General features: G+C 32.1%; 4 protein-coding genes across 6 annotated transcripts; 2 read left to right on the top strand and 2 right to left on the bottom strand.

Annotated features, from left to right (window-relative positions):
• The first annotated feature begins 32886 nt into the window (after positions 1 to 32886).
• On the top strand, positions 32887 to 68614 carry LOC108917081 (mucin-5AC-like). 2 transcript variants are annotated; one of them, XM_018723515.1, is made up of 10 exons: positions 32887 to 33141; positions 55440 to 55787; positions 58316 to 58649; positions 58744 to 58931; positions 61134 to 61275; positions 61655 to 61831; positions 66000 to 66273; positions 66347 to 66699; positions 66818 to 67267; positions 67534 to 68614. In XM_018723515.1, the coding sequence occupies exons 1-10, from the start codon at positions 33122 to 33124 to the stop codon at positions 67882 to 67884; spliced, it is 2637 nt and encodes an 878-aa protein (XP_018579031.1). In that variant the 5' UTR covers positions 32887 to 33121; the 3' UTR covers positions 67885 to 68614. The 2 variants fall into 2 exon arrangements, with proteins under 2 accessions (XP_018579031.1, XP_018579032.1); XM_018723516.1 differs by having other exon boundaries at positions 32888 to 33141; positions 61655 to 61783.
• Positions 68615 to 75239: 6625 nt separating this feature from the next.
• On the bottom strand, positions 75240 to 78227 carry LOC108917086 (solute carrier family 35 member E2-like). The gene is made up of 6 exons (XM_018723522.1): positions 77881 to 78227; positions 77693 to 77828; positions 77525 to 77640; positions 77258 to 77444; positions 76364 to 76564; positions 75240 to 76088 (listed from the first exon to the last, which is right to left on the bottom strand). Exons 1-6 carry the CDS (start codon positions 78089 to 78091, stop codon positions 75893 to 75895), a joined length of 1047 nt encoding a protein of 348 aa, XP_018579038.1. The 5' UTR covers positions 78092 to 78227; the 3' UTR covers positions 75240 to 75892.
• A 324-nt stretch (positions 78228 to 78551) lies between these two features.
• LOC108917083 (dystrophin) lies at positions 78552 to 100924 on the top strand. Of its 2 annotated transcripts, XM_018723518.1 has the most exons (9): positions 78552 to 78809; positions 78888 to 79159; positions 79218 to 79562; positions 79832 to 80182; positions 80544 to 80856; positions 88215 to 88675; positions 91997 to 92649; positions 96384 to 96841; positions 100590 to 100924. In XM_018723518.1, exons 2-9 carry the CDS (start codon positions 78908 to 78910, stop codon positions 100649 to 100651), a joined length of 2895 nt encoding a protein of 964 aa, XP_018579034.1. In that variant the 5' UTR covers positions 78552 to 78809; positions 78888 to 78907; the 3' UTR covers positions 100652 to 100924. The 2 variants fall into 2 exon arrangements, with proteins under 2 accessions (XP_018579034.1, XP_018579033.1); XM_018723517.1 differs by having other exon boundaries at positions 78552 to 79159.
• Positions 100925 to 103941: 3017 nt separating this feature from the next.
• LOC108917080 (glycoprotein 3-alpha-L-fucosyltransferase A) lies at positions 103942 to 131207 on the bottom strand. The gene is made up of 5 exons (XM_018723514.1): positions 130819 to 131207; positions 118128 to 118327; positions 114434 to 114574; positions 106027 to 106375; positions 103942 to 104297 (listed from the first exon to the last, which is right to left on the bottom strand). The coding sequence occupies exons 1-5, from the start codon at positions 131180 to 131182 to the stop codon at positions 104035 to 104037; spliced, it is 1317 nt and encodes a 438-aa protein (XP_018579030.1). The 5' UTR covers positions 131183 to 131207; the 3' UTR covers positions 103942 to 104034.
• Between the last annotated feature and the right edge of the window lie 12972 nt (positions 131208 to 144179).

Genomic DNA, 144179 nt, shown 5'->3' with positions numbered 1-144179 from the left:
TTTTCTTCCAGCTGGTTAACAAAAGGAGCGATAATTTCTTCTCTATACCTTTGCGCAGTAAGAGTACCATTAAAAAAAATAGGTCCATAAATCCTCCTTCGATTGAGAGCACACCAAACTCCAATTTTTTGAGCGTGTAGAGGGCCCTCGACAAAAAAGTTATCTGGTTTTTCAGAAGACCACATTCTCATATTCTGTGAGTTTACGTAACCACTTAAATGAAACCAGGCTTCATCAGAAAAAAAGGTGATATTATGAAGTTCACCGTAGTTGTTTAAAAACCATTCACAAAATACAGCCCGTCGCGGAAAATCAACTTCATGAAGTTCTTGCTGACAAGTTAAACGATAGGAGAACAAACGCAAATCTTTTTTTAACACTGTGTGGCAGGTACCGACTGATACTCCCACCATTTGTGATAAAACACGTACAGAAGTTCTTGGCGCATTTTCCATTATTTGTTGGACATTTTCTTTTAATTCTTCAGTCCGCTTTTTAGGTCGGCCGCTTCCTTCTTTTCTTGTTACACTGCCCGTTTCACGAAAAACATTAACACAACGCTGAACTGCACTTTGAAAAATTTTGTACTCAACAACGCCGGGAAATTGATTTTGAAATTCTATGAAACATTCCTCAATAGAATACTTCCATATTCCATCAATCTTGCGTCCATTTCTAAAGTAGGACTCTATGATAAACACTTTTTGTTCTTGAGAAAATACCATTTTAAACGCTTTTTAAAACGAAAATATTCAAATTGATAGCGGCGATATAGCGCTTTGACAGATGACGTTTAAGTTCATTTGCTATACGCTACGCCCTACGTCCAAATTTTCAGAACCAAGTTAACGACGTTTTTATTTGAACGCTCGTTATATGTCTCACACGGTTTAACAAAAAATATCTAAAATGTATTCACAAAAAAATGATAAATGATAAATACAATAGCCACTGAATATGTCCATTAAGCTCAACCATAGGTTTCTCCTTAGCAGCAATGGCATTTTCTCCAAATGTACAGGAAGTTCTCGTGTAGAAAACTTAGGTAACTTAATAAAAATAAGGCCCAATTAAATGCCTACCGATGATGCCGCACCATACATTTACTCCAAAATGACCTTGGTTTTAGACTGGATTTACAATGTGAGGATTTTCAATGGACCAGTAGTGTTCGTTGAGCCTGTTTGGCAAACCATTACTGACAAACCGATTTCGTCCGTCCAAAGCACGTGCCGAAAAAGGTTCTGATCAACAGTTTCTACATTTACTACAATTTGAGCTAAAAAAAATTAATACAAATACTCCAAATTGTGAATTTTGTAGTCATGATACCCATTGGTCTTTAATATTCGTCGAACGGCTGATTTATCCAAATTCAATCCCCGGCTAGCCTGCCACATAGAATTTCGTGGATTTTGTTCGAAATACTGTAACAGTCTAGCTGTATTAACATTGTCTCTTACCGTTCGGTCAATTAATTGATTTTTCCGAACACAAGATGCATCTTCATTTCGTCGCAAGGTCACCTCCAATCTTGTAAAGGTTCTGTGGTCAGGTATGACGCGCTCTGGATACTTTTCTCGACATAACTCTACAGTTCTTGAATTTTTTTGTGACTTGCCGTAAGTTAGCAACATATCAACTTTTTCTAAATGAGAAAACATTTTGTAAGCACAAAAGTTATACGTTTGACGTGTGTATTGAGTAATGACAACTGTTTTATGACGTTTATGCACTTTAAACAACGAACATTCAATTATTTTCCAATGACTACTTGATCTTTCTACCGCTAATGTGATTTTTAGAAGCTATTTCTTATGCGACTCTTTAGAACGATATTGCTCATAACTTTTAAACGGGAAATAATGAAGTAATACAGAAAAATGTCTCTAATAAAAGTTTATTAGAAAAAAGAGAGCTTTTTAACAGGAACAAAATTTGAGTATGTTTCTGGAAAACATATAATTGATGACATCATTAGTCGTTTATGTGAAATCCCAATGATAAAAATTTCGATTGAAAATGGAGCTTACCTCATTCCATTTAACACCACGTCTCTCAAATTTTATTTAAATTTTTTGTATCCTCACATTAGGCCCATACTATCGAGTTTGAAACATCTTGTACAATATTTGTTGCGATAGAATTCCAAGAAAAGAATAAGCCAATAAAGTTCTATTATCGGAACTTCTGTAACAATTTACCGCCGCGGGGGCGTGCCATGAAATTTTCCGCGTTATTTATTATTAAAATATAAACACACTATTCTTCGACTGGAAATTAAATTCCTGTCTTTTATTTTTGACCAACATCTTGAAAATATCTATAGAAAATTTATTATCATCCTGTATAATATACAATCTTTTTATTTCATTTTTTGATTATGAATTAATAATGGTCATACTTATAAATATATAATAATAAATAATAATAATAATATCTCTACTCCTCATTCTAACTGCGAGAATTAGCCCAGAAGTCGGAGACTTGTGCGGGAGAGGAGGCGGCATATTATTATTACGCAGGCCGCATTTGCGCCCAGGAACGACTTATGTTGGTAGGCCCTAACCACCATTCAGTGCAGGAATGAGGGAAACCTGGAAAACCTCATTAATTAGGGGGGTGGTTAAATGCCAATCGGTGTCAATCTCTCACATTGACCCAAGCCAACATTCTTCCACCTTACCATACCTGCACAGAGGGTGCCAATCCTCCATACAAGCATAGCTAATCTACGGTCTACCGGCGGCCGCGGGAATCGAATCCGGGCAGAAATTTGCACATGATTAAAGGACTGATGCCTTAAACCGTGCGGCCATCGACCGAATATAGAATAGGTGTTTTGACTTTTTTATGTGAAGCATATTTATCAGTAATTAATATCAACATATCCTAACCATGTACCTTAAATTTAAAAAACATGTTAATGTGATTTTTATTTAACTTTTTTACCATTTTATGCGATACAAGCCATTAAATTAACAAACATAAATTGCCGATGCTGAAAAATACCAGAAAGGCAATAAATTGATTTAGTGTCTGAGACGAACAAGGGCCAATGGCTCTTCAGAATTTGCTAATTAAGGTGGAGTGCCTTGAAAGTTTAATGGCTCGGCTATTTTTAAAGACTTGGGAACGTTTGCTTTTGTTTGGCCGGATTTGATATACAGGACGGCCTGAGATAACTGCCGATAGTGATTTTTCTCGAGTGCTCTTTGGATAAATTGCTTTTTTGTTTTAGATAATTCTGGCTCAAATCTGCTTGCCCTCAAACGCCGTGGAGGGTGAAAATCCAGTACAGTTGCCGAAGGCTACGTTGATGACTGTTTGAGAAGTAAAATGGAAGTTTCGAGAAAGATAGAGTCTTCAGTGTCTTCTGCTGCCGCAGAACCAGAACAACGATCGTCTACTGGAATACAACAAGGAAACAACGACCGCACGCTGAAAAACTGCACTAAAAAAAACGACTTCAAAAATATTCTCTATTACCGAAAACAAGGTGTACAATAATACTGCTTTTCCCAGCGTAATCTTGAAGGAATGTTCAAATGTTACCATAAATATTAAATATTAGTTTCTTTTGCACTAAGCGTTAGTAATTTTCTTAATAAAAACGAGTTAAATTAAAAGTTGTATTTAATTTATTTTGTTAATGCGTTGGCTTGGCAATTTTAGTAATAAAAACCATTTAAATTAAAATTTGAATTTTGTGGTCTCTGTTTGCAGTCGTATAAAAAGTATTGTAAAAAACTCGTTTGAAAACCTCTTTGCACACTCGCTCGACTTGTGGACCTCGCCTTCGGCTCGGTTCACCAATATGTCTCGCTCGTGTGCAAAGAATCGTTTTCAAACCTTGTTGTTTAATATACTATTATTTTGTCGCTCTGTATCTCGAAAACAAGAGGAGATAGACCTGAATTTACGGGAGGTATTTCTGAAACACCTTGCATGGTGTTTTATTGAGTTCTAAGGATAAAATCAACTAATATATTTCTAATTATTTCCTACTAAGGTACATTCTGTGAACGCTTTAACAAGAACGATTTTTTCATAAAATTAAAAATAAGGGAGTTTTTCTCCCTTTTTAAAGTTCATCCACGGATTCACTATATTTGACTTCATTCGATTAGAATATAGGAATATTTTTAGAATTAAGATCAATTAGATCAACCAAGTAAAGTAAAAGTTCAGGAATTTCTATTTTCCTTCGTCGGTTCTTTCTGTATTCCTTTTCTCAATCCCCCAACAATTTCTTCGCGATCGTCACTTTATTTTGTTTAATAATGAGGAAAGCTATTTATTTTGACCTCTACAGTGATCAATAATGTTTTCTGTAAACAAAATCAAAATTATTTGACTGTAGTTTCTAACCAATGAAGTGATATTTCATTTGAAGATATATCACTCTGGACTTACCCACGGTTGTACCTGCAGATTATATTTAGATAAAAGAACAAACAAGGACAAAGGTTTCGAAATTTGTAGAGCCAAACGATTATACCCAAATTTACTAACTTTATTTGTCATGCGGTAGCAAGGCCGAATTGTCAAATTAGGACAATTCATTTTGTTCGTTGATACCTATATACTAATAATTCCTGAAACTAAATTTGTCGGTAGAGGTTGCAAAATTGCTTTATTAAGTATGCTATAAGTCTTGTTGATTTGAATCGAATGTGAACCAGAATAGAGTCAGTAGCATATCCAATGTTTGAGCCGAACTTCCATTTAATTTTATTGTTGCGACAATGATACGTTTATATTTGTTATACGCTTTATAAAAAAGCTCTAAAGGTGTCTTTTCATGACCCGAGGTTCGGCGAGTATTCTCTCAGTCATAAATTCGCGTCATAGGAATGCGCTCTTAGAACTGAAGATTTTATTTCAATCATTGGAAATGTTTGAAAATGTAAGCAAATTCTCTTTGGAGTCTCCTCTTGCTATCTGACAGCTTGATTTATGGTCGATTTGCTCGTAGACTATCCTACAGTGGAAAGACGTCTTTATAAACGGTACAAAAAAATGCAACTAAGAAATTATTATTGTGACTAATAGTATTTTCTAATTGGATTGATTTCCTTGGAATTCGAGGAGAAGTAATTTCGAATAAACGCTGACCTCGATCCACATTTGAGAAATAATTTGCGTATGTGTCAATATTAAAGTTTCATACATTACCCCTAGTGGCCTCGAACTGATAAATTATTTTATTAATGAATACTATCCGGGTTCAATAGTAACCTTGTTAAAAATTCAACCAGGATTAAGACGATGATTCATTCAGACACTACGTCTTCAAAATATGTGCATTGAAAATAATATTCCTTGGCTCAAAATAGGGATCTCTAGATAAACTTACCCTTTTACAGGAGTCAAAGCCTACTAGCCCAGTAAATGAAAAAAAAAAAAAAAAATTACAAAATTTCGTTTCAGATTGAAACTTGGTTTAATAGTTAGTTTAGGCAAAAAGAAATAATATTTCCCAAAAAGTATCGGTTTAAAACAACAAGATCGTTGTTTAAACAATGTTTATAATCTAAAAATTACCAAAAATGGTAATAAAAAAACATTTACTTACCTGTTTTAAAATATAATAATACTATTTTGCATATTACATCCAAAAACTCGATTATCATTAAAATAAACTTTATACATAAAAAATATGTCATATCATGAATTTTTTTACATAAAAATATTGTTTTTTAAGAAAATTGCTTATTGGTACCATTGTGAAAAATTATTTCTCGAAAAAATGCGAAAAAAATTTTTTTTACGAAATTAATAGTTTATATCAAATTAATAATTATTGCAAAATGGATCGTGCAATTGTTATTATTTTCATGCGCTACCCCAGATTTAAAAAAACGTTAAAATTGGTCCACAATTACCGGAGATATCGCAAAATTTTCGGGCAGTTAAGATTTCTATCTTATTTCCTCCACCACATTCCAGGTGTAAAAATGTATTCGAGAACGATTTTTAAAGGCTTAAAAATTACTATAAAATGCATCGATATCTTTAACCGTTATTATGAAGTTTAAGGGTTGATTGATTTATTACCGAAATTTCAAGTCTTAATGTTTATAAATAAACAAGTTATGAATTTAAAGAAAAAACGCTATCTCGGCTAAAAATGGTCCTAGAACATTTTTTAAATTCGTGAAAAATTACCAGGATTACGAATATCAAGACGGTTTTAAAAAATATTCATTCTTCGCAATTATTAACGAAAAACCTTATAAACAAATTACAGTATTTGTTTATACGCCGTTTTGAGGAGGTTAGCCTATAAAATTACAATTTCCAATTGCATATCTTGAAAATATAAGTAAGGCGAAACAAATGAGCCCACATAAGGCCATTTATTACAACGCTAACAACCGCGTTTTTTGCAATTTAAACAAATGCTATTTTTAATAAACAAATGCAGGAACTCGTAAATAAATACATTTTTTTTAACAAAATTTCAGGGTTTCTTAAGCGTAACAAAATACAACTTTTACTTCAGTTTATGCTCTTTTCTTCTATTTATAGCAAATTCAAATTTCGCTGTTTTTTTGCAATTATTTAAACAAATTGTAAATGGATTTTAATTTAGCAGGTCTCAAATGAAGCGTTTTTGAAAACCTATAAGTATGAACAAAAGCAAAAGCTCCTGTTGGAGAGCGCTAAAAAACTCCATTTTTGGTAATTTTTACATAATAATCATTGTTTAAACAATGATGTTGTTTTAAACCGATACTTTTTGGAAAATATTATTTCTTTTTGCCTAAACTAACGATTAAACCAAGTTTCAATCTGAAACCAATTACCTTTTGATTTACATGTATTACAAATTTCATTTACTGGACTGTACTGAGATGTAGGTTTCCCGACGTCATTTTTCAGATAACTTTAAAAAGGTTTGCACTAGATCCTGAATGGTACTTAATAAATTTTTATTTTTTTAAATTAAGATTAATGAAAATGTATTCTACCTACCATTAAAAATTTCTCTCCCAGTAAACATCCCGTATATGTATTGAATGTCATGCAAAATAACTAAATCCGGAGCACACAGCATGCCAGATATTGTCTCCAGCAAACTGTTTAAATTTCTCCACCCACAACACATTCTCGATAAAAACCGGTAGTCCACGGAGACCCTAAGGCCCCAGGCCCGGCTGTATATTTCATTCGCTGGAAGCTATGTGTAGTCTGCCGTCCAAGGCCGTCTTGTTCACTTTCTTCATTTATATTTTTATTACAAAAACGGCAATCAAGTTTGAAATTATTCACATGCTGTTATTGGCAAACACCGTGTACCTCGAAACCATTGTTGCGGTCATTAAGGAATTCTAATTGCCGAGTTCTCTTAACGGCGGAGTGTTTCTGGAGCAAGAGAAAGAATGTACAAGTCGAAGCGTTAAAGATGTCCATGTTTTGACATGGTGCATAACAGATAAACGACAAACTTTTAGCTGATCAACAATAATATTTTTATTTATCGATCACTGACGGTACAGGGTAATTCAGACAAACAATTTTTTTGAATGTACAGGAGACTTAATATAATTTTGAAAAAAAAAATCAAAAATTTAAAGAATTTTTTTTCAAGGGAAAGAAAAATAAAATTTTAAAATATCTATTTTATGTCAGCAAATTTAACTGCTTTTACCGCTATTGTTATTAGTTCAGACGGTATCTGTTTCAAAAAGTCCATATTTGGGTGAATCGTATATCCACGGAGATTTCTGGCTTTTTGGCTTTCAAATATTCTTATATATTAATATTCAAATGAAAATTTTTCCATGCGCAATAAAAAAAATGTGGGCTTACCTTTTGGAGGCACAATATGTTAAAAAAATTTGAAAAATGTCATATTTTTCTTCCTATTTAATTATGTATCTTTTCAAGTTGATTTTAGGCGAAAATGGAAGAGGAAATAAATGTTTGTAATTAAATTTTTTACAAAATACGACTAGTTACAAATCGAATGAATCATGATTATTATTGTAAAAATCGAAAAAATCGCCAAAAATAGGGTTAAAACACATTACTTTTTAGGGCATTTTTTTGGGGTCTTTAAATTGGGTATAGGACCTTCATACTTGACTCAAGAAAACTTCATGTTATGTAGAATCATCACACCAAATTTCATCAAAATCAATTTGATAGATTTTGCATAATAATTTTGCAATACAAATTTTGAAAAAAAAAAATGCAAATTTTCAAAATTTTGCACAGCAAAAACCAAGACCCTTAGATACTTGCAAATTTATTCACACATAGAAGTGCTATCAAGCTTTCAAACGCTTTTTGAAAAATTCGAATCCGTCAATTAGGAGAACCTGCTTTAAAAAATTTGATTTCATTGAATATTCACAAAGTTATTCTAATTGTTTATAAGTACAAAAATTCGACCAATGTTTAAACAAGCACCAGAGCTCGCCTAATTGACGGATTCGAATTTCCCAAAAAGCGTTTGAAAGCTTGAGAGCCCTTCTATATATGATTAAATTTTCAAGTATCTAAGGGCCTTGGTTTTTGCTGTGCAAAATTTTGTAAATTTGCAATTTTTTTTTTCAAAATTTGGATTGCAAAATTATTATGCAAAATCTATTAAACCGATTTTGATGAAATTTGGTGTGATGATTCTACATAACATGAAGTTTTCTTGAGCCAAATATGAAGGTCCTATACCCAATTTAAGGACCCCATTAAAATTCCTTTAAAAGTAATGTTTTTTAACCCCAGTTTTGGCGATTTTTTCAATTTTTACAATAATAATCATAATTCATTCGAATTGTAACTAGACATATTTTGTAAAAAAAAATTAATTACCAACATTTTTTTCATTTTCCATTTTCGCCTAAAATCTACTCTTGAAAAGATACGTAATTAAATAGGAAGAAAAATATGACATTCTTCGAATTTTTTTAACATATTGCGCCGCCAAAAGTTAAGCCCACGCTTTTTATGCGCATAGAAAAATTTTCATTTCTAGTGATATTTGAAAGCCAAAAAGCTAAAAATCTCTGCGGATATACGATTCATCCAAACCAAAACAGATCTACACAGTCTATATTATTAATTAATAAAATTAATTTCTGGTTTTAATTAATAAAATAATTTGACATAATTACCTGTTGTCCACTGAAGTGTAATTTTGGGCCCGGCTTATCCAGTTTCTACGAACTATCACAAATGTTGTCTTGCTTCACCATAACACAAATGATTCATCATAACACAAATGTTGTCTTGCTTCACCATAAATTAAAACGATAGCCATCATCTCCGAGTTGCTATACACGTAAGCCATTTTTGACACTTGAAAAACTAATGTAAACACTATCGCAAACACGTTAAAACGGATTTCAGTATTCGGATTGGAGAGCGCATTGTGTGCAGCGCACAACGCGAATGACGCAGTAGCCTAGCGGTGTAAGGGTTGTAAATACTACAACTTCAATAATTTTTTTATCGGAAACTATTAAAAAAATTCTTTTACGGGAACGACTCCATTTCTGATAACGAATCCATTCCAAAAATTTTTTGGATAAATAGTGAATCACCCTGTATAACCAGATACAAGATAAATCAAGAAAACTCCTCTTTTTAAGAACCGCGAATATATTCCGGTTGAATAACATCGATGTTGGTTTAAGCTTTGTGACATTTCAAGGGAATGTCGCTCTCTTCTTCAGAGAAATCTTTGAAGTTGTTTTGAAGAAAAACCGAAGTGTTTCTCGAAACTTCAAGAAACCAAACCCACAGCGTGGAAGCCAGCTCAGAGATTATCAACAAATACTACGGAAGTTTGCAAATTAAAGGACGTAATATATTTTCATTATTATAAGTGTTTAAAAAATATCAGAGACGAACTAAATCATTTACACTACAAACTAAGTGTAATATTCTTGTTTAATGTTTAAGTAAATGGCAGTGTGTAAAAATAAAAGGTAGATTATTATTATAACCTTCATTGATCCTCTCACAAACATCAGTTCAACCATCCTAAGATAGATACGTCGCCATAATATCGTCTCCCAATTTCTCCACAACTTTAAGCTAGGTAACCACATTTTTGCGTCGTGAAAAGTTTGTATTGGATCCAACATGACCTTTCTCATAATCATTTAGTAGGTATCTACCATATCTTCAAATCTTGACTAAGAAGATGTCATTTTTTCTATAGTTCTTTTTTAAATTGCTGATCTTTTATTTTTTCTTTACTGGATGCAAAATTCAATATTTCCTCTACACACTTCTAATTTTGTAGAAAAAAGTCATCTTGTAGCTTTTGTAAGTTTGCCTTCAAGTAAGAAATGTTACAAATTTTTATTACAGTATACGAGAAATGGTTACCAATATATTGAAAGACCAAGTTTTGTTTTAATTCATTCAATATTTATATACAATATGTACAACTTAAAAACAAACTTCAGACAATCAGTAATACCTAATGTTAGTATTTTTTACTATTGATATTGGCACTGATTAATTTATTTTTTATTTAAAAATGTAGAAGTATCAGTGTGACTTGAAAATATCCAGGAATCGCATCACAGAGCTGTCGTAATTCATGAAGTGATTCAGTAATTCAGTTAAATATTTAAAATTCATTTTTTTATACACAAAACACTGTCATAAAAATAATACTCTGAAACAGCGGTTGAACCTGTCTTGTGTAGTAATAGTTTTCCTAAATGTCAGCAAACATCTTTTTTCTACCCAAAGTATTCCACCGAATTATGGAGAAATAATTCTTGATGACCACATTCTTTGAGTTAATCAGTAATATCGTGAACTGACCACACTTCTGTCTCATCAATTTTTCCCACCTGGAGACAGTCCAGTCGAACGATCTCAACGTCTATCATTTTACATTAATTACAAAAGTTGTTGGCCTTTAACTATAATAAATATCTTTCATAACGCCTTGGAAGAATTCCATGCTTCTTAGCGACCATTGCGTAAATAATCTCAGCAGAGTTTTATACCAACCGAGGAAAATGTAGGAAAATGTAACAGTAGAGTAATTCTTGTCCGACTAATGGAAATAAATTGGAAAATAATTACAAATTGTAGATAAATATGAATCAAAAATGAACAATGCTCCAATTTATTGAGTTATTGAGCTCTAATGCAAATAATTGTTCGATATACGTTTGGAATAATTATTATCACTGTTAAAACGCATGAAGAGATATTTTCAGCAGTAACAGCACTAGTATATTAAAAATTACCGATATTTTCAATTCGTGAATGGTATTTTATAATACAATTTAATGAATCGATATGTTTTGATTTAACTATATCTCATGTCACTTGTCACATGGAGTTACTATGGAAAAGCAATAATTTCCGTTTCAAAAGCGCTGATTGAAATTTCTACTGTAGAGAAGTTGTAACTAACATAGCATAATTTGGAAGTGTTTCTGCGACAGGGATTCAAATATAGAGAAACTTACTGAATGAATGAATCCAAAAAAATAGTGTGCATGCAGTTCAAAGAGTTTTGTGTTGCAAGGGATAACTTATTAGAATCAACCGCTTTAGTACAGAAAATAGCTGGTACTTTAAAAGATTGGGCGAATAATATACAAGAATACCTAAAGATTTTTTAGAGGATGTGAAATGTGATAGCTATACTTAAGAAAAAATATTATAAATCTTTTCGAATTATGATAGATCCATTTTATGGCGTGAAATTTAAATCTGCAAGTGGTGCTGCATGTAAAATGTTGCAAACTGATCAAGAAAAAAAAAAAGAAAGTTCATCGACTTTCAACTACAAAGAATTTCTAAAAATTTTACAGCTTTATGAAAAAAATGCTCCGATCTCCGAAAGAAAATTTTTCATATTAAGTATACTTATCCTTTGAGGTGGTCTTCGAGGAGATAAGGCAGTCAACAGTCTAATTGATATTGAAAAAGGTTCCATGATGGAGCAAGTATCGGCAAAATTGAATACAACCAAAAATATGCCAAATGAGTCGCAAATTAACCGACAGTATAATGAGCCGCATTATAATGAGCCGCAGTATAATGAGACACAGTATAATGAGCAGCAGTATAATGAGCCGAAGTATAATGAGCCGCAGTATAGTGGGCCACAGTATAATGAGCCGCAGTATATAATGAGCCGCAGTATATAATGAGCCTCAGTATAATTAGCCGCAATATAGTAAGTCGTATGAGCTGCAAACTAACCGTTAGTATAAGGAACGCTGCCAATGAAGACATGTGTCCCGTTTGGTAAGTCAAAATGTTTGTTTTTATTTTTAGATTACATGAAAAATGTCACGTCGAGATAACAATGTAAAAACAAATGGGCTATATCTTACACCAAATCCAGAATAGCCTAAAGCAAATATAGCACAAAGACATTCCAGTTGGTAGGAATGAAATCTTGAAGTAGACAATAATTTCTGCAGAAAAAGCAGGTCTTGACAACAAAAAGTTTTAATCGACAAAACTGGAGTAAATGAAAAATCAATTAAGAATCACAACGGGCCACGGAAACGTCAATTCAATAAAAAATAAAGAGTTGCAAGAAGTAGTAATACAGAAAATGAGAAACTGCGACAAGTTTATTAATAATAATAATAATAATAATAATAATAATAATAATAATAATAATAATAATAATAATAATAATAATAATAATAATAATAATAATAATAATAATAATAATAATAATAATAATAATAATAATAATAATAATAATAATAATAATAATAATAATAATAATAATAATAATAATAATAATAATAATAATAATAATAATAATAATAATAATAATAATAATAATAATAATAATAATAATAATAATAATAATAATAATAATAATAATAATAATAATAATAATAATAATAATAATAATAATAATAATAATAATAATAATAATAATAATAATAATAATAATAATAATAATAATAATAATAATAATAATAATAATAATAATAATAATAATAATAATAATAATAATAATAATAATAATAATAATAATAATAATAATAATAATAATAATAATAATAATAATAATAATAATAATAATAATAATAATAATAATAATAATAATAATAATAATAATAATAATAATAATAATAATAATAATAATAATAATAATAATAATAATAATAATAATAATAATAATAATAATAATAATAATAATAATAATAATAATAATAATAATAATAATAATAATAATAATAATAATAATAATAATAATAATAATAATAATAATAATAATAATAATAATAATAATAATAATAATAATAATAATATCTCTACTCCTCATTCTAACTACGAGAATTAGCCCAGAAGTCGGAGACTTGTGCGGGAGAGGAGGCGGCATATTATTATTACGCAGGCCGCATTTGCGCCCAGGAACGACTTATGTTGGTAGGCCCTAACCACCATTCAGTGCAGGAATGAGGGAAACCTGGAAAACCTCATTAATTAGGGGGGTGGTCAAATGCCAACCGGTGTCAATCTCTCACATTGACCCAAGCCAACATTCTTCCACCCTACCATACCTGCACAGAGGGCGCCAATCCTCCGTACAAGTATAGATAATCTACGGTCACCGGCCGCGGGATTCGAAACCCGGACAGTTCGACACATCGATTTAAGTACTGACGCCTTAAACCGTGCGGCTATCGACCGATCTAATTATATTTCTCTACTTTCAATTAGAGCTTCAAGCAACATAACTTCTGCCAAAAGGCAAGTTTCTAGTTGTTCAGCTATAAATTTTAATAAATTGATGGGTGTTTTAATACTGTTATACAGGGTGTCCGCAAATTTCACCGTCAACGTTTGACTGCACATTCACCACGATAAATAAAGAAGATCTACGAAAAAAAAGTTACATACAAAATTTTTGGTTTTTGAGTTACAAGCTTTCAGTTGTCAAAAATAAAATTAATTTAATTAATAACTTCATAACCCTTTTACCGATCGCGTTAAAATTTGGTATTATTATTTCTTAAAGCTTTAGTCAAATCGATATACTGGGCGATAGTTTTCTCTGGTTACCTCTCCTTTTTAGCGGTCAAAACTTTTACAGCGGTCGTATTTTTTTAAAGTGAGCAACATTAAAAAGGTCGTTTTATTTTAAAAAAATATTGTCACTTGAGAAAATCGCCTGCAGAAGGCCATTCTTGAGAAAAATGAGATTATTTGCATGTGTGTACGTTTCAGTTTAAAACTTTGAGTTCAGTTGGCGATGAAAACAAGATCTTGATTGCTATGGCTATCAGGTAATGTGATTATTCTCGTGTTTCTTTAGTATTCTCATTACTCCACACATGCAAATTATGAAAATTTACAACTCCGTTTAATTGTCTTGATATACTGCAGACACTTCATAATTTGTATGTGTAGAGTGATGAAAATCCTAAAGAAACACGACAATAATGACATTCCCTGATAGCCACAGGGAGAAAATTATCACCCAGTATATCCAAGACCAATAAATCTGAATTAATGCAGAATAGGTTTCAGTGTCAAATTTGACTGATGACTAAAATTTTCAAAATGTGACAATTTTAATAAACGTAATCAAATATGGGTACATGAGTCCATCCTAGAGAGAGTTAATAATTTTAATAATGTAACTAATACAGAGTCTAACTGTTAATAGTTACCTTCATGTAAAATATTGTCTTATACTCGACGACTTGAGTTCAAAACAACGGTTTGTAAAAAAAAACAGTACCTGTAAATGTTAACCGACAAAATTTACATATTCTATAATGGTAACTGTTTATAGCTATTACAATTCTGCTGGTATATCTTAAAGAATTTGTTGTAAAATATCGCCTTTTGAAGTCATACGTGGGATAAACCTCGAACGACGTGACTCCTGAAATATTACCATGACATGACTCGTGACACGTTTGATGATGTTATCATTCTATATATGCTATAAAAAAACATTGTCCTTTCTTGTTGAAGCGTTTACATTTGGACTAAGAATTAAAACAAAATAAAGACAAACCTCTGTAAAAGAAAGAGAAAAAAAATATCTATTTACGTATATTTCCAGCTTTGCTATTCATGTACAAAGTGGGTCGAAGTTACAAAATTTAACACCATTAAACTTTGGCCCTATTAAATAAGAAAGAAACTTGGAAGTTTCTATAAAGATATTTATTTAAACACATTTTTGAATTTACATAAGAAACTAAGCCTCTTATGCGATTGGTATTGATAACCAAGTTACCTAGTGTTTATTTTTTTTTGTAATTGTTGGAGAAACTAACAAATAAACATGACCAGTGGCATGGAAAAGCTAAAGTTGTGAAATTACCACAACGAAATCTTTTGATCTACATTTCCACATGAATTGTATGTGTACGGACATACATTCCGTTTTCTTATCTACAAATCTAATAAATTTTTAACATAATAGGTAAAAAACAATGACGACATGAAGAAATTACCTTATTAAAAAGGAAACATGACATTTTTTATATCATGATGGAAAGACTACGTCCTTCACAAAATACCCTTTTACTTTCACGCAGCATTTGATCGAACTAACAGTTTCTGTAATCCTCACAAATCCCACAAAAGAAAAACGGTTACTCTAGCGAAGAAATATCGGCTGTAAGTGAATAAAACAATACTACTCTGCCTCGTATTTGCAATTACAATGGAATTACTGGGTGTGACAACCACATTCTTGGCCATGTTTTATATCACAAGACGGATAAAAAGGAACGACAAACAAGTTATGTGAATAATACAGATTTCTTGTCGTATCAATAAACAGACGTGGATTGATTTCCATTTAATCGAAAATTGCTGCAGTTACAAAAACAAATATTGATCGATTGTTGCAAACATAAGTTTGGTTTATATCTTTTAAAGCAACAATTATTTTTTTACATAGGTATTTCTTTGAAATCGCTGGAAAATTTTCTGAAACTGGTATTTTTTTCGTACAATATCTAATTGTTTCTAGGTTTAATGAATCTTAAACTGGAAATGTCAATAATTACAGATTCAGATCCTTTTGCAAAAAGAATATTGGGAATTAGAAGAGCTAGATACTTTTTGACAAGTTGCATAACTTAAGCCGCATAATAATTCATTTTATTAAATAAATCGTATCTTCTTAGATTTGACAGTTGGTAATATACTAAAATTTACCTAATTTGTTTTAAAAATAACATTGCAATAACGATCATTCTGAATTTCATAGAAGATAAATCATTTGGGTACCTGAATTTTGTCGTAAATGTATGTAGTAATACTTTCTTCATCATTCCAAAAGGTGGTAATTACTAATAAATGGCAACTAGTAAGTGATGTAACATTATATTCGTATTCCTATATGTTTTACAAACATTTTATAATACAAATAAAGTTACAGAAGAAAGCCTTGCAAATGCTAAATATACTTATACGAAAATATTTTTTGAAATTTTTTTAAAATTGTACAGGATGTCTCAAACTCGATAGTATGGGATGGTATGGGTGAGGATACAAAAAATTTAAATAAAATTTGGGACACGTGGTGTTAAATGGGATAAGGTAAGCTTAATTTTCAATCGAAAGTATTATCTTGGGATTTGACAGAACTAATTTTTTCCTGTTTCTCTTTTTTCTAATAAACTTTTATTAGAGAAATTTTTCTGTATTATTTCCCCTTTAAAAGTTATAAGCAATATTATCGTCCTAAAGAATCTAAAAAAAATATCACATAAAAATCGCATTAGCGGTGGAAGGATCAAGTAGTCGTTGGAACATAATCGAATGTTCGTTGTTTAAAGTGAATAAATGTCGCAAAATACTTGTCATTATTCTATACGAACGTCAAATGTATAACTTTTGTGCTTACAAAATGTTTTCTCATTCAGAAATAGTTGCTATGTTGCTAATTTACGGCGAGTCACAAAAAAATTCAAGAAGAGCTTTAGAGTTATATTGAGAAAGGTATCCAGAGCGCCTCATTCCTGATCATAGAACTCTTAAAAGATTGGAGGCGACCTTGCGACGAAATGAAGATGCATTTTCTATTCGGAAAAATCAAATAAATGACCGAAGGGTAAGAAACAATGTTAATACAACTAGACTGGTCCGTTTAAAATCCCCACATTGTTTCAGCATGACGGGGCTCCACCCCAAAAGGCCAGGATTATGCAGCAATATTTAGATTTAACACTTTTTCAGTACTCTGGATTGAGCTTAATGGACTTATTCAGTGGCTATTATAGTTTTCATTTATAATTCTTTATATGAATATATTTTAGATATTTTTTGTTAACCGTGAGACATATACATATAAATAAATGAATAAAATAAGCAAATAAACTGGTATTTCTAGTTATTTAGATTTACTAAATGCTTGGTAATCGTAAAGTAAGTTTTTTCAATTAAAAATTGTGTAGATCTTTCTTCATAAAAACAACATTGGAAGTTACGAACAGCAGTTGAATTCCGAATATGCCGGGTGGGATTGTTAGACAGTGACTCATCACTTTCATCATTACATCAACGTTTTCAGTTAAAAAATGTGAAGTGTTTTTTTATATTGAACATAGAGTGTTACCACATATTTTTTTCTATGACTCTTTTCCTTATTTCTAACCATCCGAGCTCAACTTTTAACTCAACTATTTGTATTAATCATACGTTTAGAAGATTTTTTGTTACACCTGCTGTGGAAAAATTCCCAAGTCTACAAAATTCATTCAAATTCCCTTTGTTAAGTTTGATTTCTTAACCCTATTACACGCGATGTCGATTGGTTTCTAAACAATTTAAATTCAACTTTGCACATATTGTTGGAGATGAAAAGAAATACCACCCAAAAAATCCATTAGCGGTAGAAGGATCAAGTAGTCGTTGGAAAATAATTGAATGTTAGTTGTTTAAAGCTTAGAGCATATTCTACTGGAGGCAGCGTCTCAGTGGCAGAGAGTGTAGCAGAGCTTTAGAGAGAAAGAGGTATGGGAGGGTATATGCTATCTCTCTCTAGCAGCACCCGATTGCATGTCTCTCTAAACCTCCGCTACACTGTCGGCTACTGGGACACTGCCTCCAGTATTATATGCTCTAAGGTTTAAGGTGCATGAACGTTACAAAATACTTGTCAATCTAGTCTCTACATGACCTCCTGTCATTTCAAGACATATCCAATCTTTGCCTGACTTCTTTGTGGGCTGCAATTATTACCATTTCGCTGTTTAACTCATTACAAGTATTTGTGACTTTTTTCTTCCAAATGATTAATACGTATCTCGCGAAGGTGTTCTGTAAACCTTATTTTTTAAAACCCCCCATAAAAAATCGAAGGGTGTTAGATCTGGCGACTTTCCGGGCCACTGAATAAGTCCATTAAGCCCTATCCATTTTTCTGGGAAAGTGTTATCTAACACAATCCTGGCCCTGTGCGGTGGAGCCCCGTCGTGCTGAAACCATAGGTCTCTCCATAGCTACAAAGGCACATTCCCCAGAAGTGCAGGAAGTTCTTCTTGTACGAAATTTAGGTATCTAACGCTGTTCAATGTATGTTCATAAAACTAAAACCAAATTAAATGCCTACTGATACTCTATTAGAAAAATAGAGCTTTTTAAGAAGAAAAAAATTTGGATATGTGTCTTGAAAAAATATAATTGACGTCATTAGTCGTTTCTGTCAAATCCCAAAGATAATACTTTCGATTGAAAATGGAGTTTACCTCGTCCCATTTAACACGACGTGTCCTAAATTTTATTTAAATTTTTTGTATCCTCACAGTGGGCCCATACTATTGAGTTTGGGACACCCTGTACAGTTGATGTACCTATACAGTTGGTTTAAACATAATTACCATTGGTCAAAACGATATCAAACTTAAGAAGAAAGATAGAAAATAGGTAAGTAGACACATTAATTATTTCGTGTTAATAGTTTGTCATATTTCGCATAAATTATCCACAGTTTAGTAAATATCAAATTAGTTGAGCTAAACAGCGCAATTAATTTATGTAAACCAGCAACTACCGAAAAAATGGTATAGAGTTCCGCAATTCACATGTTGTAATAAGCAGGAATGTAAAACCACCTTGTAATAGATTGATTTGCATATACGAGGATAATTCTTTTGTGCGGAGACCAATGCTGCTGTCGTCGATTGTCGAAAATCAAACTTTCTCTACTTTTTCTCTCGGAATTCTGCGATGGTGAGATTTTTGGTTCAATTAAATTTTCTGCATAGTATAGAGTAATTAAATTGGCACAGGTTCATATCCATTTACCTCTAAAATGGTTATACGAGTACATTATTTTAATCGCGTCCTGAATGATTAAAGGTTCAAGAAAATTAAGCCTTAATTTTTATTTCTCTTTAAGGAGGTATATCGGGTGCTTCCTCTGTGCGTCATATTTTTTTGAATTTTATGTTTGAATCTAGATTTTAAGATATTGTTGTTGAAAGTTGTTCATTTTAACATAGGTTTATATGGCGAAGATGGACGGTGCGGCTCTTTTTTTGCCCATAACTGACAAAAAAATGTAGAAATTGTGAAACAAAACTTTTCCATAGATAGTACACAGTTTTATCTTATTTTTGAAGCAAACTAATGTAAGTTTTGAATATAATACAGCTGTATTAATTAGAAACAGAAACCAATAATTGCATTTCTGTCTGACTTGAGGATTAATGTGGCAACGTCGCAATCAGCCGACGGCAAGGAGAGAATACATTTGAAATACTTGATAAAAACGAAATTGATTTCAAACATATACATTTTTCCTAAATCCCATGTACATTGTTATCAACAATAAATTATCCACAATCAATGATTTTTTTTAAACTAGATGAATTAAAAAAGACTAGAAAGCTGTGATATATTTATTGGAATAAAAAATACAGTTGATAAATCCTTTTAATATACAGGGTGATTCACAAATTATCCAAAAAAAAATTGGGAATAGATGCGGCATGAGAAATGGAGTCAATATAAAAAATTATTGAAGGTATAGCACATTAAACAATTACATAGCTGGACAACTGTAGTCTCTAGCATCATTCGCCACGTATTCTCATCGACTCCGTATACTGAATTCGGATTTTGCAATCGTCGTTGCGATATTTACCTGTTATCTGTGGTTTTTATAATACGTTTTTAGTAGTTGGTGTCAAAAAAGGGTAGTTAATGTCAAAAATGGTTTGCGTGTACTCGGAGTTGATGGATATCGTTTTAATTTATGGTGAAGCGTTTGTGTTATGGTGATGCAAAACAACATTTGTGTTAGTTCGTAGAAAGTGAGTAAGACGGACCCAAATGTGTTTACACGTGAGTGGATAAAATTTTGAACAATTGCTGTTGCAGCATCGGGTATGTCAAATGATTTTACTATTTAAAAACACAAATTAATTTTATTAATAAATAATAAAGACAAAAGCATTTGAATTTGCCGATATAAAATAGGTGCGATAAAATTCTATTTACATATTTCTATTCTTGCGAAAGTTTTTGTCCGTTTTTATCACGCCGCCATACCGGTCACATTGTGCGAGGTCAGGTTTTACAGTGGACCAGTTTCCAGTGCCGTACAGAAGTGTATTTTTAAATCAATTTCGAACTGACCTTTTTGATTTTTTCTTTACAAAATTGTATTTGTAAGAGTCCCCTGTACATCCAGAATTTTTTTTGGATAAGTTCTGAATCACCCTGTATTTAATGGTTTATAAAAACATCGTAATCATTACCCAACAATATTTTGGGTTACATAAAGTTTTCTTTACTTGATTAATATAATTAGTAACACTTGAGATAAAAGTATTTGTACGGAATAACAAAGGAACATAAATATTTCTCAGCAAACTTTATTTCTAAAAAATTAGTTATAGTTGCAAAACTTTTGTAACATCACTAAAATAGAGATGAAAAACACGAACAGTGAGTAATAATGTAATTTCTATCACAGAACCTTCAATATTACATCCAACATTTTCTTTGACTTGGACGAGAGATGGGCGCGAGTGTCATTTCATTTCTTTAGAACTAAATTAACATAATTCTCGTTGTTTTACCAGTTCACATGATTTACGGATTTTAAATAAAGGATACAAATCTTCGCGAGGATAATACGATATATTTGCTATATATAATAATTATATTTTACATAGTTTACACAATATATTTTTGAACACGTACGCATCTTTACCCGAATTTGACGCGCAATATCTCCGATGTCCGCGGTCTGTAGATTCGCAGTGTGTACAACTGCACTCGATTATTAGCGCTGTTGCCACATCTACATAATGTTTATGCGTTCATTAAATATAATCTAAAAGTACTTAAATATGGTATTTTTATGTTGTTAATTTTCAATATGTATGTTATGTGCATATTGGGTAGATTTATTTGCTATATAGATAATGTTTATCGCAAATAATTTCAATAGAATTTAATTTTTTCAAGTTGGTAGCGGGCTTTAGTCCCATAAGAAAAGAATAGGACCCCCCCCTGCGCTCCTCACTTCCATCGGACACCGATATACCTCCTTAAGCTGACATCAATACCTGCTCGCTGTTATCCTGCCGTATAAATAAATTGCTGACAACTATTTCAAACGAGGTAAGTTTTATCAATGCTGCCAAACATGACAGCATTGATAAAACTTCAGAAGTAATGTATTAAAAGAGTTGGTACTATGTAAAGTTTATAATTATTCTAAAACGTTGTTGTTTCAATTTAAATTGAATATACAGTGGGTTGCAAAATGTTGTTCAGAGAATTCTAGAGCAGATGCTACATCCAAAAATACGAAAAAATTCCTATAAACGTAGGTCCGCAAATGCTTCGTTTTCGAAATAAAGGGTATTTAAAAAAAATTAAAAAAAAAATTTTTTATTGATAAGTTTTTATTGGAAATACACCGATTTAATACAGAAAAAATGTAAATTGTACAGTAACGTGTCCATATTTGGGACTGTGCCCATTTTTAGGCAAAGTACCTTTTTTAATTGATAATAAACGACCAATGCGTAAACAAATGTCAAAATTAAACATAATGAAATAATTTCGTAGAAAAAGTGTCAGTTGCAAATGCACGAAAGCTAATTGGGTTGCGTGATGCCTACCAAATAGCTGCTGTTATACAAACTCTGGGCACTAACGACCAAAATTGCTTCCATGTTTGTGTAAACTGTCATTAATGCTACCCTGGTGAATTGTAAAACATCTTTTTAAAGCGAATCGAGCGCTTCCTGAATTAAGTTCGCCTCGCATGATCGGAATAGATAACTCTGAGCAATTAATTATTTACGAAAATGACGTGCGGTCTCTCTTCTTCACCTCTCCCAACGCCTTGAGGGTACACATAATGCACTTTCTCTACAACAATTCACTGAATGGGCTGGATTTTTAAGAAACAAACAACAGTGCTTCTAATTTTTTAATATTATCTAAATGTTTATTAAAAAAAGTGGTAAAAAAAGATTAGATACATATTTCTTAATGTAAAAATCAAAAGGGTCTTTGGCAATAAATCAAAATTCTATTTAAAAACAAAGCTAGGTTGTAAGCTTTAAAAATTATTATATGTTTTTTGGGTCGCTGAAACCGAATCTGCAACTCATTTGGTCCCATCACGTCAGAGTTTTTTTTAACCTCAAAAAATAGCTGAGAATGGTAGAATTCAACAAAATCAACCCCGCAACCTGTTAAAACCTTATAACTCCACATCCTTATGATCCCGAACGAGCTCGACAATTCGTAAAATGATAACTCGCAACCGTAAAAATACATAACCTCAAAATTGGATGAGCCCAAAACCCAAAAGCCCAAAGTAAGCAGCGTATAAACTTACGTTATTCAGCTTCGGGGTTTTGAGGTTTCAGATTGAGGCCTTGTCATGTTTTCAGGTTGTGGGGTTTCGGGGTTTTAGGTTAAAAGGGTTTACTATTCAAAAATGAAGGTTTGTGACCTATACGTAAGTTTATTCGCTGCTTATTTTGGGTTTTTGGGTTTTGGGCTCATCCAATTTTGAGGTTATATATTTTTACGGTTGAATTGTGAATTAAATAAATGCTGTTTTTCCACGTTTTTTTATGTTTTATTGCAATAACTCTTCAACAATTTATCCGATTTTAATCTTTCAGGCGGTATTTTGTACGTCTTTTTATTGCGCATATTTCGTCTGTTGAACACTTTTCTCTAAAATCAATAGTTTTTCTAATATATCGAAAAAAATGATTTTCGACCCAAATTGTTTAAATAAAACAATGTTGCTGATGAAAAAATTGACTCACGAGATGAGACACCTTTTCTACTGCCTTCCCCTGCACAGTTCAACAATAAAATAGCGGACGTCAATTCATCGATTTTTTTAGTCCATTTACTGCTATAGCAACGCGTCTATTTGTAGTAGGTATATTGAAAACACCACTTTTCATCACCAATCACAATGTTGTAAAGAGAAGTTTTTGTCCTTTTTGACCTTCTTGATGATCGAATGTTGAATTCTGAGCAATTCTGAGCAATTTTTGGGCATCAGTCAATTTGTGCGGAGCAAATCGTGCATTTTCGATAGCCCAATTGTTATTGTCCATAGCTGTACAGGATGTAATAGTTCAACAAATATTAGATATCTGAACAATCTACAGCCATCAGAAGAATTTCAAATGCCCTTCCACAAATAAGATCCACTTCTTATTTGTGGAAGGGCGAAATGGGCGTTGACTATTAGACGCCTTCATTATAGCCATCCTTGTCTATCACATGGATTTCTATGGCTTACTTTATCGCTCTCACGTAACTTCTGATAGACCATCGGTACTTTCCTACACTGTATAGGGTTTTTATAAGCTTGGAGATGATTTTTTAATGCTAAGTAAAAAGCATTTTCTATTATCAAAATCTTTGAAACTGCAAAACGGTGCCTCAAATCAATAATAATAAAAATTGTTAAAACTTATTGACAACCTCTGGAATGGTGTTCTGTATGAAAAGAAGTGATTAATTGTGGGAGTAGTAAACAGAAAAATTACTAGTGCAATCAGTTCTGCTTAGTTTTCATTACGCAAACGTATGTATTTTATTGTTTCAAGTTTCAATGAAAATTATTTATGACTAAATGTATGGCGGTGTATTAAAAATTGGCAATAAACAAATTAAAAAGCCTCATTAATAGAATAATAATGACCTAATGGCCATGGTAATAATATATTTGGAAACTGTGAGTTAGCACAACTTTATGTACAGTAATTTATGTAAACAGCTTCAGTCGATCGATGAAGTCAGCGATTCCAAAAATGTTTCTTCATGTTATTGTGGTTAAGTCAGTACATAGGTAAAAAATATTCTATTTGCAACAAATATTTATACCAATCGAGTATTTGCATCTCAATATATTTACTATTCATATATCCTTTCCAATTTCGTAAATAACAATAAGTATCAATAAACAATTTTGTCGAAGGGATTGGTAACATAACTGACGTGTCTCTTAACAATTTCTTGGTTGAAGTAAACTTTTCTTAATTAACATGAAGCAGATAAAATTAGATTTTATGAAATTTGTGATGTTACAATGCACTTAAAGTAGCTTTATTGCCGTCAGCTACCTGTAAATACGCTTCGAGCATAACAATGACTCCTTTCCGGGGATGAAGTACGAGTATATCGTATCGTGTTCCGGTTTGAGGAAGGAGGCGCGACGTGAGAAGACTTCGAATAAGTTTCATAACGATGAAAAATGCTAACAGTTATATTAAACCTTCGGGAAATCAGGCAGACAGCACACCTCTTATTCATAACTTCCTCCGTTTCTTTGAGCGTTGCTGGGCTGCAATCGACGATATTAATCAGCGCAAAATATAATACTTGGACTATTTGGACCCCCAGTCTGGGACTCGTTAATCACAGACTCTTATTTGGTTTTGACGAAGCTAACCATGTTGACCTGAATAAACAAACCACTATCATAACAAATGGAGGGGATGATGCCAAAATAGCAAACAACAACAACGGTTACTTCAATTACAGTAGTTGGCTAGGAATCGTTGACCTGTCATTGTTGTTCTTGGGCTAGGTTCTGTAGGGACAGGCTTGCTCTACGCCCGCTTTGAGGTTAATTTCGATTCTTGTTGGTTCTAAAGACAATAGTAATCCTGAGTCATTCCGTAATGGACTCTGTAACTTCCAAACGTATCGCCGTTCGTCTCTACCGACACCTTTAATGGTGACTCTGCAGATACCCCGTCGCGACTGACTGACTCTAAAATTAAATAAACTTCCCAGAAATGCCGAGCATAATAGTTAAATCGATAATTAAAATATTGCTAAGTTGCATTAAGTTAAATCTCAGTAAATATATACAGGGTGGCGCAATAGTGTGACAAAGTTTTTTTAAAAATATTTTGAAATATATAGAGTGATGCGTTAGGATGAAGCATCTTTAAAGTAGTTTTTCTTAAATGGAACACTCTGTATATTTTTACTAATTTGTATTCTACAGAAAATTCTCTTTTTAGTGATGCCTTTGTTTTTTGTATTCGATGCGGCGATGCCAAGTTATTTGAAAAAATAAGATAATTTTCGTTGGGACAGGGTTCTGTAAATCTATCCACTGTGCAGGTACTACCAGTAATTAAGAAAAAATATTTTGTAGGCGTGCGGACAAAAGATGTGGGCAAACAACAAAATTGGACAATCTTTATAATATCGTACAAAGTGTTCTACACATAAACCCCAGTTTAGTGAATTTCGAAGGACATTTTCTCGATTTTTTTTTTAATGATACACCCGGTACATTATTTTATTTTTGGATTAATATGTTAATTACCTACAATTTTTGTAAATAATACCCTATGCCTAAAATCACTATTTCAGGGAATATTGGCACTTTTCTAGCAAAACTCTTTTAATTTTGTAAATTTTACTTTTTATTATTCTAGTAGGCCATGAGTTTGACATAAAATAACAAAATGTGCACTGTTGGTGTCAGTAGTGTAAACTGCTGGGTTGTAAGTTTAAAAATACTTTAAAATGAACTTTTCTCAAGCAGAAATGGTTGATATGATTTATGTATGCAAGTAATAAACATACTTTATTAGCAACACGAATTTATCATCAACGCTATCTACAGAGAAGACAACCCAGTGTATGAATTTTTAGAAAAGTAATGGATCGTTTTGATCATTCCGATACTGTCGCTTATTGTAAAAATGTTAGGAAAAAAAGAACATTCACTGAAGTAAAAGAATTAAACGTTCTTTTGGTTGAAAGAACTGAAGACCCTCATATTAGTCAACGAGAAATTGGTATTCAAATACACATTGGAAGAACATCTGTTCAAAGAATATTAAAGGACAATAAAATGCATCCATATACCATGTCCAATTATTGCAGGAATTAAGTGAAAAAGATTGCAGAAGACGATTAGAGTTCTGCGAGTGGGCTCAAAATAAAATTACAATAGAACGCGATTTTACAGATTTTGTCCTTTTGTCCAAGGCGACCTTTCATAAGAATGCTAAAGTCAACCGATAATTTTCATTATTTTGCCACAGAAAACCCGCATTTTGTGAGAATGCACTCACAAAATGATGGAATTTAAATTTAACGGAAGACACTTTGAACATTTAGTTAGATTAAATTGTTTATTTAGTTAGTACCTACTTATATTTATTTTCTTTTTATACTAAGTATTAATTTATTACTAACACTTCTTCGAGTCTGTTCATTTGTAGTAACTCCTTGTTCTTTTTAAATTTTGTTAAAATCTACTTTTAGTCATTAAATTTTGCATTTTTCGGTTGTTTGATTAACTTACTGACTTATTATTTTGAAAAAAATATACATTATCTACCCGGCCTGACAACTTTTAAAGGTATTTTTGATTTTCTATGGTTTTTATCGATTTCTTCGTAATTATCATCCATCAAGTTAGACAAAAATAATTAGGTTAACAATTTTAATTTTGTTACTGTTGGCGGATAAACGATACATTATAAATTTTGTTATTTGATGACTGACTCATGGCCTAATAGAGTAATAAAAAGTAAAATTTGCAAAATTAAAAAGGTTCTGCTAGAAAAGTGTCAATATTTCCGAAAATAGTGATTTTAGGCATAGGGTATTATTTACAAAAGTTGTAGGTAATTAACATATTAATCCAAAAATATTTATTTATTTATTTTTTATTTATTTATAAAGGCTAGTGTTACATACGCATAAAATTGTCTACCCGCGTCCAAAAAAAAAAGAAAGTGGTAAATAACAATACACATAATGATAGCAATCAACTAATTGTTATACAAATATACATAAATAACATATAATTAAAATAAATAGGATAAACGACATACTACCTGTAAGATTAATGATAACATTCATATTCGAGCTACATTACTGTCAATAAAATCTTCAAAACTATAAAAGGCATTTTTTATTAAGTATTTTTTTTATCCTCGATTTAAAATTATTTTCATTAAGAATTTGAATTTGGTGAGGTATTATGTTAAAAAATTTGATGGCCCAATAATTATTAAATAAAATAATATACCGGATGTTTCATTTAAAAAAATCGAGAAAATGTTCTTCGAAATTCGCTAAACTGGGGTTTATGTGTAGAACACCCCGTATAAAATTATAAAGATTTTGCTATTTTGTTGTTTGTTCACATCTTTGGTCCGCATGCCTACAACATATTTTTTCTTAATTACTGACACTTTGACACACCATTGGGCCACCCTGTAGGTGGCCCAATACTGAATACTGAATTTGTAAAAAAATACTATAACAACGCCTACGTGGATTTGTCTCTACACAATTTCATATCGTGTCCTAATTCAATTACCGCTCTATAATATATAGTGTATGTTTTATGGCATGCAAAAAAGAATAACTTTATACACTTGTAGGTATCTGAGATAACTATTTACTTAATTACTTTTAGAATGGTACATAATGGTGTAATATAGTAAAACACTCAAGTCATCAAATCGTTTTTCGCATTTAGTCTGTTTTGGTCAAAGAGAGCAAAGTCTTGCATCATTCCTTGAAATTTACGTGGCGGAAAAAACGAACTTACAATATATCCTTTTTCGACGTAATGATATCCAGTATGCTTCACTAACTATTGACTTTAGACGTCTGTTTCATTTCATTTATCGCTACTTTTTGAACAGTCACATAATTACTATTTTATGCGTTCCCCAGATGATGATTCTCATTTTTATTGAACGGCCAATAAAATAAAATCGACTTGCGGTTTCCTACAAATACCAGCTCCACCAAAAAAAAAAAAAGCTCATCGGTGAAGATACTGGTTTTAAACTCGTTAGAAAGTTGCTTTAGATGTAGGTATTAATACAAAAATTTCAATGTCAGAGGCGAATCATTCCAAATTAAACGCACCTTCACACCACCGTTCAAGAACACGTTGGGCAATTTCGGATTTTATTAAATTTTACATAGGCAACGTTATTTTCAAGCGTTAGTGCTCTTCTCTGTAAATAAATTATAACTTTCATAACGCGCATCCTTGATATTTCATGCCTTAATATTCAAATGTCAGAATTAATTTTAAACAAACTGAAGAAGATTCTGTTTGTAAATTAATTACAATGGGTGTTACATAATTGTGTGTATATTAGTTGGATACAGGCAACGATCAATTTTCAATTTATAATTTCTCAATATTAATTGAATCCAACTATTAATAGGTTATAATTTCATATTCAGTAAAAAAATAAGCTTCAAATTTCACTAAAAGTGATTCCACACTGACGAGTATAAAAAACATTTTTCCCAAAAATGCTAAAATGTTAAAACAGCTTTATTATAGAGGCTGTCTTACGGTGACGGACCATTAGAATATTTCAGACTACTGCGATTTAAATTTTGAAAATTTGGGCCCTGGGGGTTTACTCTTTAAATAAAATAATGCCATTGTTCCATTGTTGTAGCACTTCCGGTTATACTAGAAATCACTTGCTTATTTTAAACGGAAATATTGTATATTATTCCATTATAGACAAGATAAATTAAAAACAAGTCAAACACGTTAAAGCTTCCATGTATCTTAATTTAACCGTTTTCAAAGATAATCGACATTTTATCGAAATTTTTACAGATGAAAGCGTTTCGAAAATTCTTTATATCTTTCTTTGTTCCGGAAGTTTTCACTTGCTTTTCGGAACACAAAAAAAACATAACCTTCCACTATCAAAATCACCTGAAGAAAATTATAGAAAGCAAAAAGTGGCCAAGAGAAAGTGTTCTTCTTTTTTCAATACCTATCACCTCAAACAAGGCTGAAATGAAATAAAAACGGATTTCAAAAATTTCGTTTTTTTTCAAATATTTCGAAAACTAATTATGTTAGCTTTGATTTTTTAGAGGCGTAATGTTAGTCCCCTGATTACGCAACTTTGCCCCCACTTAAGCTAGTTTGTATCTCTTACCGTTTTAGAGATCCCTGTAGTTAGAAGCGAATTTGTAACAGTCTGTATATGTGTTGACACTTTATTTTCTGTTTAAAAAATTACTCTTAATTATATGCGTGTTCCTTTTGATTGACACTAATATATTTTACCCCATTCAGATGATTTTTATCACATGTTAATGTGTATATGATCTACTTAGGTTGTTCACTGGAATATACAATGGCATATAGGACGTTATTTTTCTCTGCTTGTTTGTGTACATTTTTGTATTACTTTAATTTTTTATCTTCTTATCTTGATTTTCCAAATTTTTTCCTTCCTTGTTTTTTTGTATTATCCTTGTTATATCTTCGATATAACTAAAAGTTCACAACTATCTGTTATTTTTACTATTCTTAGATTTCCCTAATATGTCATATATATCATATTCAGAAGGCACTCAAAAGAAATTTCCCTCAATTGACGAAATATTCCAAGTTTTTTGCTAAATATACGTTTGGCCAGTTAACATATTCATTCTAATCACATCAACACAGTTCGCTAATCTACATATTTGCGTACTTTTTCCCGAAGAAAACAAAACGTTTACTTTTCGATAACAGGCCGTGGAAAATTAATAACTGTTGCGAATTAATAACGACTCTTTAATTATCTAAGTAACATTGGCAGTTCAACGATTTGGTACATTCACTTTTACAAATCAATCTTCTTAGTAGAACAGAATCGATAAAAAGTTGGTAGGTCCCGAGTTAGTTTCAAGTGTGTTATTCTGATACAATTTACTTTTCTTTTAAGGATAACATTGCGTAGACCAGTATATTCAGAATAAGAACATTAAATATGTATTTGGTTACAAGGTAAAATAAATATAAATGCAAAAGTTTATAGTACTACACAATACACATATAGAAAAAATAATTACAATGTATTTTTATTTTAACACAGAACAAAATTGACAAAATATTTGTAGGTCTTAATCTAAATGGAACAAAGGAAAAGGGCTGATTTTAAACGCAGCATAATCATCAGTCGATCCAATTATTTAAAGAATAAGTAATACAAAAGAAAAATCAAAATTTTAAATAGTTTGTTGGCTATCGTAAATCTGGGTTTAAAACTTTTAAAAGTAATTTTACAAATAAAAGCAGATTTGTTTTTTATCATGGAATAATCAAATTTATTTTTTGTTTAATTTACCTACTCCCAGGTAAGTAATGTACGACACCTTGATGATCATTCAAATTATATACTGTATAAGTTACCTACGTTGACATCGAACCTTGAATTCATTGAAATTTTAAACGAAAATACGAGCTTTGCGAGGTATGAAGGTTGAAATAGCTTTAGTTGTAGAATACCTTTCTATACATTTATTATTTGCTTGAGAGTTCATTGAATATGATGTTGAATGTATCTGAATTGCCTCAGGGTGCTTATTTTGGGCCCCTTCTTTTTGTTTTAATACAATGCTTAAGCAACTGACTATTTATTTAATTTTCCTTCAATGATTTCAAAATAAATATCTACCTGAAATGTCAAATGTACTGTAGATTAGTATCGACTCTAGACTATCTTACAACAATGTGGTACAAACACTTATTATTGCGAGGAATAATAATAAAAGAACAGTATCTAGGTACTATACAAACAAATTTTTAGCTCTTTTAAACCTTTGCTATATTTAGAAGAACCTTATTCCATAAATTAGAAGGAGGAACATTAAAAACAAACGAAATTTTAATTACTCCAGTAATCAAGCAGCTTTAAAGACGATGAGTTTGTACCAGACCAAATCTGTTTGGTATTGAATTGTGTGTGTGCTTTGTTAAGACTACTAGAACACGAGGGACGTTGATACAATGGAAAAACTGATGAGTTAGCCAGACGAAACTAATCTAAAAAAGTCGAATATGCATCTGAAACTCTTAGCTGCGTTATTAGGTCACTCATCTACGAATATGTGAAAGATACCGAGCAAAAATTATGGTACATCCCATAGGCAAAGAAACATACCAGGAAATTCTTAATTTATGGTGGAAATGGTGAATCCACATTTACAATCTACAATCAGTAGAGAGCAACATATTGGAGCAATTTTATCAACAAACTTAAGAAGCTACTATGGGTTCACTCTAGTCCCTAGCTTTAGCAATTATCTACAATGGAGTCATCAAGTCTAAAATCAGTGTTGGTTCAGATATGCTGATGATACATTCATGACAACACAGAAGTATTCCTGAACCATAACGAAGGAATACATCCGCATATCAGGTAATGGTAATTTAAGAAACTGGGCACAGTTTAGGGAAAACCCACTCACACAGATATCTATCTGAATTTAGTCTTATCATCACTCAGCCCAGAAACAAGATATTGTCAACACATTAGTTTATAGAATCAAAGTACCAACTACTAGCCATAATGTTTAGTCATTCGATCTGTTCTTAGAGAAAATAGAATTTGGATACGACTCATCTGCAAAAATCAAAGAGCAGAACGACGCAGCGGATATAAATATCAACCAGAGGATTTAATATCCAGTTTTAGAAAAGAGAGAGATAAGTCTCTCGAAACCTCAAGAAGTCTAAAATGACATTACAGTCAGTTCATAAATTGTCCAACTAATGTTCATATTGAGAAGATAAATACGTGAAATTTTAATTATCCGCCAAGTACTGATCAATTGATATCAATTAAACGTAACTCTGATTAAGCTACAAAAGCAGACAGCTTTTTGTAACAGCAAAAATTGTAAAATTTCATTAAGTTTGTAGTCAGGCCATTTCTATTCTTCTCTCTTTTAGGCAGAAAATCAGAATTTAACTTGCAGCAAGTGAGATAGTGAAGTACTAGAGTTCTGAAGCAAAACAGGATCTAGTAATAAATATGAAGACCTCAACGAAGATCATGTGGATTTTGGTCAAGAATAATGTTTTTTTATCCAAAGTTGTTGTGGTGTTTTTCAAGCTTGGGATTCCAAACCGGTTTGAATTTCCTTTTCATTAGATAAAATAGAGAACACTTTCGGGCAAATACGAAGAACACATTGTTTTTGAGTATTCTTTCTTCGTATTACATGTTTCCATAATTCGATTCAAGCAACTACTAAAGTGGTTCAAATTGATCAATGGACACAGTGAATTTATTCCCAGTCCCTAAACGATGGTGATTGTAACTGCCGGAAAAAAAAATAAATCACGAACTGTCATCTGAAGCAAATCAAAACATTCTACCTAGTCCCTTTTTACTTTCTTAACTCCAAGGGGAGGGAGGTTACTGAGTAAATTGCCACCGCCTCAGCCAGTATCCCTACAACAAATCGGAAAGTGCACAGCACCAGCCGGTCCTCCAGCACCGACAGTCCCGCGTTCCCAGAATATTTCCCAAAACTACAAAATCATCCACGAACCGACTCACAAAAAAAAAAACACGCGGTTTTGCAAAACGCTGCGGCCAAGACACGGGGTAAGAGTTGACATATAAAAGGCGGGCGGACGGTGGTAGGCCGACTACTCTCGGCCGCAGACAGCGAAAGTTGCCCCGCGAAGTTACCGATTGTGCAGTCTCGGACATGTGGCGTTGTGATTGAGTGTAAGGTGAGACTTCCACAGTGACACAGTGTTGTTCCCAGTGCGGCTCTCAGCGGCGATACTGCCGCCCTCGCTCACTTCTTTCTTCTTCTGCTGCCAGGCCCGCAGTTATATAATTTCCAGACGATTTCCTCGCAAGGCTCTACTATGGCGAACGGATTCATCATGTAAGTGGACCAGATTTTTGTCTTTTTGCCTTCCATATTGAACGCTCGCTTTCGGGTAGAGAAAGGAAAGCGCTTTGTCCTTGCGCATTTCGAAAAAAAAAATAGAGTAAGTGAGATAGAAACCATAAATTGTCGTGTCCAAAAAAATGCTTCCATATGACAAGGACTTTAGCGAAAATTTGGAAAATAAGACAAAGAAAAATCACAAAAGCAACAAATAAAGAAAGCTCTCACATTTCCTTGTGTAATCATTAGCCAAATCCAAAAATTAGCGAATCCCATTTGTCACAATACATTGCTTCACTGGAATCGTATTGATTTCTCTCTTGGTAGTTATTTTGAACTATAACATGAGCTTAAATATTTTCCCAGCTTTCATATTGTTACAATCGAACTGGACTTACCCATTCAGATATTCATACGTTCGATTGTTTTTATATGAGATTGGCAATTCCAGTAACTTTCTATAATTTAAATATTCGGAAGCAATTATTAGGTAAAAGCGGTCTGCGTTTCCGATTTTCTATGAAACGTGATTCTCTCTCTTTCGCATAATTACGAAGATTCGATTATTTTTTTGTTGTTTATTAATTTGCTTCCTCGGTAATCGACAATGATATTGGGTTGTCCCGTTTTTAGGACTACTTAAATATTGTTAGAACTACAGCGTGTAAACCTTGTCGGTAACTAAAAGTAAAAGCTTGCGTGTAATTTGAAAGTAATAACCTGTTTTGTCGACTTGGTGTTAGTGCTTTTGATTGATTTTTTTCGTTTTTATCCTTGAAAGTTAGTTTTGGTGATTATTAGGCTTGCCTTAATTTTAATAAACGTGGACAGAGTATTTAGTTAATATAAAAGCTACACAATTTATCTTTTATCTTAAGTATTAAAATAAAACGTAACGTTTCCGCAAGGTAAAACTTCAAGACCTTAATTTATTACAAATATGTAGTGAACTCATGTGACTACTTTATTTTTATTCAATAATCCTGAAATCTCATGATTAACATATTCTAAGCGAAATTTTTACATATAAGGTTAAAGCTGTACGAATTATGTCACAATATGCATAAATTAACGGGTTGCATAATTTTTATTATTAACAACACACGATTGAAATTCAAATTTGAATTTTATACCTACTAGTATAGTTCCGAAATAATCCGCTTTGCTAAACTTTCAAATAAATTTTAACCGATACGTTTCTCATATGTAGAATTAAATATTTAACAATAAATAACATTGTTGTGTAATAAATGTAAAATAACAAGCAGGTAATAGGTTTCTAATTAATAATATATAAATATGCTGGGAATTATAATACCAAAGTTGAAACTGCTTATGTAAAGGTGGCGTTACATAGGTTAGACCGTTCATTATGTTACCAATAGAATTCATTATTAATTGATGTGAAACAAAAAGGTTAAGTAGTATATTATTATTCTCTTTATTGCTAAGAGAAATTAATAGGATGAATTAAAATAGTTCGAATTTAAAGATAGATAACAAAGAAGTCTATGAATAAAAAATAGATTTAGATTTTTCCTGAAGATGCTACATAAGTAGATAAAATGTCTTTAAACAACAAATTATTGAAAATGGTAACATGAAACTTTGCCTTTTTACTTGCAAGGTACACTTAAATCATTATCCATATATCTTATTGATAATGAAATAAAGGTACGTTATAAAAAATATATATGCGCCTACGCGAGAACTTAAACACTTTTTATACTAAGAGTCAAAGCAGTTTATTATCCTCACTCTTTATCGAGTTCGATATCCATCTTAGAATTAAGCAAATACGAGAGACATACAAATCTCTTCAATATTATTCTGTTTAACATATTTGGTTAACAAAAAATAGTTGACATAACGTCGATATGTGTTTTGGGTGGGAGACTACAATAGTCGCATAGACAACGAACTCTTACGTGCTTAGGCACATATTTAATATTTATTTTTTTTTTGCAAATTTTATTATGTCAATATCAGTATTGCACATACGCTCCAGCCAAATCCAAACAAATTATCCAATGGACGAAAGTAGAAATCCAACGAAAATGTCAAAGGTAGTTGAGCAAATAGAAAAAAATTATTTACATTTATTACCCACTTTCACAATATTGCTTACGTGTTACGTTCAAATTTTTTAAATAAATGAAACCTATCTGCTAAATTGGATACAAAGGTCTATAACCTTTTTATGAAACCAGAAGACAAATGCAGTAATGTAGACATTATATTACTTAATTTTCATAAGGTATTAAACGCTATTATGTTACATTACGAGTGATATTGTGATAAATTTATATGAATGCATAGCTGACCTATATTTTCTATACTATATGCATAGTTTGTGTGATCGATTCGGTCTCATCCTTTGATATTTACTTAGCTGCATAAATAAGGTAGAGGTGTAATTATCATCAAGCGTGATTTAGTTGGATATATTCCTACCTATAAGTTAAGGAGGTATACCGGGTTTACTAAAATGCACAGATGTACTTGAAATTTATATAGCGTATTACCCAGTGCTCCCTCTGTGCGTCATATTCTTTTAAATTTTTTTTTGTAACTAGATTTTGAGATATTGTTGTTGAAAGTTGTTCATTTTAACATAGGTTTATATGGCGAAGATAGACGGTGCGGCTCTTTTTTGCCCATAACTGAGAAAAAAATGTAGAAATTGTGAAACAAAACTTTTCCGTAGATAGTACACAGTATTATCTTATTTTTGATGTAAAACTAATGTAAGTTTTGAACATAGTACAACTGTATTAATTAGAAACAGAAACCAATAATTGCATTTCTGTCTGACTTGAGGATTAATGTGGCAACGTCGCAATCAGCTGACGGCAAGGAGAGAATACATTTGAAATACTTGATAAAAACGAAATTGATTTCAAACATATACATTTTTCCTAAATCCCATGTACATTGTTATCAACAATAAATTATCCACAACAGATTATTTTTTATAATGTTTTTAAAAAACTAAAATAATTAAAAAGGCTAGGAAGCTGTGATATATTTATTGGAATAAAAAATACAGTTGATAAATCCTTTTACTATATTTAATGGTTTATAAAAACATCGTAATCCGTACCCAACAATATTTAGGGTTACGTAAAGTTTTCTTTATTCGATTAATATAATTAGTAATACTTGAGATAAAAGTATTTGTATAGAATAACAAAGGAATATAAATATTTCTCAGCAAACTTTATATCTAAAAAATTAATTATAGTTGCAAAATTTTTGTAACATTACCAAAATAGAGATGAAAAACACGAACAGTGAGTAATAATGTAATTTCTATCACAGAACCTTTAAAATTGCATCCAACATTTTCTTTGACTTGGACGAGAGATGGGCGCGAGTGTCATTTCATTTCTTTAGAACTAAATTAACATAATTATTTTCTCGTTGTTTTATAAATAAAGGATACAAATCTTCGCGAGGATAATACGATATATTTGCTATATATAATAATTATATTTTACATAGTTTACACACAATACATTTTTGAACGCGTATGCATCTTACCCGAATTTGACGCGCAATATCTCCGATGTCCGCGGTCTGTAGGTTCGCAGAGTGTACAACTGCACTCGATTATTAGCGCTGTTGCCACATCTACTTAGTGTTTATGCGTTCATTAAATATAATCTAAAACTACTTAAATATGGTATTTTTATGTTGTTAATTTTCAATATGTATGTTATGTGCATATTGAGTAGATTTCTTTGCTATATAGATAATGTTTATCGCAAATAATTTTAATAGAATTTAATTTTTTCTAGTTGGTAGCTAGTTTTAGTCCCGTAAGAAAAGCATAGGACCCCCCTGCGATCCTCACTTCCCTCGGACCCCGATATACCTCCTTAAGTAATGAATGTTGTAAATTAACAACAGCAAGACTGAAAAAAAACTTTAATACCGATAAAATCATATACCTATTTCTTCAAATTTTGCAATAAGTAGAATTCGAAATTCAAATTTCTGTCAATCAAAATTGCAGGTACTATCATCATCACTTCTGTGCTCGTTGTTACTACAAAGTGACATTGAAGTTACAGATATGGCATTTAGCGGCAATTAAAATGCTGTAATATTTTGTAACGTACCAAGAACTGGGATTCTGTGAATAATATAAGACGTTCAATGAAGAACACTTGCATTTTTCGCAATGTTGTCATCGTTACCTTAACCTTTTAATGCTGTAAAGTAAATGTAGGTAATCAATAAAATGGAGGAGTCATTTAAGTATCGATAATCTTCGATGCCTTGGACTTAATTCAAAATGTTTTTGCGTTAATATTTTTCAGAATATATTTCGAAATAATACCTACACGTTTTAATAAACGTTAAGGAAAATATTTTTATAATATTACGTTTTTTATAAGGACAAGAACAACTCTTTTTACATCCTGTGATAGATGAAATGTTTTTATCAATCAAGTGTGCATTTTTTATAATATTTATAGATATTTAACTGTTCATAAGATACCCTTTAATATCGTGTGTTGAAGGTAACGAAAATATTTTACAAATTTGATAACTTCAGTTATTTCTTTTTCTGTATGTAGGTGAGATATAACCAAAGTATGCATCATATTTTAAATGTCATTGCTACATGACGATAGATCGAAACAGATCTATATCGATGTTGCTGACGAAAGATTTAGTAGTTTACTGGATAATGGGATGTAATCTAAATCTAGAGGGGGTATTTAACCCGCAAAGTAATTGTTTCCCACAATATTATTAGTTAAAAAGATACGTTTTCTTAAAAAAAATTGATTGGTATGCATTTCCATCTCCTTTAAGAGGTAATGCTACAGGCAACAGTTCAATATGACTAATCGCTTGAAGGTAAATTTCTAATTGAACAAAAAATTTCAATTTCGATCGAACGGAACAAAAATTGTTTAATTTCACAACGGTTTTGCTGAACTACATTGCACAAGTGTAATATAACAAAATGTCTGTGTTTCAAGAAACAAACATTTAATTGTCGGAAAAAAAACTGTATGCAAACATATTATCGATTGAATAACAATTTAAAAAATTGCTACATTGTCCTAAATTTTACCAAAAATTGTTGTCGGTGTGCAGGACCGAATATTTTGTTAGACAAAAAAAAATAAGATAATATTGTATAGGGGAAAATAAAATTGTATAGTTTACATTAATGTATAATGTTTTGCAGCGGTTGACATTCCTAAACTCTTGCTAACTATTTGTTTTGTGAAATAAACAGTTGAGAAAGTTTATTCTATAAATACGGATGAAGCAACACATTTTTAGAGATTAGTAATTACAGAAAATTATTTTACTTTCAGTTCACTTCAAATTTCGTTTTTTGTGATTTTTTTCAAGATTCTTTTCTTCCGAATATGTGGATGCATACAGCCCGTACGATATTTGTTGAGATAGAATTCCAAGAAACCATAAGTCAATAAAATTCTGGTTTCGGAACCACTAACAATTTACAGTGGCATGAGCGTGCCTTGAAATTTTCCGTCGATGTCTTTCTACCTCGTGTGTCGAATGCGGTTAATTTCAAGAAAGTAACGCAGGGGTCTTCTTGGAAAAATATCCACTTCATTTTCAAAATTTCAAATATCAATATAATATGTTGTTCCTTATATTCTAAAATTATAACTATCGTTTTATAGATATGTTGGTTTTAAAGTATGTACTTGTTTTTTTTAAATACGTTTGTCTTGCCCTATAAGATATTTCTTGCGTTCAAACACGTAGCGACAAACCCATATCCTTTTGTTGAGAGGTGCCAGCAAAAATCCAAGTCAAATATGAAGTAAAAGTAAAATCCTTGATCGCATAGCAAGGAGTTCTAAGGTACCTCGAGTTACGTTCAAACGTTTATCTAATAATAAGCTCTATTATACAGAAGATTGGTTTGCCGTGTAATTATGTTAATCTGAGCTGTCGCAATTAAATATACAGCTACTGTTACTTACAAAACAAATGACTGTTTTGCAGGATAAAGTGTTTAAATGATGTAAATAAGAGAAAAAGGATAAAATAAATTCGATGGTCGTGCTTCAATGACCTTAGGTCAAAGAACTTCAGAACCTTTTCTGTTTTCCTTTTTTGTTTAAAATTTTATACCGTATAATGCTATACTAGACCTACATTTGTTGTGTAATTTTTCTAAAGATTTCTTAAACGTACTTTTTTTAACTATTTGAAACGTCAAAACTGATCTACATTGACCCCCTTCTTTACTTAGTAACTAAACCAGATGATTGAGTCCAAGGCAATCTGTGACTATTTGTGTACGAAGTACCGCCAATCGGAATCACTTTATTGTTTTTTAAATTATTCTGATCAGGTGCACTTATATTTAGGCTACTCATAAGCAATAACAGTTAGATAATACTTCCTGTATAAACAATACGTCAAGTATCTGTCTAAGGGAAATTGGAGCAAATATCTTTCATGTTATAATGTTTATACCATAACAGATAAATTCCTTTATATGATGATTAATTGACTTGATTGGGTAAAAATCTGCAAAAACTTACCTTCCTTGTTAAAATTATGTAATTCCTATTAGACTCTGAAATCGTCAAACGGTTTTCTTTATTTTGTTATTTAACATTAACCCAATCTATTGGGAGAGTATGGTATTGAGTTTAGAGGTTTCAAGATCAAATTAAAATGCGAAAAAGTACTTTTTCCCCAAACTGCTTCATTTTATTTGCTAAGTTTGAGAAATATACCAACAATACATCTTCTGAATACAACTTAATGTTTTTTCTTTGCACCAATCCATAAAACGTTGGTAGACACATTCATATATTTCTCGAGATTTCTTTGGGCGAAGATCTAAAGAAACCTTTTTCGCACACTCCAGTATCTCTTCAGGCACAACTAAATCTTCATTAGATTCCATTTTTACAGAGTTTTCAGCAAATTGAACCACAAACAATCACAAATGAACTCAATTAGTAGTATGCCGACTACTGTTTGACAATGTATCCATTATTATCCATTCGATATATCCTACTTACCTACTTTGCTTTATTATCCAAATTTGGTTTGAATAATTTCAAAGCACAAATTAATAATTAAATGCGGGATTTGGGTTGGAGAAAAAAATAGTACATTTTATTCAGATTAAAAGTATATTTTTTGTCTCGCAATTTTGTATTGCCACAAAAGTAACACTTTTCAATTTTTTACGTAGTTTACTGTGAAAAAAAAGCTTTCATTGCATGAAAAATAAAGTAAATTTTCATTCAAAATTAACACAATTTTTTGTTTGTTGTTTGTTGTACTGAAAACTATTTGTTAGCTAAACAAACCTTATATAACATTAACTTTTGAGGTAGCTTGCTAAACTGAGTGTGCCATATTGGTACACGGTAATCATCTAATAATAACTAAAATCGATTCTTGATTACAACTAAGTAAACGTACCTATTTGTTTTTTTTTCTTTATTTTTTGAGTATTTTGACACTTGTGACAAAATTTTAAATTAATAAAATAAACCCTTACGCCAAAAGGAACATTCAAGGGTTATTTTTATGGAAACAGTTTTGCCTAACCAAAAAATCTCACACTGAAAAAAGTGACAAATACAAAACATAGTACAAAAAACATATCACTTTGTTTAAAATGATGTTTTTACTTTAAAAAGTTATTGACGCTTCGAAAATTCATCTTTTTCGTCTTCTAAACTATTTTGACTTTTCGTTTTAGTTGCTTTCACAGTTTGCCTTTGTCCGTATCCATAACTAGATATACCATGTGATGTTTTTTCTACTTACTTCATCTTTTATATTTTTCTGTAGCAACCAAGGATCAAGTTCACAAAATAACTTGATACACATAATTTTTTTTTAATGACCATTTTCCCAAGCGTGATCGCAAATTCTCGTTTTTATAATATAATTTTTATGTTCATCTAATCTAATATTCACAGGTCGAAATCCAACATATTATTTAATGCATTCAAAATGCAATTTTTTGAAAATCATTATTTGGGTGCGTCTTTGACAATAAACTCAGCAAAGTATTAGTTGTCTGAAAAACTGTTCTAATGTTAAATTTGTTACCTATTTTCCTTAATTTTTCCGTTAGTACAAAAATATATGGAATCTTTATTATGGATGTAATTTCTCTTTGCTGTCTAACAGAATTTGTCTTCCTTTCAATATTCCTAGAGACAGTTTCAACAAAATTCTCAGGGATTGATTTTATTAGTACATTTTTAATCAATTTCAATTCATTATTAAAAATTTCATTTCTTCCTGAAATTAATTTGGCTCTATCATACAAATATTTAACTGCACCTTTCTTTATATCAGTATGATGATTTGAATTAAAATTTAAACCCAATGTTGTATGTCAAAAAAACTTAGTTTTTAAATTAGTTGCACAAATAACTGTTGGATTAACAAGTTTCAAATGTTATGTCTAATCTGTCTAAATGTGTCCTTAAGTTTACCTCTACCCATGTAAAATTTTAATGTTTTCAAACATTAGAACTATATGATCCTAAATTTGAAAGTTTTTACTTTTTTTTTCAATTTAAATGATTGACAATTGTTGGTTGAAAATTTCTAAGAGAAGTCGCTCTCCTTCTGTCTGGCTCCATTCCAGAGTGTCCACCAGGTGTCAGTGGCTCTTAAGCTCGTTGGGCGAGGCCAAGGAGAGTGAAAGACGGAGAAATTGGTCATTCAAGGTCACCACGTGACCTTACGCAGAAGAAAGTGATTTTGAGACGCGTGTTTCTTGCCCTTGGCTACCGCTTCATAAACTGGCATGAAGCCCAGCTTTGTTAATTTGGAGAAATAACAGTATATCTACACTACATATAGATATACGAAGAGAAAATATCACATTTAAGCTTATATGTAAACAAACCTGAAGTATTGAGAACAAATTCTTATTAATTGATTTAAAATTTGTCATTATGCAAATGAAAACAGCTTTAATACAATTAATTTTAACATTTTTAATTGGTGTTATAGGACCACTTGATACCAATAAAGCACACATTAGTTATTTTCACACATTTTGACACAGTTTGGAATACTGTACCAGTGGCATTTAAACAGATTTCATAAATGTGAAGATGGCATTTCGCATGAAGAAGATAACCTTTGCATTAGGCAAGACCTAAACATGATTTTTGTGTTATTAGAAAAAATACTTTCGACTGAAGCGAGGCAGTTCTCGATTACGAAATGAAATTATGAAATATGTGTGCAGAATGGAGCTGCTTGAGATTAGTTAGCTGTTGTACTGAAAGTTTTGAAAAAAACTGTACACGATTTGATTTCAATACAAATATGAAGAAGTTGACTGTCAAAATTTAAACATTATGTGAAAAAAGTTGATGTTTTTTTTTACTTTAATCAACTTAATAATGAAACACATTTTGTAGGACTTTAGAATTTTTTTATAGCTACATTTAATTTGATACTTTTACGGATAAACTAATATAAAAAAGGTATGGGTAAAATTGAATGATAGTAGAGTTACGCTAAAAAGAGTTCAAAGTTTAGCATAAATTTTATGGTACATAGAATTTTTATTTTTGTATTTAACTAATTTTATTGTAGGACTTGTACTCTGCTGACTAAAGCCCCATCCTGCATTGAATCGCCAGACAAAAGTAATATTAACTTTTTTAATTAATTTTTCTGATTTTGTATGTATTTGTTGGAGAATATTCTGATGTCTATTACATCGTATTTTCAAACACTAAAACTTATGTGTACCATTTGATAACTATTGAAAATAAGATTATAAAGACAGACCGATCTTAATAAAATAATCAATGAGGTTCAATTTGTTTAATTATTCTCTTTTATTATTTGATATATAATAATTCTGCTTGCGTTTTAGAAAGTTCATATTAACATAAATCTGAATTAATAAGGAAATATCTACGTACTAATGAAGTAGTGTAAAAAGTAATCAGTCAAGCTTAAAGTTCAAAAATTTTTTCCTACAATAAACAGCTATTTGTTTTAGATAAATATTGTTTATTACGAAATTATTATTAACTTTGAAATAAGTAAATTTATTAGTTTTAGTCTATGGTGGCCACAAATCTCATTATAGCTTGAGATTAGTTACATTATTTATCCACTACCAATACGTTTCAAAGTATTTAGAGTTCCATAATATTTCAACAATGCGCATGGTCATTAACTGATTCATTGAAAATAAGAGCTGGAGTTGTTACGTCACTTGCAGAAAAATATGAGCGTATTTGTTTAGAGGTGGGGGCATTCTTCACATTTCTATAAATGCAATTGTTTCTGTTACTATGTCAGCAAGTGACATCTATACGCAGAAGCTAGCATACCAAATTTCACTTAAATTGGACAAAACGTTTTAGAGATATTTAAAAATAAATTAATTTTTTCCACGCCATCTAGCGGCTAAAACGAAGTGATTTCGTATAGGTGTAAGTTGTAGTTAAACACCACATTTTAGAATCTTTTAGTCTAGACTCACCTACTCTGTGTCGATTCATCTGCGAACGCCCTGTATTTATTCTTCAGTACTGCCCTCAATTGTTTCTATAAACGTTTCACAAATTTAATAGATATTACCTATAATATATTTAATAAGTGAAAGTTACATTTCCATAAGTTTTGGAAATTCACAACAATTTAATCATATAAAAAAATATTTAAGCAATTTATAGGCAACTATATTTTCTAAAATTATTATAAAAATTGACAAAACCGTTATTATTAAAAATAAATGAATCATAATCTGTTTAAGTGAAGGGGTTTTGATTTAAAATGAGATAAAGTATAGCTGAAGATGAAGCAATAATACCTTCTATAATTAACATATACGGGGTATATTCAGAAAATAACCCCACTTTTTTAATTACGTGCTAATGGAGATATTTAGTGATATGCGGTTGGCAGCATTGCGTTGTGCATAACCACCTCGGTTTTCGTGATATTCTTATCTGAGCGCAACGTGTTCAAGGGTTAGGGACGATTTTTGAAATGTGCGATTTTCTGGGACAACGAAAATGCTGCAACGTAAATTTTTGCGTGAAACTTACGAAGATGACGCTCTGGGTCCTACGTAATATTACGAATGGTTTTCACGATCTAGAACTAGTCGTCAGTCAATTGAAGATGATCCTCGACTAGGAAGGCCTTCGACTTCAACTGATGACTGCCAGGTTCAGAAACTCAAAGATCTGGTGCGTGCAAATTGCCAACTGACCATCAGAGAGATTGCAGAAGAGGCTAGCATCTCAGTTTTTACTGAAAAATTGAACATGCATCGAGTTATAGTAAAATTTGTTCCTCATTTGATGACAGAACAACAAAAAGAAAACTCTGTTTACATTTGTTGGCAACTGCCTAAATAATCCAATGACGATGAAATATTAATTCAAAGGATCATATCAGAAGACGAAAGGGTTTACGGCTACGATATTGAGATAAAAGTTCTATAATCACAATCGATTGGCAAAGGATCTTTACTCACCAAGAAAGCACGTCAGTCTTGATCCAATGGCATACGGATGCTCACTGTTTTTTTTTGCCTCAAGGTGAAATAATGCACCGTGTGTACTATCAAGGCGACCAGAGTTGTGACAACTCATGATTCTTGCACCACGACAATGCGCCTAAATACTTTTTCAATTCATCAGTTTTGTGCCAAAAATCAGATTATTCCTCCCTCACCCTCCTCATTCTCGTGACCTGGCCCTTTGCGTTTTTTGTATTTCCGAAATTAAAATCAGTGCTGAAAGACCTTTTGATAACATCAAAGCGGTCACAGACTTTAAAGGCCATTTCAATTGAAGCCATCCAGGATTGCTTATCGAAATGGAAATACCGCTGGGAAAAGTATGTGAATATGGAAGTCGAGTACTTTGAAGAAGACAAGAGCCAATAATGTATAGAATTAATTTAAGTTTAAAAAAATAAAGTTCGGTTTTTCTGATCGGACCTAGTACAATGTTTCAAACATTACAAACTTGATGTCGAATATCTTTTTTAATATTCGACATCAATTGGTATGTTTGAAAAACTTATTTTTTACTCAATAAGAAGCCAGTTTTCATATTTTATTAAAAAAAGTAAAAAACCCTAAGTTTTAACAGTTTTTTTAACTGCATAAGAAGTTAATTTTCAATGTTTGCATGCCGATCAGTTTCATCTATCTATTTTGACAATTAGTATGTACAGATAGGATAAGAACTTCAAAAACATTTTTTTTTATTTTTGTATAGCGCGTATTTTGTATTACTAGCGTCGCCCTCTATTTTTTGACTTGCAGTAGTACAATGTTTCAAACATTACAAAACTTGATGTCGAATATTTTTTTTAATATTCGACATCAATTGATGATATGTTTGAAAAACTTGTTTTTTACTCAATAAGAAGCCAGTTTTCATATTTTATAAAAAAAAGTAAAAAACCCTAATTTTTAACAATTTTCTTAACTTCAAATTCTCTGAAGCCTAGTCGCAAAGATAACTCAGCATAAAACCTTTTTAAGTGCTTTTAAGGTCTGCATACTTTTTACATATTTGAATATAACAGCTTCTTTCTATCATAATAGTTTAAAATGTGGTGGATCTATCTTTAATAGTAAAGGAGATATGATCAAAAGAATGGGCCATAAGCCTAATGTGTTAGAAATATACTTTTACTATGTACCAGACAACCAAGGTAATAAGTTAATATAACAAGTTATGTTTATGGCACATTCTTTTAGTCATGTCTATATTTTCCCTACAATTAGAGATCATCAATTATATATTTAATCATTATAAAAAAAATGTTTCAACTTTTTACAAGATATTTTGTTTAAAAAAAAATATATCTATTTATAATAATTCATGTTAATACACACAAACAGTGTTTACACACGTCACAAAAAGGGGGGAGAACTACTATGAAAGTTCATCAAGTAAATTAAAATAAAATTACAATACAAACGCATGTCAAATAAAACAGATTAAAATAATTAAAATACGACACACAAACATATTTTATACTTATGCTATGAGACAATACTACAACTAAATATATACAAATATAATATGACAAACGACCGACGAGTGATAAATAGACTAAATTAAATTAAAATCACTCTCAAAAAAAGTCCTTATCCTTAATTAGATGAAAGGGATTATAAAATATTTCATATAATTTTCATTCTTATGCGTAATTTCATATCTCGAAAAATAAAGAAGAAAATAGAGGACAATATTTACGTTGTGTCACCCTGTACTATTTATGAAATACTGAAGTTCGAATAAACTTGCACACCCTGTACTTATTTCCTCCTTAAAATTTCTTACCACAGAATAGTTAGACATAAAAACTGGTTGCTCAACAGCATCTCGAAAGCAATGGATATGTTGCTTGACCTGCGGTGTTGCTACAATGAAATTGCTGCATGAAATGCAACACGCCTGAACCTCTCGCGAAAAAAAAACATAATTATCTCTGGAGAAACAGCAGACTTGCATTTGAATTTGTTTTGAATGGATGATTTCTCCATACAGGAAAAAACCTCGGAACGTATTTTCACGTGAAATATTGAAGGATTAATTATAATTTGTCGGGTGGAAATATTTATTTGTTACTTATGACTAATTTCTTTCTTTATACAGTTAGCTTAAATGGTAACCGATGCTGCGGTGGAAACTTGCTTTGTATTTATCTTATCTGTTGCTTGCTTCATTTTAATATGAAATTTGGTAATAAATTTTTCTTTGTATACAGCTATGAGATCAAACTCAGCGCAACTACTTCAAGAAAGTGTATTTTATTTATTTATTTATATCCTAATAAGAAAACTATAATCTCTAATAACATTTCTCTAATAAATTTCTCACAACTAAAACGAATAGGTACTACAAAAAATTCGATTAAATATTTTTAACGGAATGAAATAAATATAGTCAATATATTAATTTAGTAATAAGATACAATCAATGATTTTAAATGTAGTACATTGTACAAAAAAGCTGGTATTACATTAATAAAAGTGATTAATAAGAAGACTGTAATGCAAGAATTTTTTAAACAAAAAGCTTAAACACAGGAAATTGCAGCGATCTTTTAAAATTACTCACTCACTCCCACATTTGCAATGGACAATAATAATCTGCTAAATTTACCCACGCGTACACGATTCAACCTCCTCAAGATTGCAACATGACGATAATGAGAGAAACCAAAATTGTGAGCAAAATGTCGATTCAAAAAATATATGCCTAAATACATATATTGGATTGCTTATATTGAACGAGTAGTTCTTAAAGTTATTTCCATTTCCATTTTCGAAAACGTTTTATATTTTTATTTCCGCACAACTTACGAAAAATGGTTTCACTGCAATTAAAATCAATTATAGCTATCTCATAAACTGGTTAGAGATTTGAATTGCTTGGACTATATATAATAATTTCTTAACATATTATTATTAATTTTATACATAATTGATCATTTTCTCCTTCAAACTACTCCCCTACCCTATTCATGCACTATTCCCAGTGGTTTTTCCATTTCGCGAAGTAGTTACATAGCTTAATTTGAAATGACCACTGATTTTAATTTCGGAAATAAGAAATTATCACAAGGAGCCAAGCCTGGCGAGTAAGGAGGGTGAAGAAGACAGTAATCTGATTTTTAGCACAAAACTTACTCTCCGGGAGCATTGTCATGATGCAACCATGAGTTGTTTTGCCACAACTCTGGTTTCTTTTTGCGGATATTTTTCTCGTAACCGTTGTAAAATGTCTTGTTAGTACAGACGGTTCACTTTTCCACCTTGAGGCCAGAATTTAAAATGCACAATTTCATTAAAGTTGAAAAAAACCGTGAGCATCATTTTGACATTGGATAGAGACTGATGTGCTTTCTCGGAGCATGGAGATCCATTTTCAATCGATTGTGATGATTGAACTTTCGTCTCAATGTTTACCGTTATAACCATTTGAATAAATGTTTCATCGTCATTGAATTGTTCAATGAGTTGACGACAAATAACCGCGGGGTTTTTTGTCTGTTGTTCGGTCATCCATCGAGGAACAAATTTTGCTGCAACTCGATGCATGTTCAAATTTTCAAGTGAAAATTTCATAGCATGATTCAATTGCGATGCTAATCGCTTCAGTTGAAGTCGAAGGCTTTCTTGGTCGAGGATCAATGTACTGACGACCACTATTAAATCGTAAAAACCATTGGTAATATTGCGTACTACCTAGAGTAAGCTTGTTCAAAAGTTGAAACGTTTCCGTGAAAATTTTCCCCAGTTTCAGGCAAAATTTTATATTGCATCGTTGTTCCACGTTGCACTCAAATAACAATATCACTAAAACTAAATGAGATATCAATTTTCCAGGAACATGTGGTTACATAGGAGGTTATGCGTAACGCAATGCTGCCTACCGCATGTCACTAAATATCCCCATTAGCGCGAAATTCAAAACGTTCGGTTATAATCTCTATTTGAGTGAGATTAATCAGTTTTAGGTCATTATATTGTTGTCAAATATAAGTAAAATTGTCAAAAGCCCAATATTAAGTGACAATGTACTCAGTAACTTCACTCAATACCTTTAATGTGTTCACATGCATATTTATTAAGCCTATGTTTTTTTTATTAAAATCATATCTAGATTTTGAGAGAAAAAAAAACTCTTCGCTCTATTAGAGATATGCACTTCAACGAAGAAATTACGCTTTTGTACTCATTTATAAATAAAAAGTTTGATGGTACGCTCAAATCCTCCTAAATTTTTAAATATTTTTGTTTACTCTTGGCAACATAAAAGGTACCTATTTGTGGTAGTACTTCTTTTTATATTCAATGTATGCGTCTACACATAGGTGTATTACAAAGCTACAAAATGGTATATAGTTTAAGTAAAGAGTAAGGATGTAATCCTTACTTTTTGGTTTAGGTATCTGCTTAAAAAAAAGAAACTCAAAAAACGCACCATTCCGCCTTTTTATAGATGCAGGATACAGGTTTTATTTTATTTCGACTCCACCCAGAGTTGGTCGTCGTTAACCAAGGTAGGCATGTTTTTACCGCAAGTTTTAAATTATTTCAGTCTTATAAATAACAAAAATGCCAAACAATTAAAAACCAGTATAAAGGCGCTTTTATGTTATATATGATGAAAGCTCGGTTATAACCAACATCATCTTATGGAAATAATTACTGTGTTTTTGGCCATAATTCGTTTTTTTACGCATTTGAGGCTATGTTCTTGAGATATTTACGCTTAAATTATACACCTATTTATTTATATTCTTACCCCACGCTATTTTTAACTACATATGAATTTATTATTTAAGATGGTCGAACTTTAAACTTTATAAAATCATTCTATGTCTGGCGTCTGGTTAATTTTATTAACTTTTCTATTTTATCTGTACCTTTTTGATTTATTCTTTGAATTTTTCGTGGTAGGTACATGTTATTTTTATTGTTTGTACCATTAAATTACTTTTACAAATCGTTTATAGCAAACAAATCAAATAAGTATGAATATATCATTAATATGAATTTGTGTGGGTGACCTGACTATATTTAAAGATCAATGAACGAATCCTGCTCTAATCTATAATTTAATCTACCAGTAATTTGAATTTTTATTAATTTTTTATATTTTTGTTTAGGCGTATACTTTGTTTGAATTGCATAATTTATATCTTCTGTTTCTTAACTCAAATAAGCTGTAACAGATAAAAACTAAATTTAGACATGGGAAACTTTGAGGCGACAATCAAGTAAATAAATAGTAGTAATTTATAGTATTCTAGTAAACGGCAATACACGTTGTAGTAGCAGAAATAGGCATTGTTCACCGGCATGCCGCGCCGACAGGGCAGGCATTAGGGTACCGCTAGATACATATCGAATAAATTGATCGATGTGAAGCTTCAGATCAGAGGTACATGTACATGTTATTGCACAATGACGTGGATAGTAGGATTACTAAAATGTGTAGTAGTAAGAAATTATTATTTAGTTAACTTCTGCTGGTACTTATTATTACGTACTATATTTTATGCTAAATTCCATGTGTAGCGTTTAGTGTAGAATAATAAACTCTGTTTCATACTGTTATCCAAAATGTAAAGAGTGCAGTTATAAGAAGGCAATGGTTGTGTCACTTTTTGTTTGAATAAAATTACATTAAAGAGATCCCGGCCTACGCCAACCCTGCACCACATTACAGCCTCCCTAACATTTCCGAACTCTAGTAATAATAGATAGTGTTTTCTGAATATAATTTGACGGTTGTCTAGGACTAAATTTTGACATTTTCATTTTGTAATCCTGCTGATGGAGATCTATGCACATTTCAAATGGTACAATGTGTATTTTTAGATATCGTTAAATAAGCGTAACTTGTCTGCGAAATGGAATCTGGTACAATAAACCTAGATAAATCTAAGTGTGTTACTCTAGTTGCTGTAACTGAGATCAATTACGACACCTGCCAAGGTACAAGTGAAAAAATGTATTTGTAAGACAGGTACGTTCTCTCTGTTGTATATCTGAAACAAATCAAAGAATAATGTGTTTATCTACAAGGCGATTTTATAAAAAGTTCCATCTTTTGAATCTCAGATAAATAAATGGTGGTTAACTTAATGATGCATCTTAAATATATCTATAAATACACATATACGTATCAATTATTGCGTTCTAAAATGTACCTGCAGTAATTAGCAAAAACCTTGAAGAATTTTATTATTGTCTCTATTTTTATATATTACAATAGGAACATGGAGTAAAATAAATAAATTAAATTAAATGACTACTCAAATTAAGAGAATTTTAATGAACATGAATTGACTATGTTTCCAGTACAAAGTATTGAGAGTATAAATTTTATTACGTAACTTATAAATATGTAACTTCTATAAATATTTATTTATTTAAAATATTGCATAAAATTTGATACGTTTTTGATTATACTAACAAATTTCTATGAATACAACTTTTTCCGTAAAGAATACAGTACTAAAAATACTGTTATTTTAATTTCCATAAATGCAGCAGTTCCTTTTCTTTATTGTTATTTGTTAAATGTTGTAGAATGTACAAGGTGATTCACTATATTTTGACCCTCCCATTAACTTTTTTGTTTGTAAAGTTATAAAAAACTGTAAAATACCAAAATTGCACGAATTTTAATGAATTTAAAAAAAATGATGGTGGAAAAACAAATTAAGTCCAAACAAAATGGCAGCGTCTGTTAACTCTGTTAATTTAAATAAAAAAACCTTCCTTTCTTTTTTTAATAGTATCTCGCTTATTGTTAGAGATGAACCCATCAAACCCTATATGACTATGCTCAACAGGGAAAGTTCTATCCAAATATGTAAAAATATACAGGGTGTTCCATTTAACTTAACAAAAGTTAACATCAGCTGCCATTTTGTTTGGACTATATTTGTTTTTCAACTATCATTTTCGAATAATTCATAAAAAATCGTGCAACTTTTGTATTTCACATTTTTTTATAACTCTTAAAACAAAAATAAATGGTAGTGAGTCACCCTGTAGACTTCTATTATTTCAGTAAAATATTTACAACTACATATTTTCCCCACGCATTGCACTTTCCGTCACTGTAATTATTTACACTTTAAAATATTATTAAAACCGCCTCGGTCCAATGTTTTGTAATATCTATAGAAATATTTCGTAATATGCGACAAAATGTTACACCTGTGTCGTTTGTGTTCAACATTCATTAAACCCTCAGATTGTTATGTGGAATAACTAAAAATCATTTCGTATGTTTCTGACTATAAATAAAATAGTATAGTTAGTGAAATATATTACCTAATACCTGCGTAAGTTATTAACAATAATTTAATCTACGTAAAGACAGTTGAATATTTTGCCAAACATACACAGATCTCACATAGACCTTCTACAGTGGCAACCTTTGCACCTCCAATTGCCAGGCTCTGATTAACATACTGAAATAATTACTATCGACCTGGTTTTGTGGCTAATCCGTTAATTATTGAATTCTAGTTAACTGTAACTGCATAAATTAGAACTAGCGACGATTGCTAACTTAACTAATTTCTCCGGCAATTAGTAACACGGAATGCTCTGTTAATTTCTATTTACATACTTAAATTTACTGGACCAGCACCTTTTAGATTTATCATGAATCTACCAAAATAAATTAGAATGTATAATAATGCCAAAATTGCTTCGTTAATCATTTACGGACCTTCAATTTTTTGTACAAGGGCACATTTCGTTAGGGTAGCCAATAGACCAGATTATCAATCAATTCATTCAGGCGTCCCTCAGGGTTTGGTGTTGGGACCAGCTTTGTTATTGGTTTATACCTCGGATATTTCGCATCACCTCTAACCCAGACATAGTTTCTATGCTGATGATAGAAATGTATTTGACGATACTCAGTTAACAAATAGTTTTCTTCAAGGAAATATTATTGTCATAGAACGTTGCAAGTAACTGATTCAATCCTCTAAAGACTAATAAACGTCGTGTTTTACATAGAGGAAAGAATAACCAAAGATACCACTATACTTTTGGTCGCGGATAACTAGGTACCTCTGTTGAAAACCAAAGTTATTTGTTATTGTAAACGCCAGCGTCTCGTGGTCAGAGCTGATTAATTTAAACAAAGTTCTTCGCTACCAAATAGCTAGTAATTAATTACTAATTGTCTTAAATTAAAATTGAAAATGTTTTGTCTAAATATTATTATTAACCTTTCAAAGAAATATCTTGTATTTTTGTAGTTCTAACATCGTCTTCGACAAAGATCAACACTTAAACATAACTACTATAGAAAGATCTTAATATTTTCACATTTTACTTGGGTTAAAATATACAGGGTGTCCGGAAAGGTCGTGTCAAAAATGAAAGGGTATACAGTGGAGGTCAAAATAAATGTAGTACTTCATATAAATTTTTTTCCTATTGGGATTCGTTGTGGAGTTATTCGCCTTCAAAGAAGTTTGAAAAACAATTTCCAATTATAACTTCTAACTCGTTACCATGACAACAATAAAATTAAAGTAACTGATGGTAATGTTCTTTTCCAAGTTTAAACTGATATTCAGTATGCCTGGATTATACAGAAGCAGACGAAATTATACATTTAAATTTATACAGCTTTTAAGAAAAATGAGAGAGGAATCGAACTGTGAAAGAAAAATGCCAAATTTGGCAACACTGCCAAAGATGTATAAATTTAAATAGTTAATTTCGTCTGCTCCTGTATAATCCTGGCATATTGAAAATCAGTTTAAACTTGGAAAAGAACATTACTATGATTTACTTTAATTGCCTAAATTTCATTGTTGTCATGGTAACGACTTAGAAGTTATAATTCGAATTTGTTTTTCAAACTTCTTTCTTTGAAGGCAAATAACTCCACAACGAAATCCGATAGGAAAAAAAATTATATAAAGTTCTACATATATTTTGACCTCCCCTGTATACCTTTTCATTTTTGACATGACCTTTCCGGACACTCTGTATATATTGGAATTCTAAAATAGGTCTGTCTTGCAAAAAAACAATTAAATTTTGAGAAAAGAGGGAATTTTATAATACATTTTAGAATGCACTCAAATACTACTAAAAAACGAATACAAAAAATTAAAATCCATTTTTTCCGAAAAAAAAAATGCATTTAGTGCAAATATATCTTTTTTACAGTGATGTTTCATAAAACATCTTTGTTTTCCTAAATTCTCTATTAAAAAAAGAAATGTGGCAAAAAAATTCAAATATGTAGGTACTATTTCTGCTATGCTTAATCCCTATATTTCAAGTAAATAAGCTTATGTTCTTATATCCTCTTATATTCTCTTATATTATCTCTATAACAAATTTCACCGAAATATTTTAAAAAATGTTAGAATTATGTTTAGTTTGAGCCATTCCTTTCTGGACACCTTGTATTTCATCATTGATAATAATTTTTCTGTTCAGAAATAATTAATATTCTAAAAATATCTACTTTCCTTAATGGAATAATTATTTATTCTTAGGCTCATTAAATAAAGAATACATACATGTATGCACAATGAAAAAAGTCCTTTAATTAGGTATTATCTTTCAAGATATATTGCTAAAAAGATGAATGGCGAATTTAACAAACAATAATGATCGTGAAGATCCACTTTTCACCCAAGCGATTTTCTCTTTCGTTTGTTTACAAGGTAAATTTGATTAATTATCTTTTTCTGAGAAGAGCATATTGTTAAAAGGGAATTTATGCCAGAAGAAAATTAACACGATTCAAAAGAATGGTAATTACTATTGGCCAGTTTAATAAACTTTGTAGCGTAAACCTTCTATGAATATGTGAGTTCCAACTGACCAGTTGAACCAGAACAAGTGCAATATGGAACGGGTTTCGTTTGGATTCCTTTTGAAGGCACGTTTTCCTTTTGCATAGATTTTCTCTTATTTCTTCCGTAACCGACAGACGTAAACATTGCACACTTGATTCTCCGAGAAAATAGCATGACTACTAGATTTGAATATAAATTTGTTAACGCCAAGAGGTTTAGTGACTGTCTCAGACGCTATAAGCAGGAGAGAATTGATTTTCGGATCCAAATACTGTAAAGACTTTTGGCCAGTTAGACAAAACTTACCACAATTTCAGACAATTTGACCTAGCTTACATTTCATAAAGACCCCGCACGGTCTTTGATGAAACTAAAATTATTGGCACACAAAAGAATTATAATTAACGACTTTAGAAAGAAATGATTAACATAAAAACTAAAAATTTCAGTACATGCTATTAATCTGACAAAATTAAAAAATAATAAAATAGTAAGTTAAAATAAATATTGCATTCTTATTTTACTATATTTGTCTATGGTTTTTAACACCCTTTTTGTATTGTATAAAACTGAAAAACTTTGTGACCATAAGAATACTTTCCAAAATTTCATTATCACTAAGTATCACATGAAGGAAATAAAATTACTATTCCTAACAAAATTACTGATTACGTGGTTTGTAATCATTTCTGAAGGCTCTGTATTCGGTTCATTTGTGACGGTGGAGCAATATTAGCTATCAAAGTGACATTTACAAAAAAAAATCGATATAGTTCCATAAACATTCACAAAATACGTCCATTTACCAAAACTTTGGCTTATAGTATTTTCTTCTAAGTAAAAGAGATAAGGGAGACAGAATGCTACGCAAAATTTTCTGCGGAGACATTTCTAAAGCAGTTATATATCAGTGTCCCTCTTGCTTTCAGACTCCTCTGCCTAACGATAGCCATCTCCTCCGCCTACCCCACCGCCAAAGATGCGGATCTCGTCACGGAACCCAAACCAGGTGATGAATTCGTCTTCGTCCAATCCACTGGCCCCGACGCCAGGCCCATCTCCAGGAAGGACAAAGTCACCGAACAAGACAGACCTTTCGAGACTTCCCACAAAGTTCCTGCCTCCCTTACCTATTCCCTGAAGGATGGAGACGTGAAGAAACCCACCAAACCCATAAAACCAGTAAAACACATCCAGAAAAGAGAAGCCAATCCACAGGGGGCGGCACCAGCCCCAGCGGGAGCCATCAAGTTGGACATCAAAGCTCTCCTCAAAAAGTAAGTACTAAGAATTGCAACACTTAAATTAAGTTGATGTAAGGTCTCCTATAACAGTGTAGGACTGGTTTGAAAGCATCTGAAATGTTCGATCACCATTTCTGAGAGTTTTGAAGTGGTTCTAGGCTCAGTTGGAACCAGTGGTGCCAGATTTGGGGAACTTTCCCTAGTTCTAGAGAAAAAAAAACTAAACTAAAAAGCTAAGGAAGTATAAAAATTTATACGATAACTTAGAATTTGCGCTGTTGTGCAAAGTAGAGCATTTAAGACTATAATAAATTTATAGAAGTAACGTGGTAAATCAATATATTCATTTTGATTTTTTAATTTTGAATACAATTCAGTAGGTAACACAATAAATATGTTTTTTTAGAAAGACAGTCACTTATTTTCTTATTTATTTATTCATTATTATTATTATTATTATTTTACTCTGTTTTTTTGTATTTATTGCATATTTTCTGAAGACAATTAAATGTCGCCGCTACATTGATAAAAAATTCCAGGGAATTTCAGCACAACATCTAGGTATTTTCAACTATACCTATCTGGCATCATTGGTTGGAACAAACAAATGTATATCGTGACTTGGTGTTCTTATAAGAGTATACTTTTGAAACAATTTTCATGGTTAATGACATACAGGGTGGCTCATAGTTATCTATTTATTGCGAATTGCCTTTTGTTATTAGAACGGGACAAAATATAAATATGTTTATCATTTTAATAAATACATACACTGCTTTTTTTATAAAATGATATAAGAACACTTTAGAAACATTTGTAATTTATTTGTTCAACTTTCTGTTTGACTAACACAAAAAAAAAATAAAAAGCTACTGTTCCAGCTAATCAGTGACATACAGTGTGTTCACGAATGGAGTTGACAATAGTAGAAACTCTTTTGTGTTTGACTTTATCGAAAAATGTCACTCTTTATAAAAAGTTCTGCCTCTCGAAAGAATGAGACTGCCATACAAATATCTTAGATTAAATATACAGGGTGTTCATAAATTAAAAAAACAAGAAAATACTCAAAAGCGAAGAACCGTTATTTATTATTTTACACAACATTTTTACAAAACAAATATGTTTATAACCTCAAATAATGTCCTAATACAAATTTTAAAATCAAAATTTCAATTTTGACTTTTACTCTATATAGCTTTGTGAATAGTTTGAGGCCCATTGAATACATTTATTCCTTCTCGTATGCGCTCTTTTAATACTTCCCTGTAATGTGGCAAAGTGTACAAAAAATTTATTAAGTTAGCGGAAAAATGTGTTGAGGTGGGAGGTAGAGTAAAAGTTAAAATCGAAATTTTGATTTTAAAATTTGTATTAGGACATTATTTGAGGTTATAAACAAATTTGTTTCATACAAATTTTGTGTAAAATAATGGTACTTCTCTCTTGAGTATTTTCTTGTTTTTATGAGCACCCTGTATATCTAATCTAAGATGTTTGTATGACAGCCTCATTTTTTCGAGAAGCAGAACTTTTTATAAAGAGTGACATTTTTCGATAAAGTCAAAAACAAAAAAGTTTCTCCTCTTGTCAACTTCATCCGTGGACACACTATATTCAAGATTACTAGATCTCTGTTGTCTCTCTGTTGTCAGTTTATTATCCTCATAATCAAATTTCAAACTAAACAACTGTTGTTGTTGCATAGAATCCACACTTCCGATACACCACTCTGTATATACCTACCTAAAATGGAGGATGTTTATTTTCAAAAAAATCGTTTTTTGAGCTGTATATATTTTTTAAATCGATGATCACTTGTTTTCTGATTCAAATGAAAAGAGAATTATGGGTTACCCTGTACATGTCACAAAATTAAATTTAATTTCCTTACAAATACAGGGTGTCATCGAAAGTGAAAATTTCAATTCAACTTGCAATTTCAATTCAACTTTAATAGGTATAAAAATAAATAATTAAAAAAACACTTTTAATAACCAGAGTATATAGAATTTACAACTTTTAAGGCCGGTTTACAACGGCCTTAACATTTATAAGTTGGAGTTTTATGGGACAAAAATTAAGCGTTTGACTTACTAAATGAATTAAGTTAGTGATAGTAATTACAAAATGGCACATTTGTATGACAATAATGAATTTTTAATACTGTTAAACTATGGCGAATGTCGGCACAACGCCACAGAGACGTCGCGTAGTTATGCAAAACAGTAGTAAGTAAGATTAAGGAATTACGGTTGAAAACGCCGCGGAAATCATAGAACAAGAAAATGCATTACTTACTGCTTGCACTGAGAATAAGTCAAGAAAGGATTTGTGTAAAAAAAACGGTGACAATTTTTAATGGGTAAGTTTTCTCACAATTTCCAATATTTCTCTTTTTATTATATTTCTTTTCAATACCCATAAATATATACTAACAAAAAGACCGCACTTTCTATGACACCCTGTATATTAAAGTTATTAAAAAATGTTGAGATATTTGTGAAGATTAAATTCGAGATTTTATGTACTAGATAATTGTAGTTTTCTTTTTCTTTCAGGTACGAAACTGAACTGAAAACGAGCACCACACCAAAACCGAAAGCTGCCGCAACCACCACCAAATCTGGTAGACGACGTGGTTCCAACAAGAGGGCGAAAAGAGCAATTCGACAAAAGGCCTTACAAGTTACCAGCCCCAGCCCTGTCTTAACCACTGCAAAACCAACACCCAAGAAGGTCGATGACGACGATGACGTTCCTCTATTTGGCTCTGCCAGTGACAAACAGAGATCTAGAATTCAGATCAAGAAAGGACCTAATGGCCAAGAGTACGAGTATGAGTACGTGTACTATTATTATGACGACGAAGAGGATCCTAAAGACGAGAAAAAGGTGATTATATGTTTTCTTTACGAATAAATATATTCAATTTAATATGAAATGCTAGTTATGGGAAATGATAATAATTATTTCTCTTTCATTTCAGGTTACCAACGCCCACGATGGTCCAGCTCGCAACCAGATCACCAGGGGTGAGAAAAACCGCGAAAAACCCACCCCCGAGGCCAACGAGGTAGTTCCATCCCGCGGGAGCAAGACCAGGGGTCGCCAACTCGGCGAAGAGGAGACAGTCAACGAAGAACGACTTCCGGCCAACACCAGGTTCCCACCAAGGTTAAAAAAAGTTTACAAAATACGAAAAATAAAATAAAAACATGCATGATGTTCTTTACCCTCTAGGAAACTTGTTTCCACCCCAAGTTTGTCAACTTTTGATCAAATAAACGATTGAAATGTCCCCTGGCTTCCAGTTTTTTCGGGAAAAATCAGCCAAAGTAACGTATGGAGGGTATGCCGTCTTACCTTTACTTAAAATGTGATTTGTCCTGGACTCGAACTCGAAATCGAAATTACAAGAATATTTTTTGAATTAACATAATCAGTTTTTTTAATCACAAAATTATAATAAGATTGCAGAAATTTTGTAAAAAAGTGCCATTTTTTTATTGAAATTTCAATTTTTTTAAGACAGTCAATATCTTCCATAATCGTAAACATATTTTCTGCAGCTCCATATGGAATTCTAGCTCCTTAAATATTTTGTTGAAATGCAGCTGTAAAATGCTTTTGGCAGCTTTAACACTTATATAAACAATCGGTACCCCTTCTTCAAACTTACTAACACACTTTCAACTAAAAACTTTTTTCTTAAAATCACTTTCACATGAACTGATTTCTTTTCATTGTACGATCTAATTCACATAGGATTGGTTATATTCTTTTGTTAAATGAACCACATATTAAACACAACCACCTATTCTAATACCTTATTTCAATATAAACCACCTAAATAACCGACTAAACTCTAACTATAGATAATTTAAGTATTGTTGATACAAGTGAGCAACGTAGGGACGTAGGTTAGTAACTAACTTATTTTATAGATCATTTTGAACCCACTGAAATGAAAGGAACTACGAAACCAAGCCGAGTCGAGTTTTTTTTTGTTGATACAATTTCTGCCTGTTTACTTTCTATCCTTTCTATAACAGGAACATGTTTGGTTACCCAATTCGCACTTTGCGAAATAAACAGTTTTTTTTTAATCGAGAGTTACATTCTTTAGATCGAGATTTTTAATAGGCAAACCTATAAAACCATGTTTTTTTAATTCTCGAAGCCTCAGGCAACTTATAGGCGTGATTCTATTCAATAGAAAAAGCTTATTTGCCACTTGACAGACTAGGAATGGCGTCATTGCCATTAAAAACAGTTTACACTGAAATAAATGTTAACTTAAATATACCTATTTTAAATTTTTTCAATTTTTGCTAATTTGTTAATAAATTTATTAGTTTTAGGTCTCTTAAATGCTTGTATAGTTGTATTAATAAATGTTTAGCATAAGCAATATTATATTTTGACTATAATGTTAGACATGTTCGGAAATTACGACACTAATTTTAAACTTGATATTGACAAAATTACGCTACCTCAAAATTAATTTTTTAATTCAAATTTTGCCATAATTTTTGTCAAATTGTCAAATAGAAAGGTATCAACCTTTCTATTTTTTAAACTACATATAAGGGTAAAAATCAGTGAAACCTTAAACTAGAAAACCTCTTATAATTCTTTTATTTGTTGTTTTCCCATAAATTAAACTTTATAACAATAACCGTTTTCGAGAAATGTTGAATTAATATTTTGAAACATTTTCAAAATTTTTATAATATATCAATACGATTTAAGAAAATTTGACAGAATTTAATACTTGCAAATATATAAAACACAATTTTTAAATCTTGCTTCGTTTATTCTCAAAATAGATGATAGAAGTTGCTCCATAACATTAAATCCGATTTTTATTGGAAACTCTTAATGTTATAAATTTGTAACAAGAGGACCTTTTTTGTAGGATTATTTACTGATTCTCAATATTAAACAATTTAAATTAAAAAAAAAAAAAGCAAAAAAAAAAGTTATAATAAATATTTTAGTCAATAAACCACTTAAATCTTTCATGGCTTCAAACTTTTGACGATTTTCTCGTAGATGCAATATGTCACCAAGAATAAGAGGAAAAAATCGCTTAACGAAAAAAAAAATTATAGCAAAACGTTAAAAAATAACATCCTGTGACTGAATTATTGAGTTCGGAAGTGTCATAACTCGTGACATTATTTTTGTGAATAAAGTCACCTTGTAAATTGTTTACACTTTATTCGGGATCACCCTGTATCTTTTCAAAAGTTTAAATAGTTGAGGGTGAGGACATCTTTCCATTTGGGAAAACTTTATAGAAATATTCGATATTCTTGTACTCCACAAATTTAAAATTCCCACTATGACTACATATTTTTCTTTTCATTTAAGGAGTCGAAACCTTAACACCACTCCCATTGCGGAAGAGGAAACCACCAAAGCAGTCACCAGAGGCCGTGGTAGGGGAAGGCCAACAACTGAGACAGCACCCAACGCTAGCAGTGAGGCCGATAGCATTTCAGACGAAACTCAGGTTGGTGCATTTTAGCGATTCTAATCGCATTGCCCTTGACTCGATTCCTACTGTCACTTTAAGGCGGTGGCCGCATTATTTAGAATATAGATTTTAAAAAGCAATTCATAAGCACATAGTTTAATAATTGTTGATATCTGGAAAACAGCTGTGTTCAAAATACAAACTAAATCTGTCATCATATCGAATGTACAATATTTTATTTAAAAAATAAATAAAATGCTCAATTTCCATGATACTATAGACTATGCTCTGCCTTAAAGAAAATCAAGAAGGATCTGTTCAATTTCAATGCTTTTATGCCCTAATTTAGTTGTTCGTCCCTAACGCGCGAGATGGAACGACAGTGTAAGGACGCCTTTATCTAATATTTTTTCAGGGAACCAGAGGCAGAACCCGCGCCAACGTCCGCAGACCATCCCTGGATCTCGTGGACAGCGACAGTTTCAACACGCATAGCGCCAACTCCGGAAAACCTTCTTTCCCACAAGAACTCCCCGAAGGACCGGTACGTTTCTTGGGAGCGACACCCAACGAGCGCATCGAACTCGACCCAGTAATTAAAATTGAATTGAATATGAACGCACTAATGCACATTTTAAAAGATATCCCCACTATAAAAAATATACCATATTCTTGATGGCTTTAGAAATATATTTCTCTTAATTATTTGTCTGGTGTCTTGGTCGCAAACTATTGCACAATGAAGTGGTCGGCAAAGATATATGAGATTCTTTTTTTTTCTTCACAAGTGTTCTGATTTATTCATATTTGACACTGCTCTTGCAGTGCTTTATTAATATTTCACTATTCAAAAGACAGTTAAATATTGTATATATGTGTCTCATATTTTGAATCTCATATATTTTTGCATTGAACATTACTCAAGCACATTTCACATATACTTGTATTTTGCATTAGTTTTGTACAGTTATAGTATTTAGAAGTAAAGTTAATTGACATCCAAAATATTCCTATAATATTAATAGGTACTTATCAATACTTAGGAAAAACTGGGTGTTTTCCAAGTACGTTCCGGAATTTCAGGACAATTTCTTATAATATACACCGTGTCCACCTAGTGCGCCTAAGTCCAATATCTAAGTTAATAAAAGATATAACTTAATTTTTTTTTCTACAGAGTTGCCTACTTTCTCGAGCTGCACAAATTGAAAATATATTTGCATATACAGTGTGTTCAGTTTTTCCTGGGCAGGTACCAACTTAATTTTTTTAAATGGAAACCTATATGTTTTATGGCATTATCGAATTCTACGTGAAAAATTAACGGGACTTTGTGTTATGATCCCTATTAAAATATTGATAGTTTTCGAGATAATCGACTTTTCATTTTTTTTTCTTATGTTTCGTCACTTCTAGTAGTTGACATAATTATGATTGTATGACAGCTAGAAATTATTTTTTTTTCAGGAACTGTAGAGTGAAGATGGCTCTTTCAAAAAACGTATCAAAAGTTGACCTGCGATATACAGGGGGCAAAAAAAATCGTGCCAAACCTGATAATTTAAAATTTGAAAAATCTCGACTTTTTCAAATAGAACACCCTGTGTTTTATGATTTCATTAGATGCCTTTCTGTAGACCCTACAATTTTTTAATAGCTTTCTCTATACCTATGTTGCGTAGATTTTGCAAAAAAAAATATTTTTATGTAAAATACCGGATTTGCGCCCGTTCCTTTGTCGGGAAAAATATTGTAAGGGTATTTATTTTAAGTTAGCTTGCGACTATGAGTATTCTTTTTTCAAAATTCTATTCATCCAAATTTTTTAATCTCCAATTTCACTAATAACTTCCCTAACTACGGTAACAGTGCTTGATTTTCAAAATGATACGGATGAAACTTCTTCAATATTTTATTTGTCAAGCTTTTGAAAACTCCAAGGTTACCACTAATTTCCTGGCACTAATATTTGGATTTTCAACAGCAGACACCACAACTTTAAACTAAATATTATCGTTGTTACTTTCATGTCTCGTGGTAGTTTTCGCATTTGCTGTTCATTTAAACCTTTCCTTCACATTTTCAAAACAGTGGGAATCTCTGTAAATTTGGATTATTTGCTTTGTAAATACGTGCTGCTAGCAAACATTTCCCATATTTTGCTAATTCTTAATCACTTGTAGCGATTTTATGTTTTTTTATTTCATTTGCAAATAAATGGTAACATTCCATAAATACTTATTTATTAAACTCAAATATCTAAATAAGTTATTAATTTTTATTTTAAATAGTGTAGCTAGACAACTAATAAATTTAATAATAATAAATACCCTTACTATTTTTCCCGACAAAGGAACGGGCGCAAATCCGGTATTTTATATAAAAATGGGTTTCTTGCAAAAACTACGCAACTTAGGTATAGGAAAAGCTATTAAAAAATTGTAGGGTCTACAGAAAGGCATCTACTGAAATCATAAAACACAGGGTGTTCTATTTGAAAAAGTCGAGATTTTTCAAATTTTAAATTATCAAGTTTGGCACGATTTTTTTTGCCCCCTGTATATCGCAGGATAACCTTTGATACGTTTCTTGAAAGAACCATCTTCACTCTATAGTTCCTGAAAAAAAAAAATAATTTCTAGCTGTCATACAATCATAATTATGTCAACTACTAGAAGTGACGAAACATAAGAAAAAAAAATGAAAAGTCGATTATCTCGAAAACTATCAATATTTTAATAGGGATCATAACAAAGTCCCGTTAATTTTTCACGTAGAATTCGACAATGCCATAAAAAATATAGGTTTCCTTTAAAAAAAATTAAGTTGGTACCTGCCCAGGAAAAACTGAACACCCTGTATATTTAAGGATTGTCTCATCAAAAGCCCATAGTGTTATACCTCGTTGGAAAGGTCTTTTCATGCTTTATCTCGTGGTGAATGCGTAATGTCATTTACCTCAATAAGGAAACCTATAGATGGCGTTATTTCAAAAGAATACCGTTTTATGGATTTTTCTCAAAAATTTTTAATGCAATGCTAGGTTTTCTTTTCATAAATGAATTCAACACAAAAATTGATGAATATAAGTTTGAAATTTCTATCGAAAGTGTTTATTTATTAGCGCAGTTTATCCAAGTTTAGGTTGTTTCATGCTTTCTTAAAAAAGTGAAATAGCAGGATAAAACTCTTATAAGTTAATTTGAAGAACGTAAAAATAGCTAAATTTTGACGCCAAAAAGGGTCGGATATTTAATTACCAAAACAAAATGCGTTTATAAAAGAACCTACCTAAACACGCAACGAAGGTTAAAATAGTGGTAGTTCGAGCATTTATAAACATCTTTACTTTTGTTAAAAATTAATTGTTCTTTCTTTACATAATATCAATATCTGTGTGTTATTGTTTTTGTTTTTATTATCAAGATTGTTATTCACTCACTAATTTGCGAAATTTTAAAAAATCTGTTGGCGTTCTACATTTTATGAGGAAAACGTCGACTGACTTAGGCCTAACTACGCCACTGGCGGCAGATAAATATTGACTTTATACTAAAAATGCAGCTGTTNTAATGCATAAAGAAATTATTCAATTTCCAAAACCCCCTATAAAATGTGTTGCACTGATTCCCTTAACAGGCAATGATTTATTACTTTGCATCGAATACGATCGTACTATAGGTTGTTTCATGCTTTCTTAAAAAAGTGAAATAGCAGGATAAAACTGTTATAAGTTAATTTGAAGAACATAAAAATAGCTATATTTTGACGCCAAAAAGGGTCGGATATTTAATTACCAAAACAAAATGCGTTTATAAAAGAACCTACCTAAATACGCAGCGGAGGTTAAAATAGTGGTAGGTATGCAATTCGAGCATTTATAAACATCTTTACTTTTGTTAAAATTTAATTGTTCTTTCTTTACATATCAATATCTGTTTGTTATTTTTTTTGTTTTTATTATCAAGATTGTTATTCACTCACTAATTTGCGAAATTTTAAAAAATCTGTTGGCCTTCTACATTTTATGAGGAAAACGTCGACTGACTTACGCCTAACTACGCCACTGGCGGCAGATAAATATTGACTTTATACTAAAAATGCAGCTGTTTACCAACGTACAATTACTCTCAAATTTTAAAAACCTAACATTGACTTCCAAATTTATTTCAAACATTAAAATATATATTTTTTTTAATTTTCAACACCCGGAATCTAAGCGTTTCCGGCCACATGTTTGTAGGAACTTGTTTTCTTCAAATATCATAAGAAATTGTGTCCTGAAGTTACGGACCGTACTTAGGAAACACCCTGTATAGGGTTCACAGTAATATTAAATTTACATTCGCGTGTTGCTCATTATAAACATTTATTAACTTATTAACATAGAAGATAAGCCTAGGAAAATGAAACCTTATAAAGAAAAAACTGGATAAAATTTATTATTATTGTTTATTTTAGGTATAAATAGTGTAATTACTGTACTATTCGAATAATTGTTTGTACGGATATTTCAAAGCTATATTGAAAAACAAGTGCTCATTATAAATCAACAGGTACATGCGTGAAACTCATTTTATGCATAATAACATAACAAGTGCCATTGTTAACAGATAACATTAAGTTAACGCCAAAAACATACGAAATTAACGTTAAACCAAACTGCTCATATCTCGAGTTCTTTTGCTGCTTACTACTTTCCTATTCACTATTTAAAACAATATGTCTCATTGATTTAAAAACTATTTGACTGTCGATAGGAAGAAGAACCTGAAGAAGCTGAAGAATCTGATATTGCGGAAAAGAGCGAGACCAAAGTTGAGGAAGAGGACGAAGAAGAGGATGGTACAAGTCCACCCGCCGAAGAAGGTACAACGGTTATGTCGCCAATGGATAAGGTAGCTCTGGACCTGTACGCAATCTCTCAAGGAACCCAGAAGCTTTTCGGGGAAGGTGAGGATGGTGAAATCAGCACTGAGAGTGAGAAGATTGCTTCAACTGAAGAGGGTGAAGCTACTACCGAACCCGTAACAGGTACAGATATTTCTTAAAAGAATTAAATTCGTTATTAACTGATACTAATGAATAAAAAAAAATTTGCTTTCAGAAACTGTAGAGCCAGAAACGACGACAGTTACGACCACAACTACTACCACCACGACAACCACCACGACCCCAGCTCCTACCACAACTACTACAACGACAACCACAACCACAGAAGCGGCTCCATTCGGACGAGGCAAATTCGGTGGTGGAAGACGTGGTGGAATCGGCGGAAGGAAGACGACCGCCCAAGCTGCCTCCACCACTGAAGCAGCACCAGCGGAATCTAAACCCAAGGGTAAATTTGGAAGGCCCAGTTTCGGAGGAAGGGCGAGACCTGGAAGCAAGACTACCGTAGCACCAGCCGTAGAAGAAGAGGCGCGCAAAGAAGAAGCCAAACCGGCCAGCCACTCAAGAGTGAGTTGTTAAATAATTATTTTCATGCGTACCATTTTTTTGTATAACCAATAGTTCAAACGTCCATATTTCTTTTAATTGCTTCTTCCAGTAGGTACAAAGATTTATTTGTTTTCAGCCATCTCTGAACAGAGGTCGCTTCGGCGCTTCTAGACCACGTGGCCGCACTACCGCCGCCACTGAAGAACCTAAGGAGGAGTCATCCAGCGGCAGTGGCAGCAGCACTGCCGCACCATCACGCCCATCTCTTCCAAGAGCTCGACCATCCTTCAATCTGAGAACTAGAGGACGCACAACTGCCGCACCGGCTACGGAAGAGGACCAACCCGGTGACGAATCTTCTCCCGTTACCACAGAACCTATCAGCAGCACCACTGCCAAGGGAAGAAGGATCGCCGCACCTGGTGTCAGGCCACTGAGACCTGGTCCACGGATCAACTTGTCTGCTAGAGGTAGACCTGGAGCAGCTACTACTACTTCAACTACGACAACTGAAGCCCCGCCTGAAGATCAAGTAGCAGAAGCCGAGGAAGAGCATGAAACTCCCGATCAAGAGGCAAGCGAAAAGGTAAGTCTCGGAGAATCTACGCCAGCGTGTTTCATGACGAATTGTTGATTCTGTAGTAAGTTCTGGGTCAAAATTACGATTACTTCATTTTTTAACCATTCATGAAAATGAATTTATTTATTTATACTCTATTCTATGTTACAATGAATTTCTGTCAAGAAAAAAAGCAATAGGCCCTTGGTCCATAGGGAAAAGTCCTTTTATTTTTTATATTTACCGTCCCCTGAATTTATGGCAACTAATGATTGTCTAATTTTATCACGTAGGAGGAAACCCCTGCCGCTCCAGTGGACAACAGTCCACTAGGCCGTCTCCGCAACAAGAACCGCATCAATGTCCAGCAGCGTCCAAAGGCTGCAGCTAGCGCCCCTGTCCAGGTCCGCAGAGTGAACCCGCTCATAGCTAGGAGACGTCCGGGACAAACTACTGAGGCGCCTTCAAGTGAGGCACCTCAAGAGTCGCCAGCCCCCGAAGAGTCCGAAGATGAAGACGAAGAAGGTACAGAGGCAGCACCGAGCTCCAGCACTACAGAAGAACCAAAGGGATTGAATAAACTCCTAGCCGGAAGAAGGCGACCCGGTGTTAGGACACCAGGAACCCTAGCCCACCGTACCTAAGGCTGAAGGACTGAATTCTCTCACTAAGTGATGAATATATGTGTATGTAGTATATGTGATCGTATGTTTGGCTTGAAATATGACGGCTATAAAAGTTGCCATCAAATTTAGCAGCAAAATTAAAGAATAACTAAAAATAAATAGGTATACTTTCGCCATTTATAGAGTTTCTGGATACATTCTTCAGAAGCTTCTATTGGTCCCACAATACCCAGTGCTGTGAAAAATCCACTAAGGATCCTGTCAAAATTGTCATTTTATTAGAAATAAAACACCATATTGTTTCTTTGACGTCCTCAATAATTGTTACTTCGTAAGGAAGAGCGATTGATTATTCTTAGCAGTTCTCAGTAGGTTAATTAAGTAGGTATATCAATAATTTGTCCACACTTGTTAAGATTAAGCCTATTTATTATTCTTAACCAGTTTCCGACGTTACCTAGTTTTCATTTAATTTTAGGTTATTAGTTACGTTTCAATTATCTGTTATTACCTGTAAATATCTTTGTTTTATGTTTTCCTACTGAAATAATTGCTTGGTTAGGAAGTTAGTCCCTACTCATAGGAGAAAATTTCATATATTGTATTTTTTATACTCTTTTTTTAAGTGTTTTTAGGATTAAGCAAATGCAGGCCTGCCACGTGCCAATACTACATTTAATAAACATTTTTGTAATTTATTAAAAATAATTGAAATTCCAATATTTTGTACATAAATAAATAAAATAAATATTTTAAGTAAAACTGATTTTTCAAAAAAATTAAGACTATTAATCCTGATACCAACACGTTACGACGTATGTAAAAATAGCGATAGTACTACACCAAGTGTGACGGAAAAATTCTGGGGAATTTTTATCACATTTTATTATTTACTCTTGTTTAGTATTATCATGCGAGTAGTTGTTTAAGAGGAATTCGGTATCACTTTGGTCACCTATTTATCAGGAGCTGCCACCAATTATGGATGGATACTCTATTTGTGAGCTTACCCCCACAGAAGTCACAGAACACCCTCTAGAATAGAAACTGATTACTCAGCATTTTTACACACAGTTGATAGCAGTTCGCCTTAGGTGAATGCCATCCAAAGTTTCGCATTTAGTGTAGACAATTACTCCTGATCTGTTACTGAAGCTATTCAATAAAAGATGGCGAAACTTTGAGCGGTAAATTCGATTTTGACAAATTTGATTAATATTTATGTTTTAGGACGAAAAGTGAAGCTTTAAAGTAGTAAATTTTTACGGCAGAAGCGTAGTCGAGGCCGTAAAAATTTACGAGTACTCTAAAGCTACTTTTCGTCCATGGTACATACAATTTTTATGACTTTATCTAAAAAATCAAATAGTATTTATTTATACTATGGTAATACGTGGGTTACCATAGAAATTTGTTTGAAGTACTAGAACTTTTACTTTAACGTCCTAGAACTTTAAAGTTCCATTTTTTGTCCTAAAAATAATTCAAAAAATGGTTCACTATTGAACAGTATGAAATAAAATCTATTTATAAATTTGACTATTAAAAAAATAACTTAAATTTTGCATAAAAATGAACTAACCCATCACTTATTAACAAATCATGTCAGGTAAAAAAAAGAGTAGTTTAAAATAACCAGTACTTTATTATAAGAAAACATATTCATTTTTTAATTTCCTTAATAGAAATGGGTTTTAACATAATTATAACAAAATTTTTCATTTAGGTTCTAAAATGATGGATGAATTGGCATAGGTATACAGTGTGGACTTTTATTATTACATATATGAATTATTTGAATAGTACCTACTATTGGCAATTAGTCCAGGCGGTATCTGTTTCGGGTTGGGTAAAACGCATATGAACGGAGATTTTTGCTTTAACGGCTTCTAAATAACATCAGAAATCATAATACTTCTATGCAAATAAAAAAAAAAACGTGGGCTTAGTTATTGCAAAAAAGTATAAAAAGTAGCAAAAAAATTCATTTTTTTCTTGGATTTCTCGTCGACAACTTAGCAACTATTCATTTTAGACAAAAATGGAGGGGGAAAAAAAGATTTGTAATTAAATTTTGATCAAGATAGAGTTATTTGCAATTCGAAAAAATAATTATTGTTATTGCAAAAATCGGAAAAATCATTTAAGAAATTGCAAAAAATGATAGTTTATTTGTCAATTTTTTTCAGACACTTGAATAATACCTAGGATCTTCATACTTTTCCGAATTAAACTTCTTAGTATCGTAGTGCACACTTGATGTTTACTCGTGTACAAATCTTGACATTTTTATCTTTAGCCGATTTAAAGATAATTAAGGAAAACCATTTGGAAAGTAACAACTTCAACACACTGTATCTGGAAAACAGGGAGTCTAAGCAAAAGACTTTACATGAACTAGGTACCCCTATTATTTTTCCATGAGGAACTTGCACACAAGTTTTTTTGAAACATGAACGGGACACCCTGCTGTATACAATAAAATAATATTTTTGTCTATTATTACTTTAAAATAAGTGGAATAAAATACAATTTTTAAATATATAATACATACATTTATTAAATTATTAAATAACAATGCATTTTTTTCGCAAATTAATGTATATGTTTACAACAAAATATCTATAGGTATAGGCATAGATAAAATATATTTACAAAAAATAATGTATTTATCATAACAGGTTTGACAATAACATCCAAACAATTTTGAGGGCCATGCTTCAGTCTGAGCCAGACCATTGGTCACTCAAGGGCCAGACGTCCATTCAACCTCCAACCCCTTGGCTATTGGCACCCCTAGAGATGTTCTCCTGGAGCCTTATCACCAGCTGCCTATGTGTTTCTGTTTCTTTAGTCTTTACATTTACTTTAAACATTAAATAATTATCTCTAATTAGGTACCCAATGAGTTTCCCAAAACGGGTACGACTTCCTTCTTATCAATGCTGTATGCCAGGGCGTAGGTAGGTAATTATTTAATCGTTCTAAATACTTTAGGAACTTGACATGATCAAAAATTTTATGCCGTCAAATTTTTAATGCATCACGGAAATTTGTATATGACGAAATTCTGAATATCTTTTAGCTGGATGTAGAGTAAAGACGATACTCGATAAAATGAAATACCTCATTTGTCATTATTTCAACTCTACATTTTTTAAAAATTTTAGTAAATCGTGACTTCTCAACGTAGGTACGTTGAAAATAAACCCGTGGTATATACCTAATAGGAGAATAATTGTTGATGTTTACACGTAATCCGATAATTTTCCGGCAAAGTTCAGGCAATGTTATGATGTTCAAGGCTCTCGATTACAGTATGGATTAAAATTTATTTTTTCCCGCCACTGTTTTGTATCCGCATTGTGATCAATAATTTTATTTTTAATCCCGAATGATATCAAATCTGCCTCCCCATTTAACTTTCCAAAATTTCTCTCGAAAACTAAACGAGTCAATAAGTCAACTTTCGAAAAACTAAAAATGAATTATCCTTTTTAAGAATTGTTTAGGGTCTGACATTTATGAACGTTCACAATGATTGTCGCAATTGCCGACCGCACTCGAGTCAAGTCATAAAACATAATTCTAAGTCTTGCCACAGCCACACTAAATAATTACTAAATACTAAATATTTATAGATTGTTCCAAAGCATCAAAGAACTGCCAAACACTTTATTTTTAAGTTTTGTTTTAACTGCTCACATAATATTTTAATATTGCCAAATTATTTTCCAAACGGAATTTATCCTCGTTTGCACCGACATGATGGATTTTAATTTTAATAGCCACTTTTAATATCCCAATTCCCAATGGTTTTAGAAACCGTGTGGGCAACCGGCATCTTCGTAAATTTAAAAAAAATGTTAAAAAAAAGAAATTCAATAATACGCGCGTCAGGGATTGACTAAATAATGAACCACACCCAAGTAATCCAAGTATTTCAGAAAATCGTTCTAATTTACGATTGTTTATTTCTCGTATCGCTAGTACAGACTGTTCCGCCAGAGAGCAGAAGCAAATTTTATTCTTTCGTAAAATGTTTGCAACCCTTAATACACACTACCGCATTACTGGTTGCTAGCTCAGCAAGAAAATTAACATTCTTTCGTAAATACTTTGCCATTATCATTTCTTTTATTCTTTTAATTCATTTTTTAAATATTATTTGATTAACTGATAAATTAGCTATGATGAGGATTTTATGGGAAATTTAAAGGAAAAAAAACTCCATATTTCTTAAACAATTTAATTTCAAAACATGATAAATAAAATGGTTTAACCAACTCTTTTCTATTTATGTACACGAATTTACATGTAAAATGTTTATTTACAAATTTAAGTACACCAACATGACAGTAAAATTGACTATTCAACACATATTAGAAAACAACTGGAATGCAAGTTACACAACCATGAAATAAAAAATAAATATATATTTTCAACATAAATAAATTTAAACATTTATAATACAAATAGAGATTTTTTCTATACATTTAAGAATGTATCACTTAAAAAAAAATTGAATCACAGAACAGTGAGTGTTTTTGCTATTCATACTTTCATCAAGACTTCGCAGCAATTGCTAAAAATGAATTAATCACTCTTAAATCTATTGCAAATATTCTGTTTCTATAGAGTGGATCAAAAAAATTTCAGTTTCAAATATTAAAATAATAATTAATCTATTGCAGAAATAATAAATTATTCGGAAGTTATTATAAAACATTTTCCTGATTTTGTGATATTTGATTGCAACCATAAACTAATAAACTGATGTTCAGTAATTGCGAAAATTTTTTCCTATTTTGTACTTTTATTTCTTTATTTTGGCAAAAAGCTGAAAATGGAAGACACAAAATTCGAAGTTGCATATATTTGATCCACTCTGTATTTTAAGTGGGAGCCTTGTAGGAATAAAAAATTAATACTTAAAAAATCAACATGTCAAAAAAATTATACTAATATTCCTGTACTAATAAAATGTATCACATTATTAATTTTTTATAAAACATGAGAAAAGGTAAGGTAATGACAACCAATTTGTGATTATGATATTCGAGTTTGGTGAAGATACTTTATAGATGCCTTTAATATTCAAAACTAGCATAAATAATGATAAAATATTAATAAGTGGTAATTCCTAAGCAAAATGTTTTCAATTATGGGTTCGCCCTCACTGCGATCATATGTTAAGGTTATGCAAAGAAAAGACACCAATGATTTGCAGGAACATCGCTGAAGGCAAGTGTGAAGGCTAATAGTACTGGATAATGTGTAATAAGAGGAACAAATTGTGAATCCTATGATGGAGACCAAACAATTTTAAGAAAATGCATGCATGCCAAGTTGAAATGAACCAAAAAAGTTTGGACATTACGGGAAAATCAGTTCTGCCCATTTTATGTGTAACAAGTTCAAGTCACAAGACCAGCCCAACAAAGACAACATGGGATGAATCAAAACATCCTACTAAAAACATTTTGGTTACGGACAAGGCTACATTTACCAGAAATAAAATGAACAACTTTCACAATACTCATAGGTACTGGGTCGGCTGATAATCCCCATGTTTATAGGCAAACGACTTTTCAAGATAGCTTTTTCTAAAGGTGTGGGCAACTTATGCCAATCTTGCCAGATTGTTTAATGAGCAAAAGCTATGTGGGATTTTTGCAAATATGATCTACTATGTTCCCTAGACTGTTTAGGCCTGAATTGAGAGTTGTTAGATAACACATTCAGTAAAAAGTGAGTAGGCCATGGAGTCAGTTGTGTAGACAGCTAGGTTACCAGATCTTAATCCTTCTGATTTCTTTTTATAGAGTTGGATAATAAACTTTTTTGTAAGATGCCTGTTAACATAAGGAAAGAACTTATTGCCCAGATAGAACAGGCAGTTGATGAAGTTAGGGGAAAACCGTTATCCTTACAAAGTGCTTGCAGATTCTTAATAAGTCAGGTCCAACTTCATAATATTGTAAGATTTTTCTTTTTAAGTTTATTGAAAATTGGTATTTGAGAAAATGTTTATATGAGTCAACTTAGGAACCACCGTAAATACTTTCAAACATTCTAGAGCTTATTCTAAGTAGAAGTATAAAAAATAGAAAAAAGCAAAACATACATTAATTATGTTAATTTATCCGTTTCCATTCTATACACAATTTGACAAATTTAGTTTTGCCACACTTATCTTACAAGTACAAATTTTGTTCTTCAATAGTTACAAAAGAGTTAGGTCTTTAACTAACAGTAATTCTTAGGCAGATTTGTGCAGGCAGTGAGATATAGGTCAGAATAAAAATTTTGAAAACAAAAATGCAATAATAATTCTGTTACACATACAGGGTGATTCACAAATGGTGACCAAAAAAGGAAACCTGGTATTCTTTAGTGGATTTTTAAGGGAGTCTTTCCTGTAAAGTTTTTATCTAGGAAGCTTCGTTAAAAAGGTACAGGGTGTTAAACTTCAAAAAATATTTTGAATTTTTTTAAATAATTTAAGAACTAGTAAGTGAAATAATTTGAAATTGGCCACATGTATTTAAGTAAACATTGTCGAAAATCTGAGGGATTTAAAAAAAATATACATGGTCTAGTGGCGGAGATACAGGGTATTGGTGATATATTTTTCTAAATAAAATAGTACACCACTGCTTTATGGTAACAACCATGATATTTTCAGATTCATCTTTCAATTTTCTACAAATTACTACTCTCTTGTGTTTTTTGGAAAAAGCTTGATTTCCAAGTAAAACTTAAAAACGAACTGAAAACACACTTCGATATTCGAATATAATACGTTTTAAAATTACATAATGGGCTGCTATAGCAACTTTGATATACTGAGCAGTTAGAAAAAAGAATAAATAATGCTTTTCATCAGATTCAAGCAACAGTAAATTTCAAACAAATTACATTTTCGTTACTAAAAAGATGTCGGATCTGTGTTTGTGGAAATGGAGGTATTTTTGAGCATTTACTCAAATAAAATCGTTAAAATGATGACTAATGTTATTAATTTCTTTATTCGAATAAATAACCGAATGATTAGTGCTTGTCATGACATTTAAGTAAAAGTAAAGCAACGGCAGACTATATTATTTAGAAAAATATGCCACTGACACCCTGTATCTCCGCCACTGGGGTACGTAAATTTTAGGAAACACCCTCAGATTGTGGACAATGTTTACATAAATACGTGCCCAATTTCAAATTATTTCACTTACTAGTTTTTAAATTATTTAAAAAAATTTAAATTTGAAGTTTAACACTCTGTATCTTATTAACAAAGCTTCCTAGATAAAAACTTTATAGGAAAGACTGCCCTTAAAATTCACCAAAGAATATGAGGTTACATTTTTGGTCACTATTTATGAATCACCCTGTATATCATTTTGTGTAAAGTGTAAAACTATAGTTTCAATAATGAACAGTGAGGACTTTACAGGCCAAACATGTTTGTTGTATTTTAATTTTGTCATAAATCAGTTAAAATATATGACATGAAATGTCCGATAATATTAAATTTCATCATGGATTTACAGTAAACACCCATCAAATTGGTAGATTAATATAAAAGAAAATAATTGATTTTTAACTGAGCATTAATATACACTTTTATATCAATAACACAAAAAATTAGTTTTAATATTATTATTTTGGATTCCATCAAAACAACCTTTATTCTAGAGACGATGACCATAAAGAACACACTATAGATTGGAATCTCCATATTCATACAACAACTAAAATCACAAATATTAATATCAATGACACTTTCTAAATCCTGAAGGTCTCGCAAACGGTTTTATAGCTTTCCTTCAACAATGGTTTATATCAAAGATATAGTTAATAAATGACTAGTACAAATGATCTTTATCTATATAGTCTCCAAGACGTGTTTCGTGGAATAATTTTTTCTTAAACATTCCTACAGCAACAGAACAAGCACATCATCAAACCATCTATAAAGTATATACAAAAACAAATTCAACCCGATCTACGACAGAAAAAAAAACGTTTATATTGCCCTAACTTTCCTATGCATTAAATTTGCAGAACTTAACCTATCGTTATCGTATTCTTGTGCCTTTATATACAAAAAAACACCTGCTATCACAGTTATTGTTCCCAATCCACTTAACATCGTTACCGGATTCCCGAACATAAGAATAGAGAGCCATATGAGAAACGCCCGTTTAGCAGTATTAGCAACACTAAAAAAAATGTTTTAATTGATTATAAACTACATACTGAGTCATTTGAAACATGTTTATGAGTAAAAGCGACAAATTGAAGGTTACGCTTTTATGTAACATTCATTAAAATATGAATACTGTGATATTTCATAAACAATTTTAAAAAGATGACAAAAAAACATAAATCATTAAAATAACATTGAATTTATTAAAAATGAGGATTACCTGTTATCTTTGTTTTCTGTTACACGTTTTACTTTATCCAATATAATAAATATAAAAATTAAGCTTACCTGTGTGTCACAGGACTAATATAGTCCATAAGGACATAAGCTGTGATGCTTTGGAAGTGGAAAAATATTCCGTTTAATACAAAACACAAAATTAGTTTATAACCAATTTTTTCACTGGATACTAAATCAACCAATAATAAAGTGGCTGGGATTTGAACAACTATGCTTGCCACACTAGTGTAGAATTGTAATTCAGCTGGTCTAAAAGAAATAAATTACATGTTAGATGTTCTATCCTATTCTACATTTGCAGTAAACTCGTTAACAATTAAACTAAGAAAAATGTTTTATATAATTCTTTAAAATAATTGTATCATAGAAATTATACTTTTTATACAAATTTTTAAAACAAGTCCGTTAGAATTTTTAATGTTGTATTCTAAAAGGTTTGTGAATAAATTTCTTTTAATTTCCAAATGTATCTGATTCGCATATTGTTATAACAACTGCAAACACAATTACACAAATTTTTTGTGTAATTCATATACATTTATATCCACTAATAGAACAACTGTAATCAACAGAGAAAGGAGACAGTCGACTATACTACTACTTAAACATTCTTCTACGCAATTATAATATTTTAAATGTCATCAACAGGTTTTAAAACTACAAAAATGTTACTACATTCTTCTTTAACATATTCAAATATACATTGCATCAGGCTTTACATTAGCTACAAAAGATGTTTTAAAATATTGTGAAACAAATTGTAATTCTAAAATCAAAAGCTGTCGCAACAGAATAGATCTTCTTAACCTTGAGAAATGTATACGTTAAAGGAAAGTTTACACATTCTCTACAAAAGGAAAAGCATGACAAATAAACCATAAAAACTATATAAATATTTGTTTACTTCAGTTTGCACAACTGCAGTAAAACAATGCAACTTACGTGTATTTAAATTTGTCTCCAGAAATCAACATTTTTGAATAAACATTTTGTACACATTCAGTTACGTTTGTGGCCATAGCTGCCAAAAAGCCAATTAGTTCAAAACTAACTTCATTAATGGAACATAAAGCCAATCCCGACATAACAGGAAGAAGACTCAAGTTGACATAGAGTCCGGTTTGTTCTCCTAAAAACAAATATTTCATGAAATAAATAAAACTTTAAAATTTATACAAAAATATATATGTATGCCTTTAATATACTTACCTAAGAGAAATCTTGATATTAATACTGTAAAAAGGGGAGCAGAGCTTTTAATAGTTTCTGTGAAACTAACAGCCACATAATTCAAAGCTACTAAACCTAGCACAACCGTTAAAAATCTAAAAAAGAAAATATTTAACCTTTTTGTAAGCATATAAAATATTTTTCTACCTAAAACAACCTACTAATACCATGTGTCTATAAAATCCGGGTGGCTTACTTAACCGCTGTGATGGCTTATACATTCCGCAAGGAAAATATAATTGCACAAAACCACATGCTGCAGTCATTAACATTTGACAAGCCCCTAAAATTGTTACAGATTTAAAAATATATGCAAAAAAAGTGCAAAAACTTACCTAAGACAGTTGGGTTGCCATTTTGGTAAGTTAAAATATATTTATTTAAAAATAAAGTACACCCACTGAAAAAATACCATAACAAAAGAAATATAATTGCTCTGAAATTTGATAAACCCTTTTTGGTTTTTTCTACAACAGGAAATACTTCTTTTTTGACACCATTACTTTCAACTTCCTTTGGGATATTATTTGTCGGTGATTTATCCATCTTTGCATAACTAAATAATAAATTAAAGGAATAAATACTGTACTAATGTTAATACACAATTCCAAGACATTCCTCTTTGAAGGAATAATAAACCACGTCCAAATATCACAAAGTAACCTCAATTTTGGTACTTTCACTAACATTCATTGTTGATTAACTGCTAACTTGACAGCAGCAACGGCAGCAGCAGCGTTTATTTTTATTTTTGGAATCATGTTAGCAACTTTCAGTTTATTACATTGGTAATTCTCGAAATTTATGTTCCCATTGTGATGTTGCCAAGTTAGATCTGTTTTCTTTCTTTCTGCATACCTTACAGAACTGTCTTATTTTTGTCACCATGCAATTTCCAAGAAAGTGTTGTTATTACAAAAATCTAGCAACATCGCTTACTTAATATGTTTAAGGTAAATTTTGAGGTTGCCGTAATTAATAATTTCTCTCATTTTTTCTTATTTTATTGCCGTCTTGTTTTTGGCAACATTGCAGTTTTGCTTTTTTTTTGTATACAAACAATTTCATAGTTTAAAATTGAGGTTAATTGATTAATTAATCTGTGAAAATTAAAACGCGTAATGCCGTCCCGTGAAAAGAGAGACGGCGGCCCATCATTTTCTTGAGGGGATGAGGAACAGGAACAAAACTCTAAAACAGGTGCGCGGTCATCAACCCTTTGCTATAAACATTGATCTGCAAATGCCTATATGGAAGTATCGAGGTAATCGCCCTTTTTACACGGTTGCTTTATTACTATTCACTATGTGACTGCCGCGCTGACAATCCTAATATGGTTTAGTTCGCTAATTGCATACAAGAATGCAGAAGAAAGAGGAGAACTTTGACCAGAAAAAATTAGATCTGGAAGTATGGCTGCAGCGAATGGAATCAAGACTTGCAGGTATGGCACCTGTGGGTCATACAGCAGACGTACTGGAGGTCCAACTGAGGGAACAGAAGGGCCTGCATGCAGAACTACATCAATTTAAAGCACAAATCGAATCGTTCCAGCAACTTACACAAAGACTGATCACAGCACATCAACATGAGGACACAAGCCGTTACAAAAAGGTAAAAGCATGTTTTAAAATCGTCAATTTTCTGCATAATCCCACTTTTGTGATCGCAGGCGGCGGAATATATCAACCAACACTACCTGAGACTCGATGCCTGTGTAATAAACAGAGGCAAACTCCTTCATTCCGCTCTAAGTTCCCTGCAAAATCTAGACCGATCCTTAGACAAATTCCTGGCTTGGTTAAGTGAAGCTGAGTCCGTCGTGGAAACCTTGGAAGGAGATGTCGAATCTCGCAGGGCAGCTCATCAACTCAAAGAATTACAAGCTGATATTGACAGGCAGGCTCCTACACATTCTTCTCTTCGGTCTTCAAGCTTGGCCCTGCTTGGGTCTTTGGCCCCCGAGGATGCTCTCATGTTGCAACTTAGGGGAGACGAAATGGAGAGGAGATGGCAGGTGAATAAAAATCTACTATGTTTCATTTGTATTGGCCCCCATTTTGAGTGCTTAATTAAAAAAATAATCTAAATTAAACAGTTTTTGACATATCCACTACTCGAACTGTTTTTTTTACTGCTTTTAATATTGAAACTGCAACTTCTTTGGTAACAACACACTCCATTTTTTGTAATTTACATTCAAAGTGAAAGACTGACATATTTGAAGGGTATAGTAGATAAAAAATAATTTTAATTTCTTTAAACTATTAATTTATTTATTTACAGTCCCTAAGAACACGAACCTCAGACCTGCGCAACCGTCTAGAGCACAACGCCGACTACTGGAACGCACTGTTGCTGTCACTGCGTGAACTCACAGAGTGGGTTATTAGAAAAGACACAGAATTAGGATTGGCGGCGCGGCAAGATGACCACCGAGCTTTCAGACAGCAATTGGAAGACAAAAGGCCCTTAGTCGAGGCCAGTCTGAGGAGCGCTAGGCAGTTTGTAGCTGGAGATCCTTCTGGAGAACTAGCGAGGAATCTTAGAAGGGAACTCGTTAAGCTGTCGGACAAATGGAACGCTTTGATCGATAAGTCGGATCAGATGGCGACTCGGTTCGAGCAGAATTCCATCGTAAGTTAATCTTGATTTGTACAGGATGGTTTGATATTTTTTTTATCAAATTTTGGGAATAGGCGAATTACCAAAAAATAATAATAATCGAAAAAATTTTACTTTTTGCAATACAGGGTATTAACGGTTTCCTTAAAAAAAGCATTTTCAATGGAAAGTACGTAAGTATAGCGTATATTTCAAAACTTTAAAGTAGTCTTTCTCGAAATACGATTTTTTTAGTTACTTGAAAAAATATTGGAAAAGTACATTTTATCAACTATCATAATTTTTTGATAATCCATTTATTCCTAAAATTTGTTAAGAAAAATCGACCCACCCTGTATTAATTTTTGGTTGAAACACTTGCCTTTTCTTTCAGAAACTGAAACAACTAACCATGAACCTGGAAGAAGCTTCCTCGGCCGTATCGAGGTTGGAACGGGCCACTCTCAGTTGGAGTGGTCCGAGGAGCGCAGCCGAAGCCAGGGAACTCTTGTCTAACTTGAGGACTTTGGAGCAACAATTGCCCTCTTTGCAGAGGTCTCTCGAGGAGGCCAGGATCCAGGCGGCTGGTATTGGTAATGCCTTGCCTAATAACCTGGCAGCCCAGCTGGAAGATTGCACCGCTAGGTGTCGGGCATTACAAGCCGCTATTAGAGAGAGGAGGGACCAGCTTACCAGCAGCACTCAAGGTAGGAATTTTTACAAGTTATTTAAAGACAAAAGTTTTCTGTAGCTCTTTCAGATATTTTAACATACGTTACCTTCGGAAAATCAAAATTCTTAGCGGCCATATTTGTTTAAAGTGGAGCATAGAATATCCATGTCAGGTAGGGGACCGCTTAGCCGGGTGTCTTGGCCGGCGGATTTCCATCTGCCGAGGCAAGCATCACGGATGCAGGTTGGAATTTGGATGGGTGACCTAAGGCAGGCTCGGGGACGTGGCTGTGGCAGCCTACCATCAGAGACCTGGGTCGCCCAACATTTGCCGCATGTGTGTGGTCCCCGATAAATGTTAATGAGAATAGAGCAAATAGAATCTCTGTAACTCAGGATCATGCTATCATACATAAAACTGTATGAGACTTTGCCACCAAGCCACCCGTGTAGTAAATATGATGGTTTGAAGAAAAGTACTTGAGTAATGGAGAAGGGTGTGTAATTCACAAGTTATTCAAAAAAATTTGGGAATAAATGCGTCATGAAAAATGGAGTAAATTTTGTAAAAAAAAATTTGTAAAATCCTTATAGTTTCCGAGAAAAAAATGATTGAAGTTGTAGTATTTACAATCTTTACATCGCTGGGCTATTGTAATTTCTAGTGTCATTCGCGTTGTGTGCTGTACCAATGCCCTCTCTCCACGTGGTCCCAAATGATTCCTAATACTGGAATCTGATTTTAGTATTACCTTATTACCTAACATTTTTGTGATAGTGTTTACATTAGTTTATCAAGTGTCAAAAATGGCTTACGTGTATAGCAACTCGGAGTTGATGGATATCGTTTTAATTAATGTGAAGCAAGACATTTGCGTTATAGTGAATTATTTGTTATGGTGAAGTAAGACAACATTTGTGTTAGTTCGTAGAAACTGGGTAAGACTCGCCCAAATGTGTTTACACATTGGTGGACAAAATTTTGAACAGTTGTAACAGAACAAATTAAGTGTATTAATTAATAATGACAATAGCGGCAAAAGCAGCTNACAATATTTTTTCGAAAACTGCAATAAAATAAGACAAATCTGTTATATACAATAATTTAATTTATATTTGAAATCGTTTGAATTGTGTTTGAATCAAGATGGTTTAGGCGCGGTGACAATCATAACGATAGCAACCTAATATAGTACATTGTGTAACGAGTGGGGAAAAGTTGCCAATAGCACCACGCAGACGTAGTTGACGCACGAGTGAAGCGAGTGCGGAAAGCGCCCAAGTGGCGCTATGGCAACATTTTCAAACGAGTTGCACATACTATTTTCTATCACAAGTGCGAGTCGTTATGGGACCTATAGCATAGGGGGTTAGGTGCACGGAAAGTGCTAGATAGTACAATAGCGTGATGTTGTACTATCTAGCACTTTCCGTGCACCTAACCCCCTACACTATAGGTCCCATAGCGAGCGCGCGTGATAGAAATAATATAATATACTGTGATAGTTTCCTTAGTAACACTATATATGATTTGCTTACCTTGGCGTGCTTACTCAGCTTCACTGCTTCTTGATCTACTTTATTTGGGCGCCAGCTCCCATGAGCATATAATTTAGATGTAGGATTATATTTATAGAAAAAGTCTCTGTTATTTTTTTTTAAATTGACTCAAGAGCAACTATGTTTTAAAAAAACATGATATGTCTTGTCTTAGGGTGTGGTTCTAAGAAGATATGAATTTTGATTTAAAGTTTCTTTCAATAAATAGACTGGAATAATGTACTCAAAAGGAAATATTAAAAAATTGTTCAGAATTTAATTATTGTATCTCAAAATTTTAATTTATGCAAATAAAATTCAATTACGATAGTTATGCAAGTATATTGTAAATTTAAATAAAATTTTTAATGTGATTAGTTTCCCAAAGTTTATTTTCTAGTAATAAAAACAAGTCAAAACAATGAGTTTCTATACTACCTACGCCTCTCCTACTCTATTCCTTAAAATTATATCCTAAACTCTATGTTTTGCAATGAATGTTCAAAATTACGCACAGTCTAATTACATATTCTTAGTTTATACCTATATTCCACTATCCATCACTAACTTCTTTTTCTGTCATTGGCCGCTCGATCCTCATTCTCGTATATGCTCGTCTACTCCAACTTGTCCTAGCTCCTACTCATCTACTTCAACTCGTTCTCGTTACTGTTAGTCCACTTTGGTCCTTACTGTCATTTCCTTTCCTGATATTTGGTCTTCTATACAATTCCTATTATGTCTTGTCATTCTACTTGTTTTATGGTTCTGTTGACTACGCTCTATTTCTTCACTATAACAGTACAATTATAATTTATTATTTGACTTACTGTATTATCAATTTTATTAATACTCTTCAATGAATTTTTGTTACTGTTAACACTTTTCCTGTGCTTCCTCTGTATAACTTTTCCCTCTCTATGAAATACTTTCTTTCTTGTTCTTCTTCTTTCAAATTTCAAATAATCTTACAATATCCTTTATGTGACAAATTATTCTTCCTGCTTCTTTTTATTTATGTTTCTCCCTAGTTACCATTTTTCTTTTTCATATACCACTACTTAAATTATAAACATATTTCTTAATTAATTATAGTCATACAAAATATTTATACCAATCACATTGTTGCTTTGGAATATATCTATATATTTTTTTATTAACTTTACATAATTTTTTTTTTATAAATTTTCTTTCTCTAATGACTTTTATAGATAGTATACGTAAGTATTTAATATTTTTATTCTTCTCGTCTTAATTTTAATGATTTCAGTATTTCCTCCCATTGGTCAAACTAATATCCAAGTCCATTATGAATTTTATATTAATTTTTATTAATTGCGATTTACTACCATTTTTTTTTAATATTTTAAAGTCTTTACTTCAATCATTCTACATATTACAATACATATAAATAATATAATATTTAATAAATTTTAATGCTACAAATTCGGATGTATATATAATATTTAATAAATTTTAATGCTACAAATTCGGATGTGTATGTAATTGCTGCAATGTAGCATTGAACAATATCTTTTTGGCTGCCATTTACAGTTTTATTAAGGCAATTGAAAAATATTGCCAACAAGAAGACTAAAAATAATAATAAAATGATATAAAACAGTAAAATTGAGAGCTTTGCTATTAGAGTGATTTTAAAATAATGTAATAGATGTGCCTAATTTTTATTCTCATCAATAACATATTTATAGATGCAAATAACACAAAACACAAATTAATAATTAATAGATAACTCGTATTTGTCACATATTGTGCCGTGATCATCGAAATTTGTAGATTTAATAAATTTCTTAGGTTTGTTGGTTGAAATAAAAATAGCAATGAAGTCAACTCTAGAAAATATTTCTAATTTGATTCAATCAATGTAAACAAGTTAATGGACGGAATTGAATTATTTCATGATATTCAATCCACTCTACTCAACCCAGTCCCTCTGAGAGCAGATCAAAAACTGTGAGATAAATGATATTTACAATTATTTTTAATTAACTTTATTCAAACTAGAATTTTTTTAATATAAATATTAAAATACATTCTACTTTAATAAAGAGGAAATTTTCAAACACGTAGTAGTATTTATCTATAAAGTAGTTAGTATCTCCTTTATAAATCCACTCTTTGCTCTCAAAAGTTTGAAATATAAAAGAAATATATCTGCCCTCAACAGCATCATTTTTTCAACTATAATTTTTTTTTTGGGTTTTTGTTTTCCCTTTATACTTTTCTTTATTGCATATATTTTTTTAATGTCTCGAAATAATCTACAATCTTATACAATCATTAGACGTTTCTTAAACGTTGTTAATTAGTATTTAATTATTGAAATTTGGCACGCAAAATAAATGTTTTAATGGGGTGTTTGTTTCCGTGTCATTTGTGATGCCATTTAAAGCTATCGATAATCGAGAAGATGAATGATGAGAAAAGGACATTCCAACAGCATGAGCATAGTAAGTAACAAGAGTAACAAATTCACTTTGGTTCAAGGCTCCAAACATGGTCATTTCTTTAGATTATGTTCCATCTCGTAGCTATAGGAATTGTCGACTAGATGACGGACATCCGAGAAGTAGGTTATGTTCTCGGCCGCACTAAATGACGTCACAATGCGTCCTTGATCACGTGACATCAAAATTTACATATTATTTTGTAATTTTAAACATCTGTAATTAATTTGTAACATTGAGGGATTTAATTTTTTATCAGTTGGTTGTTATCGGTTATAGACTACAAATTTATGTAATTCTAAAATAAAATTTTCCTAATTTCTTTCTAATCCTAAAGAAATAAACGTTAATTTTTTTAGCATGAAGTCTTAATATTTTAGCAGGAATACTTAATATTGTTATAATTAATAAAATATACAGGGTGTTTTCTAAATCCATGCCATAATTTCAATATACAAGGTGTTGAAAATTAAGAAGATATATTTATTCAAATACCTCTGAAGACAGCTAGACTAAAAATAATTAACTTAATTCGTACATCTGTTAACCAGTGGCGATAATATTGGAAAGCAGTAATCGAATGTCAGAAAAAAGTCATTGGAATACAAATTTTAGAAACTATACACCCCAATTTTGCTCTAAAAATAAAAAAATCTATGCCTATGATTTTTTTTTGTGGTTANTTCGGATGTGTATGTAATTGCTGCAATGTAGCATTGAACAATATCTTTTTGGCTACTATTTACAGTTTTATTAAGGCAATTGAGAAATATTGCCAACAAGAATACTGAAAATAATAATAAAATGATATAAAACAGTAAAATTGCGAGCTTTGATTTTAAAATAAAATTAGGCACATCTATTAGATGTGGTTACATTGTCTAAAATATAATTTTAAGCAAAAAATTTATATATTTTCAATTTTCATTATGTGAATCAAATAATTTTTATTTATTTTAAATATATTCAACTTGAAGGGCAATTTTAAATATAAAAAAAACAATATTTCAATGTACATATTTTTTGCATTATTTTTCATTAGTTTGCATCAAACATCATCAGAATATTTGAAAAAACATGATATATTTTTTTAAATATAACATACTATGAACATTCATATATATTGTTAATCTAAAACAATCAGGAATCAATGTTGTAAAGTATATGAATAGCATGAATATTAATATTTTATATGCCTGTAATAAAATAAGTTCACAAATAGAATAACATGTTCCTAATTCGATTTGATAAAGTAAACATTTCTCAATAATTATGTAATACATATTGATAGATTTGTGACACCAATATGTGCTGGTACATACAGTTATGTTTATATTTATCAAATTATATGATAATTTACACTGAATAACTACGACATAAATAATGAGGCAAATAAATACATACTTCTACAGAGCATTGTACAATTACTTTCATCTCCACAGTTGGTCAAACATCATTAATCTGGTGTCTAATAGCCCACAAAATATACCTCTAATTAGCATAAATACATTAAACAATTCTAGCATCTATCACCGCTATTTCAGTGTGAGAACTCAGCCTCCAAGAACAAATAAAATATAGGTGTTAAAAATAAACTTGTGTGTACATACACATGTGGCTTCTAAGTTGTAAAACACATGTTATGAGGAATTGTCTGCAATTAAATTTAGTTGTTTTGTGGATTTTTTGTGTAGGCTTATGTTATGGCACTTAGGATTTTCAATAAAAAGGGTATAATTTTGATTTATTATTTGTTTTGTTTGTTAATTATTTATTTTTTATTCCTAATTTGAATTTCATGTTTATTCATATTAGCCTGATTTTAAATTTTTATTAAGGTTAATTTTTAACCGGTGTTTATATTTATATCATGTTCTTTGTTCTTTTTCAGTGTTTTTACATCTCGGATAATTTTTTTTTAGTTTAAAAATGGAACGGTCAAACCATTGACTCTAATATTATTTTTTTCAAGGCATTCATTCATTTAGCAAGTGATAACTTAGGTATATGCTATAAAAAAAAATTAACGAACTGGGTTCATGGTCATTACACTCGTTTCACTGTCATTAGAAGTAAACTGACTCAATTTTTTTTAAATATTTTTCATCATAGTTAAAGGAGGTAGACAAGTAAATTTCATAAAAACAATTAAAAAAAGGTGAAATTTATGTATGAATAGAGCTTAAGCTGTTATATTTGATTTTAAATGTTATTAAATTTTATTTATCTAATGGTACTTAAAAAAAATTATAAGATAGGAATAAATAGACCATGTAATATAAATCTTAAATATTAATTACAAGAGTCAAATATTTAGTTTAATAAAATATACAGGGTGTTTCAGTATTTTAAATGTTATTAAATTTTATTTATCTAATGGTACTTAAAAAAAATTATAAGATAGGAATAAATATACCATGTAATATAAATCTTAAATATTAATTACACAAGTCAAATATTTAGTTTAATAAAATATACAGGGTGTTTCAGTATTAATCGGCTAAACTTAAAATTCGGCTGGTCTAAAGAAAAAAAAGGTGTTTGATGGTGTGTGCAAAAGTGCTTTGTTTTTTAGATTTACATTTTGTAAAATATTTCTAAAGGCATTTGAAGTAGAATGTTGGAATTTGGGTTAATTATTTTATTTGGATGGAAACATATGGAGTTACTATCGCCAAAGACCCCAGAAATGCAACGTCACTGAATATTTGAGAAATTCAATAATTATTTGTAATTTTTAGTGGTATTTTGAAGAAAAATTTTATTTAAAAAAAAATAGACCTTTTTTAAGTGTTTATTTTATTAAACTTACATTGTTATTTCTAATTAATTTTTAATACTACATTATTATTACCGAGCTTATGAATTTATTTAAAATAATTAATTACAGAACTGCTTATTTCACAAAAAAACAAAAAAGGATAGTTTTTCTTTCTAAAAACACAAATATAACATCATGAAAAGTGTGAAAGTCATTTTAGTAGATATTTGCATTTTGTTAGATTAACATGAGGCATATTCCTGAAAAAAAATGCAAAATTTTTACATTGATAAATTTTGTATGTTTTTTGTGAAACAAGTGATTCTAGAATTATTTTAGTTGTAATAAAGTGCTCAGTAAAAGTAATGTAACTTAAAAACGGTAATCATTCAAAAATGATGTTTTTACAATATGGCAGAAGAAACCTGTTTTCTTAAAAACTGTACTAGGAGAAAATGAAGCATTTTTGCACAGTTTTGCATTTGTTTTTTTTTTCTTATGGTCACCCATTTGGACATTAATCGTGAAGCCTGTATACAAAATTAAACTCTACTACAATTAAAAAAGATACATATAGATACTAAATCAGTTTCCCTTTTCTTAAATTTTTGTTTTTTTATTTCAGGGGAAATATCCCCAGGTCCCTCAAGCGTCCAGCCGCCATGGGAACGCGCTATCACCCCCAACAAAGTCCCCTACTACATAAACCACAGCACTGAAACCACCCATTGGGACCACCCTCACATGCTAGAGTTAGCCGTCTGCCTCCTCCAACTAAACGAAGTACGTTTCTCAGCCTACAGAACTGCCTTAAAACTACGCGCCATCCAGAAGAAGCTCTGCCTCGACTTAGTCACGATTAACGCGGCTTCCGAGGCGTTCGATTTGCACGGTCTACGCGCACAAAACGACAAGATATTAGATGTAGCCGATATGGTGTTGGTACTTAGGGCGATCTATGGGAATATAGCGGCTTTAGAGCCAACTCTGGTGGACATACCGTTATGTGTCGATTTGGCTTTGAATTGGTTGTTGAATGTGTACGATAGTCAACGCACAGGACAAATAAGAGTACTTAGTTTTAAGGTAATGTATACTTTTTACAGCTGCATTAATGAAAAATGCATAATATGCATATTATGGTGTTAGTTGTATAGTCTTTCCGATCTCAATTGAAGAACCAACAGATTGATAGTATGTACCAGGTTCGGTCGCTAATGCAGCAACTCGGCATTGAAATATTTGAAAAACTTGTTCCCATATTTATTTAGCCATATCCATAAACAGGTCTGGTCGAACTAAACGTGGAGGTGATAGAAATGAATACGCTCAGTTGAAGAATGCGAATGCGGGCAAAGGAAAACGATCACAGTTGCATTGCGCTACTGGGCAATAAATCAAGCAGATGACAAGTGGTTGATAAATTGTCCAGCAGTGCAGTGCATCAATGCGGAATTTGATGTGATTCAGGTAATTTTAATTTATTATAGGCACCTTCTATTATTAATCATTCATATTACAATTGTGAAAGGGAGAAATAAGAGGGATTTTTTGTTTACTAATATTATCACAACATGGCATTTTGGAGACCTTTTGAAACGGAACAAAACGAAATTGACCACCAATATAATAAAATTGTTTCAGGACATTAATAATTAATAGTTATTTTTGTATCTAATGCGCGAAATGCTACTTTGGTGATCGAGAATTGAATTTTTTAATGAGGCGAAGCCGAGTTAAAAATTATTCGAGACCACCAAAGTAGTTCGCGCACGAGATGCAAACAATATTTTTTCTACAAACGTCAAAATCTATCTCTTAAAAATATTATAAATATTTTATAATTTATTTTATTTATTTTATAAATGCCTAATTTATTATAGAAAATAGTGTTGAGCTGGCTTAAAATGTCTTTCCTAAGCAAATTTTCACATACAAAGTGGCTGTTGTTGACAACAATAATAATTATTTTAAAGTGACGTTTGTTCTCGCATCTTCAATTTTTAAGTGCCAGATATTATTTAAAATAATGGAAATTGCTAGTGACGATGAACTAAGTAGTACCCCACCTAATTTGGCAGATGCGGCCAATTTGGTAACTTCAAATCTTTTACCGGAAAAATCGAAGCGCCAGTATGAAAATGCATATCGGCAATTTAAGGAGTGGTGTGAAACAAATAAAGCAAGAAAAGCATCCGAAAATGTGCTGTTAGCATATTTTGCGGAAAGATCCAAGAAGGTGAAGCCTTCCACATTATGGGCAGTATATTCTATGCTAAAATCAACACTTAATGCTAAGGAAAACGTAGATATTAAAAAATTTACTAAGTATTTCGCGCACGGTGTCATGGTAACGTAAGAATCCGAAAAAAAGTGTCACTTCGCATATTGTTGTCAATGCGCAAACCTTGTCATTTTTTGACGTTTGTAGAACAAATATGTTGTTGGCCAAATGAACATAAAATAGAAATTTTCTACACATTAAATACAAATTATTATAATTTTTTACCTTTAGCAGAAAATTTTTTTAGGGACGCCTATGAAACTCATTAAATTTTATTGCCAGACGTTTTTATGCATGTTCAACTGACTTCGGAAAGCCTATACTAGTATGTTTTGTATTTGTGCAAACTCGTATATAATTATTATATTAAATATACGCAGGTACTACAGCATGCATTGTTGTTAAATTGTAACTTTCTTGATTCGTACAGGTTTTTTCATAATATCACACAAATTTAGCATTGAATACACATAAACACATTGTACCATTTTAAATATTGGAACAAATAACTTTATGATCTTTTAAGAAGACTCTATAACAAATAGGCAACTAACAATACATTTTTATAGATTTTATTACAGTTTGTCTAAATATGCACAAATAACAGACTTTGCTCCATTTTAACGCAGATTTTCTATAAAATGGAATTAGTTTGAAGTTCAAATTACTTAATTTACGATTAAATTACAAATTTCTTTATAACAAAGAGTAATTTGAACTTCAAAGTCCATTTTATAGAAAATCTGAGTTAAAATGGAAGAAAGTCTGTTATTTGTGCATATTTAGACAAATTGTAATAAAATCTATAAAAATGTATTGCTGATTTGCTGGATAATCAAAAACACGGTTAATCGAAATAACGCCCAAACTCACCAATTTTGCAAAAAATATGAACTTTATTACACATACCTATTACATACATTTGTACATATGTAGGTAAATAATATGTATGCGATAAACAAGCAGAGACTCATCTTTTTTTTTGTTTCTGAGCGCATTAAATCAGTTAAGAAGATTTAAGGAAGAAGGTTAAAACATGATTGAGTACTCAGCTTATAAAGCAAACAAAAATATTACAAAATGAATTTCGCAGTTCTGACCTCGAATTTGTAATCAGCGAACCTGAAAACCTCCGTATACCATATTTGACGCGAATGTATTATTTTTTTAAAATTTGGTCGGCCACCTTAGATCCGCCATCTTGAATTTTGCAAAATTGACCTCGGATCAGTGATCAGCGACCCCGAAAACCCCCGTATACGAAATTTGGCGCGAATGTTTTCTTTTGAAAATTTGTTTGGCCATCTTTGATCCGCCATCTTGAATTTTGCAAAATTAACCTCGGATCCGTGATCAGCGACCCCGAAATTCCCCGTATACCAAATTTAACGCGAATGGGTTATTTTTTGATTTGTTCGACCATCTTTGATCCGCCATCTTGAATTTTGCAAAATTATTTTTTGAAAATTCGTGATATTTGATCTTAATTGACCTGTTTTTTTGAGGTTAGAAAAGAACCATCAATTTTCACCGCGAATTCACGTTCGGCGGGGTCTTAACCATATAAATGAACATTTGAATATAGAAAAAAAAAATTATTTGTGGATTTTTGCTGTTTTTGACCTGTTTTTTGAGGTTAGGAAATTCCTGTGATGTGATAGCTCAATTCTGACATCGGATTCGTGATCAGGAGGCAAAAATACTATGGATAACATATGTCGCATGAAAAGTACAGACAATTTTTTTTGTGTGGCTGTCATAGTTAAAAACTAAAATAGTTATTTGCAAAATATCAAAATTTCGAGTGAACTCAAAATATCTAATATGAATTCGAAATTTTGAGGTTGAAACATGAAATTTCTTTGAATTGGAAACTTGATATGTCTTTTTATGGTTTTGTAAAATTAACTTTCTTTTTTAAAATTTAATTCTTATCTCAAATGTGCATATATTTTTATTAGAGCAAAATTCTAAAAGAAAATTTGTACATAATGCAAAATTTTATTGTGTAATGCCATTTTGCGCAGTTGTCTGATTGACTTAAATTGATTGAAGTAAATCATAGATTTAATTCTATTTTAATAATTTATGGAAATTTTACAATGATCGTTTAACATTTTTAGGTGGGTTTAACAATACTATCAAAGGGTCATTTGGAGGATAAATACCGCTATCTCTTCCGCCTGATAGCCGATCCCCAACAAAAGGCAGATCAAAGAAAACTAGGACTGCTCCTCCACGATATACTCCAAGTTCCGCGGCAACTGGGAGAAGTGGCTGCATTCGGCGGTTCCAACATAGAACCGAGCGTTCGCAGCTGCTTGGGGGAAAGAGAAGAATTAGAAGCCGCCCATTTTCTGGCCTGGCTCAAACAGGAACCGCAGTCGTTGGTGTGGCTGCCCGTACTGCATCGTTTGGCGGCAGCCGAGATTGCCAAACACCAAGCTAAGTGCAACTCCTGCAAGCAGTACCCAATTATCGGGCTGCGGTACCGCTGTTTGAAGTGTTTCAATTTCGATATGTGTCAGAACTGCTTCTTTGCCGGCAGGTTGACCAAGGGGCATAAATTGAGTCATCCGATGCACGAGTATTGTGCCACCACGACGTCCGTGGAGGATATGAGGGATTTTACGAAGGCCCTGAAGAACAAGTTTAAGAGCAAGAGGTACTTTATGAAGCACCCCCGGATGGGTTATTTGCCCGTTAGATCGGTGTTAGAAGGGGACGAGTTGGAGAGCCCCGTCGCCTCGCCTCAACATAACGATATGCATTCAAGGTAATTTTTCTTCAAATTAAACATTTTAATGTTAATAGTTATTGTAAATTCGTTTTATTTTAAAGTTGTTAGGGCGAAGTTAATTAGAAGGAGGAAAAATGAGTCAATTTTGAGGAATTTTTTAAGTTTAAGTATAGAAAAATTATTTTTTTAATTCATTCAATGTCAAAATGGCGGAGCTGTGGTAGAGAGCAAGTAGAGAGACAGCAAGGTTGCGGCACGACTTCTGCAGCAAAATGCAAAAATTTTCTTATTTAAAACGTGTAGTTCCTGTGACTTGAGAAGAATGGAAAAAACACGAATTTGAAAAAACGGTACGCATTTAAAGATAAATATCGAATTTTCATGTTTTTGCAAAATTTGTATAAAAAAATAGTTTTTTTCGAAATATTCCAAAATCAATTTCCGTCATATACAGGGTGTCGCGCTTAAATATGATACAAGCCTGTAACTTCCTTTTTTTTTGGCTGATTTCAACAAATTTTATTTTGGAATGTGGGGTAAAGAAAACTAGAGAAAACTTTCCGGGAAGGGAAGAATCCTGTTCAAGGAACATTTTCATATTTTGAATTTCCCGCCAAATTATAACACCTTTGGAATTGTTGTATTGAGGTTATATGTTAAAGGCATTTTCGATTTTTGTATTTTTTGTGCATCAATGAATCATTAGTGTCTTTTCGTGTTATTTGTACATTTTTTTTAAATCTGTAGTTGGCAAGTTAAAGTTACTAAAAAAATAAGTACAAATAATAATTGCTGTAAATACATGTTGAAACAATTTCTGAATTTCCTGCAAAGCCTACATGCAAAGCCAAAAAATAAGTCTAATATAATTAATTATAATCATTAATGTTGCCACAATTTGCAATAAGTATTTACACATGTTCAAAAAAACAAAAAAACAAAAAACACTCTGCAAGTGGTGGGAAATATTTCTGGGCAACTTCCCTTGGAAATATTTCCATGGAAAGTTTCCAAGAAAATATTCCCAGGAGTTATTCACGGGAAACTTTTGGCAACATTCCCGAAATATATTTTGGGAATATTTCCAAAAAATATCTTCCCGGGAATTTCCCATCTCTAAAAAAAACTCTATCTAACTGTAATGCTGTTGTTTCTATTAATGCAATTCATGGCCAACTAGAACGCGATTTTTTTTCCAGAAAACAGATTACGTATTCTCATTCAGCATCGCTTAAAACGTCATACCACCAAGTTTCATCAAATTCGATACATCTTCAGGCAAGCACTCCATGATGTCACGAAAGTAATACAAGTCTGTAACTTCTTTTTTTTTTTTTGGCTGATTTAACAATTTTTTTTATGGAATATAGGGTTAAAAAAACTGTGATACTGCTGTTTTTTATTACTGCAATATATGACCAATTAGTGCTCCTTTGAAGATGTATCGATTTTGATGAAACTTGGCGATAAGACAGTTTAAGGGATGCTGAATGAGAATATGTAATCTGTTTTTTTGGAAAAAAAATCGCTGATACCAATTAGCTGTTTTGACGTCAAAAAACGCGTCCTAATTGGCTGTGAATTGCGTTAATAAAACACCAGCATTACAGTTAGTTTTTTATCCTACATTCTAAAAAAATTTTTTAAATCGGTCAAAAAACAAAGAAGCTACAACTTGTATCACATTTAAGCGCAACACCCTGTACAGTATATCCACGGTTAGACCGGAAAACGGGGGAAATATTTTTATTTTTCATTTTACTAGAAAAAGGTATTCTTGATTAAAATTTTTGCTTGTTTTTAAAATGCGGTTGGCATGGAGAATTTTTATCTTGCTTGTACAGGGTGATCAGAAAATCACTAAATATAAAAATTGTTCAAGAATGAACTGCCTTTGTTTTTAACAATACAGAAATATGTTATTAAGGAAAGTTGGTTAGAATTGAAATTTATATTATAATTTCCATTTGTGTATGAATCGGCCTACTTTGATAGATAGAAGGCCAAAAAACGGCTAAAAATCACATTTTTTAAAAACTTCTATATCTTTAAAATGAAAAAAGGTTTTTTTACGAAACTTTACGAATATGTAGTTCTTGTCAAGTAGAATAAGTGCATTTTTGTAAAATTGCAAAATATTTTATACTTTTTGCAAAAATGAGTTTTTTGTGACCCATCTTGGGCTTAAAATTTTCTCCAAGAGTTGTACTTTCCTGTGTAAATTGTAAATCTATCGAAACTTTGATTTCTTTTTGTGCTGACATTTTTTCACAAATTTAAAAAAGAATAATGGCCTATGACCAACAAGAGGCGAGAAAGAGAAAATGTTTTTCAAAAAAATCGCTACGATCTCATCCTTTTATCCATCTCCATTCATCTCAACTCTCATCCATCCTTAACATTAAGGTCTGAAATTTGTACACGTTGTAGTTGAACAGTTTTACTTCAACATAAAATATAGTCCACAATGATTGACCCCCCTTTTATTACAGTAAACTAAATTTTATTGGACCCCGTAAAATGCTTGCTCCATTCGACACATTGATGGGAGTGGCGGGGTGAGAAAGACTAACTCAGCGTTCTCAGTAAGTGCTCAGCATGCCTGCTCAATTTTGAACGGTTGAACGAGGGGGTCAATCATTGCGGACTATGTTTTATATTGATATAAAAGGATTCAACTATAACATGTGTAAATTTTAGACCTTAATATTAATAAATGAGGTCACGGCGATTTTTTGAAAAACAAATTTTTTCTCAGCTCCTGTTGGTCATAGGATATTTTCTTCTTTAAATTCGTGAAAAACTGTGAGCTCTCAAATGGTAATAATGCCATTCTGATTAAATTGCAGCGATAAGAAAAAGATCTATGATTTTCGACAAGAAAAGAAGTCAAAATTTCGGTAGATTTTTCGCATATTTCCAATTATTTTGCAATACACGCACAATTTGCACAGGAAAGTACAACTCTTAGAGAAAATTTTAAACCCAAGATGGGTGCATTATTATTATGATTTATTGAAACTAGAAAAAAATGTCTTTTTTTCGAAAAATAAAATTTTTGCAAAATCTATCAACTATTTTACAATTTTACAAAAATGCATTTATTCTATTTGCCAGTGACTACATATTCTGAATGTTTCGTGAAAAAATCTTTTTTTGTTTTAAAGATATAGAAGTTTAAAAAAAATTCGATTTTTAGCCGTTTTTTTGCAATAACTACATTTATTTATCAATTCACATCGGGCTGAGCTCAAAACTTTAGTTATAAAAAGTTCTACAACTTTTGTCTAAAACATATTTTTCTAAAATGTTCATTTTTTTTATCAAAAAAAACTTTTTTGTGAACTGTGGAGGCCATTTTGAAAATGAAGTCCTAACATTCAGCTGGGGTAAAGTAGTTCATTCAATTCAACAATACTTTTCCTAACTTTTTACGTGTCTCTGCTTACTGAACTTTTTGGGACGTAAAAATCTAATTTGACTGGACTATGAGAATTTTTACAAAATTCTTGATAAAACAGGAAAGGTTCATTCTGATGTTTACGTGGCTGCCCATGTTTTCCGCGGTTTTTCACAAAATTAAGGAAAATATTTCAACATTATTATTCGCTTAGTGGCAGTGCAGGTTTTGCTTACATAGTACCTGCGAAATAGCAGGTCACTTTCTGCCAGTTTGAAAGCCTAGACATCAAGTAGCAGGCTCAATTCATAGATATAGCGCTGCTATTATTATTATTATTACATCTCACTTATACTCGACATAATTTCAGGTTAGAAATCTACGCTAGCAGATTAGCGGAAGTGGAACTTCGTGCGGCATCTCCAGAAGACGAACACAGACTGATCGCTGACTATTGTCAATCCATAGAAGGCGCTCCTGCAAGTCCAGGCCAACTCATGCTTGTCATCGACGAAGAGCAAAGAGCCGAACTGCAGGAAATGATTAGAGAACTAGAGGCTGAGAACCAGGCGTTGCTGCAAGAGTACGAACAATTGCAGAGGGGAACGACTCCCCACCCCCCGCAGCCCCAACACGACGTCCTCGCCGAGGCTAGGCTACTGAGGCAGCACAAGGGAAGGCTGGAGGCAAGAATGCAGATCCTCGAGGATCACAATCGGCAGCTGGAGGCCCAGTTGCAGCGTCTGCGGCAGCTGTTGGACGAGCCGCCGACTTCCACGCTTCAGACGAGGAGCGTCACGGCTTCTCAGTTGAATCAGGACACTCCAGGTAGAGTTAATCAGCCCCCTCCCCCAGCCGATCATCGTTAGTGAGCGACTCATATCAGTCAATGAGTTTTGGGTTATATGGAATGTTGTTGGGTAATTCGGGACCGGTACGGAGTAAGACTTGTCGAAATTGTTGAGTATTTGCATTGACAGTATTAGCGCATTCGAATGATCTTAGAATAATGACGTTATTCCAAAGGTACGGGTTTAGGGTTACGATTCGAGTCCAAGATTATCTCGTGTGAGGTGAACTAATCCCAATAGTATTTGAAGATAAATATAGTGGTTTGTTTACTCTCTACTTCATTTGTTTTGAATTAGGAGCCAACTTTTCAATTTTTCCTGGTTACTAACAAACGTGTTTTTTGTATATTTCGTTAAATTCTGGAAATTTACTAAATGTACCGGGAGAGCCAATCTGGACTATTTTGGAAAATTACTCGTGATTTCCAAGGAGATAAACAGGAGTCTCAGACTCAATTTTCAAAAAAATTGAACGGTGAAAACTATGTATATCTCGATATCTTGATTCGTTTAAGATATATAGGGTTTTTCCGGGCAGGTGCAACGACTTTTATAAGAGTTTACTAGAAAGGTCAGCAAACACCGCTGACACGTAGTTGACCTTTCTCTCGGGCCTTCGGCCCCCAGGCTCCGCAGTGCTTTCCTCGCCGATTGGTAAATGTAACATTTTTTGGAACACCCTTTATATAAAAGTCATCAACATTGTAACTTCATAATTATGTCTGGACCGTTCGAAGTGCAACACAATATTTTTAGACATCCTGTGCAGAAAAGCCTATTTGAAAAGTTATATTTTTCTTCTTATGGAAAGATTTTAAAAGAAAACTCCATAATGAAGGTAAAATATGGTAATAAGTAAAAAAAAATCATAGGGATCCCGTGCGAGATTCGAACCGTCGACCTCCGGGTTGCAACGCAACACTTTTACCACTGAGCCATCATTACGAGAGTTTGTTCGTATTACTATTTAAATTCCTGTTCATAGCCGAAGTAAACAAACATTTTCGCAATGTTAAAAATTTCATTTTTTTGCCGTAAAATCATCCGCGAAGGACTCGGAACGGTATAAAACATAAAAATAATCACCCATCGCCGGACTGGCGCCGCAGGGAACATCGGAATCGGAAAATTCAGATTTGACAATTCTGACGTTTCTACCGCAGCGACAGTTTGTATAAAAATATTCTTAATCTCGTCTTATATTTTGTTACATTTGACCTAATAAAGGTTGGGGGCGATATAGAAGAGAGAGACCGTTGCGACGCGGCATCAGAAAGCGTCCCGGTAGCGGAAAGGAGACGTCGCCGGGTTGCGGGAGCTACTCGTACGCAAAGAGAAAAGTTTCGGTTCCCTCTCGGAACAAAGCACGGGTGCCGGCAGTATCCATGTGATGCCGCGTAAATAGCGTTTTGGGTGAAATAATCCGGGCTTTACGAAAATATTGGGTACCGCAAGAGAGATGCAAGGTGCAGAACCTTTTTAAAGAGCAAATTTCGGCGTTAAAAAGTAAAAAATAGCCTTCGAAAAAGTCCCGTGGAGACGAAGAAAGGTCGAAACTCGCGCGTAGAAGCTGAGTAAACCCTCGATGGGTTCTTGGAAAAATCATGTAGCATTTGAAATCGACCCACAAAACGTCCGTCGGTGGGCGTTCCCGTCGGATTCTGTGTCTCTCCCACAGCAAAAATTTGCGTTTTTGGTGCCCGGAAAAGTGAAATTTCAGTCGGAAGATATTAAGAAATCGCCTTCAAAATATGCCAAATGGATAAAGGAAGGAAATATTAAAAAACCGCCGAGATAAGGACCCTAGTTACCGTTTTTTTTGGTTTTTTGTTAATAATTTTTTAATTTTGCAACTTAAAAATTTGAAATTTACAAAGACGCGGGATAATTCACCTTTTGATCCTTTTTTACTGAATTTCGATATCTTGACTTGGGCATGGTGTTCAATTTATTCTTCACTAATTCTGCAATTTAAAAAAAAAATTGTGAGCTTTCGCAAAAGCCTATCCTTGTAGCAAATTTCCTCAGAAACAAAATCGATAAGTTACATAGTTACCATTTTTTTTGGTTTTTTGTTAATTTTTTTATTTTGCAACTTAAAAATCTGAAATTTACACAGACTGATTAACGATCCTAGCTGTTGCACTAGGTGTTGCGAGTATAATTCGCAAGAGTAGTTGTTTCTCGCAACACTGGCAATTAAAACTTTGGGTTAATTCGCCCGGATTTTAAGAGTTTGGTATTGAAACACATTGTTGGACCTTATTTGATAGGTTTTTTTATGAAATTAGCTTAATACCTTCATAATATAGTAACTATACCAGAGCAAATAATAAAATATACAGGGTTTAAGTAGGGGTCATATTTATACAGACAGATTTTTTTAAATTCCGTCGTTAAAACCTATTTTTTTTTTAACCTTTTTTTTAGTAATTTTCATATCCCGCCGTTGAACAAGCTAGTGTAACCTCAAAGAACAGTGTGCTTTAGTTGCGGCTCGTGTATAATTCCTCACCACTCGCCGCGAGTTACTTTTGTTGAGTGGGTGTTCGCCACACAAACATACTTAACAAGAAACCTAGCAAAAAAACTCGAGCAGTAGTCAATAATGATAAATGATATACACAAAAATAAAGGTTATTTACTCCCATGATTTTTATAACACTTCTCTGAATTTGTTTCCGTCCGATATTAGCGAATTGGCGTTCAAAGCTCGTATAATCTCTTAAATGTGTAACCTGCCACTTTTAACTTTGTGAACCTGAGAATACGAAGTTCGTTTGGAATTTAATAACGAATTGTTTTCTGTTTAAATATAACTTGTAATGGTCAAAATTGGACGAGAAATAAAATAGATATATCTTGCGGGTCTCTCAGTTCTTAATATACCACCTTCGTTGTCACTTTTATCTGAATAATTGTCGCTAATTAGACAACAGACCTGCACCAACGCAACCTCTTGATGGCTTCCAACGATAAAAAACATTCAAATTCAAAGTTAGAAATGCTGTCTCCAAATACTATCTCCCTTCACATACACTGTAGGTTGCCTACAATTTATGTATTTGTAATACATGAATATTACAGTGGCGATGTGCACAAGAATTAAAGTGCATATAAAAAAATGAATTAAAATTGGCTATCGATTTGATTCGCTCAAAAATTAATATGTTAAACGAGTCACGATATTGAAACATGTTAAACTGGGAATATCAATATTTTGTTTATTTCCTAGAGAAATAGCTCAGAGAAATATCAAAATTGGCTCTCCCCGTATGTATTAATATATACATATACAAAGCGTTCCAGAATTACTGCCCACAGAGTGATAATAACCTTATTTTTTTTTTAATTAGATCCTAGTAAAATTATAACTTACGAACGTGTGAATTATCCTAAAAATCTAAATATCACCGAAATCACATAGCGATCCCTTTCGGGCTAGGTTCCGCACCTTGTAGGACACTAGTAGTTGATAAACAATCAAAACGTTCATATAATCGCCGAGCTCATTGACATCAATTGCTTGTCTACCATAATCAGTAGTGATGTAACAAATCATATATAACCTAAATCCATATCATTATAACACATCGTGTTTGTTATGTTTAGTCCGTTAGCTGAGCTGGATATTTATTTTGTTAATGTTGTCAGATTTGCTAAATCGCAGTACGCGTGTACCAATAAACTGATTAAAAACCGCCTTTTTACTTACCCACCTCTAGGTTCCTCCCCAGTGAACGAAAGGACTAATTTTGGGAACCACAACGGAGCCTATTATTCGTAATTGCGAGGGAGCATAAGTATACTCGAATTCCAAGGCTGATATTAACCTTAGTTTTTGTAGTTGCACACGAAATATGTATTGAAAAGTACAAGGTGTCATATCACTTCTCGAATTAATGGTATTTAAGGGGTGTGATATATTCCCGATAAATGTAACAAGTATTATACTCTGAAATTCTGTGGTGTTCACATATCATAAAGTATTAGGCAATGTTTGTTGTGACAGGCTTGCAGCATTGTACAAATATTGTGTTGAAGAAGAATAAAGTTGTTTGAAAAATTTTCAGGGCTTATTACCTAAAGTGTCTAATTAAAAATATTCCGCAATTTATCATTCCACTATAAGTACATAGGCTTAGTTTTTATTATAATATCATGCACTAATATTAGTTCTCGTTACAAAGGGCATTCAAAGGGATTCATAACATAACCTCACTTTATTAAATTTGAGTATGATTGAAAAAAATCTATATCAAAGTTTCACCTGACTTTCCAGTTGTCATTCATCGTTAAGGAGGAACATCCTAGTAGACAGTGGCAATATGGATGAATTTTAGAAATTATTATCTCAAAAACTGTCTGTTCGATTTTATCCAGATTTGTTTTATTCGAAAGTACACATGTTGAGGTATGCTGACAAATTTCGTTATAAATATACAGGGTGTTTGGTAACTCGATGCATTCCTTGGAGAAGGTTATGTACTATAAAGTACAAATGATTTGTGATATATTTTGTTAATATACCATATTCTGAAAATGCTTAGTTTCTGATCTACAGGGTGTTAAAGTTTTAATAAAAAACTGTAAATTCAAAAATATCGCGGAAACCGCTCGGAATATTTTAATGAAACTTTACAGGCTTTGACAGTTAACAACAATACACGTTTTACGATAAAAATATTGTTTCCAGTTTCACCAGTGGCATGCGCACAGGCACATCTCTGAATATTTTTAATAAAAAAAAATGCTACAGCACTGATTTTTCTTAAAATAAAAATTATTTTTGAATTTCTTGTTCAATTTGGAAGAGAAAAGGTATCTCGACTGTTTTTCTTATAACGCACCGTTTTCGAGTAAATAAATTAAAACCGATTTATTGCATGGCGTAATCTGGTTTCAATAATTTGAAAAATAACAGAAATTGCGCACTCAGTTTTTTTTTGTACCAATTTTATTACAAAAAATTGTTACTCTTCACAGTTAACATCAGTCTAAAAAAATTAATCAGTTGTTAGATTCACTATTCACTATCTTAAACAAAAATTGGCAGATTGGCTGTGCACTCGATTTTCTTATTGCTTGACAAAATTAATAATAGCTGTCACTTTAGTAACAACGTGTTGTAATAAAATTGGTAGGTACAAAAAACTAAAGTGCATAATTTCTGCTATCTTTCAAATTATTGAAACCGGATTACGCCATGCAATAAATCGATTTTAATTTTTTTACTCGAAAACAGTGCGTCATAAGAAAAACAAAGAAGATACCTTTTCTCTTCAAAATTGAACAAGCAATTTAAAAATTATTTTTATTTTGAGAAAACTCAGTTATGTATAATTTTTTTCTTTAAAAATATACAGACGGGCCTATGCGCACGCCACTGGTGAAACGAAAAACAATATTTTCATCGTGAAACATGTATTGTTGTTAACTGTCAAAGTCTGTAAAATTTCATTTAAATATTCTGAGCGGTTTCCGCAATATTTTTAAATTTGCATTTTTTTTATTAAACCTTTAACACGCTGTAGATCAGAAACTAATGTAAGCGCTTTTGGAATATGGTATATTAAGGAAATATATCACTAATCACTTGTACTATAACCTCCTTCAAGGAATGCATCGACTTACCAAACACCCTGTATATCAACTAGGAGTGCTGCTGTCATGGCTGATGTAAAAAATGTCCCTCGCTCGCACGGTCTGCGCTTCTCAAGATTACATTATAACGGTTTAAGTAACAATTTGCCCCTTATATTCCTGTATGTCTACTCTTTCACAGAGCTGGGCAAAATACTTTCAAAATGCATTTAAAATACAAATTACAAAATACTAATACGAAAGTATTTTAAAATACTTAAAAACAAAATTCTTCTTTGGCAAATTATTTTAAATATAAATTACTTAGTATTTAAAATTGTATTTTAAGTATGTTTAATATTAAATATCGGGTCGAATCTTGACATAAGGAAATGTTTAAAAAGTTTAAACATCATTGGTTATATAAACTAACAATACTCGATGACATCATGTTTGGTTTTGAAACAGATAGGGCCCAATATTATTGAGGAGCCTTAAATGTAAGCATACCTCATTGTAGAAACTCTCGTGCACCATATTTGTACACATTCACGTACACCAAATTGAAACAAAAAAAAAGACAAAATGTTCTTCGATACCAAAGAACATTGTTTGACTTTATTTAATATTTTACATTGTAATTCTGCTGACGTTCAATCTTAATGTGACTATTTGCTTAGATATTGGGGGCGTCGACCCCCCCCATATATTTTTATAATAAAAAAAAAATAATTTAAAATTTAATTTACAATATTATCTAGATAACTGAAAATATTAGATTTATGAAATACATTAAAAAGGAGATGTTAAGTTTGTTAATTTAACACGACTTGTAAATTTCATTTGGAAAACACTACGTGGGCTCCTCGTAGCTCGCCCGTAAATCTGTAAAGTATTTACAACGGTGGTCATGGTTACCATCGTGCAGCATTGAAACACATAGTGGGAGTAGCGTATATTTACTATGTTTTGAGCTCTGTTTAGTCTGTCTGTAACCAAATAATAGCTATATTCACTGCTTTTTTCTTATTAAACGTAATTTTTTTACATGTGGTCAGACAGTCTAACAGCACTTGTAATGCTATTTATTGAAAAATTAATGGTGCCAGAAATACCAAACTTCAATGAAAAAATAATTGAAAAGTTTATTTCGGACAAAAGCAGCAGAATGGACTGGAAAAATAATGTTGAGCACATTTTCCCTATATATATTCAATAGTAGGTACTTAAAATAAAACTAGGTACTCAATTATATTTGATTTTTTTTTCAATACTTTGTACCTAAATTATTCCGCCCTCTCTGGTATGGAAATCAGGAGCCGCCACTGTATCTGATCCAACTCATCCTTAAGTTAATGGAATTCAAATTTAAACAAGACGACACGCTTCATAGACTTTTTCAATTGTCAAGAAAATTGTTTACTGTTTACCGTTATCTGATATAATTTTTGGTTTACCCATTTCAACCTGGATGAAGCAAATAAAACGCATATGTATAATAAAAACTTAATAAATTATCATTAATAATTTACACTTAACAACAAATTAACAATAAAATGACTTAGTTTAAATAAGTACGATGTGCGTCTACACGAACTCAGTGTTGCGCCAAGATTTTGATGTGCACACTCCCGGACCTCTCCACCAGTCGTTCACGTCCTCGTAGTGCCTGGGAAGGACCGGGGAATGCAACATGGCACACAGCCTGCACCAGAAGTAAGTGTTTATGAATTCCCCGGTTCCCTTCCACTTGAAGTAGGAGTTGTAGAGCGCGTTGTCTTTGTCTAATCTATGAAGGTAAGCCGCTAACTCTTCGGGACCAGCGAACTCGTCCACATGGATATAAGACCCTGCAAAAGAAGTCCAGTTTTATTTAAATCGATCTAACCCAAAAAGACCAGGGTGTCCGTACGCTCAAGCAAAGTTATGCATTTTTAGATATTGGGCTTTTGAGAATACCTCAGAAATTTAGCAGCAGTTCGTGGTAGAGATCAAAATAACACTTCATGATGGGGGTAGACACCATCATAACGACACGAGTTGGAAAGCAAGCCAAAACTGAGCATTGTAGTAGGTCAATTCGGATAAGACAGTCGTGTATCTTTCATAAACAGAAGAAATCTAGATGAGGTTTAGTTTTTCATGCAGATTAAGTTTTTGGGGTCTGTATTACTTTAATTAGCGTATATAAAAAATAGATAAAGCTCATGAGCGCTATTTGCTAGTCGATGCTAATCCTGGAAACTAAAATCGAAATTGGAGGTGTCCCGTGATAGTGAGATCTAGGCTTTTTATGGTATAGTGGTTTTCAACAGCTACTGAAGATTTGTTAAATCTGCCACCACTTCATGTTGTAAATGGGAAGAGAACAGGAATGGCAACTTATTAAGACTGATGATCATTGCCTTCGAAGATTTTTGAAATGAGATCCGAAGCTCGGCTTGAAAAATGTTTTAAAAATGTAAATCAGAAGCTATAGTTGAATGAATGTTGAATATTAATACATATAAAGCATCGAAATTTTAATGTATCGTTCATTTAGCATAGTGTTTCGATAATAAGTATATTCAGAATATGCAAGTACATTTGGAACTTTCGGTTGTTACCAAAAAAAAAGAAATAATAATAATAATAATATCTCTACTTCTCATTCTAACTACGAGAATTAGCCCAGAAGTCGGAGACTTGTGCGGGAGAAGAGGCGAATTATTACGCAGGCCGCATTTGCGCCCAGGAACGACTTATGTTGGTAGGCCCTATTCAGTGCAGGAATGAGGGAAACCTGGAGAAACTCATTAATTAGGGGGGTGGTCAAATTCCAACCGGTGTCAATCTCTCACATTGACCCAAGCCAACATTCTTCCACCCTACCATACCTGCACAGAGGGTGCCAATCCTTCGTACAAGCATAGCTAATCTACGGTCTACCGGCCGCGGGATTCGAAACCCGGGCAGATCGACACATCGATTTAAGTACTGACGCCTTAAACCGTGCGGCTATCGACCGTGTAGATGATGATGATGTAGATGACTGACATATATTATTCGGTGATGTACTTTTAGTAATTTTAGTGGGTTTATTAATTTTGTGTCGCTTTACTGTTTGTCACAACATTATAAAAGTAGATCTTTCGCAGCTGTCACTGTTCTAGACAAGGAAACTGCTTGAAAAGTCTCATAAGAAGAAGAAGAAGAAGAAGAATATATAACCAATTTTGGAACCTTTTAAAATGATACGCACATGGAATCGTATTCACCGCACTCCTTATACATCGCATGATCTACATGTTGAGAATGAGTCACTGCCTACTATTTTGTTCCTGGAATATGAAGATGCGAGCTTCGGTTGCGTGCCCTGAGTGAATGTGAAAGTTTTGTATGAATGAGATTCAGGTTTTTTGGTAAATACATTTTCTTAAATACGAGGACATTAAGAAAAATATCGACTAGCAGACTTTTGGACACCGTACAGAGAGTAAAATTACTTATTGTAACGAATAAGTAGTTAGTGCAAAACTGGGATTCTTTGAAGAATTGACCCACCGATATAAGGATAGCCTGAATCGTTGTTATCTTTACCTTCTGGAGCGCTTCTTTGGTAATCCTCCGGCCTAGCCCCCATAACGATGGGAAGCACGTTCTGACTCAATCCGTTCACATAGAACTTCTCCGTGATGTAGTCCCGACAGTTCGAGTTCTCGAACGCCAGGTAGAACTTGTACTCGCGATCTAATATCTCGAAGCATTTCTTGTCGGACCTGGGACATTTGAGGGGCCCGCAGGTGCCATAGATGTCTACTGGAATGTATTTGGCAAGTTCTCGGGCATACGCTAAACGGCCGTTTCTAGCACCACAGTTCGATACGAACCAAGCTACTTTTCTTGTCTTGTTCGCGGCGTAGTCTCGTGGCTGCACCTTCTGACGGACCTACAACGATAAAGATGAGCTTTTAAAACAACAAAAAAAGACAATAAAGAGTTTTAGGTCGTATGAACAGAAGGAACGATTCATGCCAGGTCGTGTCAGTCACGACAGTTTCGATTTGGAAACGAGCTACCCATGAAATAGAAGTACTGGGAGCATCGGTCCTGGCACCTTCAGATTAGATTTCAAAGGTCGATGATCAGTGGCGTGTAGACCTTAACATTATATGGGAAATTTTATGAGAACTGAATTGGATTTTCCTGCTCACTTTGATTCCCTTTTCATGAACTTACGGCACAGAATATAGAATTACTTAAATACAGGATGTCCAGTATCTAAATATTAATCTCTCGCAGTGTATAGGGGAGGTCAAAATAACACTATTCGATTTATTGCAATACCGAGCTTATCGGTGCAAACGGAATTTAAAGAATTAACTTTACTCTTACTTAACTCACATTAAGCACAAAATAAAGCATCAAAATTAAGTTGCATTAAATTTTGAACGTGAAAAATACTATTACTATAAATGTTGTGTTCTCGAATAGAAGATTTTGCAACACTGTTTTGTTCTGTTGTGATAAATGTTATTGCGTCTCATTTTCACTTAAGGTTGGTAAGGTAAGGTTTCAATTAATCAATTGGATGATGTTAAGCTAATTATTAGCTTCAAATGAAGTAAAAATACAAGAGCTAATAATAAAATACTCGTATATATTTTCTTAAAAGAATTTGATGAGATATCTTGGTTGATCGTGTGGAATTCCTAATTTTAATTCCTTTTAAGATCGTCCTATCTTCTCCGCAGATTCCTTCATCCATTTCGATATTATATTTACCCCAATCGGCATATTTTGTATTATCCTGAGGAATATTGTCGATCCCAAGCAATGTTCGTTGTAGAAAAAGCTTGTTTTAATGTTAACAGTCCGCTTAGATCTTGAAAAGGACAAATATCAGGGTCCTGAATATTTGATTAACAATTTACAGTTAGCAATCTTTGTACTCCACATTATTTTAATGCGTGGTGGTAATAGTTTAAATAACTAGACGGATTTCACAAGGTCTAATGACGCTTACAGTGTACGATAATTCAGCAAACAAAGAAATCTAAATAAAAAATTTAGATAAATTTGGAACGAATACACTGAAAATGAATTTTTCGAAACAAAACGTCTGAATCTGGTTCGGGCTGAGGCAGTACAGTATTGGGGGTCATGAAGGCTTGCAAAAAATGTAATAAAATTTCCAGGGTCGTATTTAAAAAAATGAAGTTGATGATGGTCCTGGAGAGATGAAACGTTACATATAAAAATTGATTATGCCATTCGATAGAGGGCAAAAAGTGGCCATGAGAAAATGTTATTTTTTCAATATCACCTCAAACAAGGCTGAAACGAAACAAAAACGGATTTCCAAAATTTGGGTTTTTCAAATATTTCAAAAACTAATCATGTTAGCCTTGATTTTTTAGAGGCATAATGTTGGTCCCCTGATTACGCAACTTTGCCCCCATTTAAGCTACTTCGTACCTCTTACCGTTTCCCAGATCCCTGTAGTGAGAAGCGAATTTGTAACAGCCTGTATATTTATTTCTCTCTTTCTTTCCTGTAGGTACACTGTTTATAGGGGTATAGGGCAAAATAATTAAATTTGTATTTGTATTTTTTTGACCTGGGAAAATCCCATTTCTACAAAAGATTCAATTTTCATTTGTACGTTCTTCTATTTTCTTTTCAATTTACGGTGGCTATATCTCAGGAATTTAAAAAAAAATTTCTTATACTTTTGACGCCTCGTTAGTCGGTTGGGGGCCTATCTTCCGAAATAAGTCGGGTTTTGCCGACTTTCCAACCTGACCAGACCGGGCCTGGCATTATGCCAAATTTTTTTTAAAATATGGCAGGTGGCTTCTGTTACAATCCACAATGTATATCTCCTGAGTCCTACCCCTTTGGCACTCGATATTTTTGTTACAAGGAAAAGAAGTATTCGACGAAGTATTACTTTGACTTCCTGTAAACCTTTTCGAGAGATTAGTAGATACTCACCGGACACCGAAATGTATCAGAATAAATTCTTTTTGCCTCCACACAATTACCGAGTGCTTGTCCATAAGTTAGATGCATGTAAAGCATTAATGAGATGTAATAATGCCAAATTTTATTATTTTAATACAAATTATTAGTTGTGATTATTAGTTATTCCATTATTATTGTGTTTAAATAGCTCTTGTTAATAAACTTTATAATTAAATAAATTAATATTTAAACGTGTTATACAAAAACTGAATTTTTTCTAAAACGGCTGATTTTATCGAAACAAATGTAGAGTACCTTTTTTTAAAGAGGAATGACCATAGCGTTTAAAAATACAGTTTTCAGCTCTATAAAGTGACACCTGTCAAAATTTTGGTCCAACGAGTGTGGTGGCAAGTCCGTTCCTGACTTCTCTGATAGTATAAAACATCTATGGTTTTATGAGCCTTTGTGGTCTAAATAAAATATTACAATTTCATCAAAAGTTAGAACCGAAAACGTAAATCGCTGAGTACCCATCTGGGGCTCTGTATTTCCGTTAAGGGGCACTTCAGGATTTTTTTTTTATGACAAACTAGGGTAATTTTGACCACCCCTATACACTCCCGAGAGTATGCGTATACTTACCAGACACCCTGTATAAATGTTTATTGGATTCAAGCTAATAAAATTACCCCATACAATTTGCAACACCTTATATTTGCGTTTCCAACATAATAGACTAAATCAATATCAACAAGTGAATACAAACAAAATATCTATCTATTTCTCAAATAAAAGTAATAGACCAGTGTCTGGTTTTCATTTTTTCATGAAACAACAACAAATGCGACACAAATTATTGGAATATCAACTCAGTTTTTCATGGAAATGATTTGTCCCCAGTGATTGACAGAAATAATGTATGTACTGCGGGAAAACTTCGGCATAACAATACTAATGGGTTGTAGCTGTTGATTAATTAATTTTTGTGTTTATGAATTTATATTTTCATAGCACCTGGGAAGTATAATAACAAAAGTTGGCAGTATTCTGAAAAATTATTTAATCGATAGAAAGTCCTATAAATAGCGGAGCAGTATTTCATTTGGGGCACCAGAGAAAACGGAAAATTCGTGCTGGTAGAGAAATTTCCATAGGGAAATTAGCTACCTAGATCTACGATACTCCTATTTTTTCAGGTGTTAATCAAAGTTTAATTTTTACCAGATTTATAACTGGAACATGTTTGAAGTAAATCCATCGACAGTTTAATCAACTTAAACATAATATGTATATATGAGAACGATATTCTTTACTTGAAATTAAAATTAAAAATTAAATAGGCACCCATTTTATACTTAAAATGTGCTACAGTTTATATGAAAAATAAAATACACATTGTTCCCAAAAGTCGGTGGTTTTCTACACATGATTAGACCAGGAAATATAGAATTGGACGCGACTTTTTGTTTCGGCAAGCTGAATTTATCACTATAGATGCTAAATAGTATGTACAATAACATAGTAGTTTCCACAGTCATAAAAATGGGGGAAAGATTGCTTACTCACATTTTTTGTTCATAACCTTTTTCCGTTCATTTCCACGAGAAAACAGTAATGTACTTTTTTTTCGTCTTCAAAAGACCTACAAAACTAGCCCTCGAGCGTAAAAAAATATTGATTAGATCAAAAGTTATAAACAGAAGAAGTTTATTTATGACTTTTGAATTAAATATTTATAAACTGCGTTATTATTACTAGAACATTTTGGCATGGCATCCTCTCATTCCTTATCACTGTCTACTAACTCACACGAAATCTGGAATCGGTAAGTTGAATAGTTTACAAGTTATGGCCTTATAAACAAATTAACTAATTATTAGTCTGGACGATCCCGAGCATCTTCCACAATCGCACTGATTTTTTTCATGGTAGATTTCATAATAATACATTGAAATCTATGATTTTTTTTTTAATTTCAAATTTGCAACCTGGAATTTTATTTTATTTTTTAGCCTTAGTTGCAAAATGAAATATACGACGTACGAGCGTGATATAGTTATAAATTATTACATATTTGGAAAGCTTATGAATAGAGCTTTAAGTTAAAAAAAATCGTCAAAATTCGTTGAAAAACAACGACAGACTGTCAAAGTTGACGGCCGATTGTTAAAAACAAATTAGGTTGGTAGTGGCAAAAAAAATACTGACATAACCGGCAACCCGAGTACTTTCCCAGGTAAAAATATTTTATTTGTGGAAGTATGTTAAGTGTATAAGAAATATTGTCAAGTCAGCTTGATTTTCGGCGAGCCGTGGCGCGGCGGAAGGGTGGGGGAAGCGAACGACAGCGAGTCCAAGCAAATGACGATAATATTCATGGTCCTGCCGTTAAATAAGTGAAATTCGCTTGAAAATAATATATTTGACAGTCTGTAACTCCGTTGTTTTTCAACGAATCTTGACGATTTTTTTTAACTTAAAGCTCTCTTCATAAGCTTTCCGAATATGTGCGTCGCTAAAAAATTTAAAAAAATCCAGGTTGCAAATTTGAAATTAAAAAAATGATTTCAATGTATTATTATGAAATCTACCATGAAAAAAATCAGTGCGATTGTGGAAAATCCTCGGGATCGTCCAGACTAATAAATTAGTTAAACTATTCAACTTACTGATTCCAGATTAAGTGTGAGTTATTAGACAGTGATAAGGAATGAGAGGATGCGATGCCAAAACGTTCTGGTAATAATAACGCAGTTTATAAATGTTTAAATAAAAAGTCATAAATAAACTTCTTCTGTTTATAACTTTTGATCTAATCAATATTTTTTGAAGCTCGATGGCTAGTTTTGTAGGTCTTTTGAAGACCAAAAAAAAGGAAGAAATGAACGGAAAAAGGTTATGAGCGAAAATCGTGAATTTACATAAAAATTATACAATTAACCACCCTGTAAACAATCTTCCCCCCATTTTTATGACTGTGGAAACTAATACGTTATTGTACATAATATTTATCATCTACAGGGTGTCTCATAATTAGCTGCCAACCCTGAACAGGCCGATTCTATGATCAAAACTAAGTAAAAATGTTCATATGAACATGGGTCCGGAAATGCTTCCTAAGGGCACAGGGACCCATTGAAGAGGGAGGAATGGAAATCATTTTTTTGCAATATCTCTCAATCGCGTTGTGATAAATGAATGAAATTTGGTATACACAGCTAAATTTTGATGAGCAATTTGATGGACTAATCCATTTATTTCCACAAGGTCCATTGGGGTGGGTACGGGGGGGCCCTTGGTACTTTGCGTGTGTAACTTTTTCATCTTTGACTTTTTAACAAATTGGACAGCAAATTCCGTTTTCCCGAACTGTTTTACGTTAAAAAGGTACTCTTGTTTCAAATCGTTATCTTTAACGGTTTCTGAGAAAATCGCTCTTGAATTAATCCCACTTTGGTCAATTTCATAGTAATTTAAACAAAAAAAAATAATAATAATTTTCCTTTCCTCTCTTTTCCATTTAAAGGATTAATTTTTATTTAATTTAATTTTTTATTATTATTTTTTTATTAAAATTAGATTAAATTTAAACAAAAAAATTTTTTTTGTTTAAATTACTATGAAATTGACCAAAGTGGGATTAATTCAAGAGCGATTTTCTCAGAAACCGTTAAAGATAACGATTTGAAACAAGAGTACCTTTTTAACGTAAAACAGTTCGGGAAAACGGAATTTGCTGTCCAATTTGTTAAAAAGTCAAAGATGAAAAAGTTACACACGCAAAGTACCAAGGGCCCCCCCGTACCCACCCCAATGGACCTTGTGGAAATAAATGGATTAGTCCATCAAATTGCTCATCAAAATTTAGCTGTGTATACCAAATTTCATTCATTTATCACAACGCGATTGAGAGATATTGCAAAAAAATGATTTCCATTCCTCCCTCTTCCTGTGCCCTTAGGAAGCATTTCCGGACCCATGTTCATATGAACTTTTTTACTTAGTTTTGATCATAATTTTTGATCATCAAATTGCACTTAAACTCTTGTATCTGACGTTACTGTTGTTTGTTGTTATCTTTTTCAATCATTGTATGAAACTAATGGAATGGCAGAGAATGAAACTGCAATGGAAAATAATTTCTATTTCTTTTCTAGACAAAACTTAAAAAAAAGATAATGCAAAGTTTAATCAAAATTTCCCTGCAATGTACAATATTGAATTAATGTTTACTGGGATTTTGATGTTTCTAGTGACCCTAAAGGATATCAGCCTATAATACTTCAGCGAGATTGTTTTTGATTTCAATAATAAGCATGTGTTATGTCAGTAAAAACATTAGCGCTACTCAACGCATCTCGAAATCGAACGCAGTATAATATTACGGTGTTTGTTTTTTATTGGGAAAATTAGTGGAATTTATTACCAACGCAGTAGCAAACAAGTCCACGTTTGTTTTCCTTTGCCGCCTTAAAGACATCAATCTCTGTGCCGTAGTGTTGGCTGATTCATAAATAATGACCAGTGGACCTGGCACATCATTATGTGGAGGATTGTAAACATAACTCAGGATTAATTGATACAGTTCGTGTTTTGTTCGAAAAGCGACCACTGGAAACGTTTGATAATATTTTTTTCCAAAGTGTACGGTACATAGATGGAAATATTTATAGTGGAAGTGTTCAAAAAGGATTGTTAGGTTGGTTTTATTTTAATAAAAAGTAACCCCTATTTACACAGATATACAGGGTGATTCAATCATAATGTCATTAATTTTAACCACGTGTTCGGAAGGCCTAATAAAGACAGAAAATCGAAGTTAAAAATAAGGTATACGTACTACAAACTAAATAATTAATTAAATATAATACAAAAACTATATCCAGTTATTATAAAACATAGTGAAGACGTACAACTAAATTGCAATAACCTAATATTCGAAAATAATTATCCTTATACATTTATTTTAATTAACAAATAAATAAGACTTGTTAATATTTAAAATGTAAAAAATATCTTAATTATTCATGTATCTAGGTAAAAAAGTCTGTTTTGTCGTTCATTATTAAAAACGTAATAAAAGCTAGGTTAATGACCGAATACGGTAGGACAAGATTAGCGGTCAACAGTAGTCCGGAAAGGGGTTTAAATAACGATTTGAAAATATTTTTTTCCAGCGTATTTAAATATGCATTTGAAATTTTTTAAATCGCATACGCACGCGTATTCTATTAATTTTTCCCTATCTCTCCTTAAAATTAATGATATTATGACTGAATCACCCTGTATAGATAATATATTTTATAAATTTTGAATTGCATATCCAAGACCATTGACACCAAAACTTCTTTCCTTTCGCTCTCTTCCAAACATGTCATAAACTATTAGTAAATAAATCAATGGTCGCAACTATTAGGGTAACCAACTTTTATGTTCTTATTTTCAGGACAAAAAAGTTAGAAGTTCGGGCAAGGTCAAAATATTAGGGACAAATACTGTGGATCAGCGCGCTGGTGGTCAGAGTTCGTAATTTTTTTTCACACGACCCGTTGAAGAAGAGCGGCAGCAAGTTGAACTCCAACGAATAGATGATAGATGTTGTCAGATCTGCTATTTTTATGATAATATTTAGCTTTTCTACACTTGCAAATGGCAACAGTCCCCCAAAAAACTTCATTCGTCGGCGCCACCTATTCAATGTGTAACGGTATGTGAAAACAAATCATGCACTATATCAATTAATTCTAATTTATGTTCATAATCAGTAATATCCGTTTGATATACCAGGTCCACTGTCTATTATTTATAAATTATCAATCGGTCAACATTGCCGCATAGGTTAAGCCTGTTCATAAAAAATATAAAATTACAACAACTGATTTTATAAAACAGTAACAAATAAAGTCAATAATACGTTAATATGCAAACGAGAAGCCTTCGATCTCCGAACCTCGACCAAGAAATCAATGATTTTTATGATTATAGCAAACTGCAAGACACAAACAAACAAAAAACGCCACACAGATGATTTTCCTACCTGTGGATCATGGTAAGTCCATCTTTCGTATGGAGCCACAATGTCACTGTCTCGTCGATAAGTTGCAGTCCAGTTGATTACGTCAGCAAACTTAATACTTTGCGTGTGATATGGACATTCTAGGAAATACATAATCCAGACCTGCAAAAATTTTAAATAAGAAAATATATACATATTTAACAAAGAAATGTAGACTATCCTGAAAATAACTTGTCAATCAGTTCGATTGCTTAAGAGTAATTCAGTAATTAATAATTACTATAATTGTCTAGGTATTATGTTTCATTGGAATTTCTCAAAATAATATTAAAGTGTAAATCACTACTGGAAGCTACTCTTTGGCTTGATCTATCGGGAAATTTTGTTCACATTTTTCCATACACATGTAGATACCTAATTTTCCTACACAGCACTATCGCATGTAATTACAGTGTCACAATCTTTGTAAGGAATGAAAGTTGCCAAGGTTATAGTGCACAGTACAGCCCCCCCACCCCCTGGAAAGTTGATTACCACATACTTAATATAGAACTCTTGAGGAGCTTCGTTTTTTTTGACGAGTCTACCACATTTTTCCTCTGCGACTTTTCTCGATTCCTCCGCTTTTCCACTCGGAAAAGTCCAAAAACATGGCAATTTCTCGTTTTGATGAGTCTACCACATTTTTCCTCTGCGACTTTTCTCGATTCCTCCGCTTTTCCACTCGGAAAAGTCCAAAAACATGGCAATTTCCCGGGGTCTTGAAAAGTCAAGACCACATCACAAAACAAATTTCAAGCCGCGTTTTTTCAGTCCGACAGCTGGAAATCGGAATTTTCACAGGGTATGAAAAATCGATTACCACATATCTAATTTTCATTTTTTCCACTTTTAAATTTACTGTACAAAATAATGGTATAAGTGCCCGACGATTTAATGTTCGCAAATTATTAAAAAATCAATAAATCAATAAACGTGATGAAATTTAATTTTTTCACTCCAAAAATTGCATATTTATAAAAGGTTATTAATTATTATTATGTAAATTATTATTTGTTTCAAATAAATGATTATAATATTGCTTATTTTATGCTTAAAAATTTGAAAGTTATAAACAAATGAAGTTATTTTTGAGGCAATTAATACGATCTTAGTGCATAATGCATTATTTCTAAATAAATTAATATTATACTTGATATAAAAATCCTTTTTTCTCTTTCAAGTTTTCATTCGCGTTTGTTATTTTTATTTACAAAAATGATCCTAATTTTCTAAAAGAAAATCCCAAAACTTTTGTGCATAATTTTTTTACACCATACATACTTTTTTGAAATCGTTTAATTCTTTTCTCGATATTTATCTGGCTAAATTGAGTAGGTGTATAGAGATTTACAATTACACAAATAAAACGAAAAATATATACAGGGTGTTTCAGAAAGACCTCCCGTAAATAAAGGTGGTGATAGTATGACAAAAAATGAGAATTTTTTGTCTTATGAATTCTATGTCTATCTCCTCTTGTTTTCGAGATACAGAGAGACAAAATAAAATTTTTTAAATAACATTTTTATGAAAATTTCCAAATGGTGGGAAATATTTTTTATGAAATTTAGTAGTCCGAGGTTTTTAAGTGTGCCAAATACGCTAGTCTAATTATTTTTGGTATATTTCATAGAGGGCGCTAGTTATGCTACATTCTTATTACAATTTAAGTTATATTTTTTTTAAGGTTAGGTTTTTTACCAGTTGGGCTCCAATTTCTATTGTACAATTTTATTTTCTAAAAATAATGTACTCTTGAACTTGATAGAACTTCCTAATGTGGACGATTTTCGAGAAAAAAGGCTTTTAATTAAACTCTTGAGAAGAGGAGATAGACATATAGTTCATATGACAAAAAATTCTTATTTTTTGTCGTCCTCACCCCCTGTATTTACGGTAGGTCTTTCTGAAACACCCTGTATTGTATATTTATATGGAATTTTGCTTAATACATGAAAATACCTTATTAGAAATTATAAATACATGTGCACATTTTTTACGAAATTTTTTTCATCTTTATTTGTCGGACTGACGATTTGCTGATATATTTTTGTCGGACAATTTTTGCTTATAAAAAACACTTTTCTATCGTGTGTTAGTTTTGTCCGACATGTGGTAATCGATTTATCATACCCCGTGAAAATTCCAATTTCCAGCTGTCGGACTGAAAAAACGCGGCATGAAATTTGTCGGACAACAGTACTTTTGGACTGAATTAATTATTTACAATTAATTTTACTAAAAATTACCTATGTGGTAATTGATTTTCAATACCCCGTTATTTTGGCATGTTTCGACCGGTAGACACGTCAATGTCGGAAGAATTTCTGTCGGACAAATTTAAATCGGCATTTGCAACAAAATTTCCAGTTACTTAAGCTAAAGATAAAAGATGTGGTCTTGACTTTTCAAGACCCCGGGAAATTGCCATGTTTTTGGACTTTTCCGAGTGGAAAAGCGGAGGAATCGAGAAAAGTCGCAGAGGAAAAATGTGGTAGACTCGTCAAAACGAAGCTCCTCAGGAGTTATAAAGTATGTGGTAATCAACTTTCCAGGGGGGGGGCTGTACTGTGGACTATTACACTTTCACATCACAATCTAATCAAACAGTTCCTACTTGCTAGTTGAGTCATTTCACTAGTCAAAATACAGGCGCTTGATAAGTGGCTTTTATCAATCTGTTAGCTAAGTACTGTCAATGGAATTTCAAAGAGTTGCAAATTGGAATTAGGAATATAGTCGAATTGCCTTCAAATTTTATGAATGGCCTTTTGCAACTATTAATTTACCTTTAAAATATTGCCGAGTTCTAATAAATCACGCCATATTTTGTATTTTTATTTTTTCCACAAAAAATTTAAAATAAAATTTTTTATTTAAATATTAAAAAAAATAAAAGCAACTCTAATTATATTCCCCTTAAACCTACATTACTCCTAGTTTTTCATGTTTCTATTTTCATTTATTTTGAATAAATTGTAAAGTTTTTGTAATAAATGTTTGTATCAGATAAGAAAAAATACAAACAACTGAACTATTTGCCCGGTAACACATCATATACTTACGCGATAGAAAATAAAATGAAGCACTAAAAAGAACAGTTCTAAAAACAAGCTACGATTTTATTGTCTATTTTTGAAGTTGGTGCAAAATCCAGAAAAGTTTTTTAATTACTCAGTTTCATGAATTAAGTTTATACGTTCTGTATACACAAATACTGATCAAAGTAAATCTGTACATAGATATCAAGAAAAGAGATTGGAAAAGGATTTGATGTTGCTGTAACGAAATTCTGTAATACCTAAACAATTTATTCGAGAAGTTCGAAAAATTCTTCTTTCTAACAGGAATGCGATTTTTTCAGTGGAAAAAATAAATAGACATCAAATGAAAACAAGCCACTTCATTTAGTTAATTTAATTTTTATGTATTGGCCCAATTTCGACACTTTTCGTATGTCTCAAGCTGATAGACAAAACGTAATTTTTTTTTAAATTTAAATTACTTTAGAATTAAATTTTAACTGAGAATTTAGTCTCCGTGAAAACCTTCCGAGTAACCTGAGGAATCATTGGTATATTGTAGATATTTGAACAAGAAGGTATATTTTTACAAAACAAAAGTTATAATTTCTTCAACAGTGAAACCACAGTGTATTATCGTGCTTAATTACCTGTTTCATGGGTCGCGGTACCCCGGGATGTATGAAGGTGTCCTTGTAAAGTAGGGCGTCGGCGTCGGCGGCTTTACTCCTGTCGTCTGTTAGTGTGCATCTGTTGACAGGGCAACCGTGAAAACTGGCAGATCCTGATTTCTGTCCCCAAGGACCTAGACCGTTGTAAGCGAGGATCACTTTCTCTGGAGTATCGTATCCTGCAACAAACATCAAATTCAATTATACGTAACAGTTATTTCCGTATAATGTTGATTGCAATTACATTGTAAAAAATCAGACATTTTAAAATACATTCCTTAGTAATAATAATCAGAAATTTCTAAATGTATGTGGGCTATTTGTAATTCATAAAATACCCAGTGTACCGAAATTAATGCAACAAAATTTGGTCACAGATTCTTAAGAGAAATTTATGGGACCCGTAGTGCTATGCTTTTTGGCGGGGAATTCCCTTAAGACACTTTTTCGTGAGCCCCCTTGTCTTTGGAGTAAAAAAAATTTGGTCGCATATTCAATTTTCTTAAAAATTATTAGTCCGCTAGAAAGCCATTGAAATTAGAAACTTTTTCGTCTCTTGTAAACTCAGTTCCACCACGAGATCTCCGATCAATAGAACAGTTTACACGAGGGTTATTCTTTCGAATGTCAAAGACAACACATTTATTGAAGTTGATGTCACCAGACTTCACTCCACTAGCGAATTTGTGGGAGATCAAGTTGCACCTAATAATAATCCGCAAAAGGATTGTTATAAATTTTGATGTAATTGGCATACAGAGAACATTTAGAAACTAACATAACGGCTACATAAAATATATAAATCAGGTATATATCAAAGCCTTAAGGAACACTACTTCTAATATTTTTAAATTCGGAAAAGCTGCGACCTAGTTTGAGCAATTTATTAAATGCTTTGGAATATCCAGATAGATGACATCAATGGGCTCTTATATTATCTGCAAAGGTCCACTCATTTAAGCATAACGGAAGATTGGTAGTTTTAGGCCGACCAGGAAGAAAGCCATATTGATCCAGTTCTAAGTCGTAGAGAAAAGAAATGATAAAATCCGATATTATTTTGATTTAGATATAGTTTTCCCTATTGAATTTATCTCATTTATCGTGGATGGGGATTCCGTTAGCAGTTTCCCAAGATGTCGAAATAATGCCTATATTAAAAAAAAATTGTCACAACTATTGATAACGGTAAGCAAAGTAATTGCGAACGAAGACGTAACTTTCATCTCAATAATTGTGATGCATCTATTATAAATTCCATGCGACGCAACGTTTATGGACAATGCCAGAATTACAGTACAATACCAAGAATTTAATTATACTGTAATATAATAAATATCGACAATTTTTCTTGTTTCGTTTTGGTTTATTCTTGTAAATTTGGAAAGCTGCAGCTTGCAGTTACGAAAGCGTGTTTTTTCGTAAGTGTATATTGGAATTCTATCTCAACAATATCGTACGGACTGTACCCTTTTTAAAATTATTTACTTCAAGTTTTAAAATGCTACTTTACAATTCAAGTCTTTAAGAAAAGCATCTTATAAATCCATTAGAGTTTAGCGGACACAAAGTTCTTTTTAAATTCAATTGAATTTAATTCAATTAAACAAAAAACACTTTTCCAGCTTAGCAGATCCTTGCAAATGATGTTCCACTGAAAACAGCTTTTCTTCTAATCCTCTTAAACAAAACACGCACTATTTCGTCGAGACCAATTAGACAAATTGGAATTCGTCCTTAATGTCTTGAATTTAATTGAAGTAGGCAATTAGCTACATATTAATTTTAGCCTGGAAGTCTGAATTGTGCCGGGCGGCAGTCCATAAACCATTTCCATTCCAACGGAAGCGGAATTGAGATAAATTACCTTAGATTAGCGTCAACCTTTCGAGTCGATAACTTTCAGGTCGGAGGGTCCTTTATGAAACGATGTAAAACTTTCTAGGCCGCCGAGAAGTTTTTACGGCGCGTGGTATCGCGTTTGATTGATTTCTTTCGCTGGGAACCAGTTTTGAATCTTGGGGAACACATACTCATATTTTATCAAAAATTTTATGAAAGTGCTTGGGTTAAATCAAGGAAGGTTGAAGGAAATAAGTTGGGTTTGACGTAAAAAATAACCGAGGAGAAAAATAAACTTTTTAATGGTTTATATAAAGTGTCTCTTGAACGGACTGCAAAACTTTTGCGTGGTGGTTCTTTGTCACAATTAACACAAAAAAATTAACTGTTGTTCAATTTCGACTCCTTACGAGGGTATAGTACGAGTAATTAGACGATCTGTTGACAGCGTTTTTTAAAATATGTAACTTCTGTATCACACGCAAAAAGTGTTTTCTTGAATTATGGGTATTTTCTTCCACCAAGATTTAATTAAGCGAAAAACATTTTATTTAGTGGGGAGACGTTTGGTTTCATTCAACATTGAAATTAGTTCATACAGGGTAAGTTTGACTGCCTTAATTTTAACAGACGAGATAGAATTTATTAAAATAAACAAAAAAACCCTATATGACATGGGTCCTAAACTCAACCATTTCCGAGAAAAAAATTATCAAAATCTCCTACTTGATATACAAAAGTTCGATTAATTAAGGAATATTGACATAGCTGCGTGCATAGAATACCATAAAATACTTATCACTTTTATGAACTTCTTTATGCTTAATTCTGAAACATAATTAGGGTTGTAATAAATTTAAAATTCGATAAAATTCATATCGAGCAATGTGACAACGGTGCGGCGGTTAACACGAGGTACTAAGGTGTCTAAAAACGGAATTCAGTTGGTATCTGGAATTCGACAGTCGAAGATTCGCGAGAACGAATTTTTGCCGCTGCCCATCAAATAAGGATAAATACAGATATTTCCCAGCAAGTGCGCGAAAATTGGATTAGAAGGTGTCGTGCGTGCATAGAAAATGGTGGTGGACATTTTGATCATATGTTGTACTTTGTTTTATACTTGTGCATTTAAAAATTACCGAATTTTGCTTTTTTGATAAGTTTCTAAATTATTTTTTATACGTATGATTATTTGGACTACGTGAATTTTTGGGTACTTTAATTACATATTTTTCAAATTCATAATTTGATTAAAAGTTCCTGTTCTAAGAGATTCATAATTACTAAAATTGGAGCTAAAATTTAATCACAACACTATCTTCGTACTACAAAATTGATACATGTTATTTATTTAAAAACTGGAAAACAATTGTCTTGAAATGTACTAAATGTTTCGCAATAATAAATAGTTGTTTACAGTTTTGTTATTCCGTAGGACAAATCTGCCGCGTGCACACGTGGTGTGCATCAGCTGTGTAACATTAGGTTAAGCGCTGTTGTCACGTTGTGATGAAACTCCTCAATATTAATACTCGCTATATTTCGAAAACTGTTAATCTTACGCCCCTGTAATATACAACTTTGTTCATTTATGATTACTCTATCTCATGCTGAAGTAGTGGCAGTCAAACTTCTTACACCTTGTATATGCGGAGATAAAAATGTCGATTTTTTTTGCCTATCGGAAAGTGCAATTTAGGACCCTCTAACTTGAAAGAGTGGTACTAAAAAAACGGTTGATCTTGAAATAATTTTCATTAAAATTAATAAACGAGTTATCAATAATTACCAAATACAACATCAAAGAAATACCGTGAGGATATCTTTGCATACATACAGAGTATCTCTAATTTTAACCATGGAAATTCTGGAATCATGGAGTAAGTAAAAATAATGTACCTTGTTTTTGAGTATTCATAATTGAAAAAAAATCATTTCTAAATACTTTCTTGACAAATGAAGAAATGTAAATGTCTGCAGAATACATAAATAAAATAGTTTCAACCCATCTTAGTGGCGTAGATATGTATTCTGGCACTGAAAAAATATGTTTTCGCTATTTATGTTACAAATTAGCATATTTGTAAGGAACGATGTCCCCGATCACATTTAAGAATATTGAGTATTGACCCTTACGACCTGGTTTCTAATATATAGGGTGTTGAAGTTTTCAAAAAACGGAGTATCAGTAGATTCATTAGAATATAACAATCCTTAAAAATACTATCACACACTGCCACAATCATCTCATCTAATATATTTTTAATTTTACTGCTTTAGCAAAATTAATTAATTCATTTTACTGCTTTAGCAAAAATTTTTAAGACCAATATTTTTCTTAGTTACTCTCTATATGCTAGGGGTCTAGGTAAGGAGCAAACTCTTCAAGAGTTAAAAAAGTCGGTTTTATGCAACCCATCTTTTTGTCGCTCTCTATAAATGTGAGTCATCAATAGCCAAAAACGTGTATCAAATTTGTACTGATATTTCAAATGCTTTAGAAGATACTAGATATTTAAAAAACATTGTTTACAGATCGTAGAATTTATAATTAACTACCAGTTCATTTGACTATTTGACCATTTTTTTTTTTTAATTGGTCAAATGATACCCAGTAGTATGATTGTCGAAGTGACGGACATCCTTAACAAAGACTTATTGGAAAGACTTCTTTTAATTTGTTTTATTTTTGTTTCGTTCAACACTTTAGTTACTTGTAATTGTTCCTTGCGCCTTCACCACTGTATAAAGAACCTGTATAAGGTTCTTCTATTTTGCTGGTATATACTGATCCAGGAATAGCTGTTTGTGTCATAAATCGTTAACCAATTAATTAACAACCACAATCACGATTAAATTCGAAGAACTGCGAATATATATGTGATCTTAGAAAAGTGCGAATTATCTTGCGTTTTCCCAATTATTTTATTTGTATTTTAATATTATCACAGTCATTTGTCTGGTGTCAATTTGTTATTCCGCTGTATAATTTATATTTAAAACTATTCATGTGACGATGTTTTACAAGGCCACCTTATCAACTTATCAGTTCTTATTAAGTTCCATATCAAACAAATATTGCGCAATCCGCAGAGTTTGAATAACAAGTTATACTTAACGCAACGCTGACCTACTAAGTTTCGGTTTTTGTATTGTTTTATCCCTAAATTATCGTTATGATTTCTCACGTTTCTTTTTCTGTCTTAGATTATCAACAGGTATAAAAAAAATTATGACAATAATAACGAAAATCGTAGAATAAAGTCTAAATTTAAATAGTATGAAAATATTATAAAAATTGTCTAAAAAGCATATATTATTAGCAAATTAATTTTAAAAAAATCAAATTGTTTTACCAAAGAAAAAGATCATTTCAATTCATAATAAAATATTTTGCTTTTCAAATTTTATGAATCCATTGTATTCGCAATGTGACCTTTCGTGATTGGTCGATGATGTCTTCACATTAACACAATAAAAAACTTATTTACAGCTGTAAAATGTGATATGACATTTTATGCGGTAATCAGCTAATTGATAAATGAACAACAAAATGTGTTTTTAACTTAACGCTAAATAATTCCTTGGAATTTCCTTAAATACAGTAGTGTTTACGGAGATTGAAGATTTGTTTTTAGTACTATGCAGATTTTGATAAAAGAAACGCATTATTTAAATTTTACTTTAGTAAAAGTTGTCTAAAAATGACAAATAAAATGTTTTCACCAACAGCAATACCAGTGCAGTATAAACATATTTATATACAGGGTGTTTTTGTAATAAGTGCGTTCCTTGAAATACGTGATAGAGAGCACGAATATGAGCAACTTTTATTAAGCAGATGATGGTCTAGTCTAAACCAATATGTTTTAAATAAAAAAAAGGGTTTAAACAAATTTAAAGCCGTCAGCTGTACCGGTTTTGACGGTTTAAATTTCGTGTTCGAAAATGCGGAAATTTATTCGAATCTCATTTAAAAGTAATAATACAAAAATTAAACGAATATATGAATTATTTACCAATAGATGATATGACAATGTCGCGAGTAATACGTCAACATACAATGCACATGCACAAGATGCACAGGGTCGTCTTACATTTACGGTTAATTTTCTTAATAAATTTTCTCGAAAACAGAAGTATTTAGACCATCAGTTGTTTAATAAAAGTTGCTCATTTTTGTGTCCTCTCTCACCCTTTTCAAGGAACGCACTTATTTCTGAAACACCCTGTATTTGTGATATAAACGGATGGGTGCTGACGAAAGATTTTAAATTCAATTAAATTTAACTATCGTTATAGAATAAATTAACGTGACTTAACATACTGTCAAGAACGTTTTGTTAGCTGGTTTTTTATTTCAAAGTGTATTCACTGCTCGCGTTAAAATTAGTTGTTTCTTATCTGTCAACCTTGCGTATCTAAAAGTCTCTTTCGGTATTAGTGGTTAGTATTTTCTTACCATAGCGCATAATTACAGCACAGACAAAATAGCTATCCACCCAGATCGCTACTGGAACAGGCCAGCAGTTTTAAATTTCCGAATTGCCGATAGAGTACACCACTATCAGAATTTTAGGAAGAATCAAATGCAGCGGCACGCATTCCTACGCGTATCCTAGCAATATATAAACAACACTTTGGCAATGTTGCCAGGCGTACTTACGGATTTATTTTGTGCAATTTTTTTATCAATATCTGTTTTTTGCGTTACTGTATTTACTTAAATGTATGATGTAGGTATTGATAAAAATGTTTTAAAGAATCAACGATACTATTATATGTAGATTCGTGATATTCTGCAGCGGTGTCACAGTTAGGTTATTTAATCATAATTTCGTTAATTAGCTACTATTTTCATTTTTTGGTATTGAAATACTGCAGAAAATATATTTCCAAATAANATTAACGTGACTTAACATACTGTCAAGAACGTTTTGTTAGCTGGTTTTTTATTTCAAAGTATATTCACTGCTCGCGTTAAAATTAGTTGTTTCTTATCTGTCATCCCTGCGTATCGAAAAGTCTCTTTCGGTACTAGTGGTTAGTATTTTTTTACCATAGCGCATAATTACAGCACAGACAAAATAGCCATCGCCCCAGACCGCTACTGGAACAGGCCAGCAGTTTTAAATTTCCGAATTGCCGGTAGAGTACACCACTAGCAAATTATTAGGAAGAATAAAATGCAGCGGCACGCATTCCTACGCGTATCCTAGCAATATAAACAACAACACTTTGGCAATGTCGCCAGGCGTATTTACGGATTTATTTTGTACAATTTTTTATCAATATCTGTTTTTTGCGTTGCTGTATTTACTTAAATGTATGATGTAGGTATTGATAAAAATGTTTTAAAGAATCAACGATACTATTATATGTAGTTTCATGATATTCTGCAGCGGTGTCACAGTTAGGTTATTTAATCATAATTTCGTTAATTAGCTACTATTTTCATTTTTTGGTATTGAAATACTGTAGAAACTATATTTCCAAATAACCAAAATTCGTAATGATATTTTAAACAGCTTGTAATACAATTTTATTAATATTTAATGATGATGATAATTTTATTTAATATGGGTTATTAGTACGTCGCGGAATGTAGGTACAGGTTTTTTTTTTGTATTTTGACATCCACTTATAGGTTTCATAATTAAAAAATAGAAAGAAACTTTAAATGCAAATGTACGACTTTTCCTTTATTTCCTTTGACATCAAAATTTGCTGACAAAAAATATATGTTTAAAGTACAAAAATTATTAAAAAAATTAAAATTCATCCTTATTGAAATAACAAACAACAATTTTTATAATTAACCCTTACAACAACATAATGAGAATCCCTAAAAACGAAATAACATTAAATACCTACAATTTTAACAAATTTTTCAACATGCAAGTAATTGTGATGATACAGTTGAAAATATGCCTTAATTTTCTATTTATTGTTTTAAAAACAGATTCAGAATTATCAAACATTTCGTCCTTTTTTCTTTCATTACTTGTAAATTTTGAGGTATTTAATTGTTGAATTGTCTCCACAAAAATATGTTTAAAGGACTGAGATCGGGGCTGTTTTCTGGCCACCTAAGGTTTCTAATAATATTTTTTTTTTGTTCGTTGACCAGATTTGTCCTCTAAAATAAATTTGCCGATATTCCTGAAGAACTTTTGTATATATGAAAGAAAAAAACAATATTTGCTTGTACCTCGGAAATGACTCAAAATATCAAAAAATCTCCCATGGTTCTGCTTGGTGATCGAGTGAAAATGCATGTCGAAATAAGAAAACTTCGGGACCAACGGTGTGTGACATCATAGAATAAAAAAGTGTTTATAACTCGGAAACGGTGCTTTGAATCAAAAAAATAATTGAAAAAATCTCCCCACACCCTTGATTCTGATTGTCCGTTCTGCGTTGAATGCAAAAGGTCCGAAGTCCTTTTAAGTGGTCTATCGTAAATCATATTGTGCGTCGTACTAAGAAATTGTTAACATTATTTCTCCATTTGGACTTATGGACATGCATTGTGAACAATTTTTTAGTAGGACCTTCTGTGTTTCCAAACTGCGTAAATGGACAGTATTATTTAATATTTAGAAAATCATTTATCAGTTCTTGTGATTTAGGAAATATAGTAATTACAACAAGTGATTCGTGCTGGATGAGAATAACGAAAGCCTTCTCGTTCTCCCTATTTAAATCCTTTAGACATCAAAATATAAGCTGACTAAAATGTACACATGGTGTTATATTTTTAACTTTAGTAAAATATTGCCCCATCTTTTTTGGTTGATATTTTTTCACGTAGGTATTTGACACCAGAACGTTAAAATTTAATTTTTTTACAGAAAAAAACGTCTCATGATTCAATTAATAATAATGTAGAAAGTCACTAATCTGTGGACTATAATCATCGCATTGGATTACATCTGCAATATCTATAAACTGCTAAGTGATAATTAAGATATAAATTTGCTATTTATAAATATTAGACCCATCGAAAACATTAAAATGCCAAGTTGCTGGGGTCATAACTAAGAAATATCAGACGATTTTCCTTAGTGTCCTCCTCCTCGCAACGTTAAAGGGTTAAATTTCCTTTTCTGAACGCTAATGGGCAATTTGTTTCGCTTTCAGATAAGACCATTATTTCCTTCATGTAAATTCATGGCCCAGAGTTAAGCACAGTGTATTGGTGCATTGCCGAAGTAAAAGTAGGTCGATGTCGATAAGTAATAGCTTCATCCACGGTATACCCTCCCTGTTATCCGTACGTACATTTCCACGGTACGGAAATTCCGCTAGAGCTTGTTTTCGACTTCTCTATTTTATTCCCTGTGCGACTGGGAAAAGGGGGATTTCCAAGGGGTAATAGAATGTAGGAAGTGGGTGACGAACTCTGACTCTAAACTCGCTTAAAGACGTTTTTATTGCTTTTCTGGATGTCGAGGAAAGGATTTTCCGCGATTTTCGACGTCTGGAGAGAACTGAGGGGAACGAAGTGAGGAAACTTGTAACGGATTTTCTTCATAAATACATATATTTAAATGTACTCATTTTGATTTACCGACATCGAAAAGCATTGAATAAGCAATATACAGGGTGTATCTAAATAACACCGAAAAAATTCAAGGGGCGATTCTCCGATGAAAATTAATAGGGGTCTTTGGTATAAATTTTTTTGAAAAAACCCTCCCCTGAAAAGTTACGCCCCTCCTAAAATTACAAAAAAAAATTGTTTTTCTTTTTTATCTTCCACGTACATCAAGCTAAAGAAACCAAACTTGGTGAACATTATCTGTCAATAAAACTACACTTTTTGAATTTTTTTCAACCCTGAACTATTTTTGTAAGGGGTTGAAATAATCAACCCCTATGACATTTTTTCTTATAATTTTTTTTTCGATAAAATTTTTTCCTTTTAAAAAATATGTCTAAAAAACCCCATTCATTTACTAACTTTTTGATCTCTTCAAGTTTCTTCGAAAAGTTAAGGATTTATGACAAAAAAAAAAAAATGTATTGTAATGTATTTTTAAAAAGATGAGCTGTTTAACGCGAGTGTATTTTGCCGAAAGATCTAGTGGCCTGTTCTTTACAATGGAATCCGTAGAAACAAATGTCAATGTCATTTATTGTTACTGTTTCTTACTATTTCACAAGTTTCATGATTTTGTGTAGAAAATATTAGTTAATAAACCGAAAATATGGTTAACTATTCGAATTTAGAAATGGCAGATATGCATTTTACATATGGGTATGCTAACGGTAATGCATTGGAAGCGCAAAGACTTTATGCTGAACAGTACCCAGAGCGTAGATTACCCCACCATACTACGTTCACAAATATTCACCAACGCTTGCGGGAACTTGGAAAATTTGAAAAGAGAAGTCATGACTGTGGCCGTAGCCGAGAAGTTAGAACTGAAGCTGTCGATGAAGCCGTACTTAATTTAATTGAGGAATCCCCAGAAACTAGTACCAGGAAAATAGCTCGTGTCCTAAATGTAAGCCATTCGGTAGTTTTTAGAATTTTAAAAGAACAACAGTTATATCCCTATCATCTCCAACGGGTGCAGTCGTTACTGATTCGAGATTTTTTACCACGTGTGGTTTTTTGTCAATGGCTTATTAATATGATCGGCCAAGCGCCGCAGTTCTTAAGAAATATTTTATTTACTGACGAGGCGAATTTCTCAAGAGACTGTATTAGAAATTTTCGTAACAATCATATTTGGGCTGAGGAAAATCCTCATGACTTTTTTGAAGGAAATCATCAGTATCAATTTTCATTAAATGTGTGGCTCGGAATTATCGACGATCATTTAATTGGTCCCTATTTTCTTCCACGACGATTAGATGGTGACTCATATTGTCATCTTCTCGAAGAATTACCTATTATTCTTGAAGAAGTTCCCATTCAAATTAGGCAACGTTTATGGTTTATGCACGACGGTGCACCAGCCCACTTTAGTATACGTGCAAGACGTCACTTGGATGAGGTGTATGCCAATCGATGGATAGGTCGAGGAGGATATGTAAATTGGCCAGCCCGCTCCCCTGACCTTAATCCTTTGGATTTTTGCATATGGGGATATCTGAAATCTTTGATCTACTCAAGGCCAGTTGAAGATATCAATGATTTGCGAAACCGCATTGTAGCAGGGTGTGAAACGATAAAAAATTCACCAGGAATATTTGAACGCATACGCAATTCTATGAGAACAAGAGTAGATGCTTGTATTGAAGCTGAAGGCAATCATTTTCAACATTTTTTGTAGATTGTATTGTCAATATCCGACAGATTTTTATTTTTTGTTACTGTTATAACATTATTCATCATTTGTTCACTTTTAGTCTAAGTTCCAAACTTCTTAGCCTAGTAGAATCATAGGTCAACTATTTGGTTGAGTGTTTTTTAATAAAATGTTATTTAATATGACAATAAATGACATTGACATTTGTTTCTACGGATTCCATTGTAAAGAACAGGCCACTAGATCTTTCGGCAAAATACACTCGCGTTAAACAGCTCATCTTTTTAAAAATACATTACAATACATTTATTTTTTTTTGTCATAAATCCTTAACTTTTCGAAGAAACTTGAAGAGATCAAAAAGTTAGTAAATGAATGGGGTTTTTTAGACATATTTTTTAAAAGGAAAAAATTTTATCGAAAAAAAAATTATAAGAAAAAATGTCATAGGGGTTGATTATTTCAACCCCTTACAAAAATAGTTCAGGGTTGAAAAAAATTCAAAAAGTGTAGTTTTATTGACAGATAATGTTCACCAAGTTTGGTTTATTTAGCTTAATGTACATGGAAGATAAAAAAGAAAAACAAATTTTTTTTGTAATTTTAGGAGGGGCGTAACTTTTCAGGGAAGGGTTTTTTCAAAAAATTTTATACCAAAGACCCCTATTAATTTTCATCGAAGAATCGCCCCTTGAATTTTTTCGGTGTTATTTAGATACACCCTGTATATTCGCAACATATTCAAAATACTCCTTAAATAAAAAAATATCCTCAACCAAAAATAGTTAACATGATTGTTGTACAGAGCAAATTTCCAATATGTAGTTCAACTTTCATGATTATTGTTGTTTCAGATGTAAATGAGATAATATTAAATAATCAGATTTACAAAAAAAAATTAGAGTAAATAAATTTCTGATACTGGAAAAAGATCCATATTGATAGTGGCATGATATTTTAAGAAAATAAAGTTTCTATTTAGATTTGTCGTGAGTTATTATCCAAAAATGGAAATGTTTGTTTCCAGCGGATTTAATCCGTCGATTAAGACTCGCAGATTTATTTTTATTGCACATATAAAAAATATCTATCCTTGAATTTCTTTATGAGTTGAGACATTTTTCTTTGCGTGTACTTAATAATCCTACACCGTGTTACTAATTGTACAGAAAAATCCTGATAATAGAATGCCTCGAAATAAAAAACCAAGTTCTCAAAAATATAATTTGGGAAATAGTTAGTTTTCGAGGTATAAAATTGAAATGATTTTTGGAATATTTTTACAACATCTAAAGATAAACAAATAAAAATGTATTTTATCTTTTATCTCTATTTTTTATAAGAAAAAATAACAACTATGAACCAAAATGATTTAGGGGTCGGTAATACTAAGGGGATATATGTAAAACGTTGCCCCGTTGATATTTTTTCACATATTTAAACTAAAAGTTAAAAATTTTGGTTTTATTTACAGAAAAAAACGTCTTATTTAACACATTTATTTTGAATTTTGAGTGAATATGTTCACATCTTATGGTATTAGGTATAGTCAGGAGATTTACCTTGATAGTCTTCTGGAACGTACATCAGCTGGTCCACCACCCTGTCTCCGTCGGCTTGATCGGGGAACAACCTAGGGGGCCCCTTGTAGTTGGTGGGATATTCAGTGCCACCGGCCATGAACCAGGGCCTGCCCTGCTTCTCGGTCGGCTCAGTCTCTTCGGAATTGACTCTTTCATAGTTTTGTACGATAGATGGGACAGAGGCCATCACGACGAGTTCGTCGTCTGGCTCCGGGTTTGCCTGCATGGGGGTGGTCCTGCTGGGGACCCATGAGAACCTGTGGTGAAGCGACACCAGCAGAGACACTCCCAGGAAGAACAGGATCACGAGGAACAGCCTGCGCGCTGACAGTCGCGGAGGCATTTTCAAGGATACTCCATTACCTGGAATGAAATGCGATTCAATTTTTGTACCTACAAGGTGGAGCAGGGGCATTTTGACAAACTTTCGAAGAGAAAAAAGAACAAGAGTACATTTTTTCTTAACTAGACTCTTAAGGGGTCTATAGTCTTTAAAAAATTTGATGTAAAATACAGTTTATTATCAGTTTATTATAAATTTGTGCTTACAATTTTGTAGTAGAATAAGCTACAAATATAGTAAACCACATAAGTGCGTTATTGTGGTAAATGCAGAAGGATTGTAGTCATTGGGTTGTTGTAAAGTTTAATATAAGCATATTGTTTTTTACTATATTTTGTCTTAAATGATATATTGTAAAATTTGAAATGCTGCTGAATAACTATATTTATAGATTGTATTAATACAGCGCTTGTGATAATCGTTACCAAAATTAAAGACACACAATTATAGTTTTATTTTTAGTTTGTTTTATAGTATTACATGTTTATACAGGGTGAATCACAACTTATCAAAAAAAAAATGGGAATAGATGCGGCATAAGAAATGGAGTTAATAACGTAAACAAATATTTTGTAAAATCCTTATAGTTTCCGAGAAAAAAATTATTAAAATTATAGTACATTCAACCACTACATAGCTGGACAACTGTAGCCTCTAGCGTCATTTGCAATACGCGTGGAGAGCCATGTGACTCCTAATACTGAAATCCGTCGTTGCGTTAGTTTTTACCTGTTATCTGTGGTGTTTACAATAGCTTTTTAGTAGTTAGTGTCAAAAATGGTCTGCGTGTATAGCAACTCAGAGTTGATGGATATCGTTTTAATTTATGGTGAAGCAAGACAACATTTGTATTATGGTGAAGCATTTGTGTTATGGTGAAGCAAGACATCATTTGTGATAGTTCGTAGAAAGTGAGTAAGACGGACCCAAATGTGTTTACACGTGAGTGGATACAATTTTGAACAATTGTTGTTATAACAACGGGTATGTCAAATGATTTTATTATTTAAAAACACAAATTAATTTTATTAATAATTAATAAAGGCAAAAGCATTTGAATTTGCCGATATAAAATAGGTGCNTATGTGTATACGAGTAATACCAACGACCTCAGCTGAGGTCTTTGAGTAATACCAATATCATATCCGTTAATAATAAACTTCATTTTTCTCGAAAATGGTACCTGCTACCGAATTTCGACAAGTATACCTCTTTTTATAATATGCTTTAGAGTTTACAGAACCGTTTAGAAATGTAATAAATTTTGACTTGAAACATATTTTTCTTTCGATTGTACCCCTCCAATTACCTGTATCGGCGACACTGCTTTTCAGAAAGAAACCGTTTGCACATTATTCTTAACGCACAGTTGATGTTTACTCGTGTACAAATTTTGACATTTTTATCTTCAGCCGATTTAAAGATAACTAGTTTAGAAAAACCATTTGGAAAGTAATAACTTCAGCACACTGTATCTCGAAAACAGGGCGTCTAAAAAAAAACGTTACATGAACTACCCCCATTATTTTACCATGAGGAATTTGCATACAAGTTTTTTTGAAACATGAACGGGACTCCCTGTATATACGTTTTTAATATATTATCAGTTGTTGATACTTAAATATTTGTAAAAACGTAATGAAAATCTTTAATATTTTCGTGTTGACAGTGTATTGTTTGTTTTAATATTAACGTGAATGTACCAATGTTTTTTGTTTAATAGAAATGTATTATTTGTTATATGTGTTGTATGTTAATAATAAATATATGTATATGAACTGCAGCAAATTCATCTCTTTTGGTAAGGTAATAATCCCCCTTCCCCTCCAGATGTATTTTAATAAAATTTAAGAAACAAAATATTATTCTTAGCAAGTTAAAATAGTAATTAAAGCAATAATTCTGTAAAAAACTACAGGACTATGTATCAATAGTTACAAAACAGTGTATTAAAAATTATTATCAAATGTGTATTTTTTACATAATTTATTGGTAATTTTTAATATATTTAATAGACATATCTATAAAACATTGTGACAATAAACGCACAAAATTTTTAGTAAATGGTACATCAATGTATATAATACTTAGTAACATTGCTATTGTAGTAAAATAGTGCTTGAAGATTATTACTACAAATTGTGTTTGGAGCTACATATAATCACAATAAATTGCAGTACATAGATCTACAATAATTGTAGAAGCGGTTACTATTCTTTTTTTTCAGTGCAGCCACCAAAGATCTGTTGAAGATACAGACTCTAGATTTGGTACAGTGTCTCATGGTATATAGTTAACATGCATGTAAAATTGAATACTAAATCAACAAGTGTTAGTAGTTAACACAAAAAATAAGTCTGAAGGAAGTTGATATACTTACAAAAGCAATAGCAAATAAACTTAAATTAAACAGTAAGCATAGACTAACATACTAACATTGTTATTACCACGAATAAATTAAAAAAATAATAGAAATTTTTTGGTATGCGTTGATTTTCAAAGCATTTCTTATTTTGCATTTGCTGTTGTTATAATGACCTTAAACGATGTTTTCTTGCCTATATGTTATTATCCTCTTAATTGTATTCCTCTTGAAAAACTGTAGTCGTTTGTAAAAAAAATAGGGAGCTTACTCCAGAATCTAAGAAAATACGAAAATTTTTACAAGAGTATTTTTTTTCCTCATGTATAAATATTTAGAAGGACAATTAAAGGCGTAGAAGCTATGCGTCACGATAGACACCAGCTTCCCATATCTACGGCACTGATATGAAAAATTACTAACATTTTGTTGTCAAGTATTAAAAGTATAGGTTTCTTTCCTAAAAGATTTTGTGGAGCTACTATCATTACAAATATATTTTTTTTGGTTCATTTTGAAAATGGCCCATTGTTTGTATAAACTATTTTGCCCATTTTTCTGTGAGGAATATGCCCTTAAAAATTGTACTATAAGTCGCGTGACACCCTGTATAATTACGTATTGTAAAGTGGTGGAATTTTACAGTGTTTTTTGACATTCTTTTGTATAATTGTTAGTTTTTTGTTTAAATCCATACTAGATAAAAAGTGAAAAATCTTTTAATTTTTAGCTGCATTGGGCAGAAATAAAGAAAAAATATTCAAACTATTTTGTTTATTTTCGTTAACTTATAATACCTTGTAAAAAAATCTTTTGGTAATTTTAGAGAATCCAAGAGATGACATTATCACCAGAAAATGTTACCAATACATTTTTTTCAGCGACACTGAATCAGTAAAAACTTTTAAATTTAGAAAAATAGATAAGTTTCAACATTTTGAGTTTTATTTTACATGTAGACCTAATAAAAGTAGTTTACAAATTCCCATACCTTGTTCACAACCTTTGTTTACGCGTTTATAAAAAAATAATCCTACCTGCGTAGATGACACAATTTACAGGGTGATACAACTAAAAGCCGTGATTATTAGCATCCCGCGGTCATTGTTGAGAAAACAGTACCACCGCTCGCAATTTTTGTCAGGCAAAAAATGTAATTAAAAACATACTGGATTGGCAAAGTCACCTTGAGTGGCAATGCCACTCCTCTCACGCTATTTTTAATTATTGAGAAATTAAAGCAAAGTAATTGACTTTTATCCATGGTTCACTGGTGACGAGCTAACACAATCATGGTTTTTGGACTTTTACTCGAGAACGGTGCATTCTAGGAGGAAACTTAGCAACATAAAGATCTCACTAACAATATCTATCCAAATCTGTAAATTTTTCCTGAAAAAAATAACTCAGTAGTTCCTGAGGATTGAACAAAAACTGTGTTTGACGTCCAAACTTTAAAGAATCGTAAAAATATTTTTCTGGATTTTTTTTCTTATTTAGACGAAAAGAATCGGCCATGAAAGTTTGTTGCGACGTCTTTGTGACATCCTGTATAACAGCATTGCAATATAAAAAATATTGAACTGAAATACAATCGCTAGAAGAAAAAATTCGTGAGTTCTTTTAAGGACTGCTTCTTCTATGGAGATATGCGTGATGATGGCAAAGAGGAAAGTGACAGTCATAATTCTAATTACATATTTATGGTAACAGGATTCTAGCACGAAACGAGTGTCTTCGTGTCTAAATCTCCTACGGCTTTACGTAACTAATCTTCCGTTTGATTAGAGTCGGCGATATCTTTTCATCATAGACGCAAGAGATATCACCACAGAGTTTAATATTAGTAATCGGAAAGACTATTTATCAGGAGGATTTAAATGAGCTTTGATCAAGCCTAATATTAAACATCACCCTGTAATACTATTGTCAACCGATGAAATATGTTTGTAATTTATTACACATTTGCATGTAGCCATTTTTAAATACAATCTAACTCTATTTTTGCTGTATACTAATAGTAAGAATAAAACAACTCGCAATTAATACTCCAAGTAATACTAAATTAAATAACTAATATTAAAGTTAAAAAATTTGTAAATTTTCCATACCTTGCACATTCTTATAAAGTCAAAAAACTGTTTGTAAACGACATACTGTCTGCTGATGAAAATGTATGCAGTGTGCACCACATGACGTCATCATAAATAAATAATACAAAACAAGCATACACGGTACCCGATTGTACCAACAGATAGTCTAAAGTGTTTTGTTTCTCTACACTTCTATTGTTTCAGGCACACGAGCAAAAATATATTCGGGGTAGCGGTGGCCGACGTTGTAAGTAAATATAACCGGGGTGGCTAGCAAGGCGAATCGATAGATCATTATCTATCGCTTTGTTCCAGATAGGTTGTTATAGATTTGTTGATTTGTGGATGAGTATTGTGAAGGCGTTCCTAAGGGTTAGTACGTGATAAATGATGACAGCATGGATTAATCGAGACTTTGTAAAACGCGGTTTACATTTAACAGACTCTGATGGTCTGATGTAATAAATTATTCAAGAAATGGCCAAGTTATTGTCTAAATTTAAAGCTTACAACTCTTAGAATAAAAATGTGTTCTAAACTGTTATTATTGAGGCTGAGACTTAAAAAATATGATTGAAATTAATAGAAAATACTCCGCTTCTAAGAAACCACAACGACACATGGTCGAATGTTTGTTGGTTAGCTAAAACTGTATTTCTTTCAGTTCATTTCATTTATTTCATTCTAATCCGTTTATAATATTTCAACTTTAACGCCCTATATCTCGAAATCTAATCCTCTTGAAACATTGAATAAATATTAAATTACTAAAAATCTAAAAAATTGACCAATAAATTATAATCATTTGTATTGTCTCTAATTTCTTGGTCAGTTTAACTAAACCATGAAATTTATCACAATTCTTGATCAACGTAGATATTGTTCAAAACTTGATTAATATGAAAGAGATTTAAAATCCGTTTGGAATCAGGTTTTGGACAATGTTTACATAAATGCATGTGTCCAATTTCAAATAACACTTGGTTTAAATACAGGGTGATTCATTAACAATGGGAAAATCGAAAGCTGAAGATACTACACGTGAAGTGGTGACCATTGGCGCAAACATGCCTTTTCCGAAAGTTGATAGTTTCGGAAATACAGGGTGTTGAATGTTAAAATTTTAAATCTTTTTTTTTGCGATTATTCTAAAATCATGTAGGTTAGGAACTTGAAAATCTGTGAAACTATATTTCTTTAAGTGACAAATAAGATGCGTGCTGCAATTTCAGCGTTACTCATAGAGGGCGCCACTTACGACCAATTTTACCAAAAATTTAGTTAATAACTTCTTACCCTGTATGTCTAATTAAAACTTGATTCAAAACCTGAAAGANCAAGCCAATAGATTATATGTAAACTATATCTTTCATTCGAGACCAAATAGAAAAATATCAAGAGGATTGAAGTCCGGACTTCTGGATGGCCAAGCAAAAATGCTTACATGGCCAATCCAGCGATTTGGAAAAATTGCATCTAAATATGCACGCACTGGCTAAGAAAAATGCGGTGGAGCTTCGTCGTTCATGAACCACATGTCTTTTCTTCAATAAAGTAGAACTTCTTCAGGCCGTGGAAGCATTTTCGTTTGGCCACCCAGAAGTCCGGGCTTCAATCCTCTTCATTTTTCTATTTGGAAGAATTTATTGGTTAACTGTGGCAAAGAATACAAATCTCTGCCAACGAAGTCAAACGCAATCCCAATATGTTGTTTCGAACTCGAAGATCTCTCAGAAAACGTTGTGTAAAGTGTGTAAATGTCAACGGTGGATTCTTCGAACACTGACTTTAAATCNTAGAAAAATCAAGAGGATTGAAGTCCGGACTTCTGGATGGCCAAGCAAAAATGCTTACATGGCCAATCCAGCGATTTGGAAAAATTGCATCTAAATATGCACGCACTGGCCAAGAAAAATGCGGTGGAGCTTCGTCGTGCATGAACCACATGTCTCTTCTTCAATAAAGTAGAACTTCTTCAAGCCGTGGAAGCATTTTCGCTTGACCACCCAGAAGTCCGGGCTTCAATCCTCTTCATTTTTCTATTTGGAAGAATTTATTGGTTATTGGTTATTTATTTATTGGTTAACTGTGTAATACAAATCTCTGCAAACGAAGTCAGACGCAATCCCAATATGTTGTTTCAAACTCGAAGATCTCTCAGAAAACGTGTAAAGTGTATCAGTGTCAACGGTTGATTCTTCGAACAATTACTTTAAATCATAATTACGTATTTTATTTGTTTTATTGTTAATTGTTGTAATAACACGAAGAAACATTTAGTTTGTTTCGCTTTTAATTTCTCATATTATCAAAACATNATGTATGTATGTATGTATGTATGTATGTATGTATGTATGTATGTATGTATGTATGTATGTATGTATGTATGTATGTATGTATGTATGTATGTATGTATGTATGTATGTATGTATGTATGTATGTATGTATGTATGTATGTATGTATGTATGTATGTATGTATGTATGTATGTATGTATGTATGTATGTATGTATGTATGTATGTATGTATGTATGTATGTATGTATGTATGTATGTATGTATGTATGTATGTATGTATGTATGTATGTATGTATGTATGTATGTATGTATGTATGTATGTATGTATGTATGTATGTATGTATGTATGTATGTATGTATGTATGTATGTATGTATGTATGTATGTATGTATGTATGTATGTATGTATGTATGTATGTATGTATGTATGTATGTATGTATGTATGTATGTATGTATGTATGTATGTATGTATGTATGTATGTATGTATGTATGTATGTATGTATGTATGTATGTATGTATGTATGTATGTATGTATGTATGTATGTATGTATGTATGTATGTATGTATGTATGTATGTATGTATGTATGTATGTATGTATGTATGTATGTATGTATGTATGTATGTATGTATGTATGTATGTATGTATGTATGTATGTATGTATGTATGTATGTATGTATGTATGTATGTATGTATGTATGTATGTATGTATGTATGTATGTATGTATGTATGTATGTATGTATGTATGTATGTATGTATGTATGTATGTATGTATGTATGTATGTATGTATGTATGTATGTATGTATGTATGTATGTATGTATGTATGTATGTATGTATGTATGTATGTATGTATGTATGTATGTATGTATGTATGTATGTATGTATGTATGTATGTATGTATGTATGTATGTATGTATGTATGTATGTATGTATGTATGTATGTATGTATGTATGTATGTATGTATGTATGTATGTATGTATGTATGTATGTATGTATGTATGTATGTATGTATGTATGTATGTATGTATGTATGTATGTATGTATGTATGTATGTATGTATGTATGTATGTATGTATGTATGTATGTATGTATGTATGTATGTATGTATGTATGTATGTATGTATGTATGTATGTATGTATGTATGTATGTATGTATGTATGTATGTATGTATGTATGTATGTATGTATGTATGTATGTATGTATGTATGTATGTATGTATGTATGTATGTATGTATGTATGTATGTATGTATGTATGTATGTATGTATGTATGTATGTATGTATGTATGTATGTATGTATGTATGTATGTATGTATGTATGTATGTATGTATGTATGTATGTATGTATGTATGTATGTATGTATGTATGTATGTATGTATGTATGTATGTATGTATGTATGTATGTATGTATGTATGTATGTATGTATGTATGTATGTATGTATGTATGTATGTATGTATGTATGTATGTATGTATGTATGTATGTATGTATGTATGTATGTATGTATGTATGTATGTATGTATGTATGTATGTATGTATGTATGTATGTATGTATGTATGTATGTATGTATGTATGTATGTATGTATGTATGTATGTATGTATGTATGTATGTATGTATGTATGTATGTATGTATGTATGTATGTATGTATGTATGTATGTATGTATGTATGTATGTATGTATGTATGTATGTATGTATGTATGTATGTATGTATGTATGTATGTATGTATGTATGTATGTATGTATGTATGTATGTATGTATGTATGTATGTATGTATGTATGTATGTATGTATGTATGTATGTATGTATGTATGTATGTATGTATGTATGTATGTATGTATGTATGTATGTATGTATGTATGTATGTATGTATGTATGTATGTATGTATGTATGTATGTATGTATGTATGTATGTATGTATGTATGTATGTATGTATGTATGTATGTATGTATGTATGTATGTATGTATGTATGTATGTATGTATGTATGTATGTATGTATGTATGTATGTATGTATGTATGTATGTATGTATGTATGTATGTATGTATGTATGTATGTATGTATGTATGTATGTATGTATGTATGTATGTATGTATGTATGTATGTATGTATGTATGTATGTCGGAGGGGTGGTGGAATTGTCTTCCACCATGGCACTTAGGCCTTATTAGGCCCCTTGTACACCCTCCTTCATTTCTCGAGTACTTTTCTTCAAAGCATCTTATTTACTGCACGGATGGCTTGGTGGCAAAGTCTCGTACAGTTTATGTATGATAGCATGGTCTTGAGTTACAGAGATTTCTTGCTCTGCCCTCATTACCATTTATCGGGGACCACACGCGTGCGGCAAATGTTGGGCGACCCAGGTCTCTTGGTAGGCTGCCACAGCCACGTCCCCGAGCCTGCCTTAGGTCACCCATCAAAATTCCAGCCCACGTCCGTGATGCTTGACTCGGCAGATCGAAATCCGCCGGTCAATACACCCGGCTAGGCGGTCCCCTTTCACCCTACATAAAAACATATTCATGCTTCAATCTCTGGATACATATCCGTTCCTATAACGAAATATTTAGATATTTTGAGACTTACTTTTTAAGTAAAAATTAAGTGAAGTCCAAAAAAATCTTTTAAAAGCCAAACATTTGTGTATTTCAGTCTAAAACTTTAATAAATTACACAGCCCCACAAAAAAAAGTGTTCGGACTTGTGGGTCGGACATATGTATTCCCATGTATTTTTTGACGCTGAATCCGATCCCGAGCTCAGAAATGACCCTCCACGTCTGGAATTGGCCCCAGGGGCCAAAAATGGCCTCTATAGGGCCTGAAAGATGGATTCCGGGATGAGGCGAGGTCGAAGGTGCATTCTAAAGCCAAAGCCGGATTTGTGGTCGAAAAGTTTATGGCCAACTGAAATTCCCCGTTTGGGACCGGGAAAATGACCCCTTAGGGGCCGGAAAATCGTGTTTCGGACGTCGCAATCGCAACANACTTCATGTAACCCCATAATAAAAAATCAGAAGGGTTTATCGTCCATAAGCAGGTACAGGTCCCAGGGTCCAAGTGAGCAATTTCCAGTAATTCCTTGCCAAAGTTAATCGAAAATCCATATTGAACGTACCTGTTCCTTGTTAAATGTGGGTTTCCAAGTTCCCATTTGTTATTGTTGCACCAATTAAAAATTCCTTGGCGAGTAGAGCTAGGTTCATCCGCAAACAAAACTTTTTTAATAGTGTCAGTATTATGTTTATTGATAAAAAAATTGACAAAAACCTATCTGGCAGATAAATTGGTAATAACTGTAACTGTAATAATTGGTAGTAACTGTTGTATAAGGGTAAAATGGTGAGGAAACGGCTTTTCTTTCCTTAGAATTCTATGAATTAAAGACTGGCTTGCTATTTCAGCAGAAGACAAATATATTAAATATTACTGCGGATCTTTAATAAAATAGTTCCCTCAGTTTTTAAAAGCTTTGATATACCTTTGAATAATAATGAACCTGGAATTCACGACAGATCATACTTACCTTTTTTTCTGCATTTTAAGGATACCGTCTTCAAAAATGATGAAAAAATGTGCTCAAATGAAGATTTTTAAAAAATATTCCATAGCCAACTTTTATTGGTGTGTTATGGCAGCCTATCTCTAACAACAATTTCTTCCAACTGAACCTTAACCAAATTCCACTGAACTTGAGCTGAAACTGAAGAGGAGAATTATATAATGTGTCTTATTACTTCACCATATACCGCAGTAATTAAGTAATTGTGTCATCATTTAAAACAGTTGCGATGTCCAAAAAATGTGACATGCGAAGAATGAACCATGTCTTGTCCTGAACGTATGATTACGCGGAAGGACGGATCCATTACTCAATATTTTCAAGGTGAACTTTTACTCTCAAAGATCTCATCCACACGCACAGAAACGCGTTGCCTAGTTGCATGAAATTATGCAAGTATGTAATTGCAAACAAGAGAGATTATGTTACATACATAGTGAGTAACTTAATAATAAATGTAAAATTTGGAGATTTATTTAAAATTAAAAAAAACAATGTAGGAAAAATATTCGTCAACAGTTAAGGTGGTTTTTACGTGTAAGCAGTCAATTTTTTTTCATTATACAAGGTCCAAAGTTCCAAAGTAAACAGGACTTTTCAAAAATAGGTATTTCTAGTGAGGCCATCTATTGACAATTGCATGCGTAAGAAAGGTAAATCCTTCGCTGATGTACTGTCAAAATTTCATGACATTTGGACGAATAGAAGCGGAGTTACTGCGTCTGAAGTGACAGTATGTTTGTGTGATATTATTTTTTTTTCAAACTTGGTAAAACTTTTATCGAAACGTTTCAATTAATAAACCAAGTTTATGCGATGAGTGTTTAATCCATGGCAGAGTTCATGAGTGGTATACGCGGTTTAAAAACGGTCGTGAGGACATAAATGATGAGCAACATGTTGGCCAATCGAATTTCTTCATCACCGCAGATCATCCAAAATCCTCATTGAACTTCGTGGAATTAGAATTGAGCGTCTCCAAACCATCAATTTATCGCATTTTGGCCGAACATTTGAGCTACCGAAAAGTGCTTGCACCAAAAATTTCTCAGAATTTAACATTCGAAGGATATTATCAAGGAGGCGAAAATCGCACAGAAGTTGACGTTTGTTGCACGATAATGCGTCATCTCATCGATCGACACTTTTGACCGATTTTTTTTACTAAAAATAGCATCTTAACTGTCAACCACTCCCCCTATTCGTCTGATTTGGCACCGTGTGACTTTTACCTTTTCGGAAAAATGTATTTTCCAATTAAAGAAAAGCGTTTTGTGTACGTAGAAGCCATCAAAAAGGCTTGAACCGACGTCCTGAAGGACGACTATCTAAAACACTAATTCGACATGCTTTTAGACAAATGCAAATCGTTGTATTGCGTCGGAAGGGAACTCTTTTGAATAAAATAAATCGGTTTTATCAAAAAAACTTTTTGTTGTTCTTATTTTTAAAAAATCCTGCTTACATAAAAAGTTTCCGACCTAAAGTAACATTACTTACTGGTGACGTCTTTGTTTCCATAGCTAGACTCAGTTCTTTTGGTATTTGTAGCCAACGGGTATTGAGTTCTAAGAATAATTAGAAGCACATCTTTCACCTTTTAGTAAAACAGTTTCAATCTCTTTTAAATTTCTTTTAACAGTAATATTTTCCTTCTCCAAAGTTTTGGTAGTACTCCTTTGAATTGTTTGACCATTTTCTCAATCGTGATCGCAAACTTTTGACTTCTCAAATCCTAACTTTTTTAAATAATCTTTTTGCTTATCTACTTTATATTTACAGGTCGAGATATAATGTTTAGTGCATTCACAAGATATATGCATTTTTTTAATAATTTTGAGCGCATCTTTAACGAAAAATCCGTAAAGTATTAGTCTGAAAAACTATTCTAATGTTAAATTTGTTACCCACTCTCCTTAATTTTTTCGATAAAACAGGAGTATATGAATTTTTATTGTTTATAATTTTTCTTTTTGTTTGACAGAAGTTGATTTATTTTTAATATTATTAAAAACTCTTTCAACAAAATACCGATAATATTGATTGTTTATTATTATTAGGAATTTTATTTTTTGAATAAATCAATTTGGCTTTCTTTAATGATGATCGAATTAAAATTTAGATATTTATTAGTGTGAATTTCCTATAAACGCTAGTTCCTATAGCATATAGCAATGATATTTTTTTAAATTAAAAAATATTTAGAAAGTGTATTGTATTAATATTTTTTACGTCTAAAGCAAATTTGATTGTGGCTTTTTATTATTAATATTATCTAGAAAAATATTTAATTTTTTCATTATTATTTAGTTTAAAACTATTTCCACAAAAATAATCCTGACCCTTTTGGTTTAAGGGTTGGGGTTTATTTCAATAATTTTTAAAATTGTGGCAAAATTCCTAGGATCAAAATAAGACGGTTAGATCAACTTACTACATACCAAAAATCAACGCCTACTGAGAGATAGATATAGTCCACTGAATGTGGTACTATGAAACAACATTTTTTAATATTACTCTAAAAATGTTTGAGATTTGGTACACGTCGTCTTTTATTTGAATGTAATTTGTATATTTCTTGAATACATAAGAAAATAACATAAGTAACGTTATTATTTTAAGGTCCCCATCCGTTTCACTAGCCCATAATATATTTGTTCCTATGAAATTTTGA

The sequence above is a fragment of the Anoplophora glabripennis genome, unplaced genomic scaffold, assembly GCF_000390285.2.
Source record: "Anoplophora glabripennis isolate ALB-LARVAE unplaced genomic scaffold, Agla_2.0 scaffold69, whole genome shotgun sequence".
Lineage (NCBI taxonomy): Eukaryota > Metazoa > Arthropoda > Insecta > Coleoptera > Cerambycidae > Anoplophora > Anoplophora glabripennis.
The sequence above is the reverse complement of the archived record's forward strand: the minus strand, read 5'-3'. Positions and strand labels throughout refer to the sequence as shown.

Bases quoted from the DNA above. Each gene is read 5' to 3' on its own strand.
- LOC108917083 (XM_018723518.1), top strand. From the start codon at position 78,908: ATGCAGAAGAAAGAGGAGAACTTTGACCAGAAAAAATTAGATCTGGAA. The intron at 92,650-96,383 runs GTAATTTTTCTT...ACATAATTTCAG, and splicing joins CATAACGATATGCATTCAAG to GTTAGAAATCTACGCTAGCA. The intron at 96,842-100,589 runs GTAGAGTTAATC...ACCCACCTCTAG, and splicing joins GTTGAATCAGGACACTCCAG to GTTCCTCCCCAGTGAACGAA.
- LOC108917086 (XM_018723522.1), bottom strand. From the start codon at position 78,091: ATGGATAAATCACCGACAAATAATATCCCAAAGGAAGTTGAAAGTAAT. The intron at 77,829-77,880 runs GTAAGTTTTTGC...TAACAATTTTAG, and splicing joins TGGCAACCCAACTGTCTTAG to GGGCTTGTCAAATGTTAATG. The intron at 76,089-76,363 runs GTAAGCTTAATT...CATTTTTTTTAG, and splicing joins ATTAGTCCTGTGACACACAG to TGTTGCTAATACTGCTAAAC.
- LOC108917081 (XM_018723515.1), top strand. From the start codon at position 33,122: ATGGCGAACGGATTCATCAT. The intron at 55,788-58,315 runs GTAAGTACTAAG...TTTTTCTTTCAG, and splicing joins ATCAAAGCTCTCCTCAAAAA to GTACGAAACTGAACTGAAAA. The intron at 58,650-58,743 runs GTGATTATATGT...CTTTCATTTCAG, and splicing joins ATCCTAAAGACGAGAAAAAG to GTTACCAACGCCCACGATGG.
- LOC108917080 (XM_018723514.1), bottom strand. From the start codon at position 131,182: ATGCCTCCGCGACTGTCAGCGCGCAGGCTGTTCCTCGTGATCCTGTTC. The intron at 118,328-130,818 runs GTAAATCTCCTG...TGTTTGTTGCAG, and splicing joins CGTTCCAGAAGACTATCAAG to GATACGATACTCCAGAGAAA. The intron at 104,298-106,026 runs GTAAAGATAACA...CTTCTTTTGCAG, and splicing joins CCAAAGAAGCGCTCCAGAAG to GGTCTTATATCCATGTGGAC.